This window comes from Stegostoma tigrinum, chromosome X (assembly GCF_030684315.1).
Source record: "Stegostoma tigrinum isolate sSteTig4 chromosome X, sSteTig4.hap1, whole genome shotgun sequence".
In the NCBI taxonomy this organism is placed as follows: domain Eukaryota; kingdom Metazoa; phylum Chordata; class Chondrichthyes; order Orectolobiformes; family Stegostomatidae; genus Stegostoma; species Stegostoma tigrinum.
Window position 1 is genome coordinate 13409761 of NC_081404.1, and position 144179 is coordinate 13553939.

The window sequence follows — 144179 nt, forward strand, 5'->3', positions numbered from 1 at the left end:
GCAGACATGTTCATGCACTAACATACCCAACTTATGGTCTCCCAGGCAAGCTCCTGAAGAATGAGTAGCTTACATCTGATTGTGCTTTGGGATCTGCAATGATTTTCTAGATTAAATGCAGGGATTTTCTGGGGTCTGGGCAGTCAGAGTTGGTACTTTGTTTACCACTTTCCATCTCCTCAAAAGAAAATGGATCAGAGTGCTTCCAGAAACTTGGCACAATCAGGCAGTTAGAGGCTCTTACAAAAGTACAGATAGTTTTCTCTGAAAAAAGAGGGAGTTAGGCAAGTCACATGGCTTCCTTCATCTGCAGTAACTGTTCCAGCCACTGGGTGAAAATCTTGTCACTCCCTCCCTAACAGCAGTGTGGCCGTACTTACATTACAAGGAATGCAGCAGTTCAAGGCAGTGGCTTACTACCACCTTCTCAAGGGCAATTAGAGATACCAATAAATGCTGGCCTTGGCAGTACTGCACACATTTCTCTAAAAGATGAGCTCGTTGTCAGTCACACAATGAGCTGGTCATAAAAGATGTGATAAAGCCATAGCATGATACATATTTGCACAACTGAAATCTAAACAGCTTTTCAACTGTTGGCCTGAGATATCAAGCAGACACCATTAGAAAGGATGGAATAATGAAGGCTAGTGAACCTGAACTGCTAATGTCCAACAAACGGGAAACTGAGAAACCAGATGTCCTTCAGGAGAACTGCTGCAAGAATCGTTGACCTTAACATTTGGGACATAATTACCATCTGCTTTAATTACTTTTATATTGACAGAGCTCTTATAGCTGTATTGGTTAGCTCAGTTGACTTGGCAACTGGTTTGCAAGCAAAGCGATGTCAACAGTTAGCTTCAATTTCCACAATGAGGTTACCACAAAAGGACTTTCCTTCTCAACCTCTCCCCCCCACCCGAGGTGTGGTGACCCTCAGGTCAAATCTAATAAGAGCAGCCCGATGATCTAGTAAGACTATGGTGATTTTACTTTTTACAGCTGACAATTTTATTTCTAATTTAGTCCCTTTATTATGAAAATTACTTTTACATAATTAAGTACTTTGAGTGAAACCTTTTCACGTGAATGAGCCACGTGACTCAGGCAGCATTCTAAACAAATACTGTAAACTGCTACCATAAACGAAATTGAGCAAACAACCCATTTTAAAAGAAAGTATGGCTTCCATTCCAGATTTATTAGTCACATGCATGATCTGGAAGGGAGTTTCTTCTTATTCTGGAAGAAGGCTCTGATATATACGTATGCTCCTGATCCAAGTATTGCTGTTCACTGACAGTCACATGCTATAACTCACCAGACAGCCACAGGCACACCCTTAGCATTGATTGTAAAAGAAGAAATTCAACTATCCAGAGTTTCCAGGAAAAATTCAAACTCATGTCACTCATTCTCTAAACATCAAGCCGTGTTTTTTGCAACCTCCAGATCTACCCTTCCTCAGCCTGCCGATTTTTAAAAAGCAAAACTGTTCTTGTTTGGGGCATAGCGACCTCAGGGCTTTCCTCGCTTTTAGAAGCCTCAGGCTGGGTCAAAAAGTTCAAGCATTGTTTGTTAGATAAGCATAAAACAAACATCTTGAATTCAGCTTAAAATGAAACCAAAACTACATTAACTGTTAACATAATCCATGAGATATTGTAATAACATCCCTCAACCACATCACAACTTGTAGCCTCTCCAACGCCACCCCTCAACTGCCACAGCTACACCACTCTCTTCCCCCACCACCTCCAGCCACATGCTCCCAAAAAAAAAGCCTTCAGTTACCAACTGTCTGAACACTTCATTTTCTCAATGTGGATGAAGGTTGTGTGGCAAGGCAAAAATTCTTACAGCACCCTCACGAAACATTTGTATTGCACATCTCAATCTCAGGGCACCAATAACTTCATAGCCAATTAAATATTTGAAGTGCTTTTACTGTTGCAATGCAAAAAACAAGGATGCCAACTCCCACAAGCAGTAACATGATCACCAGATTTACTTACCGTGTTGAATTATCACGAAACATTGGCCCAGATTAAGCAGTGCAGCACTCCTTCAGCATTGCAGTTGTCAGCCTAGATTGTATGCTGGACTAAGACCCAGGCCCACAACCTTCTGAGTCATGCAGGTGCATGTAACTAAACCACATTCAAAGCTTGATTTATCAGTTCTCTTTTCTCTGGTCACCCATGCATCACACCTCCAATGCACACTGACCTGATGAACAGTTTTAAATGTGAACCTTGTTACCAGATCAACTAAGATTAAGCACAGCGTGTGGGACACCATCCCCTACACGCAAAAGAAAGCAGAGACAGATTTTCCAAGACATTGCAAAGCCAACCACAACACCAACCTATGGCAAGTCTGCTTAAAAAGACAATTGTACAGCCAACAGCTGATACAATATTAACATTTTAAGCTGCATCAACTGAGGATTACCTAGTTAATTTTTTGTTTTGTTTCTTACCACAATTGTTTGTCGAGGTACAGCTCCATCATTATTACCCTGGAAGTGCCATCAGAATTTGAGAGGTATCTTAATAAGTGCTACCATAAGCAATGCTGGCCCTGTCTTCAGCCAGCAAAAACAGGCAATTGGGGAATAGATTGCAATGTGCATGGGGAAAATCTGATTATTTTCCTTGCCATTAGCCAAGCATATGGCAGACAATTGCAGTGTCTCATATTGCCTTCCTGGTTGAGATTAACTCAAAGCAGCTACGGGGGTGGGGGGGCTGAAACCTACCTGGGCTGCATGTTCAATGACAAGGATGTTTCTTAAAACATGATTTTGACTTGCAGCCAACTCAACCCCTTTATTCATCAATAGGTAATCTGAAGCCAGAAGTTAATTGCACCTTCAAGGATTTGCACTTTGATTGTGCCTTACAGAGCATTAATATGGTCCAAAGCACTTTCTATCCAATAGTAAGATAATAAAATGTGAGGCTGGATGAACACAGCAGGCCAAGCAGCATCTCAGGAGCACAAAAGCTGACGTTTCGGGCCTAGACCCTTCAGAGAGGGGGATGGGGGGAGGGAACTGGAATAAATAGGGAGAGAGGGGGAGGCGGACCGAAGATGGAGAGTAAAGAAGATAGGTGGAGAGGGTGTAGGTGGGGAGGTAGGGAGGGGATAGGTCAGTCCAGGGAAGACGGACAGGTCAAGGAGGTGGGATGAGGTTAGTAGGTAGCTGGGGGTGCGGCTTGGGGTGGGAGGAAGGGATGGGTGAGAGGAAGAACCGGTTAGGGAGGCAGAGACAGGTTGGACTGGTTTTGGGATGCAGTGGGTGGGGGGGAAGAGCTGGGCTGGTTGTGTGGTGCAGTGGGGGGAGGGGATGAACTGGGCTGGTTGAGGGATGCAGTGGGGGAAGGGGAGATTTTGAAACTGGTGAAGTCCACATTGATACCATATGGCTGCAGGGTTCCCAGGCGGAATATGAGTTGCTGTTCCTGCAACAGTGTTGTGTTGTATACATTGGAATTGCAGTTGTGTTCACACAGCAAGGTTCTACAATAGCAGTACAATAGTACAGAAGTTCTGTCAGTGATATGGAGTGATAGATATTAGTCAGGACACCAACAGGATCTCTCCTTCAAAATAGCAATTTGGATATTTTGCATTCACCCAAGGCAGATGGAGTATTGGTTTAATTGCTTGGCTGAAAAGAAAGAACCATTGACAGTTCAGCATTCCATCAGAACTGCACAAGAGCAGGCAGCTTAGCTCCAAGTCTTTAGGGGTGGACTTTACTCCACAGTCTACAGCTTTAAGGCTGGTGCACTACCATCTGAGCAACAATGGACTCCTGTATCATTTTGTATGAGTTACTGGGGTGTAGAAATTGAGTTCAACAACAAATCCTTAGGTTCATTGACATTGATCATACTGCAGAGATGGTATTTTTTAAAACCCTTTTATTACACACAGCTACACAATACTTTTGGATAGCCAATGTTTGGTGCAAGGGATTGGTTCCATTACAACTGGTTTAATAAGCTGCAAATTGGGACCTGGGCTTACAGCAAATCAAATGAGATACCACAATTTACCATTATTCATCAAAATGTTGGGTGAACAGTTAGCTAAAAAGCAAGCAAGCAAGCACAGACATTGTTGGTAACATTTCAACTTTATTCACTAGCTTTGGAAAAGCTTTGTACCACATCACTGATAATCCACAACACAACAAGCAACACATTTCTTATAGTTACTTAGAGTAAAACATTTTATTTCCACTTTTCTAAGCTTCAATTCAAATGTTCCAATACCAAGAACTGGGAGATGGGGGCACTGGTGGGGAAAATAATGGATCTCTCCAAAACCCTTGTATTGAATTTGAGAGTGACCTGATACAAATAAATAGAAGTGACTTCAATTCTTTGCAGGGGTTGAAAAACCTGTCAAGTTTATGTAGCAGTGCAAACTGCTAGATGCAGACTTCTGTTGAATGCTTCCAAACAGGCTTTAAAAAAAAACCCCAAATTACTTTGTTGGTAAATGCAGCACTTCAAGGTGTCATACAAACCAGGAAGTGTCAAGTTCAACTTCTGAGTTATTAGCCAGTCTCTGGAGGGATGTTACAAAATGGGTCAACCTGCCAAGCTTAAGACAGAAAAGTCAACCCTGACTCGCACTTACAATAACTCCTACTGGGAATACACATGTATGAACGAAAGCAGATAGGATTGGGCCAAATAGGATGCTTTTGATGATCAGTATCATCTCCTAGCACTCAGTGGCAAAGGTCAAATGGCCACTTAAGCCATTGGTGGGAGGCCAACAGGTACACACCTGCGAGGAACCAAAATCTTGAGAAAGTGGAGAAAGCATACGAAGAAAGCTAACACTAATTTGGTGTTTCAGGTTTGCTTAACTCATACCGAGACAATCAATAATGTTCAAAATTTCAATGTTTATAATACAACTTTTCGAAGGCAGTTTCTTTCCTCATTTTACTTAACTCTGTGCAGCAACCACAGGTGTATTCCTTGTTCATGGAATCATTACCAAAATGCTAGCAGGTTAAGTTGAGGCAGGAAGTGGCACTGGAAGATTGGTAACAGGAAAGATTGTGAAGCTAAACAACTACAAAAATATAATCTACAGAATATGGTCTTAGTTATATTGTGGTAAATTGTTACTAACAAGGGTTTGGTTTTCTACCCCTCTTCTTTCCAAGTATCTAGATGAATGAACAAATATTTGAAAACAAAGTGCACATCTGTTATGGTATCCACTGATAGTGCCAGTGCCAGTTACATATTTTGTCAATTATTTCTGGTGATTTTCTCCCAAACTCCCCTGGTGCCTTAATAGGTACACAAAGTGTGGTACAGAGTTCTTAAAAAGTTCCCAGATTTAATGTTCATTCCCTTGCAGCCTGTGTTAACCCACCTAGGATGGGCCAGCAGGAAAGCTACAATTAACTAATGCTCCTGGGCTAGGGAATGAGTAGCTCTTGCAGGAAGGCCACACGTGGATGCAGTAGGAGCATAAAATTCCTAGGTAGAATGCTCTTCGCCAATCACCTTGGCTCACATATCCAGTACCAGAGGCTGCCAGCACTTTGGGAATCATACGCTATCAACTTCCAAATAATACAAAGCAACTGGATTTATTAAAAGCATGGTTCTCCTGCATCAAAACCTATCCCTTTCTTAAGCTAAGCTTTTACACTGGCAAAAAGCCAGTTGTACTTTTTCCTGGGTCAGGGAAACTGATCCTCCAGAATTCCTGTCTTTTCTTGGAGAATTAAACCAATCTTCTACTGGCCCTTGGGTCAGAGTCAGCAGCCTTTAATCTAATGCCACATTATTGCAGCAATAAGTTTCATCCATTTTAAGACTGGATTGGTCCCAAGTTTAAAATAGGCTTACTGAAAGAGTAGTAACTCTCTCAACACAAGCTTCAGAACGGATGACATAATAAAGAGTTTAAATAAAAGTAGCAGGTTGAGGCAAGAAGTCTATTGTTATGCATGTAGATGGGATAATACAAACACTGAACAGTCACAGAACCAGTAGCAATGACAGTGCTTCAGAAACCAGGAAACATGCAAAACTAATCTGGCCAGCTGGAATGACAAGATAGCCCAAATAACCATTCATAGGCCCTCTACAAGGAGCTCCTTGCTGCTGATTTACAATCACTAAGTGATTCAAAACAAACAGAATTCATTGCTCACACCAGGCCAATATGCAAACACTTGCATCACCTCTTGGCATTTAGCCAGAGAGCACTTAATTGTTTTAAAAAGGGTGATCTATGTTAAGTATTGAAATCATTCAAACAGAACTCCAGTCAAAAAACAAGACTGCAAATTAGACAGATGCACTGCAAAATTTACACTGATTGCCAGCTGCTACTTTTTAGTCACATCCAAGTAGCTTGTTAACTCTACATTCTGTGTATATTATTCCAGATTACTTTCCTAAAACGTACACCCAAAATATATACACAATATAGTAAAAAAAGTTAAAATGGCAATGACAAGGACTAAAAGTGTGGAAAGTCCCAAACAATACAGTATTGGCAGCTTTCATTAATAAATTTCAATCCTTAATTGGGTCATAAAAATAAATTGTCTAGTAATTAAAAAACTGGGTAAGTTGATTTTGGCATTTCTCTAGAATGGGCAATTATTTATAAAGTATACAAAATATGGCTTTTACCCCTTAGCCAATACATTAACTGACAACCTCATTACAAGCACTGAATTTAGTTGTCTGCAGACATCTGCCTCTATTTAGTGAGAAAGTTTGGAGACAGCTGTCAGTATGAGGACAAAAACATTACCTGCATACTGTTGGAGCACAGAAGCTCTGCAGCTTCTAAAGGTTTCTCTTACCAACATTCCCAAAGTACGGCCATTTGGCAGCAAGACCACCAATACCACAGCCCATTTCAAACCCATCTATGGTTACTGCATCATGTTGACTGGCATTTTTATCTAATGTTGTGAATCCAAAATACTGCAAATTCACCCTTGAAGTTATCTCCATTACCTGAATAGAGATAGACATTGGCATGTTTCTTATATATCCAATCAATGATTTCAGTGGTCAAGGGATCGCTTTTCCCCCAACTGCACATGCCCATTTTAGTGCCACCTCGCAAGTGTGCAGTCCTATACTATATACACTTGCATTCAATATAGTTAGACAGCTTAAGATAGAATTGCATTCATATTGCGCCTCATTTCCGAAACGTCCCAAAGAATGCCATGGAGATTGAATTACATTGAAGCACAATGGCTGATCTGTGGATAAATTTTCGATAATTCATAGCGATGCTTGCTGTCCATGTACAGGAAATGCCGCACAACTCTGAAATTATACTGATGGCAAGATAGTGAACAAATCAAAGATGAACACAGGTTAACGGCACCATTCAAGTCAGAGTTCAAACCAGTATTGCATCATTAACTTTATATCAGTGAAAGCACAGTCAGCACTTCATGAGGAAAGTGCTTTGATCATTTTCTTTCAGCACTTTTGAACAACACAAAAATGATTTTATTAAAGTCTTTGGAGAAATGCTCACCAGACGGGAGACATACAAGAAGCAATTATTCCCACATTGTCAATGGGAGCAAGCACAATTTTAAACAAAAATCAGAAGTGCAGCAGTATCCCAGAAAGGAATACTTCTACTTTAAATGTTCCCAATCAATAATGCATCTTACTCCCCTCATTAAGTGTCTCTCAGTCTGAATACAACAAAAAAAGGGGGGCAGGAGTTGCTTTGAACACATGGATTTTCTCCCCCTAATGAAAGAACGAGATGATGATTAGGTCTTTCAACACAGCAAATCCCCTAGTCCAGACCAAGCACGCAACGACAGATGCAGTGCACAGACAATGTTCTGAAGTCACGTAGTCTGGCAGTGAAGACCCAATGCAGTCCACTAAACAGCATTTATTCCATACCTCAGTATCAAGACTTAGGAATGATATTGTCGGAAAAATATTCCCTCCATTTCTAATAAAACTAAGTGTGAAAGGCAGCATGAGTACCAGCATGGGTGATGTTGTCTTATTGTATGACCCTTGGTCTCTTTAAGATGCGAGCCTGTATTATCTGGTAGTTATTTGGTGTGGATATCTTGTGTCGGTATGGAACAATGACTCTCCCAGTATTCTTGGTAGCATACAGTTATTCCTATAAACCCAATTCCAAACCCTCCAGCTCCTCCACCAGCAGTTTTCGGCGGCTCAGCTTGTCCAGCTGCTCTTTCGTCGCCTGCTTAATCTCACCAGAGTCTAGTTTTTGCTGCAGTTCATCAATTTGGCGCAGTTTCTTTTTAAGATTTTTTACCTTCTTTGCCTTCTCTACTCCATCGTGATCGCCTTGCAATGCAACAGCCTGAGAGTTCGGACTGCTGCCACTGCCGCCACCAATGGTGGTTTTCTGCAATGTCTGGCTCAGCTCATCGGCCTCGGCGGTGCCGTCACTTTCCTGCTGCTGTTTGCGCTTCTCTTTGCGCTTGAGGTTGCGTTTAGCTGACTTGGATAACCCAGCCAGCTCTCCGTCGTGCTTTGACTGTTGCTGCTTGCTTTTGGCGGTTTCATCTGGGTTAAGGCCAGGTGGCAGGTCGGGTTTGCTTTTGAAAAACTTCACATACTTGTTTTCGTACCTGCACACAACAAATACAGATAATAACAGGCCATGCGAAGTGGGATATAATCAGAACCACGTTATCACAAACAGTTTATTTTCTGATTTTTCTCTTTTCCTGACTCTTGCTGAGCTACTACTCCACGTACACTAGACACCTTTTGGTATCTCACTGAAGTAACTGCTCTGTGTCTGAACTAAGCGGGCTAACTATACAGGGAACTAAGAGCCAAACCTGATCCTGTCATCCTCATCTGACCTTCAAGCACATTAGTGCCATAATCAATCCTAAAACATAACCACCACCCCCCATCCAAGTGTGCTGAAGCAGTCAGGCATGAAAGCAACTGACCCATTGGTCTAACACTTCCATAAGACGTGTGTCGCTTGCAAGTCCAACATTTAGCCCTCTTCCCTAAATGCCCTTGAGAATGAGAGCACTATCAGGGCCAAATGTCTACATTCAAGACCAAAATAAAGCATACTGCATGTTCTGGATAACATGTCCTCCTGCCTTGATCAAGAACACTTATGAATATAGGATCGGGACTGGCTGTAATGCCTTGGCAGCTAAACAGCTATTAACGCTGACAGAAATGACAAAGAACAGTCATTGGGACAAGAGGTTAAGGCTGGGTGACACCCAATGAACTAGATCCCATTCAAATTAGAGCCTGTGAAAGAGGGTGCCTGGAGGGGAAAGGGAAGGAAAGAGAAGGAAAATGAGAATAAGTAATTTGTGTGGATGGCAGAGGAAAGGGGCTTTATTTTCAGACAGGCACATCCAGCCTTCAGTGGGTGTAACAGCCAGCGTATGACATGCTTGCTATTGCAAATGGAAATAATCTCAAATTCCTGCATATCAGCCGGGATACCAGTGCAACTAACAGAGATACCCCTCAAATTTGACTCTGGTTAGTGGGGACGCAGCACTATTGAGTGTTAGCATCCAATATATTTCCTCCCATTTATGCATAAAAAGGTCAGTCTTTCACTGGGCAGTTATAAGCGTGAGGGCATAGGTCTACAGTGACAGGGGTAAGACTTAAAAAGGACCTGAGGGGCAACATTTTCAACAGAGGGTGGTGTGTATGGAATGAGCTGCCACTGAAAGTGGTGGAGGCAGATACAATTACAACATTTAAAAAGGCATCTGGATGGGTATATGAATAGGAATAGTTAAGAGGGATATGGGCTAACTGCTAGCAAGTGGGGCTAGGTCAGACTGGGACATGTGGTCAGCATGTACAAGTAGGACCGAAGGGCCTGTTTGTGCTGTACTAATCTCTCTCTCAAGACTGGTTCACAAACAAAGCGTTTACACAACAAATAGCTACTGCAAAATACTAATTATGGGGCATTAATTTAATATTCATTTCTTTGCACAAGTTTTGCACCACTCTATTGGATAATCTTTTGTAGTTAGGTAACAGTTTTGTCTTTGGCAATATGAAAGAATGTAGATAAAGTAAACTGGCCCATCAACAAGTGCAAATGAATTATTTGTCTGTGCTAAGCACCGAGCAAACTCGCACTTCAGCGTAACACGAAGCAGAGTTTTGCCGATTATTGATGAACTTGTGTAGCATGAAAAAGGGAGCATTTCACACAATCAGGCAATGTGCGCATCAGCTGAACAGTCACCATAGCAGTAACTGAATTGAATAAATCCAGACAGGTGTGGGGCTGGGATGGCATTGACAGAATATGAAATTAAACATCTCCAAATTATGTAGTTACTTTTGCGCATGCAATATTGCGAGCAGAACAGATGGTTTAGGGGTGGCAAAGACAAGAGAAGGAAATTAAAACATGTTGTTCTTGTTACTTAGGTGAAACAGTAGATCAAGGTTGAAGAAGAATGAAGTGGATTGATCGAGCTTCAAAAAGTGAACTGAACTGAACTTTTCATCCTAGCATGAAGTTTCACAGTACTAAAATTCAGGCTGTTTATTAGGGCTGATAAAAGGAAGGAAGAAGATAAAATGACAGGAACAAATATTGTAAAACTAAAATGGAAGATGGAAAGTTTAAAAACAAGTTGAGCTCAAATATTAAAAGTCACAAACAAACAGTCTCAGAATTCTAAGAGATGGTGAACTTGTAGATGACAGTCAATGTAATGTTGCATGACAAATAAGAAGCCATCACATCCAAACAATATTTCCAGTGAATTCTCAAAATCAGCACAAAATAGCAGGTCAGGAACATCAGAAGTCTGACTTTCCCAAGAAAAGCAAGAATGTCAACAATTACAGTTGAGATAACTTCAGCCAAAGATCGTCCTTCACTGCCTGTACTGCACACAAAACTTTTCACAGTACCTAGGTGTACGTGACAAAAATCAAATCAAATCCAAACTGCTGCAATCCCCCCCGCTTTCATGAGGATCTCTCCTAACATCCAGCATCCAGTCTCTTCTCAACACCCTCCCTAAACTATAAATGGTAACAAAATTTGTCCTCAAAATGCTACTCACTTACCGATGACAAAGCTTCCTTACTTCTCCCCACTTAGTGCACTGCCTGTTCCAAACTGGCAATGAATTCATCCCGTACACTTCTTGTAGTCCTAGAAAAGTTTCCTTTAGCCTACTTCATCTTCCTATTTACAATAGGTGCCCAAAAACTTCTTAATCACACCAACCCCTTATCCCAATGGAAGATTAAGGAGTGACAGACAGCATAATTCTCAAAACTGGTCTAAAATCCTCTTATTCAGCATAACAGCCAAACCAATGGCTGAAGTGTCCAGCCATTATCATTCTGTCACCAAAGGCTTTGATCAGAGGACTTCAAAAAGGAAGAGACCCATTCTAGTGGTCATTATCCATGCTAATGAACTCCTCTACTCTCCCCTTTTACCACCACCCCCCCAACCCTATTCAACCTCCTCCATTTCTCCAACCACTTTTTACCTTCCACCACCCCTACCCTGCCCCAAACAGTTCCACTATACCCCATCTTCTAACACAGCTCAATCTGAAAAACATAACTATGCCTTGACACCTGCAATGCTACCAGAGACACCAGAAAATTTGATAAAAATATGAAAAAAGCAAGGAGAAAACATCATGGCCCATTACAAATACAAATTTTGGAAGACTATTTATAGGGGAAGAAGAACTGACTTGTGATGAATGCCTGAATTTCTTGCTAACCCTCAGGGCCTCCAACAGGCTAACTGGTTTTATTAACATTCAAAATCGTTTAAGTTTTCACAACAGAGTGTGTGGGAACTCAAAGCCACCTGCTGGAACAGTTTCTTTTAAAAAAACCCCTTTGCGCATCACAATAAAAAGCCAAATCTATCTCAATCTGCTACAAAATGCAGGTGGGTGTGCTGCAACTTAGCAATACTCAAAACTTTACTTTCCTTGGTGCCAAATGATGTTTTCCTATTTAAAAGAAAAGGCAAACCTTAGCATCGAAATTTTGCCAAAAGCCATAATTAAAGTTACTTTGCGCACTGAGCGAGCTTGGGAACCAGAAGGTATACAATACATGTTGGAGCAGTCTTTATCGTTCTCGTGATACCTTTCATGAGGTAGAAGATATGCCCCTGCAAATATAATGCCTGTTGAGTAAAATAACATTCTTTCAATTTTTGCATTGCCATTTTGCACAAAATTACACATGCCATGAACTGAACAAAAGGTCTCCCAGTGGGCCAAGAAACATTAAGGTTTATTACAAGTTCATCCTGATTAGAACTTCATTCATAAGGGTTAAAAACAGCCATTCATTGGCAAGTGGAACTTTCAAAGTTGGAGACTGTGATGGTGAAGGTGCCCCTTGGTAGCAGCAACCATGATATGACCAGAATTTACATTAGTTTGAAAGGTTAAAAAGTTCTTCAAGACCAGTATTTCAAAATCTTAAATAAAGGGCAACTATGTAGACATGAAAGGTGAACTGAACTGGGATTAGATTAGATTGCCTACAGCGTGGAAACAGGCCCTTCGGCCCAACAAGTCCACACTGCCCCTTGGAGCATCCCACCCAGACCCACCCCCCCTATAACCCACAGACCCCGAACAGTACAGGCAATTTAGCATGGCCAATCCTGCTAGTCTGCATATCTTTAGTCCGTGGGAGGAAACCCACGCAGACACGGGGAGAATGCACAAACTCCGCACAGACAGTTGCCCGAGGCTGGAATTGAACCCGGATCCCTGGCGCTGTGAGGCTGCAGTGCTAACTACTAGACTAGGAAATAGATCATTGTCAGACAGTTAGGGGAATACTCCAGAATACTTGAATAAGTACATCCCTGCTATAAAAGGGAAATTCTAAAGGGGAGGACCCATCATCTGCAGTTAACTAAAAACGTTAAAGAAACCAAACTTTGGAAAAATACATATAATTGCACAAAGATGAGTGGCAGGTTACACAATTCAGCAGAATATTAACATAGCAAAGAATGACTAAAAGATTAATTTGGAGAAAGAAAAAGAAAGAGGAAGGTAGCTAGAACAGTAAAACAAATAGCTAGTTTTTCTGCTGTTATTTGAAAGGGGAAAGAATAAAATTAGTGTTGGTCCTCGAAGCAAGAATGCAGAATTAATAGTAGATAATAATAAAATGGTTGAGATGGAAGGGGAGAGGAGCTTGGTGAAATTACGATCAACAAAGGAAGCAATAGCAAGCAAATTGGTCATGCTGCAGCTGACAAGGCCTCGAGACCTGATGTATTGTAGCTGTGGATCTTGAGGAGTAGACGCATTAGCGTTAATTTTCTAAGCTTAGTTTGATTCTGTAATGATTCAATTGTAGCTCTGCTATTCGAAAGGGAGCAGAGAACAGGAAACTTTAAGCCAGTTAGCTAAATGGCTGCCTTGGGAATGGTGTTAGAAGCAAATTATGAAGGTCATTATAGCTGGACACTTTTTAAAAACCTCCAAAAGTAATCAGGAAGAGTCAGTATTGTTCTATGAAAGCGTGATCACCAATTTATTGGAATTCTTTAAAGTACAAGATATACTGTGGATAAAGAAGGGGCTGCAGATGTATTGTAATTGGATTTCCAGAAGGCATTTGACAAGGAGCCACAAAGAAGGTTGTTGAGCAATGGAGGGAGCTCATGGTGTGGAGGGCAACATATTAGGAGATTGGCTGGCAGAAAACAGTGTGCACAAATGGCACTTTCTCCCAACGGTAGGATGTTACGAGCATAGCCCGATATGGTCTCAGCTTTGCACAACTTGTACCAATAACTCCGATTAGGGGAGCAAAGGCGTGGTAACTAAATTTGCAGATAAAGACAGGATGGAGTGTATGCTGTGAAGCAGGCAAATAGGCAAGTTGAGTGAGTAAGCAAAAATCTGGCGTTGAAGTACAACGTTGGAAAACATGAAGTTATTCACTTTAGCAGGAAAAATACAGACAGAACGTATGCAAAGAATGATTTCAGAATTCCAAGGCGTAGAGAGATCTAGTCCTAATACAACCATCATAAAGTGCACAGGTATAGCAAGTGATTAAGGCTAAGGGAATGCTAGCCTTTGTTATGAGACAAGTTGAATGTAAAAGGGTATGCTTTGGTTACATAGGGCACTGGTAAGACATCTTAAATATGGTGTGCTGTTTTAAATTTCCTTATTTATTTATGGATGGGTGTCAATGCATTGGAGGTTCACTAGATTGATCCCTGGAAAAGCCAACTGTCTTATCAGGAAAGGCTAGGCACACTGGGCTTATTTCCAATGGAGTTTAGAAGTGCAAGAGGTGACTTGATTAAGCCCATGAAGATCTTGAACAGCTCTTGTGGAACAGTGGTGGTGTTCCTACCTTTGAGTCAGAAGGCCTAGGTTAAAGTCCCACCTGCTCCAGAGGTGAGTCATAAAAACAGCCAGTTCAGGCATGTTAAAAAAGATCCACAAAAGGCCCTGAATAACTTTGAAAAGGTAGATCGAGAAAATGTGGTTTCGTTTCATCAAGGAGCCCAGAACTAGGGAACATTGTTTAAAAATTTGGAGTCACCCTTTTTTGGGGCAGAGATGAGGAGATTTTTTTCCCCACTCTCCAAGAGGACTGTGAACTTGGAACACTGCCTCAGAAATATTTACCATGATGCCTTCTAAGGTGGGGGTAGATTAGATTCTTGTTAGGCAGGGGAATCAAGGATATCCAGAGTAGATGGGCATGTAGAATTCAAAACAGGCAGTACTTGAATGGCAGAGTAAACGTGAGGGGCTAAATAGCCTACTTCTAGTCCAAATTTGTACATTTGTATGTTAATTACTTTAGGGCAAAAGAATTCCTGTGTACAAGAAAATCAAATCCACATTGCTTATAAAAACGGTTTTCCATTTAGAGCCATATTTGGTATAGCACCTAAAAATAAATTAAAAGTTCCCTGCTGACCTATGGTAAAGGTACCAGGTAAGTCTTGGATTTGACTGACTGGAATGGGAAAAAGAAAAAAGGCAGCTATTCCCAATCACTATCTGGTTGCATCTACTAACAAGTCCACCTGTTGACATGGGGTGAAGGGGAGAATTGAATTCTTGATGCATTTTCCCAGCCAAATAGTCTACTGACAAATTATGTTAGCTCTTACATCAAAAATGGGTACTTGGAATGGAGAACTTCAGCAAGAGCCTGTGCTTTCAAGAGTGGATGGAGAGGTGGGAAAATAAAACTGCACCAGTGATATAAAGCTAATTTCTTTTATCCTTTCCATACCTTAACTGTGGCTAAAACTGCACGCAAACAACCAGGCTGGAAAAACCTTTAATGGTATCCTGCAGCTTGTCAAGAGGAACAGCCCTATGTAATTCTATTTTCCTCTTTGGAATCATCTGGCATCTAATTCTCAGTAACATGATTGTGATCACGCAGTCTCTGGAAGCCATAACCCCATAAGCAGCTGCTCATAAATATAGTCCCAAACATTATATTCCGGTCACTGCATTAGTCCTCATCTAGATGTTAACATTTGGTTTAAGCAGTTATACAAGGTAACTGTTCCATATACCAGCATTACTGGTCAGACTTGTATTTGATTACATGGCCGTACTTCAGCTGTAGTGTTGGGGCTGGTACACTTAATAAACAGGATCAATGTTCAGTTACAAGACAGTCGATCAACTATGCTTTTCAGGCAACAAATCAAAACCTGACTAATCAGGAAAGAAAAGCAAAACTGCGTCACTGCTGCCTGAAACTCACTGCAAAAGTCTTTGTTAACTATAATTCTTTACCCAAAATATAATGGTGGAACACCCTGACTCCTTCCCCCAAAACAGAAGTCTTTTTTTTTTAAAACCTCATCTTCAGGGAAGTCATGAGGATAAAAGGGAAAAAATGTCATTTGCTTCAGATTTATAAAACTGAAATTTTCTTGGACTCCACATCACTGTCACTCTTCCTTCAAATATCTAGTTTCTTATCTTAGTCATCAGTAATGCAATTAGCAAAGTCTATGCATGGAAATCATTTCCTTTCTTTAAGAGGACTCTTAATATATTCATCCTTCTACATTCTATGAATGTGCCGTTACACAACTGAAGGTACAGCTCAGGGACATTTCCACCGCACATCTCACAACTCACTTTTGAAGCATGACAACTGTGTTCTCAGAAATATTTGACTGAAAAGGGGAAATCAAAAACAGCAACAGAATGCACTAGCAGATCTATAACAGTAGCCATCAGCCAAGTTCAAACTGTCACTTAGGACAAAGCTGATATTTGACTGCTGGTTAGAATTTAAGTTCTAAATCACATGCACAGATTTGATGGAAGAGAAAAAGGTTTGCATTTTTTAAAAATTAAAATACTCCCAGGCAACCCTAGCACATTCAGTTATCAGCAAGTGACACATCATCGAAGGAGACAACAGCTACTATGGGGCTTTATGAATAGCAGTTAATAGACCAAGTCCTGCAAATAGACTGCTCATCACAACTTCTTAAAGTTGCAAATAATTTTGACTTTCAAAAATTTAGTTTCCAAATAAGTTACTTACACTGGCACTTCCTCTTGAGGTACATATCCCTCCCTTACGCGTCTTGGTTTCCGCCAGGTCCCATCAGGGCGCTGTGATGCAGGAATATATTTGCCTGCAAATGTTGAGGAGAAAGAACATTTTAAAAATTCACATGACTAGGTGTTTCCTGTGATTTAAATAGGGAATTCTATATAATAAATAAGCGTGGAAAGGTTACTGAAAACAGTCCTACAAGATAAATCTCAACAGTTTTATGTTCCAAATTATCAGTGGAGAGAAATATAGCACTGTCAATCTCATTGTAAAACTAATGGTTTGGTAATCATCCAAGATCAAAAAAAAATCTAGTGCAGGTATACAGTAGCTGTCCAATATCTAAATCAACTATTTTTCATGCATTGAGATTGTTAACAATATCTCATGACATTTTCCAAATGTAACAACTGGTTAAAATATTCCCCGAAAGGCCTGCAAACCTGTTTCCATGCATTGGTCAGCACCTCTCATCAGTGTCCATAAGCACTGTTTGATATCCGTCCACCAATTTATACTCAGCATCAAAATTTTTTCCTTTCAAGGAAGTGTGGAAGTTCCAAGCATTTTTTAAAAAAAACTCTCTACAACGTCACTCTCTACAACGTCCAGCATCTTCAGCCACGAAATGGAGAAATAGGGGCAAAAGGTCATCTCATAAATGAGTGGTTAAACATTCTACTTTAATTAAAAATAAACAAAAGCATTGAGGAAGGGTCACCAGACCCAAAACTTAACTGATTTCTCTCCACAGATGCTACCAGGCCTGCTGAGATTCCAGCAACTTCAGTTTTTGTTACTATTTACAGCATCCACAGTTATTTCGGTTTTTAAAACAGTGTGTTTGATTTATTTGAAAAAAATTACAGGGACAATATTTCAGCTTGTCCAGGGTATCAGACAATTTATTATTTCTCCATTCTGTATTTTGTTTCAGATTTCCAGTATCTCTGGTTGTTTTATTTTAGTTTATGAAATTTACTGGCTACTGGAAAGTGAACTCACCCCATCGTTCAAATCTTCCACAAAGACTCCAGAAATAATGCACTTTTGACTTCATCTTTTATTAAATACAAGATGAAATCAAGTTAATTTAAGCCTTAAAAACTACTTATCAAAAGCACTTGAAAAATCAGTTTTGGAACATTATGGAGCCAATTTGTTGAACACACTATAAACCTTGACAGCATCAGAACAATTCGTCATTTAGAGACAAGGACAGGATTTATTATCTCAAGCCTTCGAGGCAGTAATTTTGTATTGTTTTTGTACTAGGCCACAAATGCCGCCTCGAGCTTTCCCGACTATTCACGGGGGCAGTCGTTCCAGTAAAACTGATTACGAATGCGGCACGGGACTTCGGCGATTTAAAAGAAAACGAATCACTGGTGAACATTTAAAGGCGATTGCTTTTGGGAGAGCCGCCGGCCAAGATCAGAGGTAAAATTTCGCTGCCTTTGGCGCCTGAGAACAGGAAAGAAACGCACTCACCCGTCTCGTCCGTCACATAGGCCGCCATGATAGACTTGCCGGAAATTGCGCCCGTCTCCCCTACCATGGCGGGCAGTGAATCACTGCGCCGAGAAAATCATGAGGGAAAAAAAAGGGCTAATTTCTTTAAAATGTCGAGTTCTGAATATTAGAGGGGAAAGAAGAAAGCGCGAATCCTCTATGTTGCCCCTCCATTCTGGCCCCCACCGCTCTTTCTTTCTTTGAACGTTTGCCTTAATGTGTCGCTGTTCCTGCAGGCCCCAGGCTTCAACCCGCGCAGCCTCGCTCAATTTTGAAGCTCAATAAAAGTGACCTACTTCACTCCATCTTGTTCTTCGATCGTAAACTCACCCTCCCTACGTTCAAATTGCTTTTTTTCCGCTTATACCGTCTTTGTCAGAGGGAAAAAAAAATTGGGGGAGGGGATTTCCTACCAGATTCGGCAACAGGAGCGTCCATAGCAGCTCTGGAAAAAGACGATAATAATCACGCCACTAGGGTGAGACTGGGTGTGGCCGACTGTCATCAGGACAAGAGCCAACAGAGTAGCCTCCTTCAGAGGCGGGCCCTCTTATAAGAGACTAATCTCTCAGCGAACTGGAACCTGCATAAATTGTTAACGTACATCCTTAAATCAGGAATTTATTTTTAACGTCATCGTGAAAGAGTCGTACTTCATCACGATGAAGTCACTAAATGGAGGCATTCTGGCGCTGCAGGATTCAACAAAAAAGGCCCACGTAATGAAGGACTAAAACAAAGAACTGCGAATACAGGAAATCTTAAACAAAAACAAAAACAAAAATTGCTGAAGAAACTCAGCAAGCTCCCTCCAGGGTAACGAAGTAAGTCGTCTTCCAAACTTGTTGAAACCAGTGGTTTCTGAGCCCCAACAAATCGAAATAACTCCTTTTCAATCAGCGGTGATGATTGCTAACTACCATGGAGAAAATATTTTTGGTGATCTTTGCCTGGTTTCACGGGTATCTTAAAGAATGTGGAGATGTTTCTGAAGGAATTCTAGGGCTTAAGGCTTGGCCACCAATAGTGGCATGAAGGGAATGGGGATGCACAAGGGGTCTGGATAAGATAAATACAATTTTCTTGGAGGTTCAAAGATATAAAGGAGTGACGTTCTAGAGGGATTTGAACACCAGGATAAAAATAATAAAATTAAGCTGATGTAGGTCAGCCAAGATAGGTATTTGGTGCACATTACAATACAACAGGAATGTTTTGCATGTGTTTATGAAGGCAAGAAAATTGAAGATCAGCCAAGAGAGCATAGGAATAATCAAATCTGATGGTAACAAGAGCATTGCAGAATGTTTCAAGAAATGGAATTTAGGATTTTAGTTGGAACCAGGCAGAGACAGGCAATATTACAACCAAACATATAAATTTGAGCAGGAGTATGCCATTCAAGTCTGCTTTGCCATTCAGCGAGATCATGGCTGATCTGATGACCTCCCCAATAACTTTTAACCCCTTGCTTATTAAGAATCCATCTCCTTTGCCTTAAAAGTTTACAAGGATGGTCTTTCCACTGCCTTTTGAGGAAGAAAATTCTAAAGACTCATGACCATCTGTGGGGGAAAGAAATCTCATTATTTCTGTCTTAAATAGACCACTTTTTGCTTTTAAACAGTGATCCTTAGTTCTAAATTTTCCCACAAGAGGAAATAACTTTTCTACATTCATCCTGTCAAGATCGCCCGGGAGCTTATACATTTTAAGAAAGTTGACTTCTACTCTTTGAAACTCCAATGAATACAATTCTGGCCTGTCCAGCCTTTACTCATAAGAGAATCCACTCATTCTAGGTATCAATCTAGTAAATGTTCTCTGAACTGCTTTCAGGGTATTTACACTGTTCCTTAAAATGACTAGTGCTATATTACAGAACTCCAGATGTGATGTCACCTTTGCCCTGTATAGCTGAAACATAACCTCTGTACTTTTACAGTAAATTCTGTTCACAATAAATGATAACATTCTATTAGCATTACTGATTCTCTCTCAACTTGCATACTAACCTTCTGTGAATCATGCAGTAAATCACTTGTTTCTTTGCTTCTTAGAGTTATCCAATCTCCCACTATTTAGATAATATGCTTATTTTGTATTCTTCTTGCCAACATAGATAATTTCACCTTTCCCCACATTATTCTCTATTTTCCAGAACTTTACTCACCCACATAACCTATTTATATTCCTTTCTAGCTTCCTTATGACCTCTTCACGGTGTATTTTGCTACATATCTTCGTGTCATCAGCAAATTTAGTAATCAGACCTTCTGTTCCTTCATCCAGGTTATTTAAGCATATTGTAAACAGCTGAGGCCCCAGCACTGATCCCTGTGGTATACCACTCATTACATATTGTTAATGAGAAAATTTCTATTTATGCCTACTCTGTGTTTCCAGTTGGCTGGTCAATCTTATATCCATTCCAAAGTGTTACCTTCCATCTCTTAGATCTTATTTTCTGCAATAACCTTTGATGTGGCATCTGATCAGATGCCTTCTAGAGATCTAAGTGTAGTACACCCACCAGTTCCCCTTTATCCACATGTTACTTCCTCAAAGAACTCCAATGAATTAGTTAAACACAAATTCACATTCATAAGCCATGTCCCTGATATATTCGAACCTTGCTAAGTGACCTGCTATACCTTTAACAATTGCTTCTAGTGTTTTCCCTCTGACAGATATTTAAGCTAACTGGCCTGTAGTTTTCTGCTGTCTGTGTCCCTCACGTTTTGAATAAAGGGGTTACATTTGCTATCTTCCAATCTAATCAAAGGTGCAGTTCCAAGAACTTCAATACCACTTCCCTGGTCATTAATTTTGCTTGAGTTCCTCCCTCCTTTCCATTTCCAGATCTATATCTATTTCTGGGATGTCACCTATATCCTCTATAATGAAAGTGGATTCAAACTACCCATTCAATTATTTTTGCTAGGCCTGCAACATCAGCTTTTCCGCTCCTAAGATGCTGCTTGGCCTGCTGTGTTCATCCAGCTCTACACCTTGTTATCTTGGATTCTCCAGCATCTGCAGTTCCTATTATCTCTGATACAATTTTTGCCATCTGTTCATTTTCCATTATTAATTGGCAAGATGCACACTCTAGAGGACCAGCACTCATTTTGTTGAATCTTTATGTTTATAGAAGTATTTCTAGCTAGCTTTCTTCATTCATTAATTCTTTTCTTCATTTTGATTTAGTCATTCTTTGCTGACTTCTTTGTTCTCAGCAATCTTCTGATGTCCTGCTAATCTTTGCATAATTCTATGTTTTTTCCTTAAGTTTGGCACAATCTTTTATCTCTGCAGTTAACCGCAGGTAGCGAGTTCTCCTCTAGGATTTTGTGTTTCTCATTGGGATGTATTGATCCTATGTATTCTGAAATATCCCTTAAATATCTGTCACTGCATCTCTATTGACCTACCCTTGACCTAATTTGCCAGCACACTTTAATTGCCCTCTTTAGTTTAAAATACTAATCTCACAACTGTTGCTCTCGTCCTCAAACTGAACATAAAGTTCAATTGTAATGTGATTGCTGCTACCTAGGGGCAACTTCACAACAAGGTAATGAATTAATACAATCTCATTGCATAATTGCAAGTCTGCTATAGCCTGCTGTCTTCCGAATGTGTGTTCTGTTGAACTATTCGAAAAATATACTGTGAACGCTTCGTCTCAGTTACTTTTGCCAATCTGATTTTTCTCGTTTGATTATAGATTAAAATATCCCATAATTATCGGTGTACTTTTCTGATAAACTCACATTATTTGTTCCTTTATTGTCCATCCCACCATGTGGCTACTGTTAGGAGCTTGTGCGTTACTGCCATCTTGCCTTCATAATTTCTCATCTCCATCCAAAATGCTTCCACACCTGGCTTCCCACACTTAGGTTGTCCCTCTCTGTGCTCATAATTAATTAACAGAGCCATCCCTCTATCTTTTCTTGGCTTCCTGTCCTTCCTAAATGCCACGAGTACCCTCCAATATTCAGGTCCCAATCTATCATCCTGTAGTAATTCATTCTTGAATGTGTATTACTATTTGTCCTGTCAGTTCATCTGTTTTATTTGGAGTGCCACATGCATTCAGATATAGAGCCTTTAGTTTTAGCCTTTTATTAATTCAATACTCACACCCCTTCCTATCACAGTATGAAGCTGAAACAAAACCGGAAATTTCTGGGAAATCTCCTCTGACTAGGTGTCAATATGGGTGGCAGATAACGCATGGGAGCTTGACTCTTGCGCCAGGACCGCCTCAGTAGAATTTCTTCTGGTGGCAAAGGAGTTGAGGCAGTTACAGCCATCTCTGACACTCCTCTTTTTATCTGTCAGCCAGGGCTCCCTGATTGGACCAGATTAAAAGCCCCATTCAAGAAGCTCATATTCCATGAGTTCCATCTGGCTGATCTAGTTATAATCACTACATCCCTCCCCCTCTGAGTATGAGGATATAGGCTGGTTCCTTTTCTTGAGAGTACCGGTTCAGGGCCCACTGACCCGGCGTCCAATATGAGCAGTGTATAACGCATGGGAGCCTCTTGTGCCAGGAGCGTCTCAGTGTAATTTCACTCTTCTGCCAGCAAAGACGTCAATGAGGCTACATTGGTCACGTCCATCAGAAGTCTTGTCAACACTTGATGCAGAGGGTGAACCCTTGGGTTCAGCAGCCATTCCAACTGTTCCGAGGAGCAGGGCATGTTTTGCTCGGAGACCATTTGCAAATTTGTGGCATTCAGATGGTCCATGTGCGTATTCAGGACTGGTGCACCTACCTGAAATACATGCCACTGGTCCTGACGTCACGTCAACCATGCTTCTTACCCATACAGGGCCGTTTCTGTGGTTCTTACAACAAACTTCATCCCCTGTATCAAACTGTGTCTCTTGCTTAGAGGAGTCTTATGTCTGGCATTGGCATTTGTGAAGCCATTTCACCCTCCTCCCCTAGGTCTGGGAAGATCAGGTTTAACCTGGTCAGGAGTCTTCTCCCTAATAGCAACTCTGCCAGTGCTATTGCTGTGGTTGCATATGGGGTGGTCCTGCAATCAAATAGGAACCAGGACAGTTTGGTATCTTGTGAGGCTGTCAGCTGATGGTGGGTGGTATGGAGCCGTCCTTACATGTAGAATTTCATTCAACTTTGGGAAATATCCAAATTCCCTGCTGGTAAACAATGGCCTGTTACCTGTGACCAAAACTTCCAGGATTCCATATATTGCAAAACATGCACCCAGTTTTCTATTATCATCCCTGTGCTTGTTGAATGGGCTCTATGCACAACCAACCACCTTGAGTGGGTGGCTACACTGACTAAGAACATTGAACTCATGAAAGGACCTGCTACCTACACAGTTGATGTGTAACCGAGTCCAAGGTTTAGTCAGCCATTCCCATGGATGTAGGGGAGCTGCTGGCGGTAACTTTTGTCCTTGTTGGCACTTTGGGCACTGCCCCCACTAGTGGCAATGTTTGTGTCCAGGCCTGGCCACCAGACATGACTTTTCACCAACATCTTTATTTTGGAAACCCCTGGATGGCCCTGCTGGAGTTCAGCCAGTAGCTGGCAGCAACTTTTGCTCAGGACAATCACACTTGCTCCCCGTATTAATATGCCGTCCTCTACTGTGATGTGGTCTCTCCGGGTCCAAAAAGTATTCAGTTCTGGTTGTGACGGCCCTTTGGTTTCCCCCAGTTGTTACAGTTTTGAAAGGATTGGATCTTTCTGTGTCCAAAGTCTGATATTGTCAGCTATGATCGGAAGCATGACCAGAAAATTTAATATCATTACAGACTCTTCCTTTGGGGGTACCACCAGTGGTGTATCTGCTAATGGGAGGCAACTCAATGCATCCATATTCACTAGTCAGCCTCCTAGACTGTGTTCCAACTTGTAATTATAAGTACTTATTGTCAGAAGCCAATGCTGAAGGCAGCCGGAAGCTACGGATGGCACTGCCGTGTCCTCTTTAAGCAGACCAAATAGGGGTTTGTAGTCCATGGTTACCACAGTTTTTCGTCCATAAAGGCATTAATGGAACATCCTGACTCCAAATATGATCACCATTCCTTCTTTCTCTATCTGGGGGTATTTATGCTCTGCAGTAACGAAAGGTCTGGATGCATATATTATTAGGTGGCCCAATGGAGAGGAGGCCCATGAGTTAGTATTACCTCAGTGCCTTACGGGGAGGCATCACATGTCCATATCAGATCTTGCTTGGGATCATACTGTGCTAATATCTTAAAGGATAATAGCTGTTCCTTCACTTCCCTAAAAGCAAAGGCTTGTCTATACAACCCGTACCAAGGCTGACCCGTTTTTAGGAGGTGATGCAAAGGTGCCAGGATGAGGGATAACAAAGTGTAGAGCTGGATGAACACAGCAGGCCAAGCAGCATCTAAAGAGCACAAAAACTGACGTTTCAGGCCTAGACCCTTCCTTAGAAAAGGGGGATGGGGAGAGGATTCTGAAATAAATAGGGAGAGGCGGATCGAAGATGGATAGAGGAGAAGATAGGTGGAAAGGAGACAGATAAGTTAGAAGCAGGGATGGAGCCAGTAGAGGTGAGTGTATGTGGGGAGGTAGGGAGGGGATAGGTCAGTCCAGGGAGGATGGACAGGTCAAGAGGGTGGATGAGATTAGGAGGAAGGAAATAGAGGTGAGGCCTGAGGTGGGAGGAGGGGATAGGTGAGAGGAAGAACAGGTTAGGGAGGTGGGGATGAGCTGGGCTGGTTTTGGGATCATGTTTTTTGAAGAAGTGACAAGATTGATGAGGGCAGAGCGGTGGACATTGCTGACGTCCATATAGACAAGGTTTTTGACAAGGTTCTGCTTGGTAGACTGGTCAGTAAGGTTAGATTACATGGAATCCAGGGGGAGCTAGCGAAGTGGATATAAAATTGGCTTAAAGGCAGGGGAGCGGGAAAGAAAATTGGTGGAGGGTTGTTTTGCAGACTGGAGGCCTGTGACCAGCAGTGTGCTGCAAATATCGGTGCTGAGTTCACTGCTTTTCGTTATTTATACAAATGATTTGGATGTGAACGTAGGAGGTATTTAGTAAGTGCAGATTGAACCAAAACTAAAAGGTACAGTGGACAGCGAAGAAGGTTATCTCAGAGTCCAACGGGATCTTGATCAGATGGGCTAATTGGCCGGGGGGTGGGGGTGGGGGGTAGATTGTGTTTAATTTTGATAGATGTGAGGTGTTACATTTTGGAAAGGCAAATCAGGGCAGGGCTTTTATACAGTTAATGGTAAGGTCCTGTAGAGTATTGCCAAACAAAGGGACAGGTGCATAGTTCATTGAAAGTGGAGTCACAGGTCGACAGGGTGGCGAAGAAGGCATTTAGAACATTTGCCTTCAGCAGCCAGTGCATTGGAGTACAGGAGTTAGAATGTCATGTTGCAGTTGTACAGGACATTGGTGAGAGCATTTTTAGAGTACTGTGTACAGTTCTGGTGTCCCTGCTATAGAAGGGTTCAGAAAGGATTTATAAAGATGTTGCTAGGGTTGCAGGATTTGAGTGAAACGGAGTGGCTGAAAATGCTGAGGCTATTTTTCTTGGAGCTTTGGAGGCTGAGGGGTGATCCGAGAGGTTTATGAATTTGAGGGGCATGGATAGAGTGAACAGTCAAGGTCTTTCTGGGTGGGGTAGTCCAAAACTAGAGGGCATCACTTTATGGTGAGAGGGGCAAGATTTAAAAGTGACCTGAGGAGCAATATTTTCACAGAGGATGGTGTGTGTATATGGAATGAGCTGCCAGAGGAATTGGTGAAGGCGGATACAATTACAACATTTAAAAGGCATCTGGATGGGCATATGATCAGGAAGGGTTTAGAGGGATATGGGCCAAATGCTGGTAAATGGGACTAGATTAGGATGAGTTGGACTGAAGGGTCTGCTTCTGCGCTGTACAGCTCTATAACTACATCTAACTCATTCTATGAGGTCTGGATGACAAACCTTGTTATCATCACGACACAGAATAAGTAACATTTTTCTATCTACACCATGCTACACTCTTTGTTTTACCATGTACATGCTTTGTAAGGTGTACAGCATGAGGTATATCACATTTCCCAGCCTCTCTATACATTATGGCTGAAATGCTTGAGGCATCGACCATTGTGTCTCTCCAACAGCTACTCCTATTTTCAATGTATCTCTCAGTATGTAGTCCTCCTGGGCCTTGGAATGGGTCAATCTGCAACACTCAATCAAGGACAATTTCTTGCACTGGAAAATCAAGTTTCTGGGAGATCAAATAGCATGCATCTTTCATGGATTGGTGGGCCTCCAGCTGCAGTTTTTGTTCGACTTGATCAGAATCCCTGGGAACTGCTTGTAGAGCGCCGCAGTGCTGTGTGGGATGAACTTCAACAAACACTACTGCATCTTTCTCCAGAACTTCTTTGCAGAGGCAAATTCTAGATACTGTTGATTGCCCATCTCAGGGTCTGGCTCTCCCCTACTCCTCTAGTGCTACTAACTGCCTGTACCCAGGTCCTGCTCTCATTCACTTCTCTAGGTGTGCTCACCACCCTTCAGGACCTTGCTGCTCTAGGTGCTGCTGAGAGTCTGTCTCAAGATCCTCTTTTCACCCACTCCTGTAGTGTTGCTTACTGTCTGTTCCAGAATCTTGCTCTCAACTGTTTCCTCTAGGTGCTGCTGACAGTCTGCCTTAGGGTCTTGCTCTCACCTTCTCTGTAGGTGTGACTGACTGACAGTCTCAAGGTTCTGCTCTCACTCACTCCTCTTGGTGCTGCTGGCTTTATAGTCCTGCTTCTCTAGGTGCTGTAGAGCTAGGTGGTCTCTGTAACAAAGAGACATTGAGGTTGCTATCTCAACTCGAGTCAAATAGCATAACGTGGCTGTAAATAGTCTGGTTCAGCCCGAGATTTTGGCTAGAAAGGAGAATGGAATTGGTTGGGAGTGAACAGAGTTTTTGATGAGGGGTGAAGACATTGGTTTCCAACTTACCAATATCTTAGTGGGGGCAACTGGAGCTCATCCAGGAATGGATTTGTGTCAAGCGACACACACAGAGAAGTTTCAATAGCACTGAAGTGCGTAAGAGAACCTTGAATGAATGTTGACATAGCAGAAAAAGGCAAAAGGTGGCACTGAGGTAGAGCTGGGTGTCATCAGCAGAACCTGATGTTGTTGAAGGGCAACATATAGGTAAGAAATGAGAGAGAGAGAGAAATAATGATAAATCACTAGGGGACTCAGGAAATAATGGTACAGTGGTTGGAGGAGAAGGAATTGGAGGAGAACTGCAGCTCTCAGCTGAGAATTGTCTGCCCAAGCAGCAGCCTGCATCTCTGCTATTAAACCTCCCTGTTTAAACTGCGATACCTGCTAACCAAACAGCAGGCTCCAACCCCTTAAATTCTGTTGCTTAAAGATGTTGTATAACTCGGGCATCCACTGGAAGACAAGGTCTCTCCCACAACCAGGATAACTGGCCAAGGATCAAACAGTGCCAACTAGAATTGATTCATGTATACAGACCACATAATCTCCATTGCTGGCCACATTCAATCTCCGACTCCTATCCTGCCAAAATTTGCAGACTCTGAATCTGGCCTTGCCTTTCCCTATCCAATTCTGCAGTCGGTCTTCATTCATACTGTGCTTTCCATATTTTGCCACAGACAAAGCCAATTTGGTAATCTTAATTTATTCATTACATGCACAAATGCATAAAACACACCACCATTGTTGTGACTGCATAACTGCCCAATGGCAGTGTTATAATTGGAATGCATTTCCCACTCTTTACTGCTGTTAAGTAAAATACCATCAACAGCAGATTTAAAGTTCCACTGATATTGTGTTTTGGCCAGAAGAATTGCTGGTTGCTTGAGAATAGTTTTGTTTGTGCATAATGTTCAATTCTATTTTGTCATGGTGGTAAAGACTAATTACATGTCCTATTTAAACCAAAAGTCACCCACCAGACTTTAAATTCATAAAGAACAGTAAACTGACAATGGGCAATATCGCCCTTTTGCTAAGCATACTGTGCCGATCAGTCATGCAACAATAACTCTGCCCAGATGTCATGTCACGTGGGAACTGTGAAACACAACAATAATGCATATACTATCACTGAATCCTACAGCATAAACATGTGGGGAGCTTCAAATCAAACAGTTGCCAGAATGAATGCCATCACAAAAAGTAAAACGTTTCTCTTTTTAAATTAGAGAGAGACTCTCTCCAAGTTATCACACATCCAGGTTATTTCAGGAAATAATTTGACTCCAGAATTGCTAAATCATGTAACTTGCCAGAAGAGAAAAAGACAATTCAGTGGGAACAATTCTATTTCTCCAAAAACAATTCTTGCAATCAAAGTTACTGTCCACGGAGGATCATAGCCATAAAGGAAAATACTTAGCTCCTGTCTATCACAAGCTCAAAAGTAAACCTAGTGCCAAAATGCACATGCTGCTTGCCAACAAAGCTTGGAAACTCTGGTTCGACAACTCTTTACTTGGGTTTTAAAAATAATTATTGTAATTGCTTGATATGAGTAAGATTACTGGGAGTCAATGATGAGGGATCATCCTTATTAAAGAGAGGGGAATTGGAGCTGGCAATTGAAGCAAAGGCCATTGCATCTTTTAAGGAACAACTGGATAGACATTTGAAGTGAAAGGTACAGAACCACGAGGAGAGCACAGTGCAGTGTGATTGATTTGGAGTACTTAAGGAAATAAGAGGCAGACATGATGGATCAAATAGCCTCTTCCTGTGCAATGTCATCTGTCATGGTTTATTTTTGAAGTGGATTTGGATGATCATAGACTAACATTCCTGCCAGCACCATATTCATTGCAAATTCTGCTGCTTTTCCAAGTTATATTGCTGCCACTTCTCTTCTTCAGCTTCATAATTGCTTAGAATTACTTTGCCCAGTGCCAGTTTGCTCAAGTTCTTGCATAAAAGCAAAATATTATGGAAGCTGGAAATCCAAAACAAACACAATGCTGGGGAAAAAAAAACTTAGTAGGTCTGGCAGTATCTGTGGAGAGAGAAACAGTTAATGTTTTGACTCCAGTATGACTTCTTCAGTTAAGTGTCATGCTGGACTCGAAATGTTAAGTCTTTCTCCACAAACGTTGCCAGAACTGCTGAGTTCTTCAGTGTGCTACTTGTTTAGTCTCCAATTTTTAATTACAGCAAACTTTGTTTTAATTGGCACCTTATAAACCAGCATTCTCGAAAAACCAGCAAAAATATATCTCAAATACCAAAGTTTACTGTATTATTCTGTCCAACTATTGTTTTTAAAATTTACTTCACTGTAAATACACTTGTTCAACAAATGGCCACGTGAAATATCAACAGTTCATACAATTTTGAGTCAATTTCTCCTCAAATACCACAATGCCCAAGTCAGTTGAGGGTGTGAGAAGGCTGCCAGTAGGTTTCATTTCAGACAAGGTTGCATTATTATTTGAGTTGTGCTGTAAATATTTACATCCCCTGCATTACATTTCTGTAACTCTGTGCGTACTTTTATACCAATTATGTGAGCCTCTTGATTATCCAGAACATTGGTTGATAAAAAGTTTACTGTAGTATACGCATTCCTTAGTAACAATGAAAAAACAAAAACTGCAAGAAATACTTATCAAGTCTGGCATCAACTGTAGAGAAAGAGTTTCCTTCAGGTCTGTGACTTTATCATATTCAATCTGAAAAAGCTACTGGTAGGGAGATGGTGGATGATAGGTGGTAACTAGCAGGAATTTTCCACACCCTTATTTGACCGGATGCCTTCAGATTTAATGGTATTCACATTCAACACGGAGGCCTCTAAGGGCCTCTGTATACTACCATCTAGTGCATAGGACAGATCCAGCAATGGTATTAAATGTTGATTGAAAAGCAAGATTTGTGGAGTATGACTGTTCCAAGCTTCTTGCTTAACGAAGCTGTGGGGTAACTCTCCCAATTTTAGCACTAGTCCCCAGACGTTAAGTGAGAAGAATTTGGCAAAGTTGAACATTCTATTATCCTATCTAAATACAGTTCCTACATAGCTGCCAGGTGGTCACTGCATGTTTATTCCTTCAAAACCTGTGTGTCAATTTGATATAACTTGACTGGCGTATAGTTAAAAGACAGCCACATTGCTGTGTGTTTGGAGACACAAGTAGGCCAGGCCAAGTGAGGTCAGCAGATTCCCTTTCCTAAAGGCCATTAATAAATCACACGGGTTTTTACAACAATCTAGTACCCTAGTGATACTTTTAAAACAATATAAAGATTATCTATTCGATACTGAAGACAAATTCCACACAAGATAGGATTATTCATTCAACAAGCACATTTGTTCAACTTAAAAAGTGCAGTCATGAAAATTACGTATTCTTAATATGCTAATATTTTAATGCAGCATTAGTAAATGTGCCAGCACCAGAAGACATTAATAAGAATCAAGAAAGTCACTTGCCTGGTACCAGAGGACTAGTTCCCTGATACAGTGATGACATTTTTTTATATGTACTCACAGCAATTCAACTATCGTGGTATTAGCTCTCCAGTTCTATTGTAATGGCCGAAACAGCGTGTATACAATTCTCATTAAATCATTAGTTGCCATAGTCGGACTTTTGAGATTATAGTTGGTGGACATCAGAGGATTACTTGTCATCTAAATCAACATACAAAGCTTAACTAGTATACACACCCAGCACTTTCCATATGTTGGCAGTGTTGTTACTCTGGCTCAGATGCTAGGATGGATTGATGCACGGTGGACACGTATTTATACAAGTCTCAAGATTGGAAGGATTTGATAGGCTGATTATTTAGCAACCTATGTTCTCTTAGGGTAAGTCCAAGTTTTAAGGATTTCCATTGAGCTGCTTTGACTGTTTAACCTTGTATTACATGACATACAAGTCTCTCAATCTGAAACCACACTGATGTAGTTGGGGAGAGTCTCTTCGGTTTAATTATACTGTCAAAACCAGTTGAGGGCAATCAAAATATTTACATAATTTCTGTTTCTTTATTCATTCATGGGATGATGGCACTGCTGACCAGGCTGCTTTTATTAATTGCCCTCTAGGCAATTAGGGATGGGTAAGAGTCAACCACATTGCTGTGGGTCTGGAATCACATGTAGGCCAAACCAGGTAAGGATGGCAGTTTCCTTCCCTCAAGGACATTAGTTAACCAGATGATTCCCCCCACCCCCACCAAATCAACAATGGATTCATCGCTATCATTAGACTCTTAATTCCAGATATTTATTGAATTCAAAATTCTACCATCTGCCATGGCAGGATTTGAACTGAGGTCTCCAGAACGTTATTTGGGTCTCTGGATTAACAGCCCAATGAAAATGCCACTCAGTCATCACCTCCCACTGTTGATGCACCCCAGTACCATGGGAAGGGGGGGGGGGGGGGGGGGGATTCCATTCACAGAATATACTATATAAGCCAAAAGCAAGCTGACTCTGTTGATAGAGACGAAATATGTTACAAGCTATTTAGACTCTCCCGACCCATCTCATTTTGTACTCCACACCAAGATCTTACTTGTCTTTTGCATCACCACCACGTTTGAACAGATTTAGCACTAAAATCCCAGATTCTTTACATGTTCCAACACTTAATTTCTATAAATAATTTGATGTATTTTGTGAAGTTCAACAGGTTGCCTGTTACCAAACGTGTTCAAGTATAGCCAAAAAATAAAAAAAGGGGGTGGGGGAGAGCCTTAATCTGCTACAGATAACAAAAGATTTCAGGTCATAGGGATTATGGCAGCACACAAATTGTCTTGTGACATTAACAGGTAAGAAAAAAATACTTTGGGAAGTAAACTCAATTCATAATAGCTCTCCAACTTGAAACCTTGCACCATCCCATACACTGCTGAAAATTCCAACATGAGTAGAGTGTTAGACAATGCTTGCAAATTTTTGTTTTCACCCTTATGTGAATTCTGAGTCACAGTCAACTATACTAAAAAAAAGTGTAATCCACAAAAATGAAACAGCAGCAATAATGAAGGTATTCCAAAGATTAGTTTATTGGAAGGAAAACTGATGGGGCATTATACATGATAATAAAAGACATCTCCTGGAAAGCAGACTATAGAGTACAAATCTTTTTAATAGAAGGTATTATACAAATTTTACATAAGTCCTCTGAATGGTGATGTGGTGTAAACTAATTCATTAAATTCTTTTAAAATGGAGGGAGGGGCCTCATTTAGGAGTCTTACCAATAAATACCTGCGTCTAAAACTCAATTTCTCAAGACACAGACTTCTTTTTGGACTTGTATAACCAAGAATTCTAGAGTTACAAATTTAAGTTCTTTCAGCCAATTTTAAATGTACTATACACAAAGATTTCCAATTTTTTTGCCCATCAAAATACTTCAGCTGACATTATGAACTCAACAAACCTATTCCTACCAGATGAAACTGCTTTAAGATTAGTACAAACCACTGCAGCCATAAAATGACACTAAGTCTGATAAAAGAGAAAAACACTGCTACTGGAGAGCAGTTAAGCAGTGGGTGAGAAATTAAGGGGGCTTTAACAAGCAGTTACAGAGTCCAGTTTGAACTGCTAGTGACCAAGTAAATTAGTACTGTATGTCAAACGGATCGCCAAACAAATGGAGAGCAAGATGTGGGTTTTGATTTTCTTAGATTTGTTGTCAATGACTCATTATGAACTTGCTCTTCAGAGAGTCCTGATCGCTGGTTTAGACCTGAGTCACATACATTTCAACGTGACCACAGTATTCTCATTGCCTTGCTACTAAACAAATCTTCAAACTAAATAGAATCATGCAATTTTTGTTTCCTGAAGAGGAAAACAAAAACTCAGGGCAGTTTTCAATGACCTACAGACACAATTGAAAAACAAACTTGAAATCTAACTGCAGGACTCAATTTTTAAAATTTGTAGTTTATGCCCCAAGTAATGTTCGCAAAATGATTCAAGATAGGCATTTAATTTTCCCCACTATAAATGTCTTTTTCTTCCCCAAAGTCTGAATCTGATCATCTAAAAATTCAGGAAAGGAATGCAATTGTCAAAATGCTTGTGTTTTGCAATACATAGAGCTGCACTAACATATGAGTTGTAAGAATTTAAGCCCTTTCAGCTCTGCTAGGATCTGTTGTCAAGTACAGACAAAAAAAAGGTGATTACCTTCATGAATAGCATTGGCTGTAAACCAGACTGAACTGAGTACTATGAAATGGAATCTATTTCTGTTACCTTATAAATCAAATGTGTTTTAATCTCAGTAAACTGAAAAAAAAAAGAATTGATATACGTACTTTTTTGTACTGTGAAGGGTCACTGGTTTGCAGGAAATGTGTTCCACTCAGGTCAAGTACAGCAGTTTAGACAGTGTTAAGTTATCCTTACAATGCTCAACTTGGAACAGCACTCAACTTTACCTGCAATGACAACCTATGTAAAGACTGCTTCAGATGTACTAAAGTTAAGGGTAATGTCCTGTATACTCATTTGATGGAAAAGCAGTTTGAGATTGCTCTAAATTACTGTATGGAAAATAGAATTAGTGTATCATGAGTACCAATGCCATCTTGACTGTAGAAACCATACTGGTACAACTAAGCAGCCTTTTACTGTTGGACATTTGCAAGTCGAAGTAATTCCCCACCCCTCTGATTGTCTTGCAAATATCTAGGACTTAAGGCTGCAGCCAGATATCCTTTTTTACATATAATTAGGGAATTCTATGCACTTAAGAGATCAACGCATGAAAGCAGCAAAAACAGAATAAAAACCAATCCCAGGTGTTTTCAACATATTTGACATGCTTGTCTAATTCACTTTCATACAAAATTTATTTTGATCAGCACATAAAATTCTCTTATTAGTTTGTAAGTCTTAGCTTGTACATATATGTATAACTAAAACAATGCCACAACTGAGTAAGCCTGGAATCTGCAGTTTCAAATTTTACTTGAATGACTTCCAAAAGCTATAAAAAACAAAGACGCAGTGACTAAATATTGTTAAAATTAGACTGCAAGTAATATCTTGACTTTGGTAACGATGGTCTGTTGCAATCTCAACCTGTGTGAGGACATTAACTTTTTTTAAAAATGGCAGTATGCATGCATATTGGTCAAAATTAAGTATTAGTGCTTTCACAAACAGATATCCTGAAACAAAACACCACAATTGGCCACTAACCCCAACGCATATTAGTTTACAGATGGAAGTACAAGGTGCATATTTGGCCCCAACAATAGTCTCATCTGAAGACAGAAATACAAGCAATTTGACAGTAAGGAAAGCATAACCCATCCAAATTTATGGGAGAAAAGCAAAACAAGTTGTTGGGAATTCAGCAACGTCAGTTGTAGAAACTCAAGATTAGTTCCAGTAACAGGTTGATTAATTTGGATGTCATGGTAGAAATCAGAAAAGAGAAATAACACGTGGCTGACTGCAGCCCAGATCTCATTTTTTTCCAATTCTTATTTTGTTTAAAAACACCATCTGAAGTTTTGGAAGGAGCACCAAAATTGTGAAAACTATCTGCACCTGTCACACTAGTCCATTTTATTTTATCTTAAAAAGTGCACCAACAGTTATAATTTCTCTCATTCCATGGCCCACTGCTTCCACTATTAATTTTTTTGCCAAACTCTACCTGCTTAAGTCAAAAGAAAATAAGGAATATTCAAATGTAAAATACCATTCTAACTACTGCACACAATGTTTTCTCAAAAGCCTGAGGTTGACATGTTTTTAAATGGATGATGAAATCTCCATACGTTTCATGTTCAATGGCTGCAGCAGCATGCAAGAAAAAGTTCCGGGAGATGTAAGCCATATGGGTTGTTAACGGTCACATTTTAATTGAAGTTCATTCTTTCAGTTCTCTGAAAAGGGGAAAAGTGATGTGTTTTCCTTGACTAGAACTTTAGTCTGTACTGTCATCATCTTCATCTGCATCGATCATCAAAGCAGCATATTTGCTGGCTGAGCTGAATTTCTGTACAAAGACAGAATGAATACATGAGACAGGAGAATAATTACACAGCTGCAATGGACAATTCCCTCCTCTGACTGACTAGACTTATTTGCACCAGGGAGCGATCTGCAGCACTTTCAGAATTTACCTACCAAACCAACCCCCATACAAGCCTGGACAAACGGCCAAATCATGTAGAAACAGGAGGGGGCCACTCAGCCCAACAAGTCTGCTGTCAATTAAAATCATGGCTGATCTTAATTCCACTTTCTTACCTTGGCCCTATAGCCGTTGAATCTGATACAATTAAAAATAATTTGTAGGTCTCAGGTTTCAGTACAGTTAATGACCCAACACGGACAGCCCTTGCAGTAAAGAGTTCCATGGATTCACAACCCTAAGAAGAAAATCATCTACATCTCTCTCTTAAATGCATGACCCCAAACTTTGAGACTGTGCCCTCTGGTCCTAGACTTTCCCCACAAGGGAAAACAAACCTCTCTTACCCTGTCATCCTCTAGGAATCTTGTATGTTTCAAATAAGGTGGCCTTCCATTCTTCTACATTCCAAGAAGCAGAGACCCAAACTCAACTTGTCCTTATAAGACAATCCCTCCATACCATTACCAGCCCAGTGAAACTTCACTGGACTGTGTTCAACAGGGCACAAAACTGAATTTTGCCCCCATCTGATTAAGGAGCAAGTTTCACAGCTTAGCCGGATCTTGTTCTCACCCAACTGCTCACACATTCTGCAAAGTATAAAAGTGTCACCAAACAGGAATTCTGACCCAGACATTTAGACCGTCAACACTCAATTTGTTTCTATATCACTTTTCACCTCCTGTGGACCTCCCTTCTTCAATAATGCGATTATTCTGTCATTTCAACTGGTCTACATGAATTTTAACTCTGTTCCTCCCAACTTGCAATGGTTCCATCTACGTGAAGGGCTTTCTACAAGTTTGGCAAAAACATTTGCCTCCAAAGTACTTTTTAAAAAACAAAAACCAAAGGAGCACAACAGATCTTGATCAGATGGGCCAATGGGCCGAAGAGTGGCAGATAGAGTTTAATTTAGATAAACATGAGGTGTTGTATTTTCATAAGGCATATCAGACTAGGACTTATACACTTAAAATGGTGGGGTCCTGGAGAGTGCTGCAGAACAGAGACCTTGGGGTGTGGGTGCACAGTTCCTCAAAAAAGTGGAGTTGCAGGTAGACAGGATAGCGAAGATGACATTTAACATGTTTGCCTTCATTGATCACTGCATGGAGTAAAGGAGTTGGGACATCATGTGTGGTACAGAACACAGGTGAGGCCACTTTTAGAATACTGCGTTCAGTACTGGTCTCCCTGCTATAGGAAAGATATTGTGAAACTTGAAAGGGCTCAGAAAAAATTTACAACGACGTCGCCAGGGCTGAGGGTTTGAGCTATTGGGAGAGGCTGAATAGGCTGGGGCTATTTCTCCCTCGTTTGTCAAGGGCTGATCTTATAGAGGTTTATATAATCACAAAGGGGACAGATAGGGTGAATAACCAAGATCTCTTCCCCACGGTATGGGAGCCCAAAACTAGAGGGCGAAGATTAAAAAAGGGGGCCTGAGGGACAACTTCTTCAAAGAGGGTGTTGAGAGTATGGAACAAGCTGCCAGAGTAGGTGGAGGAGACTGGTGCAATTACAACATTTAAAAGGCATTGGGATGGGTACATGAATAAGAAGGGTTTAGAGTGATATGGACCAAATGCTGGCAAATAGGTCTAGATCAATTCAGAACATCTGGTTGTCACAGATGAGTTGGACTGAAGGGCCTGTTTCCACACTATATAACTAAATCCAAGTGTCCTCTAACCAGTTGCCACAACAACTTTTATAAACTATTTTATAGAGTCGGGTAAAGCCCAAGATGTGTATCTTGACACCAATTCATTTTGACTTGCAGCCCAACACGCTAGCAAACCACTAACCTCAAAAAGCCCCTGCAGGACCTGGGAGGTTGAATAGATCACATTATGCCATGCATACTTTACAGTGTGTGTGCGCAAGAAAAACATCCTTCAAGGCAGCAATTGATCCACCATCTTAATTTAAGTATTTTCACACACCATACTAATGGTTTAAAAGTGGTGTCATTTCCAAACAGGGAGCCCCCATGGGGGAATTCAATTGCTGCCAGGACCAACTGATCAGATGAAACAGGAAACATAAATACATTGCAAACTCCTCATGCGATGACTTTGCAAATAATAGCAATTGGAACCTGATGGTGAGATCTAAAGGAAGTACACAGGAATGGGTGGAATGACCTTAAATCTGTCCCTGGGCAACTACCCTAAAAAACTATGGTAATGCTACTAAATAACTTCTGACTGGACTGCTCTACATATTAAGATCATACCACAGTGAAAAGGACACATCTCAAATATCAAACTAAATATTAATTAATTCCTACGACTATTCAATGTCAGGGACTAAGGCAAAAATTAGTTAAGCTATAAAGCTTTAAAACATGAATAGTATGAAAACAATTGTTGGTGGCCCATTGTGTCAGCCGTCTCCACGCACGTTTATTTCCCTCAAGCGCACGTTCAATTTCCTTGCAAAATAATTTGTCATCTCAACTTTCACTACCCTTGACTCCAAGTTATTACTACCGTGTTTAAAAAAAACCTTTCTCTGCACCTCTTGCCTAAAAAACCTTAAATATAAGTTTCCAAAATCTTTCAAGTACCCATTGATTATTTCTTCAAATATTGTTCCAAAACTTGCCCACCACTCATGTTAAACTGAACCTATCCTTACACCCTCTCTTGCATAAGGTATCACATTTCCCACTCTCTCATTTTGAGTGAAGATCATGACAAGCCCTTCCATTATTCCATCCCCATTTCCTTTAGCAAACTGGGATGCAAATCATCCAGACCGGATTACTTATCTGTGCAAAAATAGCCAGCCTTTCCAGAATAATCTGCCCATAACTTTTACTACAGCTAATACTTCTACCACCTTCACATCAACTAATATTGTCAATTAAGCCAGTATGGACCAGGGAACTGAATGAACACACTGTGCTGTAATGACTCTACTATATCCTCCCCACTTTCTAGGGCATTGTTAAGCCTTGAATGTTGAACATCTGACATGAATCACAGTATCAGTTATTACTATCTGAAAACATAAATCTTTAACTTCTGTTAATTCAAAGGCTGGTTCAGAATCCTGGAACTCCCTTTCTAATGGCATGATTGGCATCTCTACACCTTACAGACTGATGTGGTTCAAGGCAGTTCACTGCCACCGTCCCCAGGGCAATAAGTGATTTTCAATTAATGTTGGCGAAGACAATGACACCCACTTCCCATTAATGAAGAAAAAAGGGCAGAGAATGTTACATTGCAGACATGCAATTATTTTGCAATTAGAACACCATCTGTGTGACTTACAGGAGTGGGTGATTCTTCATATTTCTTTGGCTCAGTTACAGGTTTTGAATCACGGCCCTTTTTATCTTTCCTGTGCAAGAAAAGTCACAATTGCTATTTAATGATCATATACTGAAAACAAACATGCCAGGAACTGTGAAAGACTTAATTTTATATAGAAAATATCAACCGACTTTTGCTGGTGCACAGTATATAGTTATAATCAAGAGTGGAATTTAGCAAGGATCAAGTTCCAAGTCCCAATCATCAAAGTTAAGATTCAAAGAACCAATGTCAGCAGCAGCATTTCTGATGATATTGTAACCATACAGTAAGACAACTACAAAACAAATCTTCCAAATTAAGCTAGCTCCCACAAATATTTGACATTAGGTATTTGTGCACAAATGAGATTAAGTTACAACTATCCCTCAAATCATAAATCTGGAAACATAGCAATTGAAAAAGACAGACCTGTCTGGCTCCTTCCTTCGATCCTTGTTGATGCCATCATTTTGTCCCCGGCTCATACCACTTGCACCACCACGCTCTTTGGGTGAGGTTTTATCTTTTATTTCAGATTCTGCTTTATCATCTAAAATAATAGAAAAATTTAGATGCATTCACATAACGTGCAGCTCAGTTCAGGTCTGGCCAGTACGTTAGCAGAAAGTTGAGATGGTTGTTTTCAATAGATGTTTTAGTACAATATTCGAGGAGTTCCGTATTCTACTTTGACCAAAAATATATCAAGAACACAAATTTCAAATTGTCAGCGAGTGCCATATAAAAGTGTTGATGGGAATAAGTTCAAGGTGGGTGCAACAATTACCTGATGAGAATGTCATATCCCATTCAGGATTCTTGTAAACTGGATAGGCAGGTTTTAAACAAGAGTGCACTAACTTATAATATTCACCATCACAAAAGTATTGAGTGATTTTCTCACATTCAGTAGGGTCTGGAATCCACTGAAAGATTATTCTTTTAGAAGGACAAGCAAATTAAAAAGGAAAAAAAAGTGTTCACCCATCTTCACAGTTTACAATTAATTAGAATTTGGCCAAAAAGGGGGAAAAAAAAAAATCCAGAACAATTTTCATTGTAGTTAACTGCTTTCAAGAATATGGCTCAGACACTGCATCACAGAGAAAATCAATTGCTAGACCAGAGAAAGAAAATCACAGATATAACGCTGTGTTCATCCAGCTTCACACCTTATTATTATAAAGAAAATCACAGCATTGGCAACTCAATACAGAAACCAGTCAACTTCTGTTGTGAATGGATTATCCACATTGGAAAAAACTCTTAATTATTCATAATAATTCGATGCCTAGAGTTACAAAAATCCAGTCGCTATTTTACCAATTATTGCCATACCCTTAAATGATGTCTTCATATTCGTATGCGTAGGTGAAACTAGGCCAGCTTTACCACTTGGCGAACTGTATTAGAGACAAGTGAAAAGATGACTGTTAGGACAATTTAAATTTAATTTACTCTTGTCTGTAAAACCAAAACTAAAGGCAGTATTCACCAAACAAACATTCTTCAACTATAATGGATACCACGGAAAGAAGGAGAAAGTGCACTGCAGGAATATAAAATGGATGCCTCACTCCTGCTACATTTATTCAAATAGTGAATACCTTTAGGGTAACATATTAGGGTAGTACAATGGTTTAAGTTTCAGGAAAAGAGGAAGAAATTTAGCTTCTTCCGATACCTTCCCCTCAACAATAAAGTTATATATGGAGCCTAGGGTCAGAGACCAAAAGGATAGGCCCCGGTGTTGCTCCTGGCCTAAACCCCTGACCTGAACACTGCAGGCACCCTAGTGCCCTGGCTATTGAGCCTTACTGGAGCCCCTCGTCTTGTGCCCTGCTGGACCCTTCATCCTCAAGATCTATCAAGTTGAGCTGTTGCAGCTCAAATCATCCTTTCAAAGGAAGCCACAAATAACAGAAATCTCTCCTGGAGGCACAGTAACACACAGATGAAAATGAATGGATGGGAGCAGCTCTTTAACATTTCCCAAGTAGCCATTCTTCACATGCAACCATGATAATCAGTATCAGGAGGCTATTTGCTCACAAACAACTGCTGAAGCCAACCATATTGTAATGTAACACGCCCACCTTTAATTGGTCTAAAATCTTTTAACTTTATACAAAAATTCAACGTTATTAGAATAGTTCATAATTGTTCTGGAAATTGCAAACTTTACCCAAGTGGTTTATTTGATAGCGCACTAGCAGGTGAGAGAGGTGCTGTGACTTCTGATTCAGCACTCTGGTTACTACTGGAACCTCCAACGGTTCTCTTTGTCCAGGCATTTTCTTTAGGAGGGGGGGCAGGTACAATCTTAAGTGGAATCTGGTCTGGTTTAGTTGATTTGGACACTGGCGACTGTGGTTCCTCTTCCTTGTTGAATATATCATTGTCCAATGACTTCTCACTCTCTCTCCTAATGGTAGCTTGATTGGATAGAAAATAAATTTATTTAAATATAACAGCTCGTATCAAAAAGCATGACATTAAATCTTCATGAGCTCTATAAATATGGATTATGTTCAGAATGTTCATTTTAAATACTAAATGGAAATGATTACTCCACAGGCCTACAATCTTTCTAACCATTTTCTGTTTAAAAGAAACAGGGGAATAGACAGCATGTGCTGTGAAGGTAAATTTACTGCAGTTTTCTCAGGATAGGAGTAGACAGAAGATTTTTATTTCAACAGGAAGCAGTCATTTCTTCTCCCATATGTTTTCACTTGACGACTTGAATGTGGACTTCTCATTACACATCAAGGATTAGAGACAGAGATGTAAGAATTGCCAATGCTGGAGCCTAAGATAACATAATGTAGAGCTAGAGGGACATAGCAAGCCAGGCAGCAGAGGAACAGGAAAGCTGATGTTTCGGGTCAGGATCCTTCTTCAGAAATCTTCTTCTGAAGAAGGGTCCTGACCCGAAACATCAGCTTTCCTGCTCCTCTGATGCTGCCTGGCCTGCTGTGTTCCTCCAGCTCCACACTGTTAAGCATTAGAGACAGGTTTCTACCATTTTTCAAATATACTGGGGACAAACAATTCTGAGCTGTAGCCTGTTAACAAATGATCCATTGCAAGTAGTCTTTGCACATCTGCACACCAACAGAAAGAACTGTCATATTTACATCTCTAGCAAAGTAAAAGACACAATGGTTGAGGTATTATCGAGTAGCATCTCCTTAACAAAACACAGTCACAAAAGGCTGAAGCTTTACCTATGTGGCTTTGCAATTGCATTCTTCTATCTTTGTAGTCCCAAAACAGTTAGTAAGCATGTACAAAGAAAAGATGATCAGTTTTGGCTTCAGTTAACAAAATATTAACACTAGTTTAGAGAATTGAAATAACTGCCTCATGCAGATCATATTCAACATTGTAGGGGCATCCATTTGCCAGTTGTGTTTTTCACTACAGTCAATGATGTGCTGAAATATACAGCTCTGTCTATTCAGGCACAGAACCAAGAGTTGCAAAACATCCAACTTACAGGTTTTTGTGAAGTTAAATTGAATTTTAGCATCAGATGTGTAATTTCTTTATCATGATACCAAACATTTCAAGTCAAAGTAGCAAAGGAATACACTTGCAACAAGAAAAAAAAATCTAAAATCCTTTGAATCAGACAGAAACACAATATTCAATTATCTTAGTCTTTATTATTTCAAATGGATTTTGAAATTCTGTTTACTGGTTAAACTGCAGTTTGGAAAAATCTAGAGTTTTGTTACAACATTCACAAGGTTGTCACTTAAAGTTACCATTAAACAGAAATTATTTTTAACACTGCAAACATTTAATTAATAGACAGCCTGTCTACCAAAAATGCACTACCCCATTACCAAAAATGGCAAAACTCCTGCAATTATGTTTCTGGTTCGAGTTAAAGAAAACGTTTTAAATAAAATGCATGCCATTACTTTGATCCCAATTTAGGTCCTTCCAGAGGACCATCTGCTGCTGAGGGGGAGATAAGATTACACTGGATCTTTATTAAAAACAAGTCTTGCCAACAATTAGAGAACGTGAAGGGATTATCAGGGCAGCATGAGGACTTAGAGATCGGACAAAAAAGTTATGTGCATTACTGAAGAAATGCACATTCAGATTGGTCTGCAATTTGAGAACCTCAACACCGTTTCTCTGCAGCTATGGCCAAAATGTCAGTGACAGTCACGTGTACTCATTAGGACCTGTAATCTAAATGTTGACAGGTGCAAGGCAATAGTTGGGATCTCAAGGTCGAGAATGCAGATCTGCACATAAGCACCCAGCAGCTGAACCTATTCCCCCAGGACTGAATCACAGCAGCAATCACCAACCTAGACACCCACAAGTGTATGGCCAAGTTTGTGTGAAAACAGCTGATGAAGTGCCAGAAACAGCAGTGCTCTTGCTGCTGCATGTCTAGTTAGTTAGTTGAGCAGAAGCAACAACTGGGATGCTTTCAAAGCGCACAGTGCTCAATAATAACCAATACTGGCAAATATCTCTCGTAGAGTTTGTTGGATTCTAAGATATTATGGTAATTTTTAATTGTAGGATTGGGCTATTTTCATCAATAATTGTAATGCCCATTTTATTATGCCTTAATCATCTTCTCTCAATTTCAGCCTTCCTTGGCCCTGTACTTACATCCTCAAAAACAAGAAAAACAATGAATAGACTAAATGGAATCAAGGAAATTCCAGAATAATCAAACTCAAGCCCAATATTCTCAAAAAGGTATGTTCTAAGGGCAAAAATTACCTGATGACTTTCAGCAGCATGCACTCAATCATTTGGACCAATTTAAGCACATTTTTATACTTTAAATGTTTGTGTTATCAGAAACTTTTTGTTACAGGCATTTTGATTGCCAAAAACATTTAAGAAAATCATTGGTTACTTCTTAGCTCCCCCTCCCTTTCTGGTTTTGTAGATAACTGCTCTTAAGCAAGAGCTTTTGCATCTGTTTGCTAGTTATTCACTGTTAATAAGTTTTATGAAAATGATAAAGCTAACTAAGTGACAACTACTCTGTCAATTTCAAACTAATAGGAGTCATGTTAAGTGTGTAGCCAAGCTGGACAAAGGCAAACTAAAAACAGAAGACTTGTCACACGGAATCATTTCTCCAGTTTTGCACTACAAAATTAAAAATCTGCCTATTGCAAAGTAGCAAATTTGACTTTTAAAAAACTGCATTGAAAACATACGACTCAAAAGTTACTCAACGTTCATCCAAATAACTTTTAAATACTGTGTAACCACAGTCTTACCCCGACCTCCAGAACCACTAGTATCAGTTGGCTGTGAAGAATCACTAGGTGGCCTTGAACGTTCCAGCTGATCCTCGCTACGCCAGCTTGGATGCCTACATTGAACCAAAATACATCACTTAATAGCATTAACACGCAGGATTTACATGTTGATTGAGAGAAAGTTATCACTGGAAGTCAGCTAAGGGCAATAGAAACATTTCCAAATAATTCAGAGTGTCAACTCAGATACCTTAACCATTACTACATGTTCATAAGAATGCAAGTAAGGTAAATTAGATATTTCTTCCAGGCAACTTTAAAATTACCTTTGGAATAACACTGTCATTTTTTGCTGATATGTTAAATATGTAACAGGAAGAACACTGCTTTCTTATGCTTGGATTACATCGCCAGTTACATGACATTGGGATTTATTCAGCAAACATTTGCCATTTTAACAAATGAAAGATTTTCATGGGTGAAATGATTAGGTGGGTAATGACAGACATCTTTGTTAATAGCTAACCAATACAGACTCAAAAGATTTAAGAAATAGGAGAGACAAAACATTACAAAATGCTATGCTCACCGCAATTTTAAAAAATTGATGTATTTTCCAAATGTCTCGTTTAACTTAAATTCAAATTAATTTGCCAATTTCACTAGTAAGGGCACAGTCCTAATTGAGTATACAGAAATTTGTCAAGTGAAATAATGGTTACGAACAACTAAATCATCATTCCTCTGGCCAGACAGAAAAGACATCAAAATACCACCTGTTCTATGCAAGTGTTAGTATTCGTGCTTCCCACCCTGTAGGGTTGGCACCATATTAAATCAAGTTCAACTATGCAATAATACCTAAACAAATTATCACGTGGCCTGAATCAACACAGCATCTGCACTGCAGTAAACCACTTGCAAACTATGTCAATCTTACCTTACTATTTGCAAATTGTTTTCAAATGCTATTTGCACTGATGTTAAGAATCTTAACAGCTTTCATTTCTGCAATACTTCAATTATATTAAAACAGATGTTGGAATACAGTGTGCAACAAGTATTATAATTCAAAATATGGATCAGAAGATAAAGATTAACTTGCATGGCACTACAGATAGCCCAAGCTGAGATCAATGGTGAAGGGGCTGCATTTTAAACTTTTTGAAGGCTTAAAGACGACAAGTTGCAAACAAATTAGTGCGCTGCCACTTGAACCTCTGGCACTGAATAACCATACTTGGTTGCCTGTGTAACTACAAGAATAATTACAAGTATTGTCATCAAGTACTTTGTAAAACTACAAGCTGTCTGAATAAACAACTACTCCACACAGCTTGCATTGCAAATGCTGCAAAATGAGCACTTTCAGATATAAACACATGCAGGTAAGACGACAGTCTTGAATGCAGTGCAAAGTATTTCTGACTGTACACTAAGATAACAAGCTTCCAGAGGTCTGCAAGATGAACAATTATTTTAGTAGCTACAATGAAATTGTACTTCACTAAAAAGCAAATGGATTTCAGTACAATAATCAAATGTATCACTATCTTCTTGGATATTGACATTTCTACAACAAAATGCATACACACACTACTTTTCACCAGTTTCGTTTATCCTCAACAGAGTTTGGGCATTTTTGGATTAACTAACCTTTCCCTTGGTTGCTTAACCCCTTTAATCCCTCTTTCTTGATCCTCTATTTGCCGTTGATACTTTTCTTGCTCTTTTTTCAATCGCTCCTCAACCTCACGTTCTTTAGCTGTTGTATCTACTGGTTTGGCAGCCCCAAATATGGATGCAGATCTTCCAGATGACTGCGCTGGAGGAGCTCTGACAACTTCTTCTTTTGGAATGCTGCGAGGCTTGAGGTTCAGTTTAGGTCTCTGCATAGAACCTATTGATAAAATTTCATGAAACAAAGTTAAAAACACTGTACTATTCCAAATTCAGTAAAGAAATTATTGAAAGAGCCCAAAACAGAAGAACTTTGCCATATTTTACATTCCTTTGAAAATCAAAACATTGCATACAAGAAAGGAATATGTTCAGGCAATTAACTAGAGACACAGCAGTCTTGTGGTAAGATTTTTGCTGATTTCTCCAGCAAACTACTTTTGAGATCAGCAGTTTACTGCCGAGTCTCAGTATGATGTGACCTTTAACACGATGATAACCTCACATGTAGAACACAACTGAGGTAGGAATCAGTGTACCTTTGTACTAAGTTACTGAACTGACAACTTTGTGCCAAAATTTAAGCAATCATTCTAACTTTGTCAGAGAAGTGGAGGAGTATTTAAAAGTTTCTTCAGCATAGCACCAAAAATAGGAAAAAAAAAATTGAGAAAGCAGCATCCATCGAGGCAGAAGTGAGACAGGCAAGTTAAATGTACCCATTGACAGCACTGCACAAAACTACTCAAATGATACATGCAGGCAAGTTCAAAATATAGCTTTAGCACAAGCTCACAGCAACTGGGCAAAGGCTCAAATTGCAATGGGCTATTCCAAAGGTATTTCAATTTTTTAAATATAAAAAAAAGCATTTTCTTTAGCAAGACATCTATTACCTCTATCTTCATCTCTTGAGCCATAGTCACTTCTCCGGTCATCTCTTCTATCAAAGCGGTCAAAGCCATCATTGTAGCGGTCACTATAACGATCACCACCACCTCGAAAATCATCACTCCGCCTGTCATCATAATTATCTCTTCTGAAGCCACTGCCAAACACACGCCGGGAACCTAGAAAACAATTCAATCGGAGACACTTTTCAATCACTAAGAAACAGGTAGAACTTGTAGAAACATACTTGCCTTGAGTCCTACTTCTTATTTGCCTACGCCACAAGAAGCTTGACACCATCCAGAATAAAGCAGCCCACTTGATACACATCATACACAATGCTGCTGTCACTGTAACATGCACTTGAGTAACTCACCAAGGCTCTTTAGATAACATCTTCCAAACCTGAAAATTATTCACCAAGCCACTCACTATTACTTGGAAATACGTCACCCTTCTTTCACTGCTCCTAGGAACTCCCTTCCAAACAGCACTGTTGGTGTACACATAGCACATGGACTACAGCTGTTTAAAAGGCAATTCACCACTGTTGTTCCCTAATTGTGCTGGAGAAGGCAAAAATACTGGATGAGCCAGTGATGCCAACATCCCAAGAGCAAATAAAAAACAATTACACTTATGAAAGCAAAGTGCCCATATACTCACTTACATAACCAATGCAATTTGCTAATTCACTCAGTCCTCAGTGAAAACTGCAGTACTTTATTTTTCATTAATTTCAGTAGAATATACATTTCTGTAGAATGTCTAATTTGCAGGAATATTCTGAGCAGTTAACATCCATTGCATAAATGTGATCAACCTGCTACACTTGTGGAATAGCACCCAATATTTCAAAAATACTTACAAAAAGGGCACTATCCCAAGAAATACTAAAAAAATATAGCTAGTTACTGCTACAGTCACTTGGTCAAGCAATTAAAATGAAATGCACCAGGACAGGTGGCATATCCAGATTCTCTTTAATCAAAAGGAGTCTTCATGGGCAAAAGTATATTGCTAACAGTAGCAATCTCAACAAGTGCTATCCCATTGCACTAATTTAGTAATAAGACAACATTGCTCAGAACTTCCCAGTATGTTAAAAAAATTCCACTGGTGCCACAATGTATTTCTTTAAAAAAAAGATCACAGGAGAATGGATTGCTGTCAAATTAGATATTTCTACACAGTTCACACCATATGACAAACGTTGACAGGACAGAGAAAGCTTCTCTCTTAGGCTCTAAGATACATGGCTGGCCTGAACAAAGACTCAGGGAATGCTATTTTACTATGTCAAAAATATTTATAAGCATGTGAAAAGAACCCCAAAAAGGTGCATCCAAGTTCCCCGCTTTAATTATATCATATCCTTTTGTTTGAATCTGAAAAATCAACACAAAAGAAAAACAGATACAAAGTCTAGCTAAAAACAAGACCTAAAATTTGTAATAGTCTCTCCCAAAACTGCAAGGCTTGGCTCTCAAAGTTAAATAAAAAGGCCAACACCTAGAGGTTGAAGACGTTCTCAAAAATGTATAAAGGGGGAAAAGGAAAAATTATACATGATAAAATCTTAAGTCTGAAGAGTGTTATCAGAGAGCACGTTGGTCACAGTCCTGACAGTAGAACAAAATTGATTCCCAGAGCTAAGGCTAAAAGGGATTTCTAAAAAACAAACTGAACATTCATATCCAACCTCATGACAGGAGATGCTTGTCAATATATCCACAGGAACTATTTTGCAGCCAAAAATTAACTAAATTCAAATGAGAAAATAAAAGCATGTGGTCTAGTCTGTATCCACTTCATATTCCAACAGCCAGTGTGTCTTTGGAATGGCACAGACTGGAATTGCCTGTCAACACCATGCAGAATCCCTGCCACAGCCAAGTCTGTGGGATGTGCCTGGGAAATTGAAGCTTCTGATGGACAATTCCCCTGTGCATGGAACCCTTTGAGAAAGCCCTTTAAAGTCAGAGATTTTAAGAGGGTTCAGAGTCACTCAAGTCTGATAGCCACCAAGAAAAACTCAGAGGATTAAAAACCTGAAACTCTGGACAACTATTAAACTGAACCCCTGATTCACCAGTGACCACCCCCACCCCCATCACCACAACCAAATCACCCTCCTGGAACCCTACCTGCTTACACACTCATTTCCTTAGCCACTTTCAAAAGGTCCTCTGGGACCTTTGAACTCTTGAAATAGCAAGTGTCATTAAAGAAAGAGGCACGTCTTGGCCTGCAGCACTACTCCTGTGCTGAGTGGATTGCTTCCCAATTTCTTCGGGGCGGGGGGGAGAATTCAAGACAGGCCAGATTTGGAATCTTGGCCAGAAAAAAAAAAATCAATAGCAGGCTATTTTAAAAGATAACTACCATTGAATGAATCTGTTCCAACAGTAAATACATATTGCTATTGTTTTTAAAAGTTTTGAAAAGTACACAATCACAAACCACTTACAGATCCGACATAAAGCAACTTTTTTTGAGCATTTCAATTAATTAGTAGCTCAGACAAACGTCCAATGTTTGCGAATGCACTTGCAAGCACAAGCATCTTTCCTCCAAGTTTCAAAGACACAAGTTGCGGCTTGCTTTGTCATAGTCATAGTCTTGCTGTAATGCACTCAACAGTGCATGAGGAAATGATTATCAGCACCGTATCAGTAAAGTTAGATCACATTGGATTCAGTTAGGGCTTGCCAGTTAGAAACAGAATTGGCTTGACAGTAGAAGACAGAGGGTGGTGATGGGGGGTTGTTGTTCAGACTGGAGGCCTGTGGCCAGCGGTGTTCCGCAGGGAACAGTGCTGGATCTGCTGTTTATCATCTATATAAATAATTTAGATGAGGATTTAGGATGCACAGTTAATAAGTTTGCAGATGAAAACAAAATTGGTGGACAGTAAAGAACATTTAATTAAGATCATAAAAGGATCTTAATCATAGGGCAGCACAATGGTTCAGTGGTTACCACTGCTGCCTCACAGCACCAGGGACCCAGGTTCAATTCCAGCTTCAAGTGACTTCCATGTGGAGTTTGCACATTCTCCCAGTGTCTGCGTGGGTTTCCTCTGGGGGCTCCAGTGTCCTCCCACAGTCCAAAGCTGTGCAGGATAGGTGCATTGCCATGCTAACTTGCCCACAGTGTCCAGGGATTTTCAATCTAGGGAGATTAGCCATGGGAAATGCAGTGTTACAGGGACACAGTAAGGAGTCTAAGTATGGGTGGGATGTTATGCGGAGGGTCAGTGTGGAGTTGATAGGCAGAATGGACTGCTTCCACACTGTAGGGATTCTAGGATAGGATTCGATGAATTGGAGTTTAATTTGGATAAATAGGTGGTGTTGCATTTTGGAAGGATGAACAAGGGCAAGACTTGTACAGGTCATGGTAGGGTTCTGGGCAGTGTTGCTGAACAAAAAAAAACTTAGGGGTCTGGGTATATAGTTCATTGAAAGTTGTGTCACAGGTACACAAGATGGTAAAGAAGGCATTTAACATGGTTGCCTTCATTGCTCAAACCACTGAGAATAGGAGTTGAAACATCATGTTGCAACTGTATCAGACGTTGGTGAGGCCACTTTTGGAGTACTCTCTTATATGATACCCATGCTACTGGAAAAGGATATCATTAAATTGGAGAGAGGGTACAGAAAAGATTTACGAGGATGTTTCTGGGACTGGATGGGTCGAGTTATAAAGGGCAGGCTGGGACCTTTCTCCCCCTGCAGTGTAGCAGCTTGAGTGGCAACCTTTTAGAGTTTATAAAATCATGAGGGGCACAGATTAGGTGAATTGCAATGGTCTTTTCCCTAAGGTAGTTCAAAACTAGAGGGCATAATTTTAAAGCAAGAGGACAAAAATTTAAAGTGGATCTGGAGGGACAACTTTTTCACACAGATTGCGTAAGTGCAATGAACTGCCAAAAGAAGTCATGGTAGATGCAGGCAGTTACAACATTTAAAAGACATTTAGACAGGTACACAAACAGGAAAGGTTTACAAGGATATGGGGCAAATGAGACTACTTCAGTTTGGGATACTTGGTCAGCATGGACGAGTTGGACTGATGGGTCTGATTCTGTGCCTTTTGACTCTGGTTCATAGATTGGAAACCCATTTTCTTAAGTTAATACTACAATAGCAAATAATAGGCATTACTGAAACAAAATTGGCAAATTTATGCACATTGCATAACAAAATATAAGTGCATTGCCTCTGTAGGAATAAAAAAAAAACTTATAAAATTATGCAATGTTCTAGTCAGAGGCATTGCTGGTTAGATTGCTGGAACTGACCACATGTAACAATACCTGACTTAAAGCATTTAACAGAAGAACCAATAACACAAAATTGAAAATTCCAAATACCTTTCACAAAAATTACTGTAATATAATAGAAATTTCTACTTAACAATGTTGTATGTCAGCAGAGTGGGATGCTGCATTTTTTCTGAAGTGACTAGCATTTTTAGTGATATTAATAAGCAAAATCAATTGGCACAATCATAAATTTTGATTGCAAGCACATTTATACTCAAACTAATACATTCAACAATCAAGGTGATTGGATAAATATTGAAAAGCATCACAGTGCATCCAGTGACACTCAAAGTTCCTTTGAGGGCAGGCATTTCACTGTCCACCCTATCGCTGTAAAGCATTAATGAACATACATACCTCTGTCATACCCACGATCCCTGAAGCCGTCATCTCTATATCTGTCCCCATCTCGACGAAGACCATCCCTGTCACGGGACTCATAACGGTCCCTAGTTCCTGCAAAACCACAGGCCAGAAGTGTTAAACATTACAAGAAATCATATACCAAAAGGATGCACTTACTTAAAATGCGAAAACAGAAATCCTCCAAGCTATTTGAGTGTTAAACACACATTTGCAGAGTAGGTGATCAACAGTAGTAGTACTTCAAATCTATTCTGAGTTCAACTAGTAAGGATAAGCTATACGCCAAAAATGGACAAACACTACCAGCACCGTGAGTAGCCAAGTCCTATTTTCTGTCATGTGCATTCTAAATAACTAATTTGCTTTAGTTGACCAACAGAAAACAAACCATGGTGTTTTACAAATGAATTGTGCACCCAGAGATGGGAAGGTGCAAGAGAAAGGGAGAAGATAATCTAACAGATACTGAAATAAAGCCACAGAAATATGCTGTCAACAGAACTGTTCAGAGGCAGTTCAAAAGTGCCAAACAATGCAGTAGTGATGATATCTCAAAAGTGATGTGGCAAAGAGTTAAACACAAAACAAAACATGAAATCAGAAATTGCAAAACAGAAACAGTAGTTTCTGGTGGATAACGTGGCTAACTATGCCACCTATTATACAACAGTCAAATAGAAATGAAACATCATTGCAGCAAGTCTTGGCTTTGGCCAGGGTAGTCTTAGTGGTGCAAGTAGGCTTGAAATGCGATTGGATGAAAGCAAACTAAGTAAATGTTTAGAATTTTGACATATTTATTGTTAGAGATTAGGAGGCTGCAGGGTGTAGTGGTAATGTCACTGGACTAATAATCCAGGCCAACAATCTGGGGACATGATTTCAAATCCCACCATGTCAAAATTTGAAATTTGGATTTAATAGAAATATATATTAGAAGCTAGACTAATGGCAATCACATTGTTACAAAGATCAAGGGTGCCTAAAGGAAAAAGGACTTAACTGTCACCTAAAAAGTGAGGCCAGGCTGCAAGTTAACTGCCCAGATGTTATGGGCTCAAGGGAGTTTTATGGAGGGTGTCAATAAAGGGTTAAGCTCTGAAACAGAGCTGCAGCGTTATTGGACTGGAAAGGATGACAAAATAGGATTGTGTATTAGGAATTAATGAGCAAGTTCTCTCAAACTGTGCAGGAAAAAAGTACAGCAGCATTGCACATTTTCACTCATTTCACAGACTCTACTCACCTGTACCTATCTTCTGTTGATCCAGGCTCAGCAGCATGCTTTAAATTTGTGGGTCTTTTGAAACATTTTGATTATAAAAGCCTTTCTCTCAGTTGTAAGAAAGTGTAATCTTGACATTTTGTTTGAATGTTTCAGGTTTTAGAAAGCATATAATGGGCAGAAGGCAGCAAAGTGGAACTGATTATCAGGCCAGCCAGAATCTCACCAAATGGTAGAGCAGACTCAATGGGCTGGATGGCCTGCTTCTGCTCCTGCTTATGGTCTTACATTGCTAGCATTTTCCTGATGAATTGCTCAGAAGGAGCAGAAAAGATGTCCTAGCAGACCAAGACATCATATACTTCAAGTTGCAATTCTGTATTGTTCTGACATTTTGATTATTGAAGTGTACATCATGTTGCTCCTGCTATAGAGAATGGTACTACTGTAGCAGGGCACTGTAACTTTATTCTCTACTTCCAACACTTGTTTAATTCTTAATTCTTTATTACCTTTTCACTAATCCCATGATACTTCACTCACCTGGCATCATTAAAACATGTTGTCAACTGGCCACCTGAAACATCACTGTCACATATGCAGGTGCTTCAGTCTAAATTTCTGTTAAACAGTGCTGTGATATAACATTTTAAAGAGGCGATATATGACGAAAACATTAAATGTGTTGCAGAGAGAGTTAAGGCAGCAAATTATCCTTCCACTAATAATTCTCAACATCCAACAGATTTTAAGTGACAGCAGAACCAAAAGGTTGAATTAACAACATTGCCATTTTGTCACCCTAGCTGTACTTCATAATATTCGGAAAAGATTTTCTGAACATCCAAGATCATACAGAAAATGTTTGTGACTTGAAAGGACATATATAGGCAGTAAATTAAAATTTTGATATCAACTTCTAAAGTACAGAATATCCAAACTCCATTTATCCAAGGGGGTGGGAAAGATAACCAAAAACCAGAAGTATTTGCTGCTTTTATACTGGCTAGATTTCTTGTTTTGTTTTGTAAAATATCTACATCCTTCAAACTACAGATATTTCCACATTGCTTTCTCAGCTTTTTTTTGCAATAGGTATTTACATATTTTGCTGATGTTGCCAAAACAAAAATGCACAAATCAAAGTGGCATCTGGTATCACTATTAAAAGCTCTGAAGTTCCAGCCAGACGTAGAGAAATGCTCCATCCCCTGCACCGAGGTCTAAACCAGAATTTTTTCTTTTTGCATAAATTTTCCACACTAGCCACTGATATACCTTTGGTGTGAGAATGTCAGCCTTTGATTTTTGCATATGGGCTGATGCTTGCCTGCAATTTCACTCAAGACTCCATAAAACAGGGGGGAAAAAAAAGTTTTATATAAGTTGAGGCCCAGCACTACAGGAGAAAGGACAGCATACTAACCAATTGCCTCAGCCTGTAAAGATATTAAATAATCTGATGAACTCACTGTCGCCAAATGAATCCTCCATCCTTCTTAATGGATAATCATCGTTGCTGTTAGTTGTTGGCCGAGCTCTCCAGTCAGACTCCATCTCCGCATCACGAATTCTGTCTCGATCTCCTCCCCTGCCTGATTCTCTTTCTGAGTTCAAGTGGAGATAGAAACCAAAGTGTTAAAATCAAGCACATCAAAATTTCTCAGAATTGTACTTGTATTTACACTCTACATTCAGTAGTCCAGTGAGCCATGAAGCACAAACGTTTCTAGGTCAGTCCTTTGTTCACTGGCCAAGATCAAGGGGAAAGTATGATATTATAATCGCTAAGTTAGTTATCAATAAGACATTTAACGCCAGAAAATGTTCAAAACTTGCATAGTACGATTGTATCCAAATAACTACTTCAAAAGACTACTTAACTCAAAAATTTCACATCAACATCTGCTCTGATGAAATATTGGTGTAACTAGAAGTTACAGTATTAAAGTGCCATCAGAAAGCAATTTGAGCAATTAAAGTATTCCTACTTTGAAATCTCAGAGTGCTAAGACAATGTATCACAATCAACAAATAAATGAGAGATATATCTCTCCATCTATAGACTGTTCATAACTTATTCTGATAGTATGCATTTAGAGCTTTCATGGATATTTGTAATTTCAATGCTAGCTCCAACAGATTTCCTGATGGAACAGAAAGAATTTCAAAAGGTCAGTTACCTGTTAAAATATAGAAACTGTACCTTTTTCCTGGGCTTGATCAGCAATATCTACCCTTATTCTTCGGTTTTGCAACATCTAAGTGTAAAAACATCATAGATAGAAAGGTTTCAGCATGGTTGCTAAAAACATTTAGGACTACTGTAAATATTAACTGAAATACCCCACAAACATGGATGCTATCAATAATTTTGCAAACGCCCAGAGTTGTCGTTTTTTGAACCACAATCAACCACATCTTAAGACACACACAATGACTCAAAATTAAGCCTTCATGTCTAAACATGGGGTATCAAGACCCCAAAAAGTTAACCAAATATTAAAACGCAAGGTATACAAGACAGAGAGGGAGAAAGAACAAGAATCTTCTCCAATCCCATGGCACCAAGAAAATGTAATGAGTTTCATTTATGCAGACATCTGACTCAATGTACCAAATCTTTTAAGACCAGGCAGATAGTGAGAATTAGTTCTACTTAATTCAGGCTACGCAACACCAAAAACTAGGAACTAACAAGCTGGGTAGATAGGGAAGAGAAAGGAAAGAAAAAAGTGATAACAAGATGACAGGAGGAATCTGTCTAGGAAAACCCTGCAGTTTTGGACTTTTCACGTTCCTCCAGACACATGAAGAAGGCAAGCATTGACGGTTATCAAGATCAACACAGTACTAAGCAGAAACTAGACATAATTGGGAATTTTGGGGTATGGTGCATTGTCTTCTCAATATGCTAGGTCAAGGAACATAAAGGAGAAAGGCTTGTTACAATGGAAGAAAACCTGCAGAATCTGGTTCACATGAGAATGAGTTGAATGAAGGTTATGGGAAAGCTTGAGGATTTACTCTGAAGACATAAAAAAAGTCCTAAGATGACTTTTTCAAAAAAAATCAATTTATGGGATCTAAGCATTGCTGACTGGGAAGCATTTATTGTCCATATTTAATTGACCAGCAGCAAGTTAAAAGCCAACCACATTGCTCTGGGTTGAGAGTCACTTGTAGTCCAGGCCAGGCAAAGTAGTAGATTTATTTCCTACTTAAAAAAACACTTTAATGAACCAAATGATTTTTTTGGCCCCACATAGACAATGGTTACATGGCCATCTTTGGGCTAGATTATTGAATTTAAATTTCATAATCTGCCATGGTGGGGATCAAACTCATGCCAACATGGCATTAATGTGGGGTTCTAGATTACTGGTGCAATGATATTATCAGTATGCCCCGCCTCCCCATAAAATCGATTGGAGCCAGACAATTTACTGAGCAACATTACTATGGACAATTTCACAAGCCTACAATAAATAGGACATATTCAGAGGTAGGGAAACTACACAGGACAGGCTTCACCTACAGGAAATGATAAGCTGAAGTTTTCATTCAGACAAGCTATAAGAACCAGATGGACTTCACGCATTAACAAACAGCCAGCAAGTCACATCTTCCTTGTCTCTACTTTTAAGTAACCGTTAGAACTGTAGAATTAGAACTAGAATTAGAACAGTACTAACAAGGATCAATATCAATTTTTAAGAAAAAGGCAGAAGGGACAACTCAGGAAAACAAAACTGCACTTCAGTAAGTTGACTAATTATTACCAGTAAACCCCTGGAAGGTTTCCTGAAACACCAATATAAAATGGACTACGAAGAACAGCCAGCATGGATTTCTCTGGAGCTCTTAGTTAAAATAATGGACCTAGCTATCGGTGTAGAATCTACAGATATGGTGCATTCTGATTTCAGCAAATCTTCTGATACCAAGCTGCACACAAAATTAGTCTACAAAATATGAAGGCATGGGACAGGACGAAAATTCTGGGAGGTAGAATTAAGTTTCTAAAACAACAACACAACAACCCCATGAAGGGCAATCGTGAATGAAGGCATGCCAGGGGGCTAGTGAAAGAAAAAAAGTGTGGTACCACTGTTTATGGTATGGTGTGGTATGATACATGCATGCTGCCCAAAGGCAGCTTTGTATTATCATCTGTCTGCTGATTCTGCACCCTCAGCTGCTTTTCTTGACCACTTCTAACAGTGCCAGTTTGACACTACACTGAAACTGAAAGGCAGGGTGAGGTAACAAGTCCCAAGGTGACTTCAACCAGAATGGGATTTGAACCTGCGCTGTCAGTGTTATTCTGAGCCACATACAAGCCACGCAACCAACTCAGCTAACTGGCTCCCACACCATTGCTTGCATACACCAATCAAAACAAAACAAAAAAAAATTGAAGCTGGCAGCAGAAATAAGTTGAAGGCTTACAAATGACACCAAGATACTAAAACAATAAGAACTTTTGTTAGCACTATCAATGACAAACTGGAAAAATACATCTGACATAGAATTTGAACACAATGACAGTGTTGTGTATTTCTGAATAGCCTCAACTCAAAAAACACAGACAGGAAACATGGAAGGTGATTTCTGGAAAACTACAGTCAGAACTCGTTGCTGTCATTGTTCAGATTTAGTAAAACTACTGAACCTTAAAATATTACGAAGTGATATTTTAGCCTAGAGAAGGACAGATATAAAAAGGCGGAATACATTTACTATACCTCTTCATTGAGACTCAAAGCATTCATAAGTGATTCCACATCATCAAACTCGGCATAACCAAATCCCTTCAATCTGTCTTGATTGGTGGACTCTCTTGGCAAACGCACTGCACTGATCTATGGGAGGCCAAAAATAAAACGCGAAGTGATACATCTCATACATGACTCAAGTTGCAGTTTACTCTAGACAGAATTTCTTTCAACAAAAACAGCTTATTTCTTCTTCTTTTCCTTTGCTGGAATGGATTCTACATGGCAAACTGAATACTGTGCACATTTACTTACATTCATTCCATGGAAGAACTTTCTGATGGAGTCCTCTGACACATCATAAGGCAAATTGCCCAGAAAAGCTGTGTAGGGTGGCTGCTTTGGAATACGGTTCATATCAACATCCGGTGCTCGAGCAGCACGAGGTGCTGTTGGTAGCAATGCCCGGTTAATAGCAGGCTTATAAATATCCTCTTCAATACCAGGCCAGGCAGTTGAAACTATGAAAAAAATTGAAAAAAAAAGTGATTAAATACATGGAAGGTCCTTTTAAAAAAAAAAGATGGTTTTTGAAGCAGCATTCACACTGAATGTCATAATATGGCTATTAAGCAAGAAAGAACCATAATTTATCATTAAAATCAACTGTGGTGAATAGCCTGGTAGGCTCAATGAAGACAAAATGGATTTCAGACTATGTTGAATTTTTAATTTGCAGTCAGCAGCAGTTTAAAGCCCAACCACAAAGATCGACTATCAAAGGCAAAGCCACAGCTGAGCGATCAGTCAGGCTGATCATGATAACCTTCACGATGTGCTGATTTTTAGGCACCCTATTTTGTTTTCATGAAAAGCGGGTGTTAAATAGCTGTATATCTTACACTGCATGGCTAGCATCATAAGCTCGTTAAAGATTAACTACGAGTTAATATTGACAAAGGAGCACTCACCTCTTGCTTCAATATAGCTTTAAAGCACCATGAATGATAAAAATTTGACTTTACATAAATGACAAGTGACCTAGGCAGTTTACTGGTCATCCAGCCAAACTATTTGAGGTAACACCAGCTCTTTGTTTGACTGGGCATGTTGAGCCTTCCAGACACTTCAATTTTGGATTTCAACATGTGCCCTCTTTATGGTTACTTTTTCTTCCTCAACATCTCCCTTGCTTAAAGCCTGGTACACATGATTTTTCCTAGCTTTGACAACAGTTTATTGATCTGAAAGTGTTAATTGTTTCTCTCTCCCCAGATGCCCTGAGACCAGTTAAGTATTGGAGTATTTTCTGCTGATTTCAAAGTTGTGTTGAGCCAACCAGTCAATAAGCCAGGCCAGTTTGATGTCATGTTTCACAGCAATAAGCGAGTTTATATTCAAGTGTCTACAAAGTGACCAGGTAGCATCTATGCTATCAGGTGCAGCATGAAGAATTAACGGTAGCAAGATTTAGCATTTTATACTGAATACTGTTCATTTACATATTTTCTTTCAACAAACAAGCTTTTAATTCAGATCCCAAATAATCCCCCAATCACACAATCAGCACAACTTTCAAGGAGGGAAATCATGTGACAGCACGCAAAACTTTGCAGCATCTAATGTAATGGCCACAGGTTTCACCTTAGTAATGCTGTGCAGAAAAGGTCAGGTAGAGATGCTCAAGCAGAGAAATTATTTAACATTCAACATCACACTTACACTACATCAAAAATAAAAGGCAATTTTAGTGGTATACAGCCAAATTGCCAGAAAATCAGGAACGGCATTCAGCAAACATCAGCAATTTCACCACAAGGCAGAAAAACACACAGACAGCACCCTAGGCCCAACCATCTTCAGTTTCTTCAAGGACCTTTCTTCCAGGAGGTCAAAAAAAGTGAGAACATTCAACGATGACTAGAGCACAGAGTTCTATTTGCAATCTCTCAGATGCTGATGCAGTTTATATACTTTTACACAACGGTACCTGAACAGAGGTCTAGCTCAAAAAAGTGGTAATTCTGCCATGGAATGACCACTAAGATAAAAATCTAAACATCTTCCTTTGATGTGCAATGACATTATCACTGAACATCCCACCAACATCATCATGGGAACTTATCACTGACTAGGAACTAAATTGGATCAGCCATACAAACATGGGCTACAACAGCAAACTGGAGGCTGGGAATTGTTCTGAGTAACTCACCTTCTACTACCCCAAAGTCCTGTCCATTCTTTGGATGGCAGGAATGAAATGGAAAAGTCCTCACTTGCTTGGATTAGTGCAGCTCCAACACTTAAACCCCTCACCTTCTAGGTGAAAGTGAACTGCTTGATTCACACCCTATCCAACATCTTCAAATATTCACTCTCACTAACATTAGCATAACATGGATTATTTACAAGATACACAGGGTCCTCTCAATAGCACTTCCCAAACCTGTGACGGTGACTTTTAACATGTAGAAGGAAAAGGGCAACAGATACATCACTCTTTCCAAGCTCCATTTCAATTCTCACACTATCCTGACTTTGGAACTATCTTGTTCATGCTTCACTGTGGTCAAAACCCAGCCCCAACTGCACTGCGCACGTACCCACGCATTAGAAGTGCGCAATAAATGCTCATCTCGCCAACGATGCTCATATCCCATGAAAGAATAAAATTTCCATCATGTGCATTTTCCCACTCAGCTTCTGAATGTTACTTCTTAGAGTTAAAAATTAAATTTGGTGATCCTCTTACCTTCACTATCCAAGTCATCGGTCTCATCTGCCCAGCTGACAGGCTTTGAGGGAATGAAGAACTGGGTAGACCCTCCACCATCCTCTGCCAGAAAGTCAGTCAGGGTAAGAGTCTTTCCCTTTTTCTGCTTCTTCTTCCCTATACATTAGGAGTTAGAATTGTTAATGTTTTAGAAGAATTCAGTTGCCTCATTAGTGTACTATAAAGACTGCTTAAAATTGTTGAAACAGAGGCTGGTTTGACATTCTGATGGAACATTTCGTCCTCATGTTGCACCCCTGTCCCCAATACTGCTGATTAGGTGCGTGCAAAGGACTAACTTTTAGCTCTAGGGCAAGGGCACAAATATAAATCTGGATTATTTACTAAACAGATACTTGCTTGAAAATGGTTTTCCTGTGGCATTTAGGTTATCTCCTAAACCAGACAAGTATTAAGAAGTCTACAGTACTGCAAATTGCAGTGACTAAAAAATAAAAAAAAGGCACAAACACAAACTGAACAGTAAATTTAAAAAGCCTCTTGACAAATCATACTTAATTATGGAGCATAGCTAAGAGACACAATGACCAAACTGTAGGGTTATAGAATTGCAAGAACATTTAGAATCAAGAACAGAAAATGTCTATCACACTTAACTGATAGATGAAAGCCCTGCAGAGAAACTGTTTTTTTTTAAAGCTTATAGAAATTTCTCCAGCATATTCCAAAGATCAATTAGTTTCTGAATGACCACTGCTGTTACAGCAACTAGACTTTATAACATGAGACACAGATACAGTATGCATCATTATGCATAAGACAGAATTATCACTCCATACAAAACAGCATATTTTATAACTTAGCATGAATTACATGAGACCCATGTAAAAGCAAACAGACAATGTGCTTTACCCAGTGTTTTTAATTGTGTGCATTGCATGCTCCTGATTCTAATTTTATACTTTCCAAAAATATCTTTCATATCATTACTACTTCTTTGCATGAGCTGATAAAAAAATTACAAGTTATCTTGCAAGTTACAATTGTATCATGGAAGATAAAATCATAGCCACAGAAAAATCCAGAAAAATGCATTAAGAGATAAGAATTATTATGCTCTCCTGCTCATTGGACTGAAGAAACGAAGAATCACTGTCCCACCCAATACATCTTTCTCAGAAAAGAAAAAACCTGTTTCTGCATTAATCACAGGTTTAAACCAGGCTTCTAAAGCAGAAGCAAAGACACCACTCACATAAAACAGAGTAAACCGGACATGGTATTAAAAAAAAGAACCTACTGGACATAATTGAAGATGTCCTGGTTTTCCTCCTTGCTCATTTTCTTCACACAGATGCATGCTGCACAAGTACATTAATTTTCCCAGCCTTCAGTTCCAAACTTACCAGCAGACTAATAGTAAGTTGTTCAAGCGACATGTTGTAGTCACAAACTTGGCAGCACCAGGTTTACTCTGGGGCAGTTTTGGCTTCTTGACTAAAGGCCATCACACAGAACACTCTTTCAAAAAAAAATACTTTCAATAGCAGGAGAGAAATTTCAAAGGTAATGTTTCTAAAACCCCCCACCCCCTTTTTTAAAATTATTCCCCTCGGGTAAGCAAGTTTCAGCCTCTGCCTCCTGTGCAGTCTCTACACAAAGGCCAATGTGCAGTGTAACTTAGAATGGATCAAATAACAAGACAGAATTCAGCAATCAAGGTTTTTGTTTAAAGATGGAGGATAGGATCAGAAGAACAAAAACAAACTTTGCCCAACTTATTTCTAGCACAAAATCAGAAGGGTCTAGACCCAAAACGTCAGCTTTTGTTCATCCAGCTCCACACTTTATTATCCAAGACGTATATGTAGTGTTTATAACTGGAATGGATTGACAACACATCAAAACTATTTTCTGAATAAAGATATTTTCGCCCTAAAATGCAATTCTGTTGGATTATATACTTTTAAAGCATAATTTGAGATTTTAAAAGTGATAAAGCAATGCTACAACTTTTTAAAATTGAACTGATAATACAATTCAATTCCCTCCTCCCATGCTGTAGAATATTGCGTGCACACATTAAATGCAAATTACAAAGAATTTCGTGTCAAAAGCTTAATTTTTGAGGCTTCAGGTGGATTTCCTAAGCATTAAAGGAAAAAAAAAAGATTTCTTTGGTCAGTAACAGTAAAACACTGGTGCATATTTGCTTCACAGCAGTCACAAGCAATGCCACTGAACTGATTTTCAGGCAATATATTTATTTAACAACAGGTTTACAAAAAAAACCAAAAAAACTTGCAGTAAGTTCAATTGCTCAAGGTGATTCCTTCGCACGATAGGTTTTGGAAATACATTATGCAAAACCTGAAGAACACTATTCCAAAGTATAATTTTCAAAAAGCAATTGGACATAATTGGAGAAAATTAACAAACAGTGTTTTGGGAAAAAGCTGGCAGGTGGGTCTAAATCAGACAGCTCATTCAAAAGAGCAGACATAAACAGGAGCCAAAAGGCTGCCTTCTCTACTGCAAGATTCTAGGACTGTACAGCAGCCAGGTAGGCCTTAATTAGCCCTCTTAATATTGGATTATTTGATTCTGTGTCCAGGTATACTTCTGTAGAATACCCTAGGATGTTGTCTTCAGTGAAAGGCACAATCTAAATATGGTAAAAGTTCACAAAGGTCACAATATGGAAACACGGTTGTCAGTGTATTTTAAAATCAAAGCGCTCAAAAGATATGCACCCAAACTGCTCAGCTGAAGCAACTGAGACAGTGCATGCTTACGAAGCTCTAGAAAACAAAAAAAGGTTTGCGTGCCTGTGAGCAAGATGTGATAACATTGAGTTCTTGAAAAGAGCCACAGAGTCTTTATTGCATTAGCTATTTATTTGCCTTTAAACTGTACAACATAGCTTCAAGCTCTATTCAATAAATTGGAATTTCTTTAAAGGATAAAAATTTCTCCATAATGGTTAAACTAAGAAACAGCACTGGAATGAGATTGTTCCAGCATTACAACTTTATTGACTGTTTTCTAATTTTAGAGGTACTCCTGCATAAGGCAGCTGCCCTGACAGTTCCCCAATTTTACACAACTGTCATACTCTTGTTGCTTTAAACTGTGGGAATCCAGTGCTAATAAGCACAAACTCAAAAGATTTCTACTGAGTACTCATGATTTAAAAATGGTCTGTTACAATCAGAAATGCACAATAAAAAATTGCTGAAAAGCATTATTTGTTAGAAAATCAAAAATCAGAGTTGAGATTTAATTTGTGCTAACATTTTTCCAAATATAAACCATACACAACTGTATGCTTAACATGTTCCTGACTGTCACATTGGATCGTTAAAAACACGTACATAATTGGAAATCAGAAATAAACCTCGTTTCCAATTTCGAATCTTACAGCACAAGGTCGTCAATCCCTCTGTGAAAATACCCTTATGAAAAACATTTAATTTCTGCTGGGAATCAAAGCTAAATATAGATAATGCTGGCTAAAACACAATAACTCTTACCAGCCATTGATACATAGACATCAAACATTTGAATTTGCTGTAGGAATGCAGGCTTTCAATGTAACATTAGTGCACCAGAATCAGAATCATCTGGAGTCAACAGTCTATGCTCAATGGTTTACCTGAATTTCATCAAAGCCCTTTGTAAGATGCAAAATTTTTCCCCCCAAAATTTAATACTACGCATTTTTGTTACACCAAATATAATAAAATATACACAAACATAACATACCACCTCACTTCATGAATAAATTACAAAAGTGCATCTACTTTAGCCAGAGGATAATTACTGAAGTGTAACGTGTTATGTATATTATACTGCATGATTTTCGAATAAAGCATTAAAAAGACAATACAAGATACATGATAGAGATAAGATCTTTCTCTACCATTCCTAAATTGACCGATTAAATAATGATCAGGTTTGTCTAAAACAATGGAATTTTGTTCTGCGTCGTCAATTTTTTAAAAAGTTGGCTAGAAATGCTTAAAAAGAACACAGCAAGGCCTCAGGTATTTTATGCTTTTTGACACATCATATGACGGTTACATTTTTTGGCAGAATAGAAGATAGTCGCAACTAAGTATGCAAAAAAAAATTTAAAAATAAAACTCAGAAATAAACAATAGGTCAACTTTTAGAAATTACATGCATTAATACATTTACTCTTGATGTACAAAAACCTGCTAAGACTTCACAGATACATAATCAGACAAAAATGGATGTCCAATCACAGGAGAGATAACGAAAATCTAGATCGGTTTCAAGGCGTTGTCTTAGAAAGGAGGAAAGAGAGGTGAATGGTATTCTAAAGAATGGGGCTTACTGATACTTGAAGACGTGACACAACAAGAACTGAGTAATATAGGGATAGGTGGGAGAGGTGGTTGTTGGGTAGACAACTATTCCTAATTAGGGAAGGGATTGGCCATATGGGAATTTTTTTGTCATGTTTAAATTAAGTTTAAGGTATTGGCAGGGTAACAGCAAATGCAGATCTGCAAAGACAATGGTGATGATTGAGCAAGACTTCGTGAGATAATTAACAACTGAATTCAGGGTGAGCTAAAGTTTACAGTGGATGAGTGGCAAAGGCCAGCCAGGTGAACACTGGAGTACGGACGAGACAAATGATCGGATGAGGTTTTCAGCAGATGAGATGAAGCGGGGGAGAGGTTAACAATAATATGGAACTAGAGTTGACAATCTTTCTGGTGGAAGGGATTACAGGACTGAAAACTCAATTCAAGGTCAAAGATGACAACAATGTTGTTCAGTCAGACAGTAATCAGGGACAGAGATAATATTAATGTTTGAGGAGACAGTGGAAATGTAGTTATACCAATGCTTACAGGAACAAGTATGGCTCCCCCAATACGTTGGACAACTATGTTGGAAAATTAACCATGATCATGGTCAGAGACAGCATGTGACTTTGGTTACAAACTTTACAATGCTTGAGCAGAACGGAATATCTAACATTGAGAGCTATTACCCTAAAAATCCACTCTATTGTGTTAGTCTATTGTGCATTAAATATACAAGGTTGAGTAAAAGCAATGAGAAAAGGATGAGTATGCTTTCTGGTGCACAGCTGTGGAAATTCTTATTGTTGAACTGAAAATTGACAAATCCAGTCAAATTTCAGAAGCATGAATCCATGGAACGTACTCGATTATGGACTGCATGAAACAAGGCTATCATTTTGCATATGGATGACAACAAAGATTTTGCTGGAGGTCTCATTTAAGCATAATCCTAGCATTACATAAGTGTAATCTACTGAACTGTCGAAATAATCTCAACTGTTACCAAGAGATACAAATATCACTTTTATACCTACCGCTAATTACAAGCGGTCTTGGAAAAAGGCATGGTATAGAACTCCCTGATCTGATGTTAGAGAGTTCATATTCCACTGATCTGATGAATGGGCAGTATTCACTCACATCAATGTGGCAGAACCTTTGAGAGATAATGCTGGAGAACAACTACATAACATGCTTACAACTAGATTAGACCTGACAAATCAGCAGTTTTAAACTTTTAAAACCAAACCAGCAGGAGGTAACTGATAGGCTTTAATACAGTATTTTGGATTCCCAGAAGTAGAACTTGCTTCTCCATTTAATTTTTTTTAGGTGAGCATTTACATTAAGGCAGATCAAGTCCAATCTACAAGATCCAAATGTTATGGAGTACAAATTCCTATAAAGGTTCAAAATGGGCTTGTGTGTGTGTGTCAGAATTCCAAACAGGTGACAGTTTAGAGGGTCAGAATCTGGGAACATAACTGTTCTGAACAGGGATCAATACAATGAATTCTATGTACAGCACTGGAACTTTGTCTGTAGCATTCTGAGAAATCAATATCACTTACCCACATATCTAGCAATGAAGAGCAAATGAAATGTCAGCGTTGTACCCTATATCTTACATCATTAGCTTCTAATTCTAACAAGGATTACACCAGAAAAACAGTCCAAAAGAATTCCGTAAATCACGTAGCCATTTTTAGATTACTAACTCTTCAGCTCATTTTCCTTCACCCACCTACTCATTCAATTTCATCATCTCAAAACGTTGACAGTTTGTGTTACCACAATTCTTGGAAGTGAACAAGTCCCTCAGCTTCCTGTCTTCGTTCTGAAGCTTGCATTTCCAATCCTCATTCTTGGCTCAAGGACTGAAGTTTACTGCTGCTTTCTCTCATTCTTTCATAATTGTAAATACTTAATTATATTACGTTATAACTGTAGTTGTAGCTGTGCAGTCATTTTCACGAGTGGCGGGTGTCTGGAAAATGACTAGTTCCGTGGGCAAATGAATATTAAAATTTTGAGACTTCCATACGTTGGATCAGCAATACTCAAAAAATGCCCATTGAAAATGCATTTTAATTCTGAACCTAGGCAGTGTTATAAGTCAAAAGCAGTGTTTAAGAAGAAACCATGGTTGTTTCTTTAGACATAACTTACCAAACTGCAAGTATATTTGTAAGACAGGATACCGTCCCAAGCTTCTTCACAGGAGCAGAGTCAGACAAAATTTAACATCAAGCAGAAGGTGGGGATATTAGGATAGGTCGTAAACTTGATAAAAGGTAGTTGAGCTTTATCAAGATTCTTAAAGTAGAAAAACGGTACAGGCAAAGAACTTTAAGGAGGGAACTTCTAAGCTTAGGTTGGTTAAGGCATGGATGTCAATAGCAGTGTGAGGGATGCACAAGATATCAATTAGTGGATGGCAGAGTTCTTCAAAGGAAATATAGTGGGAAGAGGCTACTGCAATAGATATGGGTTAGAAGTAGAACGTGGAATTGGGTAGGGGTGGAGTGGTTGCGATGAAAATCAACAGTGCAGGAATGAATATTCCGGCAGAGGCCGAAGGTAATGCCTTTGGTCTAAAGTGGAGGAAACTAATTCAAACAGAACAAGCAATCTAAGGCAATGGAGAGGTTGAGACAGATAGTTATGAAGTGGAACAAGGTAGCGTCCACACAAGGGAGAAGCCTGACATAACGTCTTCAATGATGTTGCTGAGAGGCAATTTATAGCTTTGAAATAGGTGGCGGCCATGGACATATTCTTAGGAGAGTCCAAAGATAATAGCGTGGGAGCAGGAAACAGAGATAATACAGAAGATTCTCTGGCTACGATTGAATAGGTCAGAGGAACAATGGTATCAAGAGTACTGCATTCAATTCCACAAATTCATCCTGCCAGATAGATCACCGTTAGTTTGAATCTTAACCCCATCTACCCTCCTTAGTTCTATAACTCTTTACACCCTGACCTAACAAAAATAATCAACTGTAGTTTTAGGATTTTCAATTTAGCTTCTTGAAGGACAGCTTCAGATTTTCACTACCTTTTGTGAAAAATGCTTGCAGACTCCACTCCTTAAGAACCTAGCCCTTGTCTTGGACTCTCCTACGAAAGACAATAGTTTCTATCTGCCTGATCAAGTCATTAATTATAAACACCTCATTTTAATCTTCTGTACAACCTGGACCTATCATTTTAGGCCCAATACCAATCAGGTTTAATACATACCCATTATCTCTACTCTCATGTAGAACTTTTTTCCAAGCCTATTAAACACAGCAGAGATGTTGTGAAAGATGAAGAACAGTAAACAAAGTCACAGGATGCCTTTGCTTAAAGCTATTTCAACGATCTGGCATAAAATGTGATAACGGAAGATTTGGCAGGAAGAGGGATGGTGCTCAAACAGAGAAAACTCTTTACAAGAAAAGCTGGGCTCTAAGTAGTTTAGGAGCAATAGGGTCCAGTGAGCAAGAGCTGGATCTCGAAGGGCTATGAGATTAGGATAGAAAATAAAGAAACATGCAAGCTCATGACAAGGGCAGGAGAAAACACCTCATATGGGCAGTCAAGAGAAAAGGGGGTAATGCCAGAGAGACAGTTAGCTGCAAAGATTGTGAATATGCAATCAAGTCGTCCTCGCAACTCCAGTTAGTGAAACTATTGTTTTTTGGAGGAGGTGGGGAGAACAGTGAGAGTGAGTGCACAGAGATAAAGAACAAGGATGAAGGTGACAATTGGTAATGAAGAGAAACCAAGGATGACCATGGAATACAGAGAGCTTTGGAAGAAGAGAACAGAGGCCAATAATACTCAATATGGTACAGCTAGAGCTAGTAATAAATGGCTCAACATCAACTAGCTGTGCAACATATGGATAGGAACAGAAAAGCATTGAATCTTTAAGCCTGCTACCATCATCTACTTAAAACGGTAAAGATCCATACCTCATACTCTGTGCCCAACACCCCAACTTCCAGCTTCAGGCAACTATGAGAAATTTGCAAGTTCTTCCGGCGTCTGTGTGGGTTACCCCCCTCCCCAGGGCTCTGGTTTCCTCCCACAATCTAAAACTGAGTAGGTTAGATAGACTGGTCATACCCATAGTGTTCAGGAGTGTGTAAGTTAGTTGAATTAGCCATGGTAAATGCGGGGTTACAGGATATGGTGGAAGGCTAGGTCTGGGTGGGATGATCTTTGGAGGGTCAGTGCAAACAAAATGGGCCCAATGGCTTCCTTCTACACTGTAGGAGCTCTATGAATATTTTAAAAATAAATTGAGTTTTGAAAGCAGCATGTATTCCATCTTTCAAAGTTCCTCTGGGAGAAGAATTCCAGTTGTGGGTGTGAAAAAGTCTTTGATTGCCCAGATGACTGGCTCTAATTTTAAGATGACCATGTCCCTTCACCCTCGATCACCAGAAGGGATTGTTTCTCTGCACCTATGTTACTGAGTCCCTTTAACATTTTAAGTACCTTATACTATACTCCAAATCATTACAAGCCAACTCATTGCCTTAATTTAACCCTTTAAACCTCATTCAATTCTCTGCCCACTTAAAATTAGGAGTGAAAATGGGGGTGGCAAAGCATGCCAGGAGAATGATGACTAAGGCAAAGAGTGCATCAGGGTTTTACAGGGAATAGGATAACATAGTTGAAGATAAGGCATAACTGAGCAGATCAGTAGTTGCGGAAGCATCGTGGCAAACAGGGACCAAACTGGTCTTGACTGTGATGGAGGCATGGGAACAGACTCGGAACGTAAGATGGTGGCTCCGAATCTGGGCAGGAAAGCTCATCGGGAAATCAGCCGCAACCCACAGGTTTGCAAACCAAACAGTGCGATTCAAGTTTCGGCCTCTACAGAATTTAGAATGTGTAGATAGCATTTTCACAAAATGGGCGATTACAAATGATGCCGCTAGGACTCGCAGAAGTTCCAACACACGCGTACGCAGCGTGACAGTTAGGGCCGCACGGTAAGATACCGGTCCAAAGGGGGTGGAAGCATTTTTTGAGAAGCTGAAGTTGATTGCATATGGCCTGACCCATCCGTTGCGCGCATGCGCGCCGTGTCTGGGGCGGCCAACTTGCAGCGAAGGCCGAAGCCCCGGGTTACCGCTCGCTCACTCGCACACGCACCACAACGTACCGCAACCCATTCGGCAGCCGTTCGCCCCGCGTTTATTTGCCCCCGACACGCCACGGGCCTCCCAACCGCCCAACGCGACGTCCGGTCACCCCGCTTTCCAACGCAAATAAGTGAAGGGGGCGGGGAAAAAAGCCACAAGTTGAACGCATTTTCGTCCCTTTTACCCAGCCCCGCGCGACACCCGCAGCTACTCACCTGAAGACGCCATGTTGGAGAATGACCACTGACAGAACCCGGATGTCGATCTCACGTGACACCTAAACTTCTTGGCAGTTGGAAGGTAAATCTTGTGGTTCGCGATTGTTTGGTTTAAATAAAGCGCAGGCGGTCAACTTTTTTTTCAGTGTTTTTCGAAAACATGTTGCAAAATGACCGTTTTGATATAAGATCACTTTAGAACCTGAAAAGAATGGAAACACAGTGGGTTATTTGTGAACAAACAAAAATCTAGTCAGCATTTCCAGGTTTCAAAAATAAAAATAGCTTTCTAGCACCAACAGAAAGTTTCTTTTTGTTTACTTTTCTATTAGACAGTTTGCACATGATAAATAATCTGTCAATCTTTAGATCTACGATTTAATACCAATTTTCCCACAGCCACAAATCCCAACAGGTAATCTAGCGCAACCACCTCTTGTGATTCCTCCACTGTTCATTGTGAAACCTAACGAACATCGCTGATAAGTCAAAATTTCCTTTAATTAAAAGCACTGGCAAGACCGAAACCTTGGCCTTTATCCTTTGGAGAGTGGGGGATGGTGTTAAAAGTCTAAGAGTTATAATTAATAAGCTTTTAACGCTAAGTTTAAAATTAGAGTCACAGGTCATTCAAGAGAGAAGATCAGCATACACTTCACACATAGGCTGGGTAAAAGTGTGGAACTTTCTCCCTAAAAGAATGGTAGATACAACCGCAAAATTTTGAGTCTGAGATCGATAGATCTTTGCTATATTCCAAAAGGAAAAACCAATAAAACTTGCAAACATATTGCTGTTTTTATTCCTGCTTTCTTCCTGCTGATGAGGATGGAAAACTAACATTCCAGGCACAATCCTTTTTCTTCGTTAATTTACCCTTCACACTGCACTATGGTTAAGTCGAGAGCACGAATTCTGTATCACTGTGTTCCCAAATTGGGAGGGGAAAAAAACTGCAAAACTGGGAAATAATGCATTGTTCATAGTGCAGTTCCTTTCTCAAGTGTACAAAATAAATTGGACCAATAGTCATCATTTCCAAGTTTTAATCGGGTTATTTTCTTCTGTCCAGCACCTTAAAAAAATTGCTTTCTTCCAGCGTAAAGAGTTGCAACTGATAGAGATCAACCACATCTTCCGTCCTTATCTAGTCTGGGCCTACATGTGATTCTAGTTCCACATCACTGTATTAAATGCCCTCCGAGTGGCAGTCAAGATGCTCAGTTGCAATAAATTGCTACAAAAGGTAGCATTTGAAGAAGAAAGCCATCATCAACAATTTATTAGGACAGCTGGGAATGAACAATAAATAATAGCCTTGCCAACTGCTACCAACCTGAATATTCATTTTTAGAAACTTATTTTCAAAGTTTACACTCTTTTCCTCCAGATCAGTAAGTTATATTATGAGTAGGGATCGGAAAATGATTATTTTCCTTTCAGTTATATAACAACTTGCACATATAAAGCACCTTTAATATAGAAAAGTGGCTCACTTCATTGGTACCCTCTATGCTGGACTTGATATCTACTTCTTGGTCACTGGTGTGCCTTGGCTGCAACATCCACAATGTATAAGATGAACTTTAACGATACACCAAGGTGACCTCCACAGCAGCTCCCGCTCTGTGACTTCTAACACAAAGGACAAGGACAGCAGTGTTATGGCATCACCATTACCTCGAGGTTTACCTGCAAGTCATACACCATCCTTATTTAACTATAGAATAATGGGAGAAAGATTTGCATTTATATAATGCCTTTCATGATCTCAGAGCCTCTTTACAGCCAATGAAGTAATTTTTCAAGTGTAGTCATATTTTAAAGCATAAAAACATCAAAGCCAAACTGCTAGGCAGGGTCTGTGCCATCAATGAGAGAAAAAATCCAATAATCTGTTTTAGTTTTGTTGATTGAGAGCTAATTATTGGCTGGTGTCGCAAGGAGCACCCCCCCCCCCCCCACCCTGCTCCCAGCTCCCTGCTCCCCGCTCCCCACTCCCACAGCTGCAGTCTGGATAATTCCAGGGGATCTTTTGCATTCACTTGAGAGGGCAGAAGTATCATTTGAATAATGGGACCATTGACAACACAGTGTTTCCCCAGTACTGCACTGGAGTGGTGGCTGAGATTATGTGCTTATATTTTGGAATAAGGCTTGAATTCATGACCTTCAGAAACAAGACAGTACTACCTGCTGTATTAATGCTGACATCATTTTTGCCTTTATCACTTGGCCAAGATCTGAGAATTCCCTATCTAATACAATTGTAGAAGTTCCATCACCACAAAAACTGCAGTGATTGAAGTAGAAGTGCTAGCCACATCTTCTTGGAGCGGCCAGAATGTAGGAAATGAATGCAGCCCTGCCGGTATTGCCAGCATCCCAGTAAAATATTTTTGAAATCGTTGAACCGAGGCATTTCACAAAGACACATCAAAACCTTGGCTCAGACTATAGTTTTGAGGGAGGCTTTTAAAAATGGAGATGAATGAAGGAAAGGAAGATGGGTTTGAGAAGAGCGTTCCATACAATGAGCCAAGACAACTGAAGGTTCTGCCACTCATGGTGAAGTGGAAGGAGGGAGAAAATCTTAGGAAGCCTGAGTCAGAAAATCAAACTTTGCCAGAGGGGATGGAAAGCTCAAGAAGGTTGCAGAGGTTGGGTGAGGAATGAGATCGTGAAAGATTTGCAGAAGAGGATGAGTTGATCTGTTCATTGATGGTGAGCCAGTGTAGACCAGCAAGCACATTCAGTTGCGGACTGTGGAGTTTGGGTGATTTGGAATTTATTGTAGTCAAGTGGCAATACAAAAGATGTGAAATAGTCAAGTCTATTGATGGAGGCATAAGTGTAGGTCCCTGTAGTTGAAGGTGGAGTAAGGTACATAGATTAGCAATGTTGTGGGTTTGGAAATAAATGATCTTGATAATGCATAAGATATAGGGTTTACACTCAGCTGTGGATCAAAATGAAAGCCAAGGATTTGACATTACACAGAAGTTACAGCATTGAAACAGGCAATTTATCTCTACTGGTCACTATTGCTAAATATGTTCCACAAAAGCCTCATGTAATCAACATATCCTTCTGATGCTCTCTTTCTTGTGTATTTCTCCTTAAATATGTCAGTGCTATTTACCTCAACAAGTCCTTGTGATAGGGAGTTCCACACTCTAACTACTCTCTGGGTAAAGTAGTTCCTCCCGAATTCCCTATTGGATTTAATGTTGACTGTTTATGGCCTTTATTTTGGACTCCTTAATAAATGAAATATTTTCTCTGACTATTCTATCAAAGCCTTCTAAAAGCTTCCAGAGAAAGCAGCCGAAGGCTGTTGTTCTCAATATTCAGTTGGACAAAATTATGGCTCATCTGCAAGCTAGGTAAGAACTGACAGAAATGTGTTTCTAATTGATACTCGTCAGATTTAGCTGAATTTATTCTGATTTTTCTAATTTTCCGATTGATTTTGCCTCCCTAATATTCAATTTGTGGTTCAGATACACAGTTTGCTACATTTAAAAAAAAAACCAAAATAACTGTGGATGCTGTAAATCAGGAACAAAAACAAAGTTGCTGGAAAAGTTCAGCAGGTCTGACAACATCTGTGAAGGAGAAAACAGTTAACGTTTTGGGTCCGGTGACCCTTCCTCAGTTCTGCTGAGCTTTTCCAGCAACTTTGTTTTTGTTCACAGTTTGCTACTATTCAGTGTGTTAAGCACACTCTTAGAGTCCATCAAATTGCATGACCTAACAAAGCAAAGTGAATGAATCACCCCACTCATAGAAACATTGACAATAACATTCATAATAACAAGCAGGATAATAAGTCTTAATACAGTAGATTAATGCCAGTAATACTGTTGTTATGGCTCCTCTTGGAGAGATCAAAGGGAACAAACATTCTATGCAACTATACTGGTTACACCCATTCTTCTTGTACTAAGAGGCTACAATTCACTGAAAAATTATGGAATATGAAAAGTGAGCCAGCATATGTAACAGTGCCATTAAATTCTGCTGCAGTTGACTCCTTAATCGAGGTGAATGTCAGCTGTTAGGAAGTGGAAAGTGTTCATCGCGTAACTTGAAATAAAAGCAATTACTGAAGGCCCCAAATTAATGGTCTTGACATCGCCCTTGTATCAGCTCAAATTGAAGAGATTGCAGAGCGGAATTTTCTCTTTAATTTAGCACCCGCAAGAGGTGCCTTTGTAACATGTAAAACTGCAAAGCTGTGGTCAGAGTAGACTTTCACTCATTGACTTAACTCTCCCAGCTGAGCATCTTGAACATCTAAAGAGGGTTTTCATCATTTAGTATCCATAAACAACTTTTTAGTAAAAGATGTTTTAAATTGGCTCTGTCCCAGACAGATAAGAAAAATAGAAACAGGAGTACACCAGGTGTCCAGCATTTTGCTAGCAGGCAGCTGTACCTCTATTTTACATTTTTGCAGATCTCTTAATAGTGTAGTATCTGCCTCATTGTCAGAGGTCCCATAGTGGAGGAAAAACAAATTAAACCAAGATACTGTATCAGTGATAATGGGAACTGCAGATGCTGGAGAATCCAAGATAATGAAATGTGGAGCTGGATGAACACAGCAGGCCAAGCAGCATCTCAGGAGCTCAAAGGCTGCCGTTTCGGGCCTAGACCCTTCATCAGAGAGGGCTCTCTGACGAAGGGTCTAGGCCCAAAACGTCAGCCTTTGTGCTCCTGCGATGCTGCTTGGCCTGCTGTGTTCATCCAGCTCCACACTTTGTTATCTTAAACCAAGATACTGCTTGACTACTCCAAATACTTCAGGTGGTCTTCTAGCGCATTTTTAAGAAGAGTTAAGCAGTTTTCCAGGTATTCGAGTCAACGATCAAGGAAAGCAGATGAACTGGTCATTTAACTATTTATAGAACCATGCTGTGCACGAAACGGCTGATATGTTCATCCCCATAACAATGTCTATTCTATAGTCTAACTATAGACGGGGAGGGGTGTGTGTTCTTCCAAGTAAACCTTTGGTGAAGTCCCCTTCTTCAAATCCCGTATTTGTCGCTGATGTCTCTCAAACGCTTTAGCCTTGAAATGACTTGTTGTGATTAGTGTACAAACATACAATGGGTTAAATTGTGCTGAAGTGAGGCATCTTGCTGACATGGTCTGCTGTTTAGACACTTTCCTGCACCCTTCAGCTCAAATACAATTACAATTTCCAGCAAGTATGTGCTGAAAATAGCATGATGAGGGCATTGGGAACCTTCACGAGAAACGATCTTAACCAATGACATTTAAGCATTAAACACAAAACACAAGAATAATGGGGAAGGGCAATAAATTCGATTGAAATCAGGTTCAGTATGAGAAGCAAACAAAACCGGAATTCAATAGAACACTGCCACTCTGTGTTAATTTGATGTAATTGCACTTGTCGCTGAGGATGCTTCAGGCAGTCCACATCCCAACAACCTACTCTGAAACAACAAATGCTGGAGATCAAAGCGGGTCAAACAGCATCACGGTGAGAGAGCAAGCTAACGTTTTGCGTGTAGTGACTCTTCATCTAGATGGCACTGTTGTTATGGTTCCCCACAATGGTACTTCTTCAATGTGGGCATCTCCGACCCTAAATACTGCATTGAAATATCAACCGCATACCTCCACAATGGCACCTCTGACAATGAAGAATCATCTAGACTGGAAACTTAAGCTTGCTCTCTCCCCAGGGATGCTGTTTGACCTGCTGTGATCTCCAGCGCTTGTTGCGTTCGGTCCAAATTCCAGTATCTACAGTAATTTGAACCTTCTCTGAAAGTTCTGCTCATATTTTGACAGCTGTGACTAATTGCACCTCAGGTCCTGAGACATTCCATATCCAAACAGCATATGACATTTTAAAAAAAGCCAATGCACCCTATCTTTAAAGAATCCAAGAATCTGGATTCAGATCTGTACTTTCATCAAAAACTAAACATTTCCTCTTAGGCCATACCCTATTTGTGTACCAAGTTTCCTTTGAAATTAGTCTATCAATATTTGAGATATATTATTGACAAACAGACTAACAAGCAGTGTCAAAAAATTACCTTCACACGCCTTCAGTGGCAGAGGTAATTGTTACATTGTTCGAAGAATGCTTGCGTTGTCAGTTACAAATCCTTAACTTGTGAGTTGAATGGGCAGTTAAAAGCAGTTTTTAAAAATAAGTTGGAGATTAAGAGCAAAATGTCATTTGTGTAAATGATGGAACATTGTAAATCAATCAACAAAATCTGTGTATTCATTACTCCCTGAACTTGCTGGTTAGTTTGCACATTAACATCATTACCCATTCCTTTGTCTGCCCAGCCGCAGTTCTCTCTCTTTCCGGGCTCCACATCTCCACCTGTCATTTACTCCTCTCTGTTCCCCTCGCCCCATCTAAAACATCTATACCAACATTTTCCTAGCTATAATTAGTTCTGAAGAAGGGTCACAAGACCTGAAACATTAAATCTGCTCTCTCTGCACAGATGCAGCCAGACCTGCTGAGTTTTTCCAACAATTTCTGTTTATTACAAGTAACTATTTGGTCCAAATATTTTATTTCCTCAGGCACATAAGTATTTGGGTAAATATTAAGCTATTAGTTTAGAACAAGGGAGCATGGTTCCAGTAGAATGCAATGTCTCAAATGATTTGAGGTAAGATAGATTGTGAGATCTTTATACCCTAGGTTGCATGTTATGACACATGTAATGATATCATAAGCATGTCTCTTAAAGGTGTACTGATATACTGACCGTATGACAGAATACAACAGGCATTTTTGACAGTGTAGCACCCCAACCCTAAGTACTACATTGAAATATCAACTGCAAACACTCTGATTCAGAGTTGAGGATGCCAGAAAATTGACCACACTTAAAGTAGGAACCCTTTGAGATGATGGACTGCAGATGCTGGAAGCCAGAGTCTATAGGTGTCAGGCTGGAAAAGCATAGCAAATCAGACAGCATCTGCAGTCCTTATTGTCTCCAAGTCACTGAAAACCAATGCTGCGAAGTCTGTTCTCAGGATGCCCACCTGGAAGGAATTTTCCTCCACCCTCCAAAGAAAGTTCAGTGACACTCTCTGCCACTGCAACCACCCCCCATCCCCCACCCCAGTTGCTTCCTCTGCCCTGAAGCTCTTCAACCACATTCTGAAGCAATCTTGCTACTACAGTCACCTTTCCTTCTCAGTGCCTGATCACAGAGCCGGCTCATTCCCCATGGACTCCAAATAACTTTCAGAACTTCACAATTTTGACCCAACTGTGACAATCGTTATCTACAGTACCTCTAGTGCCTCCAAAAATAGTTCAACATTCTCTTCTCCAGCTTTAAAATCCCTCCACCCCCAGTCTTATCCCAGGTCCAGCCCTCTCCGTGCCCTGCACCAGTCTGACCTGACCTAACCCGTCCATTTTCCTACTCACCTATCCGCTCCACCCTTCCCAAGGACCAATCACAATAACCCCTTACCTGCATCCACCTATCACCATCCGTTCTACCCTTTTCCCCCAACCCCCACCCACCCATTTATTTCTGGGCTCCATACTCTCTCCCCAGTCCTGATGAAGGGTTTTGGCTGGAATCATTGACTTTCTTGCTTCTCCAATGCTGCCTGACCTGCTGAGCTTTTCCAACCTTACACCTATAGACCCTATGAGATGACATTGGCAGCACAGTGGCTCAGTGGTTCGCACTGCTGCCTCATGGCACCAGGGACCTGGGTTCGATTCTAGACTTGGGTGACTGTCTATGTGGAGTTTGCACATTCTCCCCGTGTCTGCGTGGGTTTCCTCCCACAATCCAAAGATGTGCAGGTTAGGTGGATTGGAAGTGCTAAATTGCCCTGTGGATATGCAGTCTAGATGGATTAGCCATGATAAATGTGAGTTTATAGGGATAGGGTATGGGGCTGGGTTTGTGTGGGATGCTCTTTGGAGGCTGAATGGTCTCCTCTGCACTGTTGGGATTCTGTGATTCTATATTGGCGGCTGAGGGTTCTATTAAGCACTCTGTTTGAGCTTATTTCTCAGCGACATATGTAGTGCAGTACTGAGAAATACAGGCAAGGTAACTGCCAAGCTCAATTTTCAATCTGTGCTGAGTTAACTCATCTTAAGCAGAATGATCCAGTTGACTTCAATAATCCAAGACCAGGAAGGAGAAAATCAGGGCTACTGATCTCTAATTGAGCTCAAGAACAGGGTCTGATTTGGCAGTGATACCTTCTACATTTAGTAGTGTGCGACAATCCAGCTGCCTGTATCCTCACATGTGCGAAGCTTTGTTCACTCATCACCCCCTTGCTCACTGACTGGCATTGGTTCCCAGTCTGGCAATGCCATGATATTAAAATCCTCATCCTCATTCTTAAAGCTCTCCATAGCCTTACACTCATCTATATCTCAGTAATCACGTCCAGTCTCAAAAGCCCCCCAAAGTTAGGATGGCTGCCAGGGAAGGCCAGGAATACCGTAGAAACACCAAACACCTGGCCCACCAATTCCTGCGCATGCACACGTACAAGGGCAAATAAAGTTATGACCTTACGGCCTGCCAATATTAATAATAGCAGGCACTAAACCCATTTTTGATGAAGGTCAAGTGATAATTGCTAAGAGTAACTGTACTAACAATTAATGTAAGTGCTTTGATACAGTATCATAAAGGTTATTTTGAACAAATGAGTTCATGTCAGCCAATGTGGCTGGTTAGACAACATTGTGAAACATTGAGGGTAGCCATGAAGGGGAGGTCCAGGATCTCCTTTTCTTGTGGGTTCATTCACCAACCTGGAAATGATAATACATTTAACCAATGAGGCTGGTAGGGTGACTGTTTGATATCATTCCTTTTGGAATAATCTCCAGAGTGGCTAGCAGGACCATGCGAATAAGCAGATCTTTCTTCATTGTGAGCAATGCAAGCTTCAAAATACAGTACCTAGGGGGTCTGATACCAGATTAGAGACAGATGCACTGAAATCTAAACTGTTTAGTACAAAATCAGACGAAAATTCACCTATCCAAGATATGTACACTCTTTGAATTCAAGCTGTGTCTTCAGCTGTCTGGGCCCTACACTCTGGGATTCCCTCTCTAAGCCTCTCCACATCTCTATCTCACTCTTCTCCTTTCAGAAATTCCTTAAAACCTACCTCTTTGACCAAGCTTTTGGCCACTCGTCCTCATGTTCTGTGTGGCTCTGTGTCAAACTTTCTTTGTTAATCAAGAGATAACAAGGTGTAGAGCTGGATGAACACAGCAGGCCAAGCAGCATCTTAGGAGCAGGACACATGATGTTTTGGGCCTAGCTCCTTCATCAGAAATTTTTCTGATGAAGGGTCTAAGCCCGAAACGTCATATGTCCTGCTCCTCTGATGCTGCTTGGCCTGCTGTGTTCATCCAGCTCTACACCTTGTTATCACAGATTCTCCAGCATCTGCAGTTCCTATTATTTATTTGTTAATCACTCCTGTTAAGTACCCTGGGATGTTTTGTATGTCAGCAGTGTTATATAAAGGTTGTTATTGTCATTTGGGCTCAATTAAACCTCAAAGATTGGGTGCCTCCGTAGGGTTACAGTCCAGAAAGGAATTTAGGAGAGGTTGGAAGAACTGCAGCATCACCATCAACCTGCAATTAGAGTATCAATTTATGTAAAAAGCACACCTTTTTATTTGTGTTTATTTTTGGAATGTGGACCAAAACGGGGAAAGGATACTGCTTGAAACCAAGAAAACCACGGCAGAATATATTGAAGTTTTAAAACAAGTTACTAGAATTCTCCTTGGACAACAACTTCTAAACCCATAATCACTGCCATTGAGAAGGACAACAAGTACGTGGGAATGCCACAACCTGCAATTTCTGCTCCAAGTGTCCTGACTTGGAAAATATATCGCTATTCCTTCAGGGTTGCTGGGTCAAAATCCTGGAACTCCCTCCCTAACAGCTTTATAGGTCTACCAGAACCAAAGGGACTGCAGTGGTTCATGGAGGCAACACCCTCTCAAAGTCATCTAGGTCTGGACAATGAACACTGACTCAGCCAGGAATGCCCAGGTTCTATGAATGAACAATTAAAAACAAAAAGTACATTTTTGCCTTTTTAAAGCAGTGGCGGAGGATGCTTGGAATCATTGACATCATGCCTGTGTGTTCAAGGTAGTTTTACTTAGGGACGGTCTGTTCATACTTTTTTTCAGTCAGGACCAGTTGTGTGTGTCATGAGTGCTCAGTGTGACAACTCTCTGACTGGCTCCTGGACAAGTAGACAACCTGTATGTCAACAATATAGCAGCAGAAAGCCTCCACACTGTAAAATTACAGCATCCTTTCTCTCCTTACAGAGAAGTAATGAAGAATTTTAAGTTAGCTGGTTATACTCATTCACTATTTGCCCATAAGCTGCTGCCTCTAACCAGTGACTGAGCGACTGAACATTTAGTGTGGCAACCACTCTCTGTCTTCAGTAAAGAACTGAGGGGACTTGACATGAAGATGGGCAGTGATCAGAATGACTTGAAAGAGGCAAAAAGACACCTTATGGAATTCTGTAGACTGGTGCTATGAACTCTGTTCCCCTAATAATTATTTTCGCCACCCATACATCTGTGGTTTTTGCTTGTTTGAGTCTGCCAACATGTGTGTTTCCAGTGTGGTAGCACAGCTTTTGGCAGCCTGCGAAAAAGCTGTTTGAAGACAACAACATCAGATCCGACACCAAGCTCATGGTATACAGGGCTGTGGCGGTTCCTGCCCTCCTCTGTAGCTCTGAGACATGGACTGTCTACAGCAGACACCTCAAGGCACTGGAGCAGTGCCACCATGCTGCCTGTGCAAGATCCTGCGAATCTGCTGGGAAGACGGACACCCTAACACCAGCATCTTCAACCAGGCCAACATCCCCAGCGCTGAGGCACTGACTACCCTTCATCAGCTACAATGGGATGGGCACATTGACCACATGACTGACATGACACTGCCCAATCCGGTGCTCTACCCCCAGCTCTGAAACGGCAGGCAAGCCCCAGGGGGACAGAGGAAGCACTTCAGTGATACCCACAAACCCTCACTGGGGAAATCTGCATTCCCACTGACACTTATGGGTTACAGTCAGGGGCCGGAAAGGAAACTGGCAGGCAGTGCAGGGATTCCCTGTGGCCATTCCCCTCAACAATAAGTATACCGTTTTGGATACTGTTGGGGGGGGGAACGACCTACCAGGGGAAAGCAGTGGGGCACAGGTCACTGGCACAGAGTTTGTCCCTGCAGCTCAGAAGGGAAGGGGGAAGAGGAGCAGAGCAGTAGTCATTGGGGACTCCATAGTTAGGGGAACAGATAGGAGGTTCTGTGGGGACGAGAGAGACTCACAGTTGGTGTGTTGCCTCCCAGGTGCCAGGGTTCATGATGTCTCTGATTGTGTTTTGGGGATCCTTAAGGGAGAGGGGGAGCAGCCCCAAGTCATGGTCCACGTCGGCACCAACAACATAGGTAGGAAGAGAGATGGGGATTTAAGGCAAAAATTCAGGGAGCGAGGATGGAAGCTTAGAGCAAGGATGAACAGAGTTGTTGTCTCTGGTTTGTTGCCCGTGCCACGTGCTAGTGAGGCAAGGAATAGGGAGAGAGAGGAGTTGAACACATGGCTACAGGGATGGTGCAGGCGGGAGGGTTTTGGATTCTTGGATAATTGGGGCTCTTTCTGGGGTAGGTGGGACCTCTACAAGCAGGATGGTCTTCACCAGAACCAGAGGGGTACCAATATCCTGGGGGGGGGGAATTCACTAAGGCTATTCGGGTGAGTTTAAACTAAATCAGCAGGGGTATGGGAACCAAAATTGTAGTTCGAGTATAGAAAAGGTTGAGAGTAGGGAGGTCCGAAATAAAGTTTCAGGGATGCAAGATGGCACTGGCAAGCAAGAAGTTGGTTTGAAGTGTGTCTACTTCAATGCCAGGAGCGTCCGGAATAAGGTGGGTGAACTTGCAGCATGGGTTAGTACCTGGGACTTCGATGTTGTGGCCATTTCGGAGACATGGATAGAGCAGGGACAGGAATGGTTGTTGCAGGTTCCGGGATTTAGATGTTTCAGTAAGAACAGAGAAGATGGTAAAAGGGGTGGAGGTGTGGCATTGTTGGTCAAGGACAGTATTACAGTTACAGAAAGGACGTTTGGGGACTCGTTAACTGAGGTAGTATGGGCTGAGGTTAGAAACAAGAAAGGAGAGGTCATCCTGTTGGGAGATTTCTAGAGGCCTCTGAATAGTTCCAGAGATGTAGAGGAAAGGATAGCAAAGATGATTCTCGATAGGAGTGAGAGAGACAGGGCAGTTGTCATGGGGGACTTCAACTTTCCAAATATTGACTGGGAACACTATAGTTCGAGTACTATAGATGGGTCAGTTTTTGTCCAGTGTGTGCAGGAGGGCTTCCTGACACAGTATGTAGACAGGCTAACAAGGGGCGAAGTGACATTAGATTTGGTACTGGGTAATGAGCCTGGCCAGGTGTGAGATTTGGAAGTAGGTGAGCACTTTGGTGATAGCGATCACGATTCTGTTATGTTTACTTTAGTGATGGAAAGGGATAGGTGTATACCACTGGGCAAGAGTTATAGCTGGGAGAAAGGCAATTACGATGAGATTAGGCAAGATTTAGGAAGCATAGGATGGGGAAGGAAACTGCAGGGGATGGGCACATTAGAAATGTGGAGCTTATTCAAGGAAAAGCTCTTGTGTGTCCTAGATAATTATGTACCTGTCAGGCAGGGAGGAAGCTGTAGAGCGCGGGAGCTGTGGTTTACGAAGGAAGTCGAATCTCTGGTCAAGAGGAAGAAGGCGGCTTATGATAGGATGAGATGTGAAGGCTCAATTAGGGCGCTTGAGGGTTACAAGGTAGCCAGGAAAGACCTAAAGAGAGAGCTCAGAAGAGCCAGGAGGAGGCATGAGAAGTTGTTGGCGGATAGGATCAGGGTAAACCCTAAGGCTTTCTATTGGTATTTAAGGAATAAAAGAATGACGAGAGTAAGATTAGGGCCAATCAAAGATAGTCGTGGGAAGTTGTGTGTGGAGTCAGAGGAGATAGGGGAAGCACAAAATGAATATTTTTCGACAGTATTCACTCTAGAAAACGACAATGTTGTTGAGAAGAATACTGAGATACTGGCTACTAGACTAGGTGGGATTGAGGTTCACAAGGAAGAGGTATTAGAAATCCTACAGAGGGTGAAGATAGATAAGTCCCCTGGGCTGGATGGGATTTATCCTAGGATCCTCTGGGAAGCCAGGGAGGAGATTGCTGAGCCTTTGGCATTGATCTTTAACTCATCATTGTCTACAGGAATAGTGCCAGATGACTGGAGGATAGCAAATGTGGTTCCCCTGTTCAAGAAGGGGAGTAGAGACAACCCTGGTAATTATAGACCAGTGAGCCTTGCCTTAGTTGTTGGTAAAGTGTTGGAAAAGGTTATGAGAGATAGGATTTATAAATCACCTAGAAAAGAATAATTTGATTAGGGATAGTCAGCACGGTTTTGTGAAGGGAAGGTCGTGCCTCACAAACCACATTGAGTTCTTTGAGAAGGTGACCAAACAGGTAGATGAGAGTAAACTGGTTGATGTGGTGTATATGGATTTCAGCAAGGCGTTCGATAAGGTTCCCCACAGTAGGCTATTGTACAAAATGCGGAGGAATGGGATTGTAGGAGATATAGCAGTTTGGATCAGAAATTGGCTTGCTGAAAGAAGACAGAGGGTGGTAGTTGATGGGAAATGTTCATCCTGGAGACCAGTTACTAGTGGTGTACCGCAAGGGTCGGTGTTGGGTCCACTGCTGTTTGTCATTTTTATAAATGACCTGGATGAGGGCGTAGAAGGATGGGTTAGCGAATTTGCAGACGACACTAAGGTCGGTGGAGTTGTGGATAGTGACGAAGGATGCTGTAGGTTACAGAGAGACATAGATAAGCTGCAGAGCTGGGCTGAGAGGTGGCAAATGGAGTTTAATGCGGACAAGTGTGAGGTGATGCACTTTGGTAGGAGTAACCAGAAGGCAAAGTACTGGGCTAATGGTAAGATTCTTGGTAGTGTAGATGAGCAGAGAGATCGCGGTGTCCATATACACACATCCTTGAAAGTTGCCACCCAGGTTGACAGGGCTGTTAAGAAGGCGTACAGTGTTTTAGCTTTTATTAATAGAGGGATTGAGTTCCGTAACCAAGAGGTTATGCTGCAGCTGTACAAAACTCTGGTGTGGCCGCACTTGGAGTATTGTGTACAGTTCTGGTCACCGCATTATAAGAAGGATGTGAAAGCTTTTGAAAGGGTGCAGAGGAGATTTACTAGGATGTTGCCTGGTGTGGAGGGAAGGTCTTAGGAGGAAAGGCTGAGGGACTTGAGGCTGTTTTTGTTAGAGAGAAGAAGGTTGAGAGGTGACTTAGTTGAGACATATAAGATAATCAGAGGGTTAGATAGTTTGGATAGGGAGAGCCTTTTTCCTAGGATGGTGACGTCGAGCACGAGGGGGCATAGCTTTAAATTGAGGGGTGAAAGATATAGGACAGATGTCAGAGGTAGTTTCTTTACTCAGAGAATAGTAAGTGTATGGAACGCTTTGCCAGCAACGGTAGTAGATTCATCAACTTTAAGTACATTTAAGTTGTCATTGTACAAGCACATGGACGTACATGGAATAGTGTCGGTTAGATGGGCTTCAGATTGGTTTGGCAGGTCGGCACAACATCGAGGGCCGAAGGGCCTGTAATGTGCTGTAATGTTCTATGTTCTATGGCATCTGGGAACCACTGGCCCCAAGACTGTCCAAAGTGGGGAAGGAGATTCTGGGAAGGTGTCAAACACCTGGAGGCTTACCATCGGGAAAAAGCAGAAACCGGGGGAAAACAGCAAAAGGAACGCACTGCGGCACCAACGCCCCACCCACCCCTTCCCATGATCACACCTTCCCCATTATAACAGAGTCTGCTGTAGCCTCATCGCTCTGTACAGCCACCTACAGACTCACCCTGAGAGTGGAAGAGAGTCAACTGTGTCTGTGAGGGACTGATGTTAGTATGATATAGTTTAAGAGTTTAACAAGGGACAGAGTTTAAAGTAGAGAGTTATAAGTTAATAATTCTTTTTTTTTGGTCTGTGGTTACAACTGATTTACTTGTAATAACAGTATTTTCTTGTTAAGTGCAGAAACCTGGTCAGTGTTTTGTGTTGACTTGAGCTCATCAGACAGGAAAGCTGGGGCGTTTGAGTTTGACTAAATCTTGAACTTTGAGATGACCCTGGGAGTAGCTGGGCTTGAGCAGCAAGCTTCCCAAGTGAATTGTGACATTGGTTACCATTTAAAAGTGAAAACAAAGCCAAAATTTGCCCTGTTCCTTTGAATAAATTAACATCTGGTATAATTAGAACAATGAGGCATGGACATATTCTGTAATTTAGAAGGGAGCTGACCTAATAGCTCAGAAATAAGACAGAAACCCTGAACCATTGCCTGTTATTGTCCATTACATGCCAACTCGGAATCAATGGATGGCATGATGGGACTGTTCTCGTCATATGATTTTGTGAGAATCTTAATTATTAGCACTGCTCATTATCGGGGTTGCAGTTCAATATTTAAGCAAAGTGGCATTAATGGAATTTTGTATTAGATTGGCAATCTCTCTGGCCTGAGCCACAGTCACTGCTTCTGACTCCATTAAATATCTTTAATGCTGTTACTGGTTTTGTTTCATGAAAGCCATCACCAACTTCTACAGATGCACCACCGAAAGCATGCTGTCAGGTGCATAACAGCCAGGTATGGCAACTGCCCTGCCCAGGACCATCACAAAAGCCAACCTTCTACCCATGGAGTCTGTTTACACAGCTCATTGCCATGGAAAGGCTGTCAACATCATCAAAGACCACCCCCCACCCCCCCACTTGCCGGTAATGATCTCCTGCAATCCCTTTCATCAGGCAGAAGATACAAAATCTTGAACATGTGCAGCAGCAGCAGCTTCAGGAACAGCTTATTCTTGGCCGTTATTAGATTGATGAATGATCTCATCTATTGCATGCCCTGTGCAATGTAACCAGTATGCCTCTGTCTGAGTCTTTTACAACCTTTGATCTGTACGTCCTTGCTTACTGTGATCTGCCTGTACTGCCCATAAGCAAAGCTTTTCACTGTACTTAGGTACACATGACAACAAATCCATCAATCAATTTCATTGTGGTACGGATGGTTGACAAAGACAGGCACATCCAAGCTCTGCTTGAATGATAGATTCTTTTCATGTCAGGTCAGCTGCAGCCTTGATTGTCTCAAGATGATTGCAGACATCACTGGAACTTATATTTTACATAGAATGCCATGCACTGAAGAGGCCTGCCTGTATGCATTAGCCTGGCTGTTCTTCAATTTGTACAGCAGTTTTTGGCATCTTCCCCCCCCCCCCCCCCCCCCCCCCCGCCACCCCCAGGAAGAGATAAAAGTGGAACAGGTTTCTGTTGTGGTTCACAAGCAAAGCAGAGAAAAGTTAGCTTCATTGTTATAAGGGAGTATTTTGCCTGAGGACCACACAAGTAAGTTCATTACATCAGATTGAGCCAGGAAGCAGATCTGTTGGAAACAGAGATCTGCTTTGTCTGAGACCCTGCTAACCAATATTTTGTAGGGAATTTCACATAACTGGGAAGTTTGAAAAGTCCTATAAAACAAGGGTATGGGGTTTTATGGACATACTTAAAAATGGAGAGAGGCAAGGATTTATCCCATGTCTCCTTCTTTCTACGGTGTCAGATATACTGTGAAAACTTACCCAACACTTCCCTCCCTTCCATGTGTCACCCTCCTGCTAAACTCTCTGCTTCAATGCCTGTTGCTCTTTTGTGCATCTCCTCACCCTTTGCTTCACTACTTGTGGCTGTGTCTTCAGCCATCTAGATCTTTTATTCTGAAATTCTCTCCCTAAACACCTCTCCCTTCACTCCCCTTTCCTATTTGAAGACACAAAATCCATGGTAGAATCTTACGTCATCTCAGTGACATGAACTGTGGTGAGAATTGAACAAGAAGTCTGGTAAGGCCTATCTCAACGTAGGGAGTATCTCACTGCATCTTTTATGCTTTTACTGAGGTCCGTAGCAGGTTTCTCACTAGGCAGTGGCAAATTGCCAAGGAAGGTTAACACTGCAACTCGCCTACTTAATTTGTATTTTCCTATCTCACCAAACATACCAACCGGCTAGGTATCTGAATATCTTGACATGGAAATCAGAGTGGTTACTTGGCAACTTCAGCTTGCTGCTGGCTATGAGGAGCCTCCATGTTGCTTGGCACCCAACAGCATCTCAGGGCAAAAGCCATGGTCACTAGCAGCAAACTCCTTTCATCAATAAATATTGGCATCTGACAATGGCCAACCCCTCGCAGCCATCATGGCACTTTGCTGTACACCGCAGGGAGGCTGCTTTGGATTGCGCTTGCATTTGAAAGGCTGAACCAGGACAAACACACTGAATGTTTATTCAACCAAATGGCTGTGTCAGAAACTGGTGGAGGCTAATCCTCAGTCCGGTTGGTAGCGGGGTCACTCTCAGTCAGGGGGACCCAGTTCTGTTAGTTATGGGCACAGTCCACATTCAGTTCAGGGGCTTGGCAATGGTCAGTTGTTAATTTAGGCCACTCACAGTCAGGGGATATGTCTGACTGCAGTTCAGGGAGTTGGCAATGGTCAGTCCTGTAGGCCGACACCAGCAGTCAGGGGAATTGTGTATCATCAGTCAGGAAGCTACAAGCACAGTGGCCAGGGTCTGGTCAGTCACGTCTTGAAGCTACTTCGAGATGGCTAGAGATCTGAAGTGAATACGGTCCTGGAGATTGGTCTGTTGATAGTTCAGGGACGTGCATATCACAACACTGAAATTCGTCACCAAGAAGGGGTTCTATTCCATTCATATACAGGTGATATGTCATCACTGTTAACACTTCCTGGAGGTGTGTGCCCACTACCCTGGCAGCTGCCATGATTCCTACATCCTGGAGCACTCCTGTGTACCTGATGTGTTTGAGGGACGAGGTGCCTTCCAAGTTTGGTTACTGGGGGCCATGGGCTATCCACTGCAACCATGGCTTGTGACACAGTTGAGCATTCCCTGACAGATGCGGATCGCAGACGTATTGTCACCTGCACTTTGACCTTGGCCATGGTGTAGCAGACAATATCTTTACTGAAAATGTGATTCCACTGCCTGGATTGGTCTGGGAGTGTCCTCCGGTGTAGTCCAGACAGAATACACCACATCATCCTGGTGTGCTGTGCTATGCACAATTGGAGCAGTGAGGTGGTGTGCTGGATGGTGAGGAACTTGGGGAACGAGAGCAGTTTCCAAGAAAAAGGAAACTCTACTTGTGCATGACAGCTCGGCTACGTTGAGCACTACTAGCAGACAGGACCTGATGGACACCTGCTTCCAGTAGACAAGAGCTGGTTGCAGCAGTTCATCATGCACTTGTCATTGGTCATGATGCTAGCATTTGGTTTGCATTGTGGAGGTGAACCTCAGGCTATATTGGTTAGTTGTGGTCACTTTTGCTGGCTGTAAATAAATGCTCACGTTTGGAATGTCCAGTTGCTTGCCTGTGTGATATTTCCCAATAACAAGATGCAGGTCTACTGTGGGCACCGAGGGCAGATTAGAGGTCACCTCGAGGAGGTGTTTAGATGGAATGTAACTACAGACAAGTAAAGTGTATGGTGTGGTGGTTAAACAGTAGCAAGACAGTGAGAATGGAGTTGTACGTACAAAGTAATGTCAGCCATGTGTTTGAGCAACATGGCTTTGCGGCTATTATGCCGTTATGCTACTGTCGAGGGGCAATACAATTGCCAATGCTTGTCCAGGGGAACAGCAGACTTCTAAATATGGTGCAGGCACACAGAATACTGGCCTTTCAGCAGCTATGGCATGTGGTAATGTGAGACTCAAATCAGATGTGAGGGAAGCCACTGGGGCAGTGTAGGTAGTTAATGAGATGTGTTTGGTAAGTTATAGTGAAAAACCCTCCAAAAACCTGACGCAACTTACACATGTAAGATTCAGTCTTTTATCACATTTTTGTAGCCATGCTATTTTGACAGTTCTTCTTTATGCTTATGCCTCTAACAAGCACCTTGAGATGCTTTCCTCCATCAAATGCACATCACACCTGTTGCCCTATCCCCACTTTACATGCATGTGTTTAGATTTCATTTAAGATATTTTCTGACTCCATTGCAAATAACTTAAGATGCTGGCATCAAATGCTTCACTCCAGCATTATAACTGAGACATTAAGCTGTTTATTTTAAACTGGTTGGTACCGCAAGCAAAGGCTTTCGCATATGTCATTTCAGTTCTTTGAGAGCAAAGAGGACAAAGAGTGATGGTCTAGTGGTATTATTGCTAGACTGTTGATCCAAAGAATCCATCTGGTTTACTAATGTCCTTTAGGAAAGGAAACTGCCATTCTTACCTGGTCTGACCCACATGTGACTCCAGACCCACAGCAACGTGGTTAACTCACAACTGCCCTCTGGGCAATTAGGGATTGGCAATAAATGCTGCCTGGTCAGCGACACCTTCATCTTGTGAATGCATTAAAAAAATCACCTTGCAGCAGAATCCACTGCTTCTCACTGGTGGCTGGCACTGGTTCAGGATTTAGGAAACTTGCTGATTCAAATCCCTCTTTAACTCAGGGTTTCTGATTCCAAATGTAGAGTTCCTATTGTTACAGTGCTGCTTAGATCAGAAAACTCTGGAGATCGAATGTGTGACCTTCTTGTCCGTATGACTCAGAATTACACAATACTCAATGAAGCATTAAGAAGAAAACGTCTGAAAAAAATATTGCAACACACTGAAGCTAATAGAGACAGTGGCAACAATAGATAGGATTATATTGAAAAGGCCAGATAATATTATCTTACTGCTCTTTGTGGCATGTTCAGACACATTTAGCCCCCGGAACAGCTGAAACCTCTGTTTTCCTTTGCTGCTACACTGGGTACCATGAAAGGCAAAAATAAAGTAATGTTACGTTTGTTTGTTTTGAATCAGGAGACTTTTTCCTCTGTTAAAGTGTGCCTTAGAACAATAATTATGTCTGTTGGTGTGAAGCAGTAATTGAATCATGGTGATCAGAAAATACCTGCATTTCTCTGGTAACTTCTAAAATCTCAGGACTTCCAAGAGCATTTTACAGCTAATTAAATACTTTTGATGGCATAGTTACTTTAGAAAATCTGGCAGCCAATTTGTTCACAGCAAGGTTCCACAATCAGCATTGAGATATATGAATAAAACAACCTTCTTTGTCTGCACCCCGTCCACCACCTTAAATATTAATTCATGAAACACTGATGCACAGTAGCTGCAGTATGTGTCAACTATGAGATGCACTGCAGCAATTTGACAAGGCTCCTTTAGTAGCACCTTCCAAACAAATGATGTCTACCATCTAGAAGGACAAGGGCAGCAGATACATTGGAACACCATCAACTGTAAGTTCCCCTGCAAACCACACACCATCTTGACTTGGAAATATACTGCTGCTCCTTCACAGGCACTGGGTCAAAATCCTGGAATTCCTTAACAGCACAGTCAGTATACCATCGCCTTCTCAAGGAAAAGCTAGGAATAGGTAATAAATGCTAGCCCAGCCAACAATAGACACATCTCATGAAAGAATAAAAGAGACCAGATAATCTGTTTTAGTACAAATGTCAAATCTATCTCTGTTCTGTTTAAAAAGCAGTGTTAACTAGTTTAAAGTGAGTTGATTGATGCCTTGTTCTGATGGTGTAGAGGGGAATTTTGACACAAACAATCCTGCAATAGCCAATGTCTGAGCTGACTTGGCACATCTCCATTAGGTGGCAGTAGAAGATAGTGTTGCACTCTGATTCACCTCATTTAAGAATTACTCACATGGGGCTGTTCATATTAGGCTGGAAATAAAGGTGAGCATCTGACGGCATTTAATGCATTCAGATTAATTTCTCTTCTTCACCTATATTACAAAGGTGATGAACTACTTAAAATAAACAGGATGATAATTTCTAGGATGCTGACAATTGACTAATTGCATGTCGGCAAGTCGATAGATTCTGGTGTTTGTTTTAATCAGGGGTGTGCTTTATGAGCTGGTTTGTTGCTCTTTAATAATTAAACCCTAGACAGCTGGTTCTCAAGCTCCCCGCTTTATTAGATAAAACAGTCATTACAATTTCTCAAAGGCACAAACAGCTGCTTCAGTTTACACACTGTTGATGGACTTGACGCCTGATTTGCCTGTGCTTAATGCTGACAGTAGGGGCCTGAGCCAGAAAGTGCTCTGTAGACCTCACCTTCATCGTTGCAACGTTCACAAAACAGAAGTTAACACAAGGAACAGATAACATTCTGTAGAGGCATATAAATAGACAGCTATAGTAAATTAAAGTCACCGAACAAGGAGAGAATGCTAGAAACATTCAGTGGGTCATGGTAGTATCTATGTGAAGAAACAGGGTCAGTGTTTCACTTCAATCACCAGAACTGAATGATGTCAGAGATGAACAGCTTGTAAGCAAATACAGAGGCATTTTACTTTTCCTCTGATCATTTGTTTTCTTCAACATCTGCCCAATGTGGCCTGGTGTATTTATTGTATTACAAGTAATTCAGTAAGCCTGAGTCAGGAAGTCAAGAGTTTGAGTCTCAGCCTAGAGCCTGAGAAGTATCCAGACTGGCATTGACAGTGTACTGCTGAAGGAATACTGCACTGTGAGAGGTACTGTCTCTTGACGAGAAGAGACACAGCCAGCACTTCAAAAGAAGTACCATATTGGCTGTAAAGCACTTTTGACTCACCCTGACATTGTGAAATATGCTGTATAAATGTAAATGCTTCTTTCCATGCTCCTCAGTATGAAACTGAGGCCTGTATTCCTCAGTGCTGAGCACTCTGATGCCAAATATGGTCCATTCTTTTGGGGAGGGGTAATGGTCTGCTTCCCTTGGGTTTGGGAGTGGGAACAATCAGCCACTGTTTCCATTTTTGGAACTTGCACTTCTTGTTGACAGTGCATACAGATGCATGGCAGCTGCTGCCCACCCCAGGTGAATGAAATAGTCAATACACCGGTATGGTACAGAGGAGCATGTTTGAAATCCATGGAACTGAACTCCAGCATGTAGAAGGAAAAATAAGGAAAGAAACAACTGCTTGCATTACATTGCAAATTTGTTTAATAGATTAGTAATGCACTGTTCAGTGACTCATAAGCTTGTCAATGTGCTGACTAGTACAAGATAGGATACCAATAGGCAAAAGCCCTTCCCTCTTCATAATCTTCCCTCTTTATATTCCATCAATGATTGCACACATTCCAAGTGCTCCAGGCTCCAACAATAAATGATGTTTATGTATCTAGACCTGCTGTTGTTCATCGTCTTATTCTGTGCCCTGAGTCTATGCATCCTCTAATATCCATTGAATTTAAATAATTTCAGTGCCCCTTTGCAGTCCTGCAAAGCCCCTTCCAGGTTCATCAACTGATGCAGGAACCATGAGTCAAAGTTGCACATAGTGTATTATATTGGGTGAAATCTTCTCACTGTCTATTTTAACAATGGGCTTCATTTGTTTATTTTAAACCTGTCCAAGTCTTTGGCTTCAAATTTCCACATGTTGTAACCTAATGCCAATCTCAATTCTTTTTTATTTTAAGTGGGTTAATTCTGGAATTGAAATAATTTCAATCTGGAAATCTAGGTTTCTCTCTCTCTAGGTTTCACTGGACTTGGAAAGTCAACTTTTACTGGCCAAGCTGGGCAATTCATACAAGGGATAGAGGTTGCCATTTAAGATCTCAAAGAAGCAGTAGTTAATGAACTTCTTTGAATTCAGCAAATGATTGTAACTCACTTGGATTCTGTCAGGCTGATTTGCACACGAATGTCTTGGCTACACTGCACCTTTCCTCTGTGTCGAATGTTGTCCTGGTTTGACCATCTGTGTCCTTGAATTAATAAGGACCTTAGGGAAGTCACTGGTTGCAATGTGAGAGCAGGTTGCAGGACCAGAATAATGTCTTTCAGATCTGTTCCAGAAGCTCAGTGTGATGTCAGAACAGAGAAGTTTTCAGATTCTGTCACTGTTTGTATTGATTCTCAGCCATGTGTGTGGCACTCAGCCCCGCCACTGTTGACCCAAACACTTCTGGAGTCAGAAGGAAAAAGCAATTTTGTTATTCCCAGTCCTGATAATGACTAGATCCAGTGGTCGCCCTCCTTGGTTAAAGAACCCACTGACACTCAGCTTGGAAGTCAAGAATGACCACATGAATGGCTTCAGACATCCTGCTGTGCCTCAATTGGCTCCAGCCTAAGTTGGCACCCGAAGGAAAGGGGGGAGTGAAGAACATCAGAGAATTGGAGAGAATAAGGCTTTGTTACACAGAGATAATGTGGCAGTGCCCATGTAAAAGCCATCACAAGCCACCAGGCTGTGTGGGTCACACGTAAATTACTTACAGTATGTTCAGATGTGATGTGAAACAACCTTTATGACCAAGCTCTGAAATGAATGAGTCTGTCACACAGGCTGCATTCAAATGGAAGACTAAAATTGGACACTACGACATTAAAATTCTGTTTACCTCTATACCACTGTAAAGGACTGTGCCAATGAAGGTGTCGGCAGCAGTTGTCATCTTTAATTTTGATAAATCTATAACAGGCAGGGCACAGCATCAGTCATATTTAATAAATTGAAATTGGGACTTGTGCTGTAATAAATGTTTCCATTCATAAAACTGGCTGTGGCTAATGAGTTAGCAAGTTATCCAGAGAGTCTAACATTCTCTGCATTAGTCTAACCTAAATGCTAACAACATCCCTGCCTATGTATGTACTTTATTAAAATCAGAGAGTAGGATGCAAGCCCCAAAATATACAAGAGAATATCGGAAACCTAAGAATTCTTTTCAGGCAGTGATGGGGGAGTAATTTACGATTAGAATGAGACTGAAGTTTTGGTGATTAAATTACTGTCTTGAAACAGTACAATATATTATTTTAATATAATTTACATTTGCTCAATGCTTTTATTTTAATGTGTGCTCTGACTGCTAGATCCCTGATACATGATTAGAAAATAATCTGCAGCTTGATACTGGAAACCTCTGGATACAAGGTGTGAATTTGATGAGTTCAGATCTTCATGAACACACGGTTCAGTGAGGAATTTGTGTGTGGTTTCCGAAGGCTTTCATATCCATTAGAAACAAATCTCCAATGTATATACTGTACAGAGTTAATTGTCCCTTCTTTCCTAGTCCTGTGTTTCAGGCTCAAGTCCAGGTATTGCATCACAGGTGGGGAGGGGAGCTTAACCTAGTTGGGAGCACACCCAGGAAAGATCAGAAGGTGTGCTTAATGTGTGTTCCCACACTGGTATTGCATAATTGCAATAGTCAGCCTTTTTTTTGTCACTGTGAAGTTGCTTTGGCTTCATCTTGAATGAAAGGATGGATTATAACTTGGCTGTGAAATTGCCTAAAAAAGTAGGAACTCATGCATTTTGATAGTGCCTTTCACAACCTCAGTATGTCCTAATACACTTTACAGCCAATGAAGGATTTCTGAATTGTAGTCACTATTGTAATCTAAGACAAAGTTAGATCTTTAATAAAAACAGAAAGTGCTGAAGGAACTCAGCAGGTCTGGTAACATCTGTGGAGAGAAAAACATGGTTAACATCGAGTCCAAGATGACTTAAGTTCCAAAGAGGAGCTATACTGAACTCAAAACTTTAACTAAGTAAGCTCACAGGATGTAGGAACAGAAGTAGGCCATTCAGCCTCTCAAGTCTGCTATGCCATTCATGGCTGATTTGATAACTTCAAATTCACTTTCCTGCCTTTTCACCAAAACCCTTGATTCCCTTACTGATTAAAAATCTGTCTATCTCAGCACTTAAAGTACTTAGTGGCCCAGTCTCTACAGCCTTTCACAGTAACTAATACGACAAATTCACTACCCTCTGAGAGAAGAAATTCCTCCTCATCTTTGCCTTAAATGAGTGACCTCTTATTCCGAAATTATGCTGTCTGGTCTTAGACTCGCCCATAAGGGGAAAAAACTTTTCTGCATCTAACCTGTTGCATCCCTAAGGAACATATGTCTTTCAGTAAGAGATAGTAGGAACTGCCGATGCTGGAGAATCTGAGATAACCAGGTGTAGAGCTGGATGAACATAGCAGGCCAAGCAGCCTATGGGTCTAGACCTGAAATGTCAGCCTTCCTGCTCCTCTGATGCTGCTTGGCCTGCTGTGTTCATCCAGCTCTACACCTGGTTACCTCTATATTTCAATAAGTTTGCCTCTAATTCTTCCTAACTCTAATAAGTACAGGCCCAACCTGTTCTCATAAGATAGTGCCTCCATACCTGAGATCAGCCTAGTGAACCTTATCCAAACTGTCTCCAATGTCATTATATCATTCCTTACTCAAGAGGCCTAAAACTGCTCAAGGTATTCCAACTGTGATCTCACTCATGCTTTGTATAGTTTTGGCAAAACTTCCCTACTTTCATACTCCATTCCCTTTGAGATAAAGGCCAACATTCCATTTGTCAAAATTCCTTTGGACTGCAGCTTCCTGCAGTCTTCTCCAAATCACTGTCTTCTGTAGTTAGCCAATCCTCTACCCATGCTAATGTACTAAATCCAACACAATGGACTTTTATTAATTAGCCTAATGTGTATTACCTTATCAAATGTGGTAACTTATCAAGTACCTTCTGAATATCCAAATATATTACATCCACTATTTCTCTCTCCAATAATGCTGCCAGACTTGCTGAATTTCTCCAACATTTCCTGTTCTCGATTCCAATTTCTAGCATCTGCATAATTTTGCTTTTATTAAAGTTAGATCTGTGACATGCCAACAATTGCGTTGCTTTCACACTCACTACAGTTCTACTCAAACTGGGTGTACACTTTCTAATTGCCAATTTACCCATTGAAATACCCTATCCACACCACAATTACATTGTAACTTAGCCAGGACTCAATTATTTCTCCATGTCCACTGGCTACAGATAGTGCAAAACTGGGAACATAACTCGGGTCTGATTATTCTTAATAGGTATTGGTCCCATCCAGCTACAGCTACTCTCCATATAAAATTAACCCATCGCAGAGGCACTGCTAATAATGTGATTCACTCATAAGTCCTGTCATTTGCAATTCTGCTATTTTACTATACAACTTTATCTGTATGTGTTTGTGGTTCTCAGAACAGGATGTTATGCAAACAAAACTGTGACTTGCCAAGGGCTATCAGAACAACAGCGACTAGAATGATGTTTAACAGGGATGAAAGGCAACACCTGCTGAATTTGCAAGTTGTCAAGGTGCCTGTTTGAGCAGAGTCCTAGGTGATAACATGCACGAACACTACACCCCTGAATACACATTGATCATTGTCTTGCTGAATTTACAAAATACAAAGCATGAAGTCACACCTTCTTTTAGAAGCCATAAATTTGCTGAGAATCAGAATTTCTCACACAAACTGAACCACTTGAACATCATCTCAGCCTTCAATGTAAATCAACTTACCAACCCTTAAGGTGCCAAATTAAAGTAGGTGGTAACCATGAGCCTAACCCTCCCTCTACTGACCCCTTCTCCCGCCTCCAACACACCCCCTCCTCCTGGACACCACCCCAAAGCCTCCTACCCTCCCTTGACCTCTTCATCCCCAACTGCCATCAAGACATCAATCGCCTCAACCTCTGCATCTTCTCACCCACTCCAACTTCTCCCCTGCAGAACGGGCAGCCCTCTGCTCCAATCCCAACCTCACTATAAAACCTATGGACAAGGGAGATGCAGTTGTAGTATGGCGCACTGACCTCTATATCGCTGAGGCCAGGCGCCAACTCTCCAACACCTCCTTCTACCGCCCCTGACCACCAAACCATCATCTCCCAAACCATCCACAACCTCATCACCTCAAGTGACCTCCCACCCACAGCCTCCTACCTCATCGTTCCCCAACCCCGCACCGCCCGCTTCTATCTCCTTCCCAAAATCTACAAACCTGACTGCCCTAGTCACCCCATTATCTCCGCCTGCTCCTGCCCCACCGAACTTATCTCCACCTATCTCAACTCCATTTTCTCCCCTTGGTCCAGGAACTGCTTACCTACGTCCGTGACACCACTCATAACCTCCACCTCCTCCAGAGCTTCCAATTCCCTGGCCCCCAACACCTCATTTTTACTATGGACATCCAGTCCTTATTTACCTGCATTCCCCATGCAGATGGCCTAAAGGCCCTCTGCATCTTCCTGTCCTGCAGGCCCGACCAGCCCCCCTCCCCCCTCCACTGACACCCTCATCCGCTTAGCCGAACTCATCCTCACCGTCAACGACTTCTTTTTCAATTCCTCCCACTTCCTACAGTCAAAGGGGGTGGCCATGGATACCCGCATGGGCCCAAGCTATGCCTGCCTCTTTGTAGGTTACGTGGATCAATCCCTCTTCTGTACCTACACTGGCCCTACACCCCAGCTCTTCCTTCGTTACATTGATGACTGTGTCGGCCACGTCTCATGCTCCCATGATGAGCTTGAACAGTTCATCCACTTCGCCAACACCTTCCACCCCAATCTTAAGTTCACCTGGGCCATCTCCAATACCTTTCTCTCCTTCCTGGACCCCTCTGTTTCATATATGGCAACCACCTAGAAACCGATATCCATTTCAAGCCCACCAACTCCTACAGCTACCTAGATTACACCTCCTCCCACACACCTTCCTGCAAAAATGCCATCCCCTGTTCCCAATTCCTTTGCCTCTGCCGCATCTGCTCCCAGGATGAAACATTCCACTCCTGTACATCTCAGATGTCTTTGTTTTTCAAGGACCACAACGTCCCCCCACTCTGGGGTCAAGAATGCCCTCGACCATGTCTCCCACATTTCCCACAACTCATCCCTCACACCCCCCTAACTGCAACAACAACCAAAACAGAATTCCCCTTGTCCTCGTGCACTACCCCACCAACCTCCAGATCCAACGCATCATCCTCCGACACTTCCGTCATCTGCAATCTGACCCCACCACCAAAGACATTTTTCCCTCCTCACCCTTATCTGCTTTCCAGAGGGACCACTCTCCCTCCGGGACTCCCTCGTCCGCTCCTCACGGCCCTCCAGGCCCACCACACCCAACACTTTTCCCTGCAACTGCAGGAAGTGCTACACCTGCCCCTATACCTCCCCCGTCACCCCCATCCCAGGCCCGAAGAAGACTTTCCACATCTGCTTGATGAGGTATACTGCATTTGCTGTTCCTGTTGTGGCCTCCTCTACATTGGGGAAACCAAGTGGAGGCTTGGGGACTGCTTTGTGGAACACCTACGCTCCGTTTGCAATAAACAACTACACCTCCCAGTCGCGAACCATTTCAACTCCCCCTCGCATTCCTTAGACAACATGTCCATCCTGGGCCTCCTGCAGTGCCGCAATGATGCCACTCAGAGGTTGCAGGAACAGCAACTCATATTCCGCTTGGGAACCCTGCAGCCCAATGGTATCAATGTGGATTTCACAAGCTTCAAAATCTCCCCCCACCCCAACCGTATCCCAAAACCAGCTCAGCTCGCCCCCACCTCCCTAACCTGTCCCTCCTCCCACCTCAAGCCCTGCCCCCATCTCCTACTTCTACTAGCCTCATCCTGCCCCCTTGACCTGTCCGTCCTCCCTGGACTGACCGATCCCTCCCTGACTCCCCACCTACACTCACCTTTACTGGCTCCATCCCTGCCCCTTTGACCTGTCTGTCTCCTCTCCACCTATCTTCTCCTCTATCCATCTTCTATCCGCCTCCCCCTCCCTCCCTATTTATTTCAGAACTCCCTTCCCCTCCCCCATTTCTGAAGAAGGGTCTAGGCCTGAAAAGTCAGCTTTCCTGCTCCTCTGATGCTGCTTTGCCTGCTGTGTTCATCCAGCTCTACACCTTGTTATCTCAGTATTCAGCATAAGTTTCATTAGATTGAAGTGTGTGGATTAGTTGAAAAAGCCCAAAGATAAAGCACTGACGATCACCTTTCCATCTAGAGTGATGTGGCCTGCTGATGACGGAAATGTGAACATTCACACCCTACAGTATAAATATTCATACTCCACTAACATCCACCAGTATATCTAAGATAATAAAATGTGAGGCTGGATGAACACAGCAGGCCAAGCAGCATCTCAGGAGCACAAAAGCTGACGTTTCGGGCCTAGACCCTTCATCAGAGAGGGGGATGGGGGGAGGGAACTGGAATAAATAGGGAGAGAGGGGGAGGCGGACCGAAGATGGAGAGTAAAGAAGATAGGTGGAGAGAGTGTAGGTGGGGAGGTAGGGAGGGGATAGGTCAGTCCAGGGAAGACGGACAGGTCAAGGAGGTGGGATGAGGTTAGTAGGTAGCGGGGGGTGCGGCTTGGGGTGGGAGGAAGGGATGGGTGAGAGGAAGAACCGGTTAGGGAGGCAGAGACAGGTTGGACTGGTTTTGGGATGCAGTGGGTGGGGGGGAAGAGCTGGGCTGGTTGTGTGGTGCAGTGGGGGGAGGGGACGAACTGGGCTGGTTAAGGGATGCAGTAGGGGAAGGGGAGATTTTGAAACTGGTGAAGTCCACATTGATACCAAGATAATAAAATGTGGGGCTGGATGAACACAGCAGGCCAAGCAGCATCTCAGGAGCACAAAAGCTGACGTTTCGGGCCTAGACCCTTCATCAGAGAGGGGGATGGGGGGAGGGAACTGGAATAAATAGGGAGAGAGGGGGAGGCGGACCGAAGATGGAGAGTAAAGAAGATAGGTGGAGAGGGTGTAGGTGGGGAGGTAGGGAGGGGATAGGTCAGTCCAGGGAAGACGGACAGGTCAAGGAGGTGGGATGAGGTTAGTAGGTAGCTGGGGGTGCAGCTTGGGGTGGGAGGAAGGGATGGGTGAGAGGAAGAACCGGTTAGGGAGGCAGAGACAGGTTGGACTGGTTTTGGGATGCAGTGGGTGGGGGGGAAGAGCTGGGCTGGTTGTGTGGTGCAGTGGGGGGAGGGGATGAACTGGGCTGGTTTAGGGATGCAGTGGGGGAAGGGGAGATTTTGAAACTGGTGAAGTCCACATTGATACCATATGGCTGCAGGGTTCCCAGGCGGAATATAAGTTGCTGTTCCTGCAACCTTCGGGTGGCATCATTGTGGCAGTGCAGGAGGCCCATGATGGACATGTCATCAAGAGAATGGGAGGGGGAGTGGAAATGGTTTGCGACTGGGAGGTGCAGTTGTTTGTTACGAACTGAGCGGAGGTGTTCTGCAAAGCGGTCCCCAAGCCTCCGCTTGGTTTCCCCAATGTAGAGGAAGCCGCACCGGGTACAGTGGATGCAGTATACCACATTGGCAGATGTGCAGGTGAACCTCTGCTTAATGTGGAATGTCATCTTGGGGCCTGGGATGGGGGTGAGGGAGGAGGTGTGGGGACAAGTGCAGCAGTATATCTACTCATGTTTTGCAGGCTGTCTTCTTGCAATGGCTTCCCAGAGAGTGTAAACATGCCAATGGAGTGGCAGGAACAAAATGACCTCCAGACCTCTCAATGTTCATGTGGAAAACAATAGTAGTGCCTGCTCTACTGCTGACTGCTCCTTCAACCAGATCTCTTCCAAATGAAGCATAATCAACCTACAATTCAACTCTGGGGAAAGACCACTGTTTAAGATCTTTCTGCCAAAGTATAATGAGGATCCGTTCCATTATCAGACCATCTCTTTGCCTCAAAATGTATGTAAATTTTATCTGCATAAGTAGGCAATGCCTTTGGTTGCAACTGCAGGGAACGTCCAATTACAACATTTGCTTTTCCCTCATATGCAAAGACTGTACTGAGCTGCTTTAGTACCTTGTAAATGTATATAAAGCTTTTTTTATAGATAAAGTGTATTTTTGCAATAAAAAATTGAGCTCTGCTGTCTGCTATTCCTGTGAGCTCAGGTAAAGGACATTTCAAATTGGCAGTGTTGTTCTCTGACTGGTTTAAGTAATTAAGTGTTCCCCTGTACATTCAATTCTCAGAGCTGCCAGATCCCCCAATTTCCTCCTTTCATGTCCTAATTATATCGTTGTTGCTGCTTATTTTTTTGAAACAATTGCCTGTCTTCCGCCAAAGGCATTGACTGGTGCTAGGGTAAACCTCACATGTGAGCTGGGCTAAGTGAGTGCCAGCTGGTACTTTGATCACATCAGGGGCATCACTACTGAATCTAATTCTGCTATCACTCGGCTGGAGGAAGTGCGCTGAAAGAAAAACATTCAGAGAGCTCTATTGTGAAGCACCCGACAACACCTTTCAGGCTTAGTACTTGGTGCATATTTGCACCTTGAAATTTGCGATAACACAAGTCACAGTTCATTGTACACCCAGTTTGAAAAAGAGATCATGGAAGAGGTGAGTTAGCAGAGTTGAAGCAGGTGAACCGAGCTTAAACCTTAGAAGACAAAGGGTGGTACTAGATGCAATTATTCAACATGGTGCTCAGTTACGAGTGGGGTACCACAACGATCTGTTCTGGGTCCTCTTCTATTTGTGACTTTTGTAAATGATTTGGATGAAGGAGTGGAAGGTGGATTAGTACGTTCGTGGATGATATGAAGGTGGGTCGCATTGTGGACAGTGCAGAGGGCTATTCTAGATTACAAAGGGACATTGACAGGATGCAGAGCTGGGCTGAGAAGTGGCAGATGGAGTTCAACCCTGAAAAGTGTGAGGTGATTCATTTTGGAAGGACAAACTTGAAAGCAGAATGCAGGGTTAACAGAAAGATTCTTGGCAGTGTGGAGGAGCAGAGGGATCTTGGGGTTCATGTTCACAGTTCCCTGAAAGCTGCCACCCAGGTGAATGGAGTTGTTAACAAGGTGTATGACGTGTTAGCTTTCATTAACAGATGGATGGAGTTCAAGAGCCATGAGGAAGCATTGGAAAAGGTGCAGAGGAGATTTACCAGGATGTTGCCTGGAATGGAGGGAAGGTCTTACGAGGAAAGGTTGAGAGAGCTAGGGCTTTTCTCTTTGTAATGATGAAAGATGAGAAGTGACTTGATAGAGGTGTACCAAATGATCAGAGGTACAGATAGAGTAGTCAGCCAGAGACTTTTTCCTCGGGTGGAGGTAGCTATCACGAGGGGGCATAGTTTTAAAGTGAGTGGAGGTGAATATAGGGGAGACGTCAGAGGTAGGTTCTTTACTCAGAGAGTGGTCAGGACGTGGAACGCATTGCTGGAGAGGGTAGTGGAGTCGGCCTCATTAGGGCATTTAAGTGGCTATTAGACATGCATATGGATGATAGTATAAGGTAGGGGTGGAGGTTAGATAGACCTTAGGATTAGGGTAAAAGTTCAGCACAACATCGTGGGCCGAAGGGCCTGTACTGTGTTGTACTGTTCTCTGTTCTATGTTCCTTGAGCGGCCATGAATTGGTGCAATGACCAAGTGAAGTGAGACAACATCTTTAAAGTGATCTCACACTGCCCACTCTACGCTTGGTGCTTTTAATCACTAACAAACTGCTGCACATCCGGCAGTATAACTGGGGCATTCATTTTTGAGGGTAAACAGCAATTTAATGCAAATAAAGTGACTAAGAATAGAAAGTATTTATTAACTACCTGGTAGCAATTAGATGGGGAATTCTTGGATGCGAATCAAGTATGATTTGAACCTGGCCATTACATTCCTTAGGCGACATTCCATGGTTCAAAAGATGTCTGAAGCTGATTGTTTTACAGGATTTCTGACTAACACTTGTAATCAATCCTGTTTGTAGCCAAAACCAAAAGAACTGCGGATGCTGTAAATCAGGAACAAAAACAAAGTTGCTGGCAAAGCTCAGCGGGTCTTGCAGCATCTGTGGAGGAGAAAACAGAGTTAACGTCTCGGGTACGGTTCTGAGGAAGGGTCACCTACTGGGCACAGGTTCACAGATACTGAGAGCATCCTGACACCTAAATCACTTGGGTTGTCATTTCTCATGCATAACCTCAGACAGTGCTAACGGGCACCACAGACAAGCCCAATCAATCTTCTCCTCATCCAGTAGCTACATGCATACACTTCCCAGCAAAGCCCAGAGAAAGTGTTAGGAGCAAAATTACCTGATTTAAAACACTTCATATCTTGTCTTCAAATCTTCCATGGCCCTTTCTTTCACTGTCTCTGCAACAGCTTTCTGCTCTATATATCAAACTTAACACTCCCATGAAGCAACTTGGGATATTTATATGGTGTCCTTAACTTATTAAAATGCTAGTTATTAATTTTCTCCTCATGGGCATTGTATATCTAATGAAGTGAATAGTCTGCTCTTCCTTTATCTTCTATGAGTCGTTGAGATATTTTTGTATTTTTCTTATAGCTTTGTGTGTGTAAAGACAATTTATTTCCAGCACTTCCAGAAATTCTAGTGCTATTCACTTTGGTACTTTGGCCAAAGCCTTTCAGAAGGATAGCATGGATGAGGGCATTCAGTTCTGTGTAAAGTTCTGGCGAACTTTCACTGATCCGAAAGGCTCATTCTCAATCTCTCCCCACAGATCGTCCCTGGCCTGCTGAGTGCTTCTAGCATTTTCTTACTTCGAACATCTGGAACATTTTTCACCTCGTCAATGTACAATATTAATTGTGTGGTTCATTATTCCACTTCCAGCAAGCAGGCATCGACTCATAAAGACCTCGTCTGTTTCTGAAAATATTGGTTTTTGTGACCACTGTATAAGATAAAAACAATGGTGAAAGAGCCTGATTAGTAACATGTTTGTGACAAAAGCCAATATGTTTCATGATTCTATACATCCCATTGTACTGTTTGATAATCGCTTTAGAATGCACTATTGAAAGGCTAGAATGGTATATAGTTGTAGAGTTTAACAACATGTTCAAAAGCATCAAAGTTTCAGTACTTAAGTTGATTCACCTATTAATATATGTCGAACAATGCACATGTGAACAACATTGTAATGCTATTTTATTGTAATGCTATTTTATGGAAGAGCTATTGCAGGTATATTTTCCCACCATGTAATTTATGCCAGTACACGACCTCATTTGTAATTCTTTTGGGAAAGTAGAGTGGGGACCAGGAAAAACAGCCCACTGAGACCACAATTCTCAATCAGATGAGTTCAAGCACAAGATCTTCCATTGTTTCCACAATCAATGACCTCATTCAAATGCCTCCAACCATTTGATGCCTTATTCATCATTTAGGAACTACTTCAGCTCATCCTGGTGAACTCGTGTGGTCATGGTTTTGGGAGCCATGTCACGCCTGAGACAACCAATGAACACTGACCTACACCTTGGGCTTTGCCAAGCCATGGCTTGCAAACTCCATGTGGCTCTTTTACACATAAAATAAGGCTCACAAAAATATATATGGGTGCAAGTCATCCTCAGCCACTGCAAGTTGCCCTCCTCACAAATTTTATAGCTACTAAACAGGAAAGGTACATTAACACATTCTGTTCGGAGAAATAGTGAGGGCTGCAGTAAAATTACTTAAAGTAACAATACTTATTACAGCTGTTGAAATGTATACCTGTGACATGACCACGGCAGTCGGTTCTGGTACAGCACAGCTAGTCTGCGCAGCCACAATAATTTTGATAATTAATTCCTGTGGGAATTACGGTTGTGAATAGTGGTAGACAATTAAATAACTATGGAGAGATGGTGGCTTAGTGGTAATGTCACTAGACTAATAATCCAGAAACCAAGACCAATGTTTTGGGGACATAGGTTTGAATTCCACCACGGCAGATAGAGAAATTTGAATTCAATGAAACTGGAATTTAGAGCTGGACTAACAGCGACCATGAAATTATCAATTGTCATAAAAGCCATTTGGTTCAATAATCTTCTTTAGGGAAGGAAGCTGCCATCCTTACCTGGTCTGGCCTACATGTGACTCCAGGTTGAAGCCCCAAAGTACTGTACAGCCAATGAAGTACTTTTAAAGTGTAGCCATTGTTGTGTTGTAGAAAACACAGCAGTCAACTTATACACAGTTTGATCCCACAAACAGCAATGGGATAACAGCCAGATAATCTTATCTTGTAACTTAAATGAGAAATAAATATTGGCAAGGATACCAGAAAAAAAAAACTCCCTTGCCTTTCTTCCTAATCATGTCAGAAAAGCTTGTACTTTTACCTGAGAGGGCAGACAGAGCCTTAGGTTTAACATCTTACACAAAAGACAGTATAATACGCCCTGAATACGGCATTAGATTGTTTGCCCAGAAGTTTGTACTCGGGACTCTGGAACAGGAATTAAACCATAGAAATCATGGGTTTGTGAGATTACTGTTTGTGAGATCTCACTACTGCAACTTGGTTGCTGTATTTCTTAAATGACAGCAGTAACTTCGAATGTACTGATTGGAGAACATTTTGGGAGTCTTGTTGTTGTGCCTCAGAGGAGAATTGCCCTGTCTCTGCCTTGGTGGCTTCATTTTAGCCTGAATAAATATTAACCTCAGAACAACAGCATCTTTCAGTAAACTGTAATAACCACAATTTTCTGCTATGACTGGCAACAGATAAAGCAGGAGTAAATTAAAGGACCTCTGAACTTCATCCTGCCTTTGCAAGTTCACTTTTACAATGGCCATTCATTTGGTTAAAAAAAAATCTTCGACCCTCCTGTTCTAATCCTTTTGCAATCAAATCAACCTAAAGTGTTGAGAGGCCTTGCTTTAGAGATTAAGATTTTCAAAATAAAACTGTCAGTTCTGACTCAATTTTTCACATCAAGGGAATGATCATTTACAGTCTTTAATGTAGCTCAGCCATTCAATGCAGATTGCCAGGTGTAAACCCTCTAGGTATGCATTCCCAGTTTTACAATGGGTGCATTGTTTTCACAAAGAGTGTGGACATCAGCAATACCTAATTTTTCTGTGGGGCTTGGTGCTAAAATCGACTCCAATTCGAGAAAAGCCATCACTATCTGTGAGACTGTGACCATGCTTGATAGAGGTTGCTCCTGCCCTCTGCAACAGGGTGTGGGAAGGGAGAATGGGTCAGTAACACAGATAGAAAGGAGGACAATGCAACCAGTAACTTGTGTCCTCCATCCAGCTGTTTGCTAGTAGCCAGACATAGCTTAGATGATATTAAATCCTTCCTGTACATCTCATTGCCCGTCTATGTTGCCCTCAAAGTGTCTGCAATGGAGGACACCATTACCCGCTTTCCTCTGGACTATGCCTTTGCAAAGAAGGTTCATCCTGAGCAGCTCTGTAATGTTGTATGGGCTGTTCCCAGTTACACAATAATTTGGGAGGTGATGGCCAAGTGGTATTATCGTGAGACTATTAATACGGAGACCCATATAATGTTCTGATGATCTGGGTTTGAATCCTGTCATGGCAGATGGAATTTGAATTCAATAAATATCTGAAATTGAGAATCTAATGATGACCATGAATCCATTGTCAATTGTCAGAAAATCCTCTCTGATGAAGGGTCTAGGCCCGAAACGTCAGCTTTTGTGCTCCTAAGATGCTGCTTGGCCTGCTGTGTTCATCCAGCTTCACACTTTATTATCTTATGTCAGAAACCTGGCCTGGTTCACTAATGTCCTTTAGGGAAGGAAACTGCCACCCTTACCTAGTCTGGCCTACATGACTTCAGACCCACGGCAATGTAGTTGACTGTCAACAGCCCTCTGGGCAGTTGGGCCTGGGCAATAAATGCTGCCTTGCCAGTGACACTCTCATCCTGTGAATGAATAAAGGACACACACTGAAAGCATGTAGCTGGAGGGCTGTCGGGGCGGGGGTTAGGGAGAGCGGCCTGGGGGTTGTGGATTTGCATGAAGAGTTCAATTGCTAAAATCACCTGTGTGACACTCTTCTTTGGGGCCGAAGAGCAAGTGGTGTGGAATGGATAATGTCCCATCTGTAAAAGTCCTCGTCATCCATTAAGAGTAGGTTGCAGAGATTTCCCTGAAGTTCAACAGTACAGAAAAGGAATGTGCTTGGATCTGTTTACACTTTTGAAAAATCTTTCTCAACCTGATCAATCAGCAACTCTCTGTCTTTCTGTCATGAGGAGGAATTGTCATGAATGCTTTCAGTTCTTTGTAAATTTAGTATCATGTAGAAATATTTATCCGATGCTCAGAACAGGTGGTGAAAGGAACGTAACGGACTGGAATCTGCACCTGTAGTTTGGGCACCTTTTCTTTGTCGCCAAAACAATGCAGCTGAATTGAGCTATCCTTGATATGGGTGTGTCTGTGTTTATGTTTGAGCTCCTAGCTCATTGAGCTCAGTTTTTGCAAACGGAAAGTTTCTAGACTCCAATATTATCTCTAATCAATCAAAAAAATTGGCAGGGTAGTAGACAGTGACGAAGGTTATCTTGGAATATAATGTGACCTTGATCTGACGGGCTGAGGGGTAGCAAATGGAGTTTAGATAAGTGTGAGCTGTTGCATTATGGTAGGGCAAATCAGGGCAGGATGTATACACTTAATGGTGGGGTCCTGGGGCGTGTTGCTGAACAAAGAGACCTTAGAGTGCAGGTTCATAATTTCTTGAAGGTGGAGTCGCAGGCTGACAGGGTGGTGAAGTAGGCATTTGGTACACTTTGCTTTATTGGTCAGTGCATTGAGCATAGGAGTTGGGAGGTCATGTTGCAGCTGTACAGGACATTGGTGAGGCCACTTTTAGAGTATTGCGTTCAATTCTGGTCTCCCTGCTATGGGAATGATGTTGTGAAAATGGAAAGGATTCAGAAAATATTTACAAGGATGTTGCCAGGGTTGGAGGGTATGAGCTATGGGGAGAGGTTGAATAGACTGGGGCTTTACTCTCTGGAGGGTTGGAGGCTGAGGGGTAACCTTATAGAGGTTTATAAAACCATGAGGGGCAAGGAAAGGGCGAATAATAAAAGTCTTTTCCCTAGGGTAGGGGAGTCCAAAATTAGAGAGCATAGGTTTAAGGTGAGAGGGGTAAGATTTAAAAGGGACCTGAGGGGTAACTTTTTCACACAGAGGGTGGTGCGTGTATGGAATGAGCTGCCAGAGGAAGTGGTGGAGGCTGGTACAATGACAACATTTAAAAGGCATCTGGATGGGTACATGGATAGGAAACGTTTAGAGGGATTTGGGCCAAATGCTAACAAATGGGACTAGATTAATTTAACATATCTGGTCGGCATGGATTCCGTGCTGTACAGCTCTATCACTCTATAAATGTAGCTGACCCTTTTCAGTTATTTAGTTTGGCACTTTGATTGTGCAGCAAATGGCAGTACTTTGCATTCTTGGCACTCTGTCCTGTAGCATTCTGGGCATCCCTGGACAAAGTTCCCTTGCTGAATGAGATTATGGAGTTGCTGAGCTCATTGCTGTGATTGTCACTTTTGTGCTGCCTGCCCACATGCATGTAGTTTGCCAACCTCAATTAATCTTGATCCATAAAATGAAAACAAGGAGTGAAGCCCTTTGTCCCATTTGATCTCAAGTCCTACTGGCAAGAAGACAGTGCGCTAACCCCGTGAGTTTAGGGGCAATGTAAGGTAACATAGCAGCATTTTAGACAGGGTTCAAAGTTGATTGAAAGAAATTGAAAAATTGTGATCAAACATTTGGACAATAGTTTGGTTTCTTCGGCCCCTGACGTCATCTGAAACTTCAGCCATGCCAACCCTGATCATATAGCAGCAGGTATTTGAGTATGGGGCAGCCTGCTCTCATTCTCATTTGCCAACAGGAACTTAAGACAATGAGGGATTGAACTTGGCTGATTTCCCCAGGTGCTGCCCAGGGTCAAAGGAATTTAGGCTAATTCCAGGACTGCTAACGAAGTTTCAATTGAGATGACTAACACAACGTTGACTGGGAGTAAAACACAAGGGTCAGTACGCTCATGTTAAGAGTGACACCTCATTTATGCAGTTGTGCTCTTCACTGTCATGGAGTATAAGTTGTAGTGTATTTGGCCATACTCTTGCCTCAACCTCAGCTGTGCTTCTGGGTTTATGTCTCACTCTAGGGCTTGCACACGAGTATTGAAGCTTGCACAACAGTGCAACACTGTCAGAGCTGTCAACTTTTAGAAGTGACATTAAATCAAGACACCCCCCACCCCCGCCACCTCTCTTTAAGACCCATTACAGTATTTCAGAGAAAAACAGTGGAGTTTTTCTTGGTGTTCTTGCCAATATTTATCCCTTGGTCAACATCAAAAATAATCTGTTAATGATCATGTTGTTGTTTGTGGGAGCTTGCTGTGCACACTTATTGTAGGTTACAACAAATTACATTTCAAAAGTTCCTCATTGACTGAATTTTCAGCACTTTGAGGCTTCCGTTGTTCCTGAAAAGTGGAATAGAAGTGCAAGGCTTTTTCAAAAAAATAGAAAAATTAGGCTTGATGCAAAACTAGCATTGTATGTAAGATACTCTCCTCTCCAACTATCTTCTTTTCTCTCCATCTTCGGTCTGCCTCCCCCTCCCTATTTATTCTAGAACCCTCACCCCATCCCCCTCTCTGATGAAGGGTCTAGGCCTGAAACGTCAGCTTTCGTGCTCCTGAGATGCTGCTTGGCCTGCTGTGTTCATCCAGCTCCACACTTTATTATCTTGCCAATGTGGTATATTGTATCCATTGCACCTGGTGTGGCTTCCTCTACATTGGGGAAACCAAGCGGAGGCTCGGGGACCGCTTTGCAGAACTCATCTGCTCGGTTCGCAACAAACAACTGCACCTCCCAGTCGCGAACCATTTCAACTCCCCCTCCCATTCCTCAGACGACATGTCCATCATGGGCCTCCTGCAATGCCACAATGATGCCACCCGAAGGTTGCAAGAACAGTAACTCATATTCCGCTTGAGAACCCTGCAGCCCAATGGTATCAATGTGGACTTCACAAGCTTCAAAATCTCCCCTCCCCCCACTGCATCCCAAAACCAGCCCAGCCTGTCTCTGCTTCCCTAACCTGTTCTTCCTCTCACCCATCCCTTCCTCCCACCTCAAGCCACACCTCCATTTCCTACCTACCACCTCATCCCACCTCCTTGACCTGTCCGTCTTTCCTGGACTGACCTATCCCCTCCCTACCTCCTCACCTGTACTCTCCTCTCTACCTATCTTGTTTTCTCTCCATCTTCGGTCTGCCTCCCCCTCTCTCCCTATTTATTCCAGTTCCCTCTCCCCATCCCCCTCTCTGATGAAGGGTCTAGGCCCGAAACGTCAGCTTTTGTGCTCCTGAGATGCTGCTTGGCCTGCTGTGTTCATCCAGCTTCATACTTTATTATCTTGTATGTAAGATAACAAGGTGCAGAGCTGGACGAACACAGCAGGCCAAGCAGCATCAGAAGATCAGGAAGGCTGACATTTCAGCCTAGATGAGTTTTCTGCTTTATGAGTGAGTTTAAAATTGCTCCCAGGTTAATTAGGACTCAGGCCCATAACTGGTGGTTTTCCAAGGTGTGAGCATGCCAGTACTAGTTCACCCAAATTCACAGAATCATCCCTTCTTAGTTCCTTTATCAAGTGAATCATGAAAGGAGTGGTCGGTAATAGAGGTCTACACATTCCAATTAAGTAAAGTGTACAGAAAGCGATATCTTTAACCTTTTACATCATGACCACTACAGTCATGAGTAAAGCCAGGGGTGGGTACAAAGGTGGGTGTGGGAATACAGACAACATTCTCTCAGTTTAGTGGGCGAGAACTGAAACTGGATTTGGCACAGGCTCTTTTTTTAATATTGCGGCACCTTTCTCCAGCCTCAAGCAAATTAGTATTCTTGTCATGACTGATTCCTCTCAAATGAAGGGTTGAAAGTCTGTAACTATGAGCCTGAAAGTACCTAGCAACAACTAATAAAGAACCTCCAGGTGTGTGGGAAGTGGGTGGGGTGGGATATGCAACCTTTCTGAAGGGAGCGGTAAATGATTGCTTTGGAGATTAGAACGCTCAGACATTCCACATTGTTCTTGAAACCAATTACTCATGTTTCTTTGAAACTGGGCCATAGGAAAAAGCCTCAACTCATTTATGTTGATTAACAGCAATCCTTCTTAAATATGACAGTGAGTTTTCCCAGAACTTGTTTCTATCTGTAAATAATGCTAATTGACTCGAGTTGCAGAAAGAAGCTGAGAAGTGACAGTTTGTGCTGGGAACCCTTTGAGATGTATGCACATCTTTCTATGGCATGGACTTTCCTCAGTTCTGTAAGCATTGCATCAGTCCTTAGAAAATAAACTTTGGGGTGCACACTTTAGATGGCCTTCATTGGCAGGTAAAAGTGTTGCTGAGTGTAGCATTGAGCTATACAGTCTTGTCTTTTCATTGTTCCAGCATTAGTGCCTGTGCCTAAATTCTGGAATTCACTCTCTAAACTTCTGTGCTTCTCTCTCTATTCCTGTTAAGATGCTTTGAAAAGAAATCTACTTCTTTAACCAAGCTTTTTGTCATCTGTCCTGATATTTTCTTCCGTAGCTCGGTGTCAAATTCTGTTTAATAACTCCCCTGTTGACTGCCCAGGCAAGTTTTGCAGGTAAAGTGCTAAATGCAGGCTGTTGCGGCGTTTTTAACTCCTGTACTGGGTTAGCTGATTGCAGATGGAGTTTTAGTCCTATTAGCTGCTATAATTCACCTTAATATCCATCGGCATGAAGTTGTAAAATCTACCAGATCACTATCCAGAGATTCTTGCTGAAAAGTGTGTCTGTGAGTGCCTACATAAGATCATCGGGTGACACGGTGGCTCAATGGTTAACAATGCCGCCTCACAGCACCAGGGACCCAGGTTTGATTTCACTCTCGGGCGACTGCCTGTGTGAAGTTTGCATGTTCTCCCTGTGTCTGCGTGGGTTTCCTCCCACAGTCCAAAAATGTGCAGGTTAGGTGGATTGGCCATGCTAAATTGCTCCATAATGTGCAGGTTACGTGGGCTGAACATGGCAAAAACTGCATGTGGGGTTATGGGGATAGGGTGGGGTCTTGGATGATCCTCACAGTATTGGTATGGAATTGATTGGTCAAATTGCCTCTTTCTGCACCGTGAACATTCTATGACATTCCTCCCAAAGTGCACCACGACCTCACATATTTCTATGTCGAATTTCAACTGCCATGTATTCACCAGCTTGTTTATGGCTTTCTATTCAAGCCTATTACCACATTCTTCACTGTTTACTACACTTCAAAGTTTCACATCATCCGCAAATTTTGAGATTGTACGCTGTTCCCCCAAGTCCGTTTTAATGTGTCAAAAACAGCAGTGGTCCCTGGGACGCAGTACTGTGTACCCTCCTGCAGTCTGAAGCACAGACATTCACCACAACCCTCTGTTTTCTAACCACTATAATTTCCTATCCATGCTGCGACTTTTCCTATCCTTGGACTTCGATTTAACTAAAAAGCCGAACATGTACTTTATTAGAGGCCTTTTAAAAGCTCAAACACAGACATCAACTGCACTGCCCTCAGCTACTCTGCTACCTTATCAAAGAACTCAATCAAGTTTGTAAAACACAATTTGCTCTTAACAATTCCATGTCAGCTGTCCTTATTTAATCTACATTTGTCCATGGCTGTTAATTTTCATGAAGGTCATTGTTTCCAAACTATTCCCCACCGCCAACACTAAAATGGCTTCCATGAAATGTCAGGTTTTCATTTTTGAATTTGAGTGTAAATATTTGCAATCCCCAGTGCTCTGGCACAATCCTGCATCTAAAGAAGATTGGAAGATGATAGATACCACCTCCGCAATTTTCACCCTTTCCAAGAATGGGTGACTCAACAACTTTTTCGAGATCCTTATCTTACTTTGATCTTATCCAGTGTCCTGACAATCTTCTTTGTGATGCTAGCTTTTTAAAATGTTTTTTCATAAATACAGAATTGTGAGGCTAATGGTTCTGTTGTTACTTTTGTGTCCGTTTGTTCCATATGGAAAACTGCTGAGAGGCCATTGTGTCATAATTGTATTTGCAACTAGATGGCCTTTTACAGATAGTAACTGCTTTGCTCTCACAATTAGAGTGAAGGGGACACCCAGCCCTAAGGCTGGTAATGAAAGGTATACTGTCTCTTCCACTGACCAATTAGGAGGGAGGTCACGTCTCCTGAAAGAATGCATTCAGTCCAGGAATTTGAGCTGCTCTGTTTGCATCTTGTTGACTGTCTCAGTTTGCACCCTGCCTATTCTGTTTTGTAGGGAAGGTAGGAGACATTTTTACATTTGAGTTAGGGGTACCAGGAGTTCAGTACTCAAATGGAGAGCCATAGGCTGATAGCACTAGCCGCTCCAAGAAAGAGTAAACTTGCACTTACACAGCATTTAATCACAGCTTCAGGATGTCTTCATTGCTTCATAGCTAATGGTTATTTTTCAACTGTGGGCCCTTTTAGTTTGTAGGCAAACAGCAGCAAACATGTGCACAGCACATGTCCACAAACTCCACTGAAATTAATGATCAAATAATCTGCTTTTGATGATGTTAAGAAGGAGGAATAGTGGGTCAGGACCTGGTTGTCTTCAACGAATGCTATGACACCCTTTCAATTACTCAATCAGGTCATATTATAATGCCTGCTTCGAAAAATGGCACCTCCAATAGTGCAGAAGCTCCTCAGGAGAGTGTTCCTCATTGGAATGCCCAAATCCTGAAATGGAGACTGAACCTATGGCATTCTGACTCAGAGGCTACTCACCTAGCCATGGCAGGCAATGGCTGTAGGTTAAAGGCAAGATGCCCACAATTCTCAGGAAGAAGTCCACGTAAATCCAATTTTAGAACATCCTTAGGATCATTCCTAAGTCCAATTTCTCACGTGTCAGAATGGAGATAAACTGTTGCACAAATATCACCCCTCCCCACCCAAGTCCACCATCTCTTGAGGAAACTTCAACCTCTGCACATCCTAGGCTAAAACTGTGAATTGAGTTTATTAAGGAATAAGCTTAACAGGAGACATTAAAAATCAGAGATAATGGGAACTGCAGATGCTGGAGATTCCAAGATAATAAAATGTGAGGCTGGATGAACACAGCAGGCCAAGCAGCATCTCAGGATGAAGGGTCTAGGCCCGAAACGTCAGCTTTTGTGCTCCTGAGATGCTGCTTGGCCTGCTGTGTTCATCCAGCCTCACATTTTATTACATTAAAAATCAGCATGTTTCAATTAAATGGGAATGCTTTGCATAACTTACAAGATTCTCTTTAATAACAGGAACATTTCTTAAACTTCTAATAGTTTTTAGCAGTAGACCTTTTAGTGTGACCCACATATTCTTTTGAAATTTTTTCAACATGTGAGAAAGCCATTTGGCCTGTCCTATCTGCCTTGGTCTCTGCAAGAATAACTCACTATTCCCTGCCTTTTTTTCATAGCCTTTCTCTTCAACCAATTATCCAATTCTGTTTTGAAAGCCATGTTTGATTATATAAATGCACGTTGCTTTCTTTTTAGTGGGAAAAATTCCTTATCCATTTTTGTTGATTTCTTTTCCTGTTTACTGTTGCAGAACACACTGCCTGAAAAGACGATAGAAATAGATTTGATTGTTCTCCATAAAGAGTTTAGGCAGGTCCTCTCCCAGGTCTCTTCAAAGGTTTTTGTTTTGCAAATGGCCACTAGATGGTGCTTTAGAGCTTCCAGACCAGTTTCTCCAGGTCTCAGTTGTGAGGAAACGCCTCAGTTACTCTAAAACTGTTCACTGTCTCTGAAGAGTGGCCTCCCCATGCAGCCCTGAACTCTCTTGCTGTGATGTAAAGGAACTGTCTGTGCTCTTTTGATAAACTGGGCATTCTTGGCTTCTCATGGTGCCCAAATCTGGGGAGTAGGAGAGCACTGCTCACCGAAACAGTTTGATTAGTCTATATGTAACTAGTTAGGAACACAATCTGAGTGCTCTGTTTGTATTGTGGCTGGTATTCACAAGCTGAGAGTGTATGGACACCAAGACCGAAGGCCACAATTTAATCAGGATGTGCCAGCAATAGGAACAAACTTGCCCTTCACAAGACCGTGTTCACTGCCTGTACTTAACTCAAGCCTTTCGGTCTCTGCCATAGTCTTCTGTGAGGTATTATTACAAGATCTATCGCAAAATCAAGTGTGCGCAGCCTGTTGTTTTGACTCGGACGATTGGAATGCCCCCAATCATGTCTGCCTTTTGGCCTCCATTAGTAACAATTGCAACAACATGCCTTCACATTTTGTCCTTGGTGTAAAATGGTGGAATGACAAATGAAAGTTGGGCAAGTAGCCAAAAGAGGCTATAGGGCTGCAGGTGCAGAGGTAGAGCTCAGTCTCGGGCCAAGAAGCTGGAAAGTCTGGAGGATGGTCCCATGGTTTGTACACTTTTGGTGGGCTAGAGCCTCCAGCTTATGCCCCTTTTATCCTGCCAACGGTATTGGAATGCCTGGTCAAAGCACCCGAGGTCAAGGAGGGTCAATGAAAACTTTGGTTCATTGTAAAAATCTTTCAGCTGCTCTGTTACCCAAAGGGAGCTGCTTTAAAGCTTTTAAAAGTGCAAGAAGTGCAATAGTATAGACCCAGTAACAACCGACTCATGTGCCGAGAGCAACAGCCCCTACCATAGCCCAGAGTTCCTCAGAAGACCCAGGATATTGGAACTGTGATGTTCAAAATCTCTGCCTCCTTCCCTTTATTGATGCGGTTTTAAGGGATGGATGGCATTCTTACAATCCCATACCAGAAACCTTGACAGTTGTTTGTTGTAACTGGATCTTGGCCTAGATTTCAGCTTATTCGAATCAGAAACCCTGTTCTTTAGCCACCATCATTTAGAGCATCAGCCTGGATTTTCTCAAGGAATGTAATGAACAGTGCTGCAGGCCAGAATTTGTTGCTCATCCCTAATTGCTCTCGAAACAGTAGGGGACTTGAAGCCATGACCTCTGACCCAGAGGGACAAGTGCCAAGTGACCTGCAGCTGGTGACACCAGATGTGGAAGAGGAGCATGCCTCTGCATCTGATTGTAAGATCTCCCAGTGCCAGAATGGCCACAGATTTCAGTATTGTATCAGATCAGTATGTGCTTGCCGAATATGGTGACATGATTGCAGCATTAATCTGAAAACATGCAATGGACAGGGAATAGCATTGTGTGCATTTGTGTCGACCTTGCCATTCTCCCCCCACAGTACAAGACAACACTCTCTGACCTGGGCCATCACTGAGGGATTGCTGAGACTGTGATGGAAGGTTGAGGTGTTAATTCACATGAGGCTGCTGTGGAGCAGCAATCCCAACTGACTGGGTGCAGAAGAGAAGGGAAAGGAGAACTTCTGGGGAATTTAGGATTGTTATCTGTCTGTAGCCAGTATAGTTCAATAAACACACAGCCAATAAACCACAGCCATACTCATAGGCACAATATTTACCATTTAAGTTCATGGTGTTTAGCATTGGTTAAGATTTGTTGAATTGAACAGATACGTGGGTAGACTGTCTGGAAAAGCCTGCAGCCATATCAAGGAGTTTGAGCTCGAACCTTTGAAATGTTTCATCCTTCACTCAGTGCAATGAATTCTGGCTGAGTTGTGATAGGGTCACTTTCTTGCTCCCAGTCTCTCCTAGCCTCTGGACCGTTGTCTGTGAGTCATGTTGAATGGAGGTAAAGGAACCGCCCCCTGTCAAAAGAGCCATAAGGGGAGCATTATTCCTGAGCACCTCCTCGTGAATTATTAAAGAGGGGAAAGTAAAAAATATGTTTAAAAGGAACATATTTCAACAACATAAGAGCAAAATACAACAGATGCTGGAAATCTGAAATGAAAACTGCAAGTACTGGTAATGCTCAGCAGCTTCTGATGAAAGGTCATTGACATGAAACATTTGCTCTGTTTCTGTCTCCAGATACAGCCAGACTGAGGATTTACAGCATTTTATTTTATTATTATTTTATTTCTGTAATATTGCCTGATTCCAACCCTGCACTTCTGCTGCTGAATCCTTCATCCATGCCTCTGCCACCTCTACACTCAACTAGCTTTTGTGCTCCTGAGATGCTGCTTGGCCTGCTGTGTTCATCCAGCTCTACACCTTGTTATCTCGGACTCTCCAGCATCTGCAGTTCCCATGATCTCTGATACAATTTTAACCTCACTGCAAAGCCTCTTCCAGGGATGCCTAACCTGAAGAAGTTACCCTCCTCCCTCCGGACCAACCTCAGGGAATCTCTCTCCCCCAGCAAATCTTCTCCTCTATCCATCTTCAATCTGCCTCCCCCTCTGTCCCTATTTATTTCAGAACCCTCTCTGCCCCCCTCGCACCTTTTCTGATGAAGGGTGTCAGCCCAACATGTCAGCTTTTGTGCTCCTAAGATGCTGCTTGGCCTACTGTGTTCATCCAGCTCCACACTTCATTCAAAGCTCTCCTGTGTCTTTATTCATAGCAAGTCCCATTTCCTGACCAGCACTCAGCTCGCTGATTCATATTGGCTCCCAGCAATATCTTGATTTTGAATCCTTGTTTCAAAACCTTCCAAACTGCTGTCATCTCTTCTAGCTCCATATCCCTCCAGGATACTGGAACTTCTCTGGTACTGCCTCTTGAGCACCACAAGGGGAGGTAATGACGTAGTGGTGTTGTCACTGGACAAGTAATCATGAGGCTCAAGTTAATACTTTGGGAGCATGGGTTCAAATCCCACCATGATCAATGGTAACATTTGGATTCACTTAGCTAGAAATTCTGGAATTGAAAGCTGGCCTAACAATGTGACCATGAAGCCATTGTTTAAAAAAAAACTAAGGAATGAAAAATCTCATGCTCTGGCCTGTATTTTGTTGACCCTTACCTTCTTGTGAAGTAGCCTCCAGACAGTCAGTTCAAGGATTATTAGGGATAGGTTGGACTGGTCAATGACCCCCACATCCTAAAGGAAACAAAATTCCAAAGTTTCACCACTTCACCATTGATGGCCATATTTTGAGCTTCTCTTTCCATTATAGAGAGAAAATTAATCATAGCTTGAGGAGCTCCACTCTGTTGGGTGTGGGGCTAGGTAAGAGGCAGGCGTCTGAAACCTTGCAGTTGACATCATTCTTACTGTTCTACCTTACAGTTGGCATCATTCTGTTTCACACTACTGGTATCTAACCAAATGAGCTGAGCCAACCCTACATTCTAGAATTCTCCCTCGTCTCTCTATTTCTCCCTTTAAGGTGCTTTTTAAAACTTATGTCTTTGTGTCTCGTTGTTGTACTGTAATATTCCTGCGAAGCACCTTGGGATATTTTAATAATAAAGGTGCTGTGTAAATACAAGTAGTGGAGTTGTTGTTAAATAATCTAACGTCTTTGGGGAAAAAATGGAGCAATTTCTTCACTCAGTGTGATTAACGGGGAACTTCCTCCCTTAGAAAGTGTTTTAGATTAGATTCCCTACAGTGTGGAAACAGGCCCTTTGGCCCAACAGGTCCACACTGCCCCTTGGAGCATCCCACCCAGACCCATCCCCCTATAACCCACACACACTTCTGAACACTACGGGCAATTTAGCATGGCCGATCCACCTAACCTGCACATCTTGGGACTTTGGGAGGAAACCGGAGCACCTGGAGGAAACCCACACAGACACGGGGAGAATGTGCAAACTCCACACAGACAGTTACCCGAGGCTGGAATCGAACCCAGGTCCCTGGTGCTGTGAGGCTGCCCTCATGGAGGTGCATAATTCAGATATATTTAAACTGGATAAATATGTGGGAGAAAGGAATAGAAACACATTCTACCGAACATCGAAAGGGTGGGAAGAGGCTTCTGTGGAGAATGAACACCAGCATGGACCTGTCAGGCTGAATGGCCTGTTCCTGTGTTATAAGTGCAACAATCTTGTAATGATTGGGCTATTAACCCTGGAGCAACATGACTGAAGGACAACACTGGGCAGTCTAGACAATCACAATCAACCCATCACAGATCCCACATGCAGTGGGAAAGGAGTACTTAAATTGGAATGGCTTATCCTTGCTGTTGCAACAGTAATGTCCCAGATCCTTTGAAAAAGTAGCCCCACATCTCAAAAAAGTAGCTGGATGTAACATATTGAAAGTGAAATGGATTTTATGGTTTTCTCCCTTCGCATATTGACAATGAGCCACCATCAAGCTCCGCATTTAGTATTGTGTCATGAGCTTGCAGATTGGCTTTTATTCAAAGTATTTGCTCCAATTTGGTGAATAACTTGCTGCTTGCTTAGTTGCAAGCAGTTATCTCTGATGACCTATGTTTAGTCACGGTTAAGAAATACACAGGTGGCCTGACTCTTCATTTCTGCACAAACCTGCCTGGAGCTCACCAATAGGCCAGCAGTTCGTCCCAGTTTTGGAATGCCTCCACTATTCCGCTGTCATACTGGAACTGGAGGAATGGGAAAACCCTGGCTTCAGGAGTCCTTGCCCCGGCCTGGCATCCAGGTCATTATTTTCCTCAAGTCAGGCATTTCCCCTCTTATTAGGCACAGAGAAACTCCAGAAAATCAGGACCATCTGGCTTTGAGCATTTACCTGACACACAGTCAGTGGATAATGTTGAATTAGCGAGTTTTGAGAAGATTGGTAACTCAGGTTGAAGTTCTGGATGTGGTGTCCTTCCTTATCAAAACGACATGACCCACTATCACTCGTATCCTTACGTACAGATGAGGAAGGACACCACTTTGATTGGGACAACACATCCATCCTAGGACAAGCCAAACAGAGACACGCACGAGAATTCCTAGAAGCATGGCATTCCAACCGGAACTCCATCAACAAACACATTGAATTGGAGCCCATCTACCATCCCCTGAGAAAAAGAACAGGAAATGACATCACCAACACAGGAAATGCCATCACCAACCCAAGGAAACCTAACCAGATAAATAGAAAGCGGGACATAACACCAGCGCTTCGTCGGACGCTCACTGTTGATGTTACCTAGAATGGTGACGAAACATCTGGGGACAAACCTTACAGCTCAGTGAACAAGCTTACATCTCGAACACAATAAAGACCCACTCTCTTGTGGACCGAGAGGAGGAGAGTGCTGTCTTGAAGGTGAAAGGAGGACGTCGGGTTGGCTGTGCACCCTTGCGACCAGTGGATCTTAATGCTGGCTTCGGCCTAACGCTGGTTCAGGGGAGCAGCCAACCTGCAACGATGGCTGCGGCAAGTGCTCGTGCCCCAGGTCAGGGGATCCGGAACACCATCCGTGTTTCTGTAAAGAAGGTGGATGAAGGTGCACCTGTGGACCGCACCTTCTTCGTGAAGAGGGTCCTGTTGGACTGTCGTGGGTTCGCTGCTGCGGACATTTACTGCCTGCAGGATTTCCCTGGAGGAGGTTTTTACGATGTGACCTTCCGGAGTTCCAAGCTTTGCGAGCGCTTCCTGGAGGTTTTCAAGGAGAAAGGAGGTGAGGGCCCCCTCTCTGTATTGACCGCTGTCCCGCTGTTTGTGATGCCAGCACAGAGGAGCCGTATGGTGACTGTACACATGTACAACCCGCATGTGCCAGCAGTTGATGTCCTGACCTTCCTTGGAAGGTATGTGAAGGTGGAAGGGGACCTAACTGACATGGTGGACCCCTTTGGCATCTGGACGAGTAAGAGGCAGGTCAAGGTGACGCTGAGGATGGGCGCAGACGGGAATGTCGCACACCCACCGTCCAGCTTCGCGATCGGCGGGAGCAGGGGCTACCTGACCTATGCAGGGCAACCTAAAGTCTGCCATGCCTGTGGTAGGTCAGGTCACGTGGCGGCCGACTGCAAAGCCACCATCTGCAGGAACTGCAGGGAGGAGGGACACCTTGCAAAGGATTGCCCACGAGAGAGAAGCTGCAACCTTTGCGGGGAAGCGGGCCACTTCTATAGGGCATGCCCGCGGCAGGGTACCACCTACGCCCAGGTCGCCGGCAGGGGAAATGCGGGGCCAGCCCCCCCGGAGGAGAGGAAGGCACCAGGGCCCAGCAAGGACCCCACTAATGTGCAGGAGGGCCAGGCCGTGCAGGAGGGCCCAGCCGTGCAGGATGGGCCCGAGGCCAGCAAAGCACCCCTGCAGGCTCCGATCCCCCCCGACAACCCAGAGCCAATGGAGGCGGCGACAGGCGACCCAGGGGGGTGGACAACAGTCCGGAAAGCGAGGAGGAAGGTGCGTCGACGGGCCCAGGAACCGCAACAATCAGGAGGGAAGAGGCAGCTACAGGGGGGCTATAAGAGCTCCTCTGACGAGGAGGATTCGGAGAGGGCCCACCCGAAGCAGAAGTTAAAGGTCTCGAGGGGGAAGGAAAGCAGCACCCCGCTTCCAGGTGACGGGAGGCGTCCTGAGGCTCACTCCGACACCCAGTCAAGTGCCGCTGGAGCACTGGAGGGCCCCCCGGAACTTCCAGGCGGGAAGGAGGAAACAGCACGTCCCCAGCCTGACCCGGAGCCGGACCCTCCTGCCTCTGCAGCCCTGACGGGGGGATGCCACCCGGAAGGCAGCACAGGCGGTTTCCTGAGCCCAGAGAGCGTCCAGCAGTTAGCCCGGGCAATGGGCATGAAGGGACAGATGGAGGGGCTGGACCTTGGACTTGGGAAGGGTACTGCGGTCACTGCCCACAATGGGGGTACGAATTGCGAGCATTAATGTGCGCAGCGTCAAGTCAACCACGAGATGTGTGTCCACGTTGGCCTACCTGACCACCATCGAGGCGGACCTCCTGTTTCTGCAGGAGTGCGGGATACCGCACCTCGGCAGGTAGGGGAAATGGTCGGGCGCCTGTACCTGTGGGCCTTCGATCTGTTCGGGGGGTAACGACTGTCGCTCCTCGGGCCTGGCTATTCTGCTGCGGGGGCACAACTTCACCATCTCTTAAGTTCAGGAGGTGGTGGTGGGGGGGCGCCTCCTAGTGGCTGACATCACCTACAGGAACGCTCCCCTGAGGCTGATCAACGTGTACGCCCCAGCAGTACGGAGTGAGCGGTTGGCCGTCCTGCAGCGGCTTCCACCCCTGCTGGCTACGTCCAGGCCGGTCATCCTAGACGGAGACTTCAACTGCATCATCGATGCAGATGGAAGATCCGGCGTGGGGACAGCGGGTGGGGGGATTCAACTGGACGTCACATCCAGATTCCTGACGGGCACGGTGAAGGACGCCAAGCTGCTCGACGTCTTCAGCACCCCTGCAGACGGAGCGCAGCAGAGGTACACCTGGTCGCGGCCAGACGGGTCTATCCGCTCAAGGATAGACTTCCTGTTTGTGTCACGGACGTTCTCGGTCAGATCCACCGGTGTCGAGCCGGTGTTCTTCTCTGACCACTGCCTCCTGCTGGCCGACTGTCACTTACAGGACGACCAGCCGGCCGGCAAGGGGACGTGGAAGCTCAACACGACTCTGTTGACCCCAGAGAACGTCGAGGAGCTTAAGAGGGAGTACACCGGTTGGAGAACCGTGAAACCCCTCTTTGAGTCTCCAGGCGACTGGTGGGAAACAGTGAAGGAGAACATCAAGAGGTTCTTTGTCCTCAAGGGTGTTCAGAAGGCAAGAGAGAGGCGGGGAAAGCTGTCACGACTCCAGAAAAGTGTGCAGAACCTGCTCCTTCTGCAGTTGATGGGGGTCGATGTCACGGAGGACCTCCGCGAGGTGAGGGGCCAGCAAGCCTCGCTCTTCGCCGCGGAGGCCTCCAGGATAATCTTCCGGTCCAGGGTCCGCTCCGTGGAGCAGGACGAGACGTGCTCGCGTTTCTTCTTTCAGAAGGTGCACAAAGAGAGCTCTGTGCTTAGCCGGCTGAAGGAGGACGACGGCTTGGTGACGTCGTCTCGGCCCGACGTTTTGAGGATCAGCAGATCCTTCTATGCCGGACTGTACGACACGAAGCCCACGGACAGCATGGCCTCCGAGTCATTCCTGTTGTCTATCACGGAGGACTTAGACGATGGCACGAGGGAGTGGCTGGACCGGCCGATATCCCTGGACGAGCTGGCCAGAGCCCTCATGTCCTTGCAGAGGAATAGGACTCCCGGAAGTGATGGCTTACCGGTCGAGCTGTATTCTGCTCTGTGGGGCCTGGTCGGCCAGGACCTGCTGGAGGTGTACGATAGTGCGCTTCGGGCAGGGGAAATGTGCAAGTCCATGAGGAAGGGCATCATCACCCTCATTTACAAGAGGAAGGGGGAGAGGGAAGAAATTAAGAATTGGCGTCCCATTTCACTTTTGAACGTGGATTACAAAATCCTGGCCAAGGTCATTGCCAACCGGGTCAGGTCTGTCCTGGAGTCGGTGATTCACCCTGACCAAACCTGTGCTGTGCCGGGCAGGAAGATCGCTGAGACCCTCGCGCTCATCAGGGATACGATCGCCTACGTACAGGACAGGCGGGTGGACACCTGCCTCGTCAGCCTGGACCAGGAGAAGGCCTTCGACAGGGTCTCTCATGCTTACATGAGGGACGTCCTCTCCAAATTGGGGTTCGGGGAGGGCATCCGCAATTGGATCCGGCTGCTCTACGCCAACATCGTTAGCGCAGTCTCGATCAACGGGTGGGAATCAGACAGTTTTCCTGTTAGATCTGGAGTCAGGCAGGGCTGCCCGCTCTCTCCTGCCCTGTTTGTGTGCTGTGTGGAGCCCTTCGCCGCCTCCATCAGGAAGGGCGTGAGCCTGAAGGGCGTGACTATCCCAGGCAGCGGAGGCCTTCAGGTCAAGACCTCCCTGTACATGGATGATGTCGCCGTCTTCTGCACCGATCGTCGGTCGGTGAGTAGGCTGTTGGACATCTGCGGCCAGTTTGAACTGGCCTTGGGTGCCAAAGTCAATAGGGGTAAGAGCGAGGTCATGTTCTTCGGGAACTGGGACGACCGCTCCTTCATCCCCTTCACCGTCAGGACAGACTACCTGAAGGTGCTGGGTGTTTGGTTTGGTGGAGCTGGGGCATGCACTAAGACTTGGGAGGAGCGTATCTCCAAATTTAAGCAGAAGCTGGGCAGGTGGACGCTCCGGTCCCTCTCCATCGCGGGTAAGAACCTGGTTGTCAGGTGCGAGGGGCTTTCGGTACTGTTGTATGTGGCGCAGGCCTGGCCTATTACCTGGACCTGCGCCGCTGCGGTCACCCGGGCCATCTTCCACTTCATTTGGGGGTCGAGGATGGACCGGGTCCGCAAGGACACCATGTACAAAGACCTGGAAAACAGGGGAAAGGGCGTACCGAACGCCACCCTCGCCCTAATGGCTACCTTTGTGTGTGGCTGCATCCATCTGTGTGTAGATCCTCAGTGCGCAAACACCAAGTGTCACTACTTACTGAGGTTCTACCTGTCCCCGGTGTTGCGAAGGATGGGCCTGGCCTCGTTGCTGCGGAACGCTCCAAGTCGTTGGACCGTCCCGTACCACCTGTCCTTTGTGGAGAAATTTTTGAAAGGAAACACCTTTGACCACAAGGCCGTCAGGCAGTGGTCAGCACGTAGTATCCTCGAGACCCTTCGGGAAAAGGAGAGGGTGGATCCCGTCGTGTGGTTCCCCACGCAGACTGCCAAAGTCGTTTGGCAGAATGCCTCATCGCCAGAACTTTCAAACAAGCACAAGGACATTGCTTGGCTGGCGGTGAGAGGGGCTCTGCCAGTGAGATCCTTTATGCATGCCCGGAATCTCTGCACCACCGCACGCTGCCCTCGAGGTGGCTGCGGGGGGGACGAGACTGTTGATCACCTCCTTCTGGAGTGTGTCTATGCGCAGGAGGTCTGGAGGGGGATGCAGTGGTATTTGTCGAGGTTCGTCCCGAGCAGCTCCGTGACACGGGACTCCGTGCTCTACGGGCTGTTTCCGGGGACGCACACCGAGACCAACATCAACTGCGCCTGGAGGACCATCAATGCGGTGAAAGACGCTCTTTGGTCTGCCCGCAACTTGCTGATCTGCCAGCTGAAAGAACTGACCCCGACCAAGTGTTGCAGACTGGCGCACTCCAAGGTCCAGGGCTACGTGCTGAGGGACGCGCTAAAGCTTGGGGCAGCCGCCGCCAAGGCGCGGTGGGGAAAGACCACCGTATGAGCCCCCTCATCCAGAAAAGGGAAGAGAATCCTATCTGGTAACTGGGCCCAGCTGGCGCTTTCCCCAACTGGTCAGGGGACCAACTGGGACTGTGCGGGGTGACGACTGCCGGGGCGGTTTCTTTGCTTTGTTTTTTTTTCTGTTTTGTTTTTTTTTCCCTTTAGTTGGTGTACGTACCCCCGGGTAACCCGGAGTGGCTTGCATGACTGGGTAGGTGTATAAATGTTTTATTTTTTGTACATTCTATGAATAAAGTATATTTTTTCAAATAAAAAAAAAGGTGACGAAACAACTGAAAACTAACCTTCCAGCTCAGCAAGCAAACTCACATCCAGAATGTTGAATTAGCTCAGACAGAAGCTGGAAGCTAAAGCAGATACTATAATCTCTGATGTATCTTCCACTGATTTCTAGCAGCTTTTGGATAGCCAGGGATTGTCAAATGCTCCAGAATATGCTTCCAATGTGGCTGCGACACAATGAAATAAGGATCTCACCTGCGAAAGGGTTAGGGTTAGGTTAGGTTAGGCTAGGTTGGAAGCTAGAACCTCCAGGTAAGGATTGATTATTTGTGTCTAAGATCTGCCATGGAAAACATTAGATAAAAGCAAGAAATCAGTGTGAAGGAGAGGAATCCTTACAGAAGCTCACAAGACTTGCAACAGAACAGAAAATTGAATTATGAGTAGTGGTCCAAGTCAAGCCACGATGGTAGAACAGGGACACATGCACAAAATGGGAAATATGCTGGTTCAAGATCAAAGGCAGGTGAAATTCTTCAAAAAGAGTGCTTGCAACTGGAATGGGATCTGGCTAGAGAAATGAATTAACCCCGTCAGTTGAGAGGCAGTTAAGTGATGTTATTGGGTGTTGTGGGGGGGGAAGCAATACATTTTAATAGAAGAATGAGTGAGATAGGTTTAATGGCACTCCTCATCAGTATTTATCTGAGAGACTAAGTTTCACAGGAGCCAGAAGTCATCTCTAACGAGAGACTCACCCTTCCTGATAATAGCATCAAAGAATTCCATGTCTTTCAAACTCAATTTGTCATAAATGATGATTTTAATCTCAGTAGCATTTGTTTTATTGTTTTTAATTAGGATATTAGTAAAGTGGATTTGACTGGCAGGTATGGAATGATAAATGCAATACTTTTAAGAGAAGTATTCATTCCCGTCAGCCACTATAGCTGCTATCTGCCAAGGGGAAGAGGAGTCCAGTGCAAGTATAGATGACTCACCTACCAACATTGGACAGATTATATTGGATTTGCTAATTTGCTAGGGTTAATTCAGATCAATAACTGATTCCTGCCACTCACGTTTATAGAGTCTAAACACACTCGAGAAGATGATACAAGAACTGACAAACTAATATTCGTAGAAAAGAATAGTTTGGAACTCCTTTTAGAGAAACGGCAGCTGAGGGATGGCCCAATAGAAGTAGTTAAGCTCATAAATTTGATAAGATAGACATGGGGAACACATTCCACTTGTGGAGGAGACCAAAGATGGGCCTTACTTCATTTTGGAAGCAAATTATGTTAAGATTTCCCACCAATAGAAGTCAGTTGTTTCAATGAGTACAGCTTAAAAAAAAATTATATCAAAAATGTTTGTCCTGGAGCCTATGTTTCTTTAGCCCATCACTTCACTGAACTTTAACCCTGTAGGTTGCACATTGGACTTAACCTATTGTCCCATCTTACTTAGAAGCAAGACCTTAGCAGGGACACTTCAAGGGGGAGAGGTCCGAGTTTTCGTTAAAACGTGGGACAAACTTTGGCTCTGGTGCTGTGCCCTAGAGAGCTCTACCCAGTCCTCACCATGGTGACCTGTCAATCAAGGGAGAGTAAAGACTAAAAGCTCTGTTCAGTGGGATAGTGCAAAGGGCAGGAGTCTTCAGGTCACTTCTGATCATTCATAGAGCAGAACTGGCAGAATCCTGAGAACAGGCTCCAATGGTCCATGTGTAAACCAGAGAATGGCAAATTGAAACTTAAAGAGGGGAGGCAGATCGAAAAAACAGAAAATATAGTGCAAATAGCAAGACATGTTAACCCTGCCCAAGAATGTCAAGACAACTTAGAAACCAGATTCTTGTGCATTTTCTCCTTGGGAGCACTTCTTTAATTAGCTAAAAAAATAAGTAAACCAGTACTTAGCAAAATGCTTGAAAGCACAGATAAGCTGCCTTTGAAGTTTACATTGAAAAGCATGATGATTTAAGGGTTGAGGCATGTTTGTTTGATCAGTGAGCTACCAGGCATAGCCACCCCTGCAGGATGGTTGGCAAAAGCCCTAGCATTTCAACATAAAAGGCTTCTCCCTAAGTGTAATTTGGTCCTTGAAGGGAAAAAAGAAAATTTATGCTGCTGGAATGTGGATACTAACGGCTGATCTATTGTTCAGGCGAACAGGGAGCACAAAACAAGGTCAGGTGAACTCATAATAAACAGAACGATGACTTAACATATTGGAATAGCAAATGGATGTGTGGCCAAGTATAGCCATGATCAAGACCATTTTGAGTCAGAGATATACAGCACAGAAACAGACCCTTCAGTCCAACTCATCCGGATATCTGACCAGATATCCTGTATAAATCTAATCCCATTTGACTCATATCCCTCTAAACCCTTCCTTTTCATGTACCCACCCAGATGCCTTTTAAATGTTGTCATTGTACCAGCCTCCACCACTTCCTCTGGCAGCTCATTCCATATGTGCACCAACCTATGCATGAAAAAATTGCCCCTCAGGCCCCTTTAAAATTATTCCCCTCTCACCTTAAACCTATGCTCTCTAGTTTCTGACATCCCCACTCTGGGGAAAAGACCTTCTCTATTTATCCTATCCATGCCCCTCATAATTTTATAAGGTCATCCCTCAGTTTCTAACACTCCAGGGAAAATAGCCCCAGCCTCTTCGGCCTCTCCCTAGATGTTGTTAAGTTCGATAATACCTCTGTTATTGCCACGTCATTTTCCAGTTTGGTGTTACATTTTCTGGTGCATTCGTTGTAGTATATAAAAGCAACTCAGTCATTGCAGTGACAGCACCAATTGGAACACGAGATCACAAGGGCAGGCATATTGCAAGTTCTGTGGGAGCATGGGCATGATCTCCCTTTCTACTGAACCCTCCATCACATAGCCCTAACAATGTGGTATTCCCAAGCTGCTCACTCTTGTATTCTGAGCAACTAGTGCCAATGCAGAGGTGAAGAATCTAGCCATGGATCATGCAAGGATGTTGTTCTGAAGAAGCAGACATGTATGATGATCAGGGCAGGCATTTGGCGAGTTGTAGACACCAGGCAGGACTCAGGTTAGAGGCCCCGCTCTGCTGAAGTTGGGGGTCGGGCTGCTGTGCCTGGGTTGAAGGCCAGTGCTGGGAATCTCTGGCCAGGAGCTGCAGTGAAGACCTGTGTTTTCTGCCTCTGCCCCTGCTGCCAGGTACCTGCACTGGTTTCCCTACATAGAATATGCAACGTCTAATTTTTCAGCAGAGAAGAGGAAATTTGGAACTGGGATGTGAAAAAAAGGCAAATTGGAGCTTCAATGAGATGTAAATGCATGGATGTAAAATAGTTACCTCTCAAATATGAGATTCTGAAGTCTCCATTTAAGGCTGGAGGGAAAATTGTGTGAGTTTTTCTCAGAGAAGAATCTGAATTTTTAACTCTTACCCTATTTTATCACCATATTTGTCATTGCTCTCACTGCACGATAGGGAGGAAATGGAGTTTTAATGTCTACCTGAAAGAGAAGACAGAGCCTCAGTTTATTATCCCACTGTTCTGGATCGCCATCTTCAATTAACATGCTCAGGTCTCTGTAATGGGAACTTGACTCTACGAGCAAGTGACTCACTGATGGGAGGTCCCATGACTGGGTCCCAACTGAGCTAAGGAATTGGTAACTCTCAGGTTTGAAGGTACCTGCCTCCTATCTCTACCCTCTCTTCTTGTCCTTGGTTATTTGTGGAGGTAGTACAACCATTCCCAATGAGGTTTTCAAGTTGGATTTCACAAACCACCTGCTAAGACTCCAAATCAGGGACGGAGTCCAGTGACACTCCCAAGAAATTCTGCAGTTTTTGCAACCTAGCTTGCCTCATCATCATATTTTCCCCTTTCACTGTTCCTCCCTTTCCAATTCCATTCGCTTCTCTCTCATCTTTGGCAGATCAATGCTGCTGTCTTTACATGGGGGTTGAAGAAAATTCATGAATACCTACATGGAAGCATTAGTCATGTTTGAGGGGAGAATCAAATGGGCATTTCTGAAGAAGGGCCCAGACCCGAAGCATCAGCCTCCCTGCTCCTCTGACGGTGCTTGGCCTGCTGTGTTCATCCAGCTCTTCACCTTGTTGCTATCCAAAGGTGCTGTCAGCTTTGGGAATCGCATCTGAGGGCCATAATCTAGGATTCTTTAAGCTTGAGAAACTTCAAGTTGCTTCCCTCTCCAAATCTCAGCTACACCCATGGGAATTTCCTTATGGTCTCTGCCTATGCAATTTCTAGGTGGTAATGGCACACAAACGTGCTTCATTCAAAAGGCCCAATGAAAAAGATTTAGCACTCAGTCAGTATTTCCATGGCAAACTGCTGAATATAATGCCTTTCCTTGGTCCCTGCAGAAATGGGATGCAAGCCTCGATAAGTTTGAACACTGATAAGGGAAATTATTTTAATAGTTCCCACAGCCTTGCACAGAGAGGCTTGGCTATAACTTATGAACAATCTAACTTTACTGGGAACATTGCCATGAAGTAGATTGCAGGTAAGTGGAGCTTCTACGTGGTACTAAGCCACATAAAGGACAATAAAGAGGCTTTGTTTGATGTATTTTTAGAAAAAAACACATTTCCAATGTGCTGACTCCCACTGCGTTACATTCCACAGAATTTGGTAGTCTCTTTGTACCTCGCACGATTAGCTATTCTTCATGTGTGAACTGGACAGCAAACGCCAACAAGTTAAACAGTCATGGAGAGCAGCACAGCCTGAGCTCAATTTTGTCTTCATGCATTTAGTGCCTAAGAGTAGGCATTAATTTTAATTAATTTTGAATTTCTTCTGCCTCCTCTTCACTCCCCTCCCCCAAAAAAATTACTCGAGGTGCTGGGGCCGGTTACAGGACTTCTATTGTCATCACAGGTGAAATCAGTACGGGCCAGATATCAAATCTGGGCATGTTATTCTATTGGCAATATTCACCCCTTGTTTTAAGCTGACTAAAAGCAATAGAAACTTAAAAACAACAGTAAGGAATTAGATTCAAGTGTATCAGTGTTCATGTGAAAACATCCTGAACAGACATTTTTGCCTTATCGTCAGGGAGCTCTGAAACAAAACAATGTTTTCTCTCTAATTATATAGTCCAGATCCTCATTTTTGTTAATAGCTGTATACAGAGATACCCAATGATCCTATCTATTTGTATCTGACTCAGATCAATCATGTGTAACAAAGTGTTAAACAAATATGTTGAGATTGACCTTTGGTGAAAAGCACTGTGACACTGAAGATTTGTTAAGTCTGCTGAGGCAGTGCTGGGTTCAGGCTGCAATGTAAATTAAATCCTCCAATCAGTTTAACTCCAGGGACAATCTTTGTTTATCTTTGACAAAGAGTAAAGGAATGAAGGGAGAGATACTGAGGGATTATTTAGCAGATTTACAGCAGAACTCCCTCATTCCTGATCAGTTGTTGCCCACAGGAGACTGGTTTCACCTCCCATTCCACAGAACATTCTTCACACCCTGTTACAGAATCACAACAGCAAATTCCATGAGCCAAAGGACTTTATAACATTGCATCTTATCAGATTAGTTTGTTCCACATGAAAACTAAACTGAAGGTATGCTTCATCATCTCCCACATGTTCTTTATAAAGGGAATTGACAATTCCACAGTAAAGTCTGTACCTAAGGTCAATTTCTGGAGATGTCCTGATGCTTGTCATAAAACTAATAGTACCGTGCCTGGAAGACCATCAATCCTGTGAAGACATCAACTCTTGAAAGATACTGTTTGGTCTGCCCGAAACATGTTGGTCTTCCAGTGTAAAGACCTCAACCAAGTGTTGCAGACTGGCCCATTCCAAGGTCTAGGACTACATGTTGAGAGATGCATTACAGCTTGGGCCAGCTGCTGCAAGGCACAATGGGATCTTTCTACCAAAGTACAATGGCTGCCTAGGCCCAAAACGTCAGCTTTTGTGCTCCTGAGATGCTGCTTGGCCTGCTGTGTTCATCCAGCTTCACACTTTGTTACAATGGAAGTCCGTTTAGTTATCAGACCCTCTCGGTGCCTCAAATCTATGTAAATATTGTCTTGTATAAGTAAGAAATGCCTAGGGTTTTTGTTTGCAACTGCAGGAACTGCCAAATTTTTCTGAAGAAACTGACCCGAAACATCAGCTTTCCTGCTCCTCCAATGCTGCCTGGTCGGCTATGCTCATCCAGCTCTACACTGTGTTAAGTCTGACTCCAGCATCGGCAGTTCTTACTATCTCTGCCAAGTGCTAATGTTTGTTTGTTATTCAGGTGCAAAGACTGTACAGAAGTACTTCAGTAACTGTGTATGTACATAAAGATAGTTTTATGAATAAAGTATATTTTTGCAATAAAAGAAAAATCAAGGATACTAAGTAGCTGTCTTCATGCCAAAGTGACTAGTCATGTTTGAGTTCAGTGCTGAGTGTTAGTAGACATTTTAGAGTTCAACTCTGCCCTCAGTTCTCAATCAAGCATTATTAAGCGGGATTGGGTTTGGGAATCTGGTTTGTTTCGTTCACTCTAACTTGTATACAGTGAAGGGAGTTTTAGGACCCATTCTTGATTCTTTGTCTAAAATCAGCAGAACCTTGAGCTTTCCTGGTTTTTTTGAGTCAGTATCACATCATCCAGCACATTTGTCCCAGAACCTGCCCCCACAATTCTTGATTGTATGACAATTAGCATTTCATTCCTCCTCACCTGTTAATTTGTGAGGAGGAATAAATGACAAATCACAACCCAAATCCAAAACTTCCTTCAATAGTATTATTTTATTATGATCATTTTAATATAAAGTGTTCATGCTACGGTGACATTTGCACAAAACAGGAGGGTAATCCGTGCAGCACAATGAATGGAGATCTGGAGAAATCCATACTGCTGAATAGTAATATCACAAGGAGCATGGCAGAGAAGAGTTTGATTTTCCTTCAAATGTTACAATTTTTGTATTTTTTTCTTCTTGGGTTTCTAATGGCTAGAAGTTTAAAAAGAATACTTTTGCACTTGCTGAATGCAATAAACACTATGCAAATGCTATCCACGAACAGCTGTTAGGTTGAAGGAAAGCCATTGTTAATGAAACCATCTTAATCAGAGCAAATACTTTAACCTTGTATCTAGAATCCATGAATTTAACAGCACAGGACAAAATCATTCTCACTGTCCAAGCACTGTGTCCATGAAAGAGCTCTCCACTTCATCCCTTTAGTCATACCTTTATTATTTCTTTTTCAAGTATTCAGTCTTAAAAGCTTGGAATTTCTCCACACCACCAGTGTTTCTGGTAAAACATGTCCACTCCATGTGAACTTTTCTCTTTAGCGAGTTTTGAGAAGATTTGTAGCTCAGGTTGAGGTTCTGGATGTGAGTTTGCTCGCTGAGCTGGAAGGTTAGTTTTCAGACGTTTCGTCACTTTTTTTTATTTGAAAAAATATACTTTATTCATAAGATGTGCAAAAAATAAAACATATTTATACACCTATCCAGTCATGCAAGCCGCTCTGGGTTACCCAGGGGGTACGTACACAAACTAAAGGAAAATAAACAAAGAAGAAAAAAACAAAGCAAAGAAAATATCCCTGCAGTCGTCACCCCGCACAGTCCCAGTTGGCCCCCTGACCAGTTGGAGAAGGCGCCAGCTGGGCCCAGTTATCAGATAGGGCCCTGTTTTCTATTCTGGACGAGGGGTTTCATACGGTGGTCTTTCCCCACCACGCCGTGGCGGTGGCTGCCCCAAGCTTTAGCGCTTCCCTCAGCACGTAGCCCTGGACCTTGGAGTGCGCCAGTCTGCAACATTCGGTCGGGGTCAGTTCTTTCAGCTGGCAGACCAGCAAGTTGCAGGCAGACCAAAGAGCGTCTTTCACCGCATTGATGGTCCTCCAGGCGCAGTTGATGTTGGTCTCAGTGTGCGTCCCGGCAAACAGCCCGTAGAGCACGGAGTCCCGTGTCACGGAGCTGCTCGGGACGAACCTCGACAAATACCACTGCATCCCCCTCCAGACCTCCTGCGCATAGGCACATTCCAGAAGGATGTGATAGACAGTCTCATCCCCACCGCAGCCACCTCGAGGGCAGCGTGCGGTGGCGCAGATATTCCGGGCGTGCATAAAGGTTCTCACTGGCAGAGCCCCTCTCACCGCCAGACAGGCAATGTCCTTGTGCTTGTTTGAAAGTCTTGGCAATGAGGCATTCTGCCAAACGACTTTGGCAGTCTGCATGGGGAACCACACAATGGGATCCACCCTCTCCTTTTCCCGAAGGGTCTCGAGGATACTACGTGCTGACCACTGCCTGACGGCTTTGTGGTCAAAGGTGTTTCTTTTCAAAAATTTCTCCACGAAGGACAGGTGGTACGGAACGGTCCAACTACTCGGAGCATTCCGCGGCAACGAGGCCAGGCCCATCCTTCGCAACACCGGGGACAGGTAGAGCCTCAGTAAGTAGTGACACTTGGTGTTTGCGCACTGAGGATCTACGCACAGCTTGATGCAGCCACACACAAAGGTAGCCGTCAGGGCGAGGGTGGCGTTCGGTACGCCCTTTCCCCCATTTCCCAGGTCTTTGTACATGGTGTCCCTGCGGACCCGGTCCATCCTCGACCCCCAAATGAAGTGGAAGATGGCCCGGGTGACCGCAGCAGCGCAGGTCCAGGGAATAGGCCAGGCCTGCGCCACATACAACAGTACCGAAAGCCCCTCGCACCTGACAACCAGGTTCTTACCCGCGATGGAGAGGGACTGGAGCATCCACCTGCCCAGCTTCTGCTTCAATTTGGTGATACGCTCCTCGCAAGTCTTAGTGCACGCCCCAGCTCCACCAAACCAAACACCCAGCACCTTTAGGTAGTCTGTCCTGAAGGTGAAGGGGATGAAGGAGCGATCGTCCCAGTTCCCGAAGAACATGACCTCGCTCTTACCCCTATTGACTTTGGCACCCGAGGCCTGTTCAAACTGGCCGCACATGTCCAACAGTCTACTCATCGACCGACGATCGGCGCAGAAGATGGCGACGTCGTCCATGTACAGGGAGGTCTTGACCTGAAGGCCTCCGCTGCCTGGGATAGTCACGCCCTTCAGGCTCACGTCCTTCCTGATGGATGTGGCGAAGGGCTCCACACAGCACACGAACAAGGCAGGAGAGAGCGGGCAGCCCTGCCTGACTCCAGATCTGACGAGAAAACTGTCCGATTCCCACCCGTTGATCGAGACTGTGCTAACGATGTTGGTGTAGAGCAGCCAGATCAAATTGCGGATGCCCTCCCCGAACCCCAATTTGGAGAGGACGTCCCCAATGTAAGCATGAGAGACCCTGTCGAAGGCCTTCTCCTGGTCCAGGCTGACGAGGCAGGTGTCCACCCGCCTGTCCTGTACGTAGGCGATCGTATCCCTGATGAGCGCGAGGGTCTCAGCGATCTTCCTGCCCGGCACAGCACAGGTTTGGTCAGGGTGAATCACCGACTCCAGGACAGACCTGACCCGGTTGGCTATGACCTTGGCCAGGATTTTGTAGTCCACGTTCAATAGTGAAATGGGACGCCAATTCTTAATTTCTTCCCTCTCCCCCTTCCTCTTGTAAATGAGGGTGATGATGCCCTTCCTCATGGACTTGCACATTTCCCCTGCCCGAAGCGCACTATCGTACACCTCCAGCAGGTCCTGGCCGACCAGGTCGCACAGAGCGGAATACAGCTCGACCGGTAAGCCGTCGCTCCCGGGAGTCTTATTCCTCTCCAAGGACTTGAGGGCTCTGGTCAGCTCGTCCAGGGATATCGGCCGGTCCAGCCACTCCCTCGTGCTGTCATCTAAGACCTCCATGATAGACGACAGGAACGACTTGGAGGCCGTGCTGTCCTTGGGCTTCATGTCGTACAGTCCGGCATAGAAGGATCTGCTGATCCTCAAAATGTCGGGCCGAGACGACGTCACCGAGCCGTCGTCCTTCTTCAGCCGGCTAAGCACAGAGCTCTCTTTGTGCACCTTCTGAAAGAAGAAACGCGAGCATGTCTCGTCCTGCTCCACGGAGCGGACCCTGGACCGGAAGATTATCTTGGAGGCCTCCGCGGCGAAGAGCAAGGCTTGCTGGCCCCTCATCTCACGGAGGTCCTCAGTGACATCGACCCCCATCGACCGCAGAAGGAGCAGGTTCTGCACCCTTTTCTGGAGTCACGACAGCTTTCCCCGCCTCTCTGTCGCCTTCTGAACACCCTTGAGGACAAAGAACCTCTTGATGTTCTCCTTCACTGTCTCCCACCAGTCGCCCGGAGACTCAAAGAGGGGTTTCACGGTTCTCTAACCGGCATACTCCCTCTTAAGGTCCTCGACGTTCTCTGGGGTCAGCAGAGTCGTGTTGAGCTTCCACGTCCCCTTGCCGGCCGACTGGTCGTCCTGTAAGTGACAGTCGGCCAGCAGGAGGCAGTGGTCAGAGAAGAACACCGGCTCAACGCCAGTGGGCCTGACCGAGAACGCCCGTGACACAAACAGGAAGTCTATCCTTGAGCGAATAGACCTGTCTGGCCGCGACCAGGTGTACCTCCGCTGCACTCCGTCTGCAGGGGTGCTGAAGATGTCGAGCAGCTTGGCGTCCTTCACCGTGCCCATCAGGAATCTGGACGTGACGTCCAGTTGACTCCACCCACCCGCTGTTCCCACGCCGGATCTTCTATCTGCATCGATGATGCAGTTGAAGTCTCCGCCTAGGATGACCGGCCTGGGCGTAGCCAGCAGGGGTGGAAGCCGCTGCAGGACGGCCAACTGCTCACTCCGTACTGCTGGTGCATACACGTTGATCAGCTTCAGGGGAGCGTTCCTGTAGGTGATGTCAGCCACTAGGAGGCGCCCCCCACCACCTCCTGAACTTAAGAGATGGTGAAGTTGCGCCCCAGCAGCAGAATAGCCAGGCCCGAGGAGCGACAGTCGTTACCCCCCGACCAGATCGAAGGCCCACAGGTCCAGGCGCCGGACCATTTCCCCTACCAGCCGAGGTGCGGTATCCCGCACTCCTGCAGAAACAGGAGGTCTGCCTTGATGGTGGTCAGGTAGGCCAACGTGGACACACATCTCGCGGTTGACTTGACACTGCGCACATTAATGCTCGCAATTCGTACCCCCATTGTGGGCAGTGACTGCAGTACCCTCCCCAAGTCCAAGGTCCAGCCCCTCTATCTGTCCCTTCATGCCCATTGCTCGGGCTAACTGCTGGACGCTCTCCGGGCTCAGGAAACTGTCCGTGCTGCCTTCCGGGTGGCATCCCCCCGTCAGGGGTACGGAGGCAGGAGGGTCCGGCTCTGGGTCAGGCTGGGGACGCGCTGTTTCCTCCTTCCCGCCTGGAAGTTCCGGGGGGCCCTCCAGGGCCCCAGCGGCACGTGACTGGGTGTCGGAGGGAGCCTCAGGACGCCTCCCATCACCTGGAATCAGGGTGCTGCTTTCCTTCTCCCTTGAGATCTTTAGCTTCTGCTTTGGGCGGGCGCCCTCCGAATCTCCCTCGTCAGAGGAGCTCTTATAGCCCCCCGTAGCTGCCTCTTCCCGCCTGATGGTTGCGGTTCCTGGGCCCGCCGCTTTCCAGACCGTCGCCCACTCCCCTGGGTTGCCTGTCGCCGCTTCCATCGACTCCGGGTTGTCGGCGGGGAGCGGAGCGTGGAGGGGTGCTTTGCTGGCCTCGGGCCCATCCTGCAGGGGTGGGCCCTCCTGCACGACCTGGCCCTCCTGCACATTAGTGGGGTCCTTGCAGGGCCCTGGTGCCTTCCTCTCCTCCGGGGAGGCTGGCCCCGCATTGCCCCTGCCTGCGACCTGGGCGTAGGTGGTCCCCCGCTGCAGGCATGCCCTATAGAAGTGGCCCGCTTCCCCGCAAAGGTTGCAGCTTTTCTCTTGTGGGCAATCCTTTGCAAGGTGTTCCTCCTCCCTGCAGATGGTGGCTTTGCAGTCGGCCGCCACGTGGCCTGACCTACCACAGGCATGGCAGACTTTAGGTTGCCCTGCATAGGTCAGGTAGCCCCTGCTCCCGCCGATCGCGAAGCTGGACGGTGGGTGTACAATGTTCCCATCCACGCCCATCCTCAGCGTCACCTTGACCTGCCTCTTACTGGTCCAGATGCCAAAGGGGTCCATGATGTCAGTTAGGTCCCCTTCCACCTTCACGTACCTTCCGAGGAAGGTCAGGACATCAACTGCTGGCACATGCGGGTTGTACATGTGTACAGTCACCATACGGCTCCTCTGTGCTGGCATCACAAACAGCGGGACAGCGGTCAATACAGAGAGGGGGCCCTCACCTCCTTTCTCCTTGAAAACCTCCAGGAAGCGCTCGCAAAGCTTGGCACTCCTGAAGGTCACGTCGTAAAAACCTCCTCCGGGGAAATCCTGCAGGCAGTAAATGTCCGCAGCAGCGAACCCACAACAGTCCAACAGGACCCTCTTCACGAAGAAGGTGCGGTCCACAGGTGCACCTTCATCCACCTTCTTTACAGAAACACGGATGGTGTTCCGGATCCCCTGACCTGGGGCACGAGCACTTGCCGCAGCCATCGTTGCAGGTTGGCTGCTCCCCTGAACCAGCGTTAGGCCGAAGCCAGCATTAAGATCCACTGGTCGCAAGGGTGCACAGCCAACCCGACGTCTTCCTTTCACCTCCAAGACAGCACTCTCCTCCTCTAGGCCCACAGAAGAGTGGGTCTTTATTTTGTTCCAGATGTAAGCTGGTTCACTGAGCTGGAAGGTTTGTTCCCAGATATTTCGTCACCATTCTAGGTAACATCATCAGTGAGCCTCCTACGAAGCGCTGGTGTTATGTCCCGCTTTCTATTTATCTGGTTAGGTTTCCTTGGGTTGGTGATGTCATTTCCTGCATTGGTGATGTCATTTCCTGTTCTTTTTCTCAGAGGGTGGTAGATGGGCTCCAAATCAATGTGTTTGTTGATGGAATTCCGGTTGGAATGCCATGCTTCTAGGAATTCTCGTGCATGTCTCTGTTTGGCTTGTCCTAGGATGGATGTGTTGTCCCAGTCAAAGTGGTGTCCTTCCTCATCTGTATGTAAGGATACGAGTGATAGTGGGTCATGTCGTTTTGTGGCTAGTTGATGTTCATGTATCCTGGTGGCTAGCTTTCTGCCAGTTTGTCCAATGTAGTGTTTGTCACAGTTCTTGCAAGGTATTTTGTAAATGACGTTCGTTTTATTTGTTGTCTGTATCAGGTCTTTTAAGTTCATTAGCTGCTGTTTTAGTGTGTTGGTGGGTTTGTGGGCTACCCTGATGCCAAGAGGTCCGAGTAGCCTGGCAGTCATTTCGGAAATGTCTTTGATGTAGGGGAGTGTGGTTATGGTTTCTGAGCCCATTTTGTCTCTTTGTTTGGGTTTATTGCTGAGGAATCGGCGGACTGTGTTCATAGGGTACCCATTCTTTTTGAATACGCTGTACAGGTGATTTTCTTCTGCTCTTTATAGTTCCTCTGTGCTGCAGTGTGTGGTGGCTCGTTGGAATAATGTTCTAATGCAGCTTCGTTTGTGGGTGTTGGGATGGTTGCTCCTGTAGTTCAGTATTTGGTCCGTATGTGTTGTTTTCCTGTAGACACTGGTTTGAAGTCCCCCCCCACCCCCTTCAAACTTCAAACCAGTGTCTACAGGAAAACAACACGCCACCCTTGACCTGACGGCTACCTTTGTGTGCGGCCGCATCCATCTGTGTGTAGATCTTCAGTACGCAAACACAAAGTGTCACTACTTACTGAGGTTCTACCTGTCCCCGGTGTTGCGAAGGATGGGCCTGGCCTCTTTGCCGCGGAACGCTCCGAGTAGTTGGACCGTCCCGTACCACCTGTCCTTCGTGGAGAAATTTTTGAAAGGAAACACCTTTGACCACAAGGCCGTCAGGCAGTGGTCAGCACGTAGTATCCTCGAGACCCTTCGGGAAAAGGAGAGGGTGGATCCCGTCGTGTGGTTCCCCACGCAGACTGCCAAAGTCGTTTGGCAGAATGCCTCATCGCCAGAACTTTCAAACAAGCACAAGGACATTGCTTGGCTGGCGGTGAGAGGGGCTCTGCCAGTGAGGTCCTTTATGCATGCCCGGAATCTCTGCACCACCGCACGCTGCCCTCGAGGTGGCTGCGGGGGGGACAAGACTGTCTATCACCTCCTTCTGGAGTGTGCCTATGCGCAGGAGGTCTGGAGGGGGATGCAGTGGTATTTGTCAAGGTTCGTCCCGAGCAGCTCCATGGCGCGGGACTGCGTGCTCTACGGGCAGTTTCCCGGGACGCACACTGAGACCAACATCAACTGCGCCTGGAGGACCATCAGTGCGGTGAAAGACGCTCTTTGGTCTGCCCGCAACTTGCTGGTCTACCAGCTGAAAGAACTGACCCTGACCGAGTGTTGCAGACTGGCGCACTCCAAGGTCCAGGACTACGTGCTGAGGGACGCGCTAAAGCTTGGGGCAGCCGCCGCCAAGGCGCGGTGGGGAAAGACCACCGTATGAGCCCCCTCGTCCTGAATAGAAAACAGGGCCCTATCTGGTAACTGGGCCCAGCTGGCGCCTTCTCCAACTGGTCAGGGTGCCAACTGGGACTGTGCGGGGTGACGACTGCAGGGATATTTTCTTTGCGTTTATTTCTTCTTTGTTTGTTTTTTTTCCTTTAGTTGGTGTATGTACCCCCCGGGTAACCCAGAGTGGCTTGCATGACTGGGTAGGTGTATAAATGTTTTATTTTTTGCACATCTTATGAATAAAGTATATTTTTTCAAATAAGAAAAAGTGACGAAACGTCTGAAAACTAACCTTTCAGCTCAGCGAGCAAACTCACATCCAGAACTTTTCTCTTTAGTTATTTAGGTGATGATCTTAAATTTGTGATCGCTCGCTGCAGACTCACGGCCCAATGGAAATTGGCTGCCATATTTACTTAAATTTCACAAACATGTCATTGGCTATTGGGAAGTCCCAAGAATGCAAAAAGTGTAAATGTAAGTGTAGATTCTCTCTTTCTGAAAAATACATATCAGTCAGATGTCTACATTGACGAGTTATTGTTTGAATTCAACAGCCCCATGGAATATTGATGGAAAGTGTCCTCAAATTCTCAATAAACACAAAGGCTGCCTGCACTGTAGCTGTCCGCAGAACAAAGGAAGCTTATGTAGCATGCTAGGCACTACAATTGGATACCATTGACAGCACAAATTGTTCCTAATAAACATTTCAAATGCTGTGAAACATTTTACTGTGTTAACATACAAAGCACTTTTTCTATTCCACTCACAAGACTACGTTTTATTTCCCATTCCTAATTGCCCTTGAGATGGTTGTGGTGAGCTGCCTTCTTGAATCACTACAGTCTATGCGCCATAAGTAGACCCATAATGCCATTAAGAAAGGAATCCCAGAATTTTGACCCAGCAACACTGAAGGAGCAGCAATATATTTCCGAGTCAGGATGGTGAGTGGCTTGGAGGGGAACTTGCAGGAGGTGGGGTTCCCATGCATTTGCTGTCCTTGTCCTTCTAGACAGCAGAATTAATACATCTGACAAATATTGTTGCAGCCTTGGGAAATGGCTACAGTGCACCTTGCAGGTGTTAAACATTGCTGTTCTTAATTAATTCAAATGATATTACACCATAGACAAAAAAGTGTGATTTTCACAAATATTCAGTAAATATATTTTTATTTCATCTCTTCTGCTAGTTTTTCTGCAAACCGGAAGAATGGGTGTGGATCTAGAGACAGTCAGTGAGAAGTGTGCAGTTAATAGTAGCACCCTGGGGAGTATTGCTGAACAAAGAGACCTATGGGTGCAGGTGCATAGTTCCTTGAAAGTGGAGTTACAGGTAGACAGGGTGGTAAAGAAGGCATTTGGTACGCTTCCCTTCATTGGTCACAGCATCAAGCATGGGAGTTGAGATATCATGTTGCAGGTATACAGGACTTTGGTGAGGCCATTTTTAGAATACTGCCTACAGTTCTGGTCTCTCTCCTACAGGAGGGATGTTGTGAAACTTGACAGGGTGCAGAAAAGATTTACAAGGATGTTGCCAGGGTCAGAGGGTTTGAGCTACTGGGAGAGGCTGGATAGGCTGGGGCTATTTTCCCTGGAACTTTGGAGGCTTAGGAGTGACCTTGTAGAGGTTTATAAAATCATGAGGGACATGGATAGGGTGAATAGACAAGGTCTTCTGGGTTTGGGTAGTCAAGAAAGTAGACGACATAAAGTTTACGGTGAGAGGAGAAAGATTTAAAAAGGACCTGAGGGGTAACTTTTTCATGCAGAAGCTGGTGCTTGTATGGAATGAGCTGCCTGAGGAAGTGGTGGAGGCTAGTGCGATTACATCATTTAAAAGGCATCTGGATGGGGACATGAATAGAAAGGGTCAGAGGGATATGGGCTAAATGCTGGCAAATGGGACTAGATCAGATTGGGATGTCTGGTCAGTGCAGACGACTTGGACTGAAGGGACTTGTTTCTGTGCTGTATAACTAAGTCCTCAAGTTAATTGAAATTCCTGGACTGCCATTGTTCCTTCATGAGATTGATCTCTTCAGTCACCTGTAACTGGGAGAGGCTGTCTAGACTCTTCCCTATCAGATTTATAGTGAGATGTTATCTTGGGTTTCATTCTCCAGTTGGAGTGACGAAAATAATGTGTGCAAGGGCGGACAGCGATGGTAAAGTTTGTCAGTGGTCAGGAATCTAAAGTTTCCACTAGATAAAAATTAAGGACAGGCTCTTAAATTCCCCTCCTGCTTTAGATCTTCCAAAAGCACTTCACAGCCAAATAAATCCTTTTTGAGTATGGTCACTATTATGATGTAGGGAAATGCGGTCGACGATTCAGCAAAGGCCCTGAAACAGTAAATAACTAGGTAATCTGTCTTTGGAATGTTGATTGAAGACAAATATTGACCAGGGCACTAGGAATAATGCTTTTGCTGTTCTTTGAAATGCTGCTGCATTATCCTTTACCTGAAAGGGATCTTCTATCTGAAGGGGCAGAGATTTGGTTTAATTTTGCATTGGAAAGATTTTTTTTGTTTCAAAAATATATTTTATTAATAAAAACATTATCTTTGTGTACATACACCAGGTACTAAAGTGGTTCTGTACAGTTTTTGCATATAAAGAAATAAAATAAATATTGGAATTTGACATTCGCTGCAGTTGCACAAACCAAAGACATTTCCTACTCATACAGGACACTATTTACATATATTTTGAGGCAACAAGAGGGTCTGATAACTGAATGGACCCTCATTGGACTTTGGCAGAAAGACCTCAGATGGTGGTCTTCCCCCATAGCGCCTTGGTGGTGGCTGCCCCAAGTTTTATTGCATCCCTCAGCACATAGTCCTCGACCTTGGAAGGTGCCAGTCTGCAATTTTCTGTGCAGGTCAACCTTTTACTCTGGAAGATCAACAAGTTTCAGGCAGACCAAAGAGCGTCTTTCACTGAGTTCATGGTCCTCCAGGCACAGGTGATGTGCATCCTGGGGAACAGCCTGTAGAGCACAGAGTCCTGTGTCACGGAGCTGTCAGAATGAACCTCGATAAAGCCCCTACATCTGAAAGCTACACTTTCGACAGTCCAACATGCCTTCCATGCTACACTGGTGTGTGCTTCAGTATCTGGAGTGTGTTTTAAGCCCATGATCTTCTTTATCCCATTGTTTACTATGAAATTAATTTGTTCTGATTCCATCCAAGAGATCCAATGTATAAGTTTTTGGCTGTGAAGTCATTCTCCAGTTTTCTATCCATCTGGTCTCTACATGGAAAGGGCTAGAATTCTATAAAGTCAGAGCTAAACTATGTATATCTCACCTTAGACTGTGACTTTCTTAGAAGTTGCTGAGAGAGACTACACAGGGACCGCAGGGTCAGAATTCATTTTGATTTATTTTAGTTAATCATCTATCACTAAAGGAGTAGAGTGTAAAAGTAGGGAAGTGTTGTTGCAACTGCTCAAGGCATTGGTGAGACCACACCAGCGGTATAGTGTCAATTTTGTTCCACTTATTTGAGAAAGGATGTAGCTGTATTAGAGTCAATTCAGAAGAGGTCCACTAGATTGAATACAGAGATGAGGGGTTTATCTTATGAAGAGAGATTGAGCAGTTCAGGCCTATATCGTCTGGAGTTTTTAGTAATGCGCTGAGATCTAATTGAGGGGTATAAGATACTAAAGGGGATTGACATAGTAGATGTAGAGACGATGTTTCCTCATGTGGGAAATCTACAATGAGAGGTTATAGTTTGAGGATAAGGGGTAGTAGATTTAAAACAGAGATGAGGAGAAATTGCTTCTCTCAAAGGGTCGTGAATCTGTGAAAAGAGTATGGTGGATGCTGGGGCATTGAGTAAATTTGAGGAGGAGATAGATGGACTTTTAATTAAATTAGTAACAGGGGGTTAAAGGGTTATGGAGAGCAGGCAGGAAAGTGGAGTTGAGGGCATGAAGAGATCAATCATGATCATATTAAATGGTGGAGCAGGCTCGAGGGGCTAAATTGCTGATTCCTGCTTCTAGTTCTAATATCCTTGTAAAACTATCAACCCAGTTTGTAAATTCAATAACATATAGTTTCCTGCTAAATAATTCTGGACAGTAGTTTAACTTGAACTTGTCCATCTATTAATATCATATTTTCCCCTGTCTGCATGGCAGGTGAGCATGCTTGGGTATGCCTCATAATCTTTAATTTACAGTGATCACAGTTAATAGTCAGACCTATAGCTAGTAATTCAAATACAACAAGTTTTTGCGAATCTTCCAGCTAAGGAAACCTTGTTATCATGTACTTGAAGGAAAACAGCAATGTAAGAACGGTCGTCTCACTAAAGTATCACAAAAATACACACACCTCCAAAATAAGAAGCAAGATCTGTATAAAGTTATACTGAGATTTTAGACTGATAGCATCCAGACAACGATGTCTCCACTGCAAGTTATAGCTGAGTATATTTGCTCATAACTCGTTGACTCGAGCTTGGGCTATTTTAATTGGAACAATGGGATGAAGCATCGAGTCATGCCAGTGTCACTTGCCACATTTCAGCACCATTTCAATACTCCTTTTGAGAGGGCACCACTCAAGCAATCTTATAAATGATTATAAGATTAGTACATTGTAATCTGTTGGCTGTAACAGATAAAAAAAAGGAGGTATGGTTCATTCTTTAAAAGAGGCTGCCAG

At 42.8% G+C, this 144179-nt stretch overlaps 2 protein-coding genes and 1 long non-coding RNA gene across 9 annotated transcripts; 1 reads left to right on the plus strand and 2 right to left on the minus strand.

Annotated features, from left to right (window-relative positions):
• Window positions 1-4027: 4027 nt before the first annotated feature.
• Window positions 4028-18678, minus strand: pym1 (PYM homolog 1, exon junction complex associated factor). Of its 5 annotated transcripts, none has more exons than XM_059643409.1 (4): window positions 18548-18678; window positions 16608-16701; window positions 12174-12213; window positions 4028-8656 (listed from the first exon to the last, which is right to left on the minus strand). In XM_059643409.1, the coding sequence occupies exons 2-4, from the start codon at window positions 16630-16632 to the stop codon at window positions 8182-8184; spliced, it is 540 nt and encodes a 179-aa protein (XP_059499392.1). In that variant the 5' UTR covers window positions 16633-16701; window positions 18548-18678; the 3' UTR covers window positions 4028-8181. The 5 variants fall into 5 exon arrangements, with proteins under 5 accessions (XP_059499392.1, XP_048379511.1, XP_048379512.1 ...); XM_048523554.2 differs by lacking the exon at window positions 18548-18678 and adding an exon at window positions 18431-18541; XM_048523555.2 differs by lacking the exon at window positions 18548-18678 and adding an exon at window positions 18114-18422.
• LOC125448314 (uncharacterized) lies at window positions 18436-54763 on the plus strand. The gene is made up of 3 exons (XR_007246686.2): window positions 18436-18958; window positions 43260-43371; window positions 52541-54763. It is a non-coding gene; the product is annotated as an uncharacterized LOC125448314 (long non-coding RNA).
• eif4ba (eukaryotic translation initiation factor 4Ba) lies at window positions 32193-69724 on the minus strand. Of its 3 annotated transcripts, none has more exons than XM_048523547.2 (16): window positions 69548-69724; window positions 59855-59992; window positions 57418-57623; window positions 57133-57249; window positions 54591-54645; window positions 53857-53991; window positions 51151-51249; window positions 46466-46639; window positions 45546-45789; window positions 43908-44002; window positions 41865-41894; window positions 40820-41069; window positions 39973-40037; window positions 39064-39184; window positions 38611-38680; window positions 32193-35182 (listed from the first exon to the last, which is right to left on the minus strand). In XM_048523547.2, exons 1-16 carry the CDS (start codon window positions 69558-69560, stop codon window positions 35111-35113), a joined length of 1884 nt encoding a protein of 627 aa, XP_048379504.1. In that variant the 5' UTR covers window positions 69561-69724; the 3' UTR covers window positions 32193-35110. The 3 variants fall into 3 exon arrangements, with proteins under 3 accessions (XP_048379504.1, XP_048379506.1, XP_048379508.1); XM_048523549.2 differs by lacking the exon at window positions 69548-69724 and adding an exon at window positions 61137-61159; XM_048523551.2 differs by lacking the exon at window positions 41865-41894 and having other exon boundaries at window positions 69548-69720.
• Between the last annotated feature and the right edge of the window lie 74455 nt (window positions 69725-144179).

Coding starts and splice junctions, on each gene's coding strand:
- pym1 (XM_048523552.2), bottom strand. CDS start 18,180: ATGGTAGGGGAGACGGGCGCAATTTCCGGCAAGTCTATCATGGCGGCC. Junction 16,702..18,113: donor CTATGTGACGGACGAGACGG/GTGAGTGCGTTT, acceptor CAACATTTGCAG/GCAAATATATTCCTGCATCA. Junction 8,657..16,607: donor CCTCAAGAGGAAGTGCCAGT/GTAAGTAACTTA, acceptor TGTTGTGTGCAG/GTACGAAAACAAGTATGTGA.
- eif4ba (XM_048523547.2), bottom strand. Junction 54,646..57,132: donor CTTTGAGTCTCAATGAAGAG/GTATAGTAAATG, acceptor TTTTACACTTAG/ATGTTGCAAAACCGAAGAAT. Junction 39,185..39,972: donor TATGAAGACATCATTTAAGG/GTATGGCAATAA, acceptor CTATTATTTTAG/ATGATAAAGCAGAATCTGAA.